This window comes from Tauraco erythrolophus, chromosome 7, assembly GCF_009769465.1.
Source record: "Tauraco erythrolophus isolate bTauEry1 chromosome 7, bTauEry1.pri, whole genome shotgun sequence".
Taxonomy (NCBI): Eukaryota; Metazoa; Chordata; class Aves; order Musophagiformes; family Musophagidae; genus Tauraco; species Tauraco erythrolophus.
Window position 1 is genome coordinate 34,855,313 of NC_141471.1, and position 135,639 is coordinate 34,990,951.

General features: G+C 39.6%; 1 protein-coding gene across 1 annotated transcript; it reads right to left on the reverse strand.

Moving 5' to 3' along the window:
* Positions 1-50,938: 50,938 nt before the first annotated feature.
* MACC1 (MET transcriptional regulator MACC1) lies at positions 50,939-90,340 on the reverse strand. The gene is made up of 7 exons (XM_086614913.1): positions 90,194-90,340; positions 67,135-67,251; positions 66,776-66,883; positions 63,377-63,491; positions 59,048-61,086; positions 56,780-56,968; positions 50,939-51,151 (listed from the first exon to the last, which is right to left on the reverse strand). The coding sequence occupies exons 1-7, from the start codon at positions 90,338-90,340 to the stop codon at positions 50,939-50,941; spliced, it is 2,928 nt and encodes a 975-aa protein (XP_086471039.1).
* Between the last annotated feature and the right edge of the window lie 45,299 nt (positions 90,341-135,639).

Sequence of the window (135,639 nt, forward strand, 5' to 3'; positions counted from 1 at the left end):
AGATGGACAGAAAGGACCTTTGTGAATGTGACCAGTATTTGTAAAATTGGAAGAAATCAGGTTATTCTAAATTATGGGTCCAGGGTCAAGAAAACGCAGAGGACCTATATAAACATTTTCCAAAAGGTTCAAGCTCAGATGCAATGTAAAATTGACAGCCACGTTTCCTGTAAAATAATTGTCAAATCTATGAAATAAGAAGCTTAAATTTGAGCTGGGATTTCTCTTGCTGAAATCCAAGGATGCTTGTCCACCTTGCTGTTAAATACCAATGTAAATCTGTGAGTTCTGTGGTCTGAAGGAGCTCTAAGCTAGTATGTGAGGCTGGACCTTTCTCTTCCTTAATTTTCTTCTTGCTTTCAGAGTCCAAGTCAAGATTTCTGCTGTTTCAGGGCTACTTCCTCTATTTGTTCTGAATTAAAGAACTTATTACCCTCTTCTCCCAAAACTTTCTAGGTGGGCACAGGCTCTGAGGAGCTGTGGAACCTCCTTTTGGTCAATTAGACAAACAGATCTGATAGTTTTAGCAGCATTTCTAAGTCAGAAATTTGATAAAGGTATATGCTGGTCCATGGAAATTTTTAAGGGTTTATCATGGTCTGTTGAACCAAAAGGTCACAATTTGCTGATTTGGAGAATAGAGGTTGTCATGATTTAGCCCAGTCAGCACCTAAGCCACCAAGAGGTCACTCACTTCTCCCCCTCAGTGAGGTGGAGAGGTGAAAAATGTAACAAAAGTCCTGGGTGTTGAGACAAGAACAGGGAGGGACTGCTCCTGTCTCAGGAACTCAGCTTGGGGACAAAACAGATTTAATTAGTTAAGGGCTCATTCAGGGAGGATAACAAGAAACAAAGTCAGATCTTAAAAACCCCTTCCCCCAACCCCTCCCTTCTTCCTGGCTCTACCTCAACCCCCAGCAGCGCAGGGGTCGGGGAATGGGGGGGGTCGCAGGTCAGTTTGTCACCCGTTGGTTTTGACGCTCCTTTCTTAAAGGAGGACTCCTTATGCCTTTTTCCCTTGCCCAGTGGATTCTCTCCTCACAGCACAGTCCACAGACTTCTCCAATGTGAGTCCTTCCCGCAGGATGCAATCCTTACCCATCAGATCCCTCGAGCACGGGCTCCTTCTTCACAGAGTCACGGCTTAGGGAGTTGCCACCCGCTACGGTGTGGGGTTCTCCATGGGCTTCAGATGCCTCTGCCTCGTTGTCAGCCTCCGGCAGCTCACGGAGACCATTCTCTACGACCCGCTTCAGGCACAGTGATCTCTGCTCCAGCATGGGGTTCTCCACAGGCTACGGGTGGATGTCTGCTCCACTATTAATCTCCACGGGCAGCAGAGGGGCCGTTGCTGTCTCAACCACGGGCTGCAGGGGAATCTTGGCTCCAGCACCTCCTCCCACTCCATCTCCACTGACCTTGGGGTCTGCATGGTCGTTTCTCTCAGGTCTCAGTCCTCTCTCTGCTGCAGCCATGCCAGGCCTGATGAACCTTGGCAGTCCAGGTGGGATGAACTTTGGAGCTCTTCAAGCCACGCTACTGCGGCTGTCTCCAGTTGGGTAGTGGCAGCCCCCGCCTGCCCTCTGTCTTCAGTGGAGGTCCAGTCCTGGTTCGGGCTCCTTTGTCCCCACCTTAACAGGGCATTCACAGAGGCACTGATTGGCTCAACCTTGGCCTGAGGGGACGGTGGGTCCGACCTGGCCAGAGGTTGGTCCGACCAGTTTTGGAGCCGGGGAAGCTTTTCACAGCTACTTACAAGGGCCATTTCTGCAGCTCTTCCTGTGCTACCAAAACCTCATCACGTAAACTCAGCACAGAGGGGAATTTAATCCTGTCAGGGCTCAGCACAAAACTTCAGTATGACTGTTTTACGGTCTCCTTTATATGCAGGTGCATAAACAAACTTGTCTAACTCCTTTATAGAATTGGTGTAGGAAAAGTAGGGAGGTAATAGTAGAAACCAATACTTGAAGTCTTCAGGTGATAAAGGAGGTGAATTTATATATATTTGATAGCTAAATACACCTAAGTGACATACTGCTTGGTGGAAAGTCAGTTCTGAAACAGTTGTTTCTTCCCAGCATTATTTAACAAGCTATTAGATTGACCTTCAGGAAAAGTTATGATTGCAGTGCTGAACGAGACTTCTTACCAGGAGTTTCAGCCTTTAATATTGGGCTCAGGACTGTGTTTCTTTCCCAGAAATACTAGAGATGGCTACTTGTTACGTTTTCTTTCTCTTCTTGGACTTTCTCTCGACATTACTGGCGGAGTACGTGCAGCAGTTTCAAAATTCAGAAAAAGAAGAGTTTGTTCCTTAAATAAAAGATTCAGCCCCTTTCTATGGAGTCAAAAATGTGGAGCAGTTTCGCCAATACTTTGACGTTTTATCCTTCTTCCTCACACCCCCCTCTCCTCTTACTGGGGTGAATGTTGGTAAATAGCAACAGTAATTAAAGTTTCAATCAGATTCTCAATTTGGTTCCTGCATTAATCAGACATTTTTCTCGCCTAAAAAGGAAGGATCTTCTGTCTTCTCTGGAAACTGGGTAGAGTGACAGTCTTTGTGGTTCTAATTGTTATTACTATCTTATCCTACTGTTACCTTATTATTATTGCTATCTTAAGTATTCTTTTTCACTGATTATTTTATTTTAGTGGCTGCCTACAAAGGAAAATTTACAAATAAACAATGCTGAATGGATCAGAGTCTTCAGAAAATGTCATAACTGATAGTATACTTCTTATTTGTGTGAATTTGTGTGTGAATTTGTGTGAATTTTTATTAGAATTAAATTGCATATTGAATATTTTTATTAGAATTAAATTGCAGACTCCTCCTCTCTCCCATTCCCTTTAACATGCCAAAATAATTATGGGTGAACAAAAGACAAAACATTTTTTAATCTTCCCTTGTAAGCTAATTGTTCGCTATGGTAAAAAGAGATGATTTGCATATTTCCATAATGAATTACAAATGAATACAGACTGAGTGTGAAGAGAGAGCAAATCACAGCAGTGCACAGGGCTCCACATGCACATTAGGGTGGCTGGTGGACTTGCTAGGCTGTCAGAAAGAGATGCAAATATCAGTATACCAATGGGACATGTTCCTGCCTGCAGCCCCTTGTGACCTCCAGCTCGGTTTCTGTGAGTGATTATATTTACATTTTAAGATGCATTTATTAAAGCATAAAAATGTAAACGCTCACAGATTGGCTGTACCCAATTCGTTGTAGGGGCACAAGAATTCCTTTGCTTGGCTTTGTGTGTTTAATCTGAATAATTAATGAGCCTGACAATTTAATTCTGCATAATCTTATTCCCATGAGCAACTTCACAACTCCTCATTTATCAAATTCTGCAGGACAAGCAGAAATGGTACAAAAATAGGCATGAAACAAACCCTGGGGCCTACTGGATGCTGCCTGCACCTGAACTTTTCAAAAAAAAAAAAAAGACGTAAGTATGAAAATTAGTCTCCTCCACCTTTAAGTTAAAGATTTTGTGCTCCACATGTGAAAGACTAGGTAGTAGATTGGACCCTTCATGTAGTTCAGATTACTGGTGAGGGAAGAATAACAGGAGTTAGGGGAAGTAAATGGATGATGTGGCCAGTATCAACCCCTAGGAAAAGCACATCTCTTTGAAGACACCATTACCTTTCCTTCTCAGAGTTGAGAGAGACTAAACATTGCCCAGACACAAAGTCTGGAAATTCTCTCTTACCATCATCCTGATGCAGTTTTCTAGAGTAACCTGAAATAATTAAAATTACTCTTCAACATCTTTGTCGGTGACGTGGACAGTGGCATGGAGTGCACCCTCAGCAAGTTCGCCGATGACACCAAGCTGTGTGGTGCCGTCGACACGCTGGAAGGGAGGGATGCCATCCAGAGGGACCTCGACAGGCTGGAGAGGTGGGCCCGTGTCAACCTCATGAAGTTCAACCAGGCCAAATGCAAGGTCCTACATCTGGGTCGTGGCAATCCCAGGCACAAATACAGACTGGGTGGTGAATGGATCGAGAGCAGCCCTGAGGAGAAGGACTTGGGAGTACTGGTGGATGAGAAGCTCAATATGAGCCGGCAATGTGCTCTTGCGGCCCAGAAGGCCAAACACATCCTAGGCTGCATCAAGAGGAGCGTGGCCAGCAGGTCGAGGGAGGTGATTCTTCCCCTCTACTCTGCCCTCGTGAGACCTCACTTGGAGTATTGCGTCCAGTTCTGGAGCCCCCAACATAAGAAGGACATGGACCAGTTGGAGAGGGTCCAGAGGAGGGCCACGAAGATGATAAGAGGGCTGAAGCACCTTTCCTATGAGGACAGGCTGAAAGAGTTGGGGCTGTTCAGCCTGGAGAAGAGGAGGCTCCGGGGTGACCTTATAGCGGTCTTCCAGTACCTCAAGGGGGTCTACAAGAAAGATGGGGAGAGGCTGTTCAGGAGGACCAGTTGTGATAGGACGAGGGGTAATGGTTTTAAAATAGAGGGAGGTAGATTCAGATTGGATATTAGGAAAAAATTTTTTACCATGAGAGTTGTAGAACACTGGAACAGATTGCCCAGAGAGGTGGTGGATGCTCCATCCCTGGAGACGTTCAAGGCCAGGTTGGATGAGGCCCTGAGCAACCTGATCTAGTTGGAGATATCCCTGTACCTTGCAGGGGGGTTGGACTAGATGACCTTTGAAGGTCCCTTCCAGCCCTAACCATTCTATGATTCTACTGTTAGATTTTTAGAAAAGTGACTCAAACACTTTGAATGTTAATTGTTAGTGGAAGACAGTGGGACATGTAGCCTAATGGGGATTGATTCATGACCATTTATTGTATCAGAGTTTAAAAGAAAGTAGCTTTATGTTGTACCTGACTGTCTATAAAAGCAAGTGCTGCACCACGCTTGGTAGAAGAGCTGTTTATACCACATGGCACAAGCCCTGATGCTATGCACTCCTTGCAAGGCACAATATTAAGACTCAACCCCCAAATTTATAAACGATATACAACTAATTCTAGTTCATACCAAAATTATGTATAGTATTGAGTTATCTTCTGAAGGACCATGTATTAGGCATGCAGAGTTTACCAAAGATACCTGGTCTGCTGTTTCTTCCATCTTTATCACAAGAAGGAAAGTCCACATATTCCTACTCGGATCTGTTTTCTCTGCCTGTTGTAGCAGTGACTCTCTTGAGCAAAGTGACAGACTCTGTTCTCTTTATGGTGTATCAGATTTGAGGATTATGTCACCTATTTCTGGGAGCATTGTTTGTTTGGAGTGACAACCCTGTGGGACCCTGGGGTAACCTATTGTGACTCACTCCTGTTGCCAAAAGTTATGGGGTTTTTGTCTTTTTTTTTTTGGTTGGTTTGATTTCCAAAAGAAACATAACACCAATTTTGTGCTTCTAGGACATCAAATCATACCAAATGATCCTTGTCTTGCCTTTTCTGTCTTTTTATTCTCTTTTATCCTTACTAACCAGTAGCACAAGTATTTGAACTGCCCAGAGGTTCTTATTGCAGATTTCTTTTAAACAGAAATGATAAGCTCTATTTTGTGATAAAATCATGCTAAATACAGACCAGACTCTGACTAAATTCTTTCTATTTAAGATTTCTATTCTTCTGTCATTTTCATTCCCTACCAGAACATTACCCACACATTATAGAGGGTGTGCTTATTCAAACTTATAAGCATATGTTGCACTGAGATTTTTAAGCACCAGATTATCCACTCTGTGGATGATAATGCACACCTGGACTTCACCCAGGGATGAACTAAACAGCTTCTTTTCTGAAGAAGCCTAGCCAAGAGTTTAGTGCTCCTTGAGGTCTCACCCCTCAGTACGCTATGGCAGCAACAGACCTCACAGGTTTGTATGGACACCAGTGATTGCATGCTTCTTCCCTGTTTAATGTAAGACATCCTCTCCATAGACCCATATATCACTGCACAAATTGTTACAGACTTGGAGGGACAGTGCTCAAAGCAATATATTCCTGCACCAGGCCTGTAACTGTGGCTTTGCTGCAGGAAGATTTACTGTTGGAACTTGAGGAGATGGTTAAAAAGGCAGGTACAGGCTGGTTTCTAGGAACCAGCATATCATGCTGGATCAAATGTCAAAAGTATGAATCCGAAAACTAGGATGAAAGCTTTTGTTCAGAGGCAAGTCCGTATAGCTTCCAGAATCTGAGACATCTTTGAGATGATAATCACCAAGTGTCTGGCTGTCCTTTTCCACCATCCTCAAAATAAACACAGAAGACTTGTTCCATCAGTGGCTGTCATTAATGTCAGAGCACTAAGCGCATCTGCTTCCCCTTGGGTTTGAATGCCTGGGCTCAGCATGTGTGTAGGTAATGGTGCTGGTGTCCACGCTTGAACTCTTTGAGAATACTCTGCCAAGAAACTGTAGTGGGAGCTTTTTCTCCCTGCTTTCACCCCTCACCCAGCGTTGCTCAGGAACTGCTTTTAAGCTATGCTGCAGCCTTATCTGTGGCTGTTCTCTTATCCACCTTGATCTGACCCTGATTCACTGACTTGTCTTTCTGGCTTGATCTCAGACCTGCTTCATCACTGTGGACTTGCTGGATGATGACTGGCCTCTTGGATGACCCTGTTTGTCACCTCAGATCTGCTCTTCTTGCTCAGGCACTGTGGGGCTGTTCCTCTATCTCTGCTCCTTCCAGTCATGGAGTAGCTCCTTGATGATTAGGCAGGCAGACTCTCCATGTGTACCCAAAGGGGATAGCTGGGTTCTGAACATTTGGACATCATTTATTGGCCTTTGTTGCTCATCATAGTCTATATTAATCATCTCCAGTGACTGACAGTGACCTGTAGGATCAGAATTGCCCATCCATATAACAGGATTTGCTGTAGCATGTAGCATATGGGGATGTACATCCCTTACACAGTAGTAAAATGTCTGTGGAGCAGACTGTCTGAAAGCTACATGGATGCTAGAAATGAATGGCATGAGAGAATGGATAGTCTTGAAGATGACATCATCTGCCTTCTCCATGACAAATCCAACAGCAGATTTGTAACTCCAAACTGGTTCCACAACATTAGGGGAGCCAGGCTTCATGAAGGCACTGCTGCTGCTCTGGAGAGTGAAATACCACAATAGCACAGATACCAGGGCATCTAATGCAGCCTTTTTTATCCTGAAGTTCATGCTTCCTGCTAAACATCACAGCTGCAGTGAGCAGTATCCAGACTGGAAGAGCCTCATTCTTGCTGCAGGTTTAAGACCTAGTGAGACGACCACGATGGAAAACTCTGCTCTTTGAGATTTTTCTGGTCATTTCTAATAGGGCGTGGATGACCCTGAGGTCCTCTTCTGTGGTCCACACTTTGCCAACCCAGACAGTAGCAAGAGGCAGCACTGCTGTGCAGCAACAGGGAAGAAGCTAAGCAGAAATGACCCCTTTCAAGAATCTTCTTGATGGGGTCATGACATGTGCAGGGAGCACACACATGAAGTCAGGATGCTACAGGGCAAGTATTGTTGAGGTACATAAGGTGACAAGGTAGCTGTGTTGTCATATACTGCTACCAATGCGCAGCATGGCCATGACCTCCCTGATTCAAATGATCCCAAGACTTTAAAAATACAGAGGAATACCTGTCCACATTATTTGGCCTGTAAGAGTGGAGGAAATCACTTTGAGACAACTATCAAAGAACATATCAAGACTTAATCATCCATAATCTCCTGACCAAACCCTTTTCTCTTTTTTCTCAACTCAGAATTTGAAATGTCTGGGCTTGGTTTTTGTTCAGATCACTTGCAAAGTCTTCTCTTGTTTCGTTTTCTCACTATGCAGTCTAATTAAGAGAACATCAAGACATATTTTTTATCTACCAAAACACTTCAGATGTCATACTGCAGTTTCATCATTAATCTGTCAAGTCTGAATTAAGTAAAAACAGTTTAATGGTAGTTCTCGTGCTTTAGAATCAGGTATTTGCATTCTGAACACAGCACCTTATTTTCTTCCACGTCCCTGTGGTAGGTGCCCTTACAGGTCATATGAAACTATCTGAACTTTCTCCAGTTTTCTCTGTCACTGCCCAAGTCCTAAAAATGTGTAGCTTATAACAGTTCTGTCTTTCTGCTTTGTCACATATTTTTGTTTGGCTTATTTTCAGTCCTGGTGTATGGTCACTTAGGACTTACAAGAGATGCTTTATTGTGTCTCATTCCAAAGTCATGCACAAGAACAAGTTGTTGTTACTTCCTCAAAACTCACCATCCTCCGAATTTTCTGGAACAATTAAAGTTCTGCCTGTCATGAGATGAACTAGGACAAAAAAGAAGAAATACCTGTCACAGACTTCTTTAAAATCTACTCTCTGGGAATATAACCAATTTACCTTTCTGGAGGAGGTGGTTGGCTTCATCAGAAAAAAAAAAAAAAATTATCAGCATTAAGTTTAGTTCCTGCGGTGTTATGGCTCTTATCACAAGTCTATTCATCCCATAACATAGCTCCCTTTCCCAAACCATTTTTGTCCTTCCTGGACTGGGTAGATGTAATGAAACACTCTCTGCAGTAAGTCAGCAGAACCCATTACTCCTTCCCTAGCAGGACCTGTATATTCTAAAAGGGAACATTTCTAGGAAATTGTTACAGCCTGTTACGTTTTGGAAGAACTACTGTGTAATGTCTGTTTTGTGATGCCTGGAAGTCAGAGGACAATGGCTTAGAGAATGGGGACTGGGAAATTATGTTGTGGAAATAGTTGGCACTAACAAAGGCACAATCAGTGAAGTGGGTAACTGATGGCATATTGAAAGGTCTATAGTTGATCATGAATCAAGAGCTGATGATAGACCTCAGTTCATCACATTTTGTTTAAATTCTGTGATTACACTGAAACTGTTGAGCAGTACTAGCATTTAGCTAGATCAGAAAATATTATTTTGTGTTTTCCTTGCAAGTATGCTAAATTAAATTCAAAACATTAAAACATTTTTTAAAAAAGATTAGCAGAGACTTTAGAGAATCCTCATAATGGTTTTAATTAGTTAACTATGAGGGCACATTTAATCAAAGCGCTATCTCACGTAGACAAGAAATGCAGCCAGGAGGAAAACACAATGTGTTCAGTTTCCATGGAAATTCACTCAAAGGAAAGGGAAGATAAGCACTTATTCCATATATAAGGTGGTAAAATATTCTTAAAAACATCATAAAGTCACCTAGTCTGCTATAAAAAAATCAATAAAACGCAATAGCAATTTTCAAATTCTGTACCTATAAAGATAAGCAGTGTAAATTTATAGAGGCAAAGCAAGCAAGGGAAGAGTTCAAAACCATACCTGTTACTAAGTTTGCTTAGTAACAGGCACAGTCTGCTGAGTGAGCCATAGCAGTCTTTGCCAGAGTAAATTCTATTTTTAGAACGATCACTGCATTCTGCAGACTCATTTATGATTCCACCGGTTAAACCAAAAGCCAAAAACCACTGGCCTGACAAAAGCAAAAAACAGATGATGATTTTTATGGCTACATCTACAAATGTAGATGATGATTTTATGACTTTTTTTAGTTAATCTTCATTTTATACTGGTGATACTTGGTTTTGTTAAAAAAAAATGCAGAAGATGCCAATTCAAGAGTGGAAACAAGTGGTCTTTAGTAAAGGACACAACTGCTGCTTGCAAAAAAATATTAAAGATTTTTTATTATTGTCTTGTAATCGGTGATATATTTGTTGCTTGTATACTTAACATCAGTATTCATTTATTGATTTGTTTTGACTGAGTGGGTATTCATGCCTTTGTATTATTTATGATGCTATTTTTGTTTCCTGGCTGAAGTCTGATATACCATAAGGGAGTTAGGATAAAGTCTTTTACAAACAATGTCTGCATCAGCTTGGTTATTGATCAACAGCATTTCAGGAATGTAAATATCTGTTTAGCAAATTAAACAACGTTAATGCAAATGCTACATTCTCTCTTCCTTCTGAAGTCACTGCTGTTGCCTTCTGGCTATATATTAGGTTGTACGTTTAATAGAAGTCTGCCAGTATTTTTTTTGTGGCATTGTCACATTTTAAAGGTAAATTCATCTTACTTACCTTGTTGAATGAGGGCCTTATCATGAAACTTGTGAGAAGTGGTCCTTCATAGCTTGCGAAGCAAACACATAATTCCTGGTGATCTTAAATCCATGGTACAAGCAACATTAGTATAGGCCTTCCCTCATCCCTTCTGTGCGTTATTTAAGTAAAACAATCATTTATGCCCTATTTTCATTTCAACCTACTGCTTGGCAGCAAGGGTCACATGTGATAACCATCATAATTTCAGCCAAAAACGTTAACACTTACTACTTTGCCAGCTAGAGGCTTATCTGCCTCTCACTTTCCGTGGTATAAATTTCGAGTCACTTATATGGAGCCATAGTAAATAATTAGGTCCATAATCTTCTTGCAGAGATTTTGCCATTTAAGTTAGCTACACTGCAAGTATACGAGGTGCTAAGATTTATGTAGTAATTATATTTTGCTCTTAGGGTCTGATCCAGCTTCCTCTGAAGTTAATGTACATTTTATCACGCTGATAGCAGTTGGCTTAGGCCTTTGGGGTGAACTTATTAAAAATAATAGTAATAATTAAAAATTAAACATTATCTCACTTTTGGATTAAAGTAGTATCATATTAAGGAGATAATTAGACGTGCTGAAATCTTATGGGTTTGGCAGTCAAATGTGAGAATCATTTTAGAATAAGAATTCTGTTTAAAAGAAGCACAAGATAATTGTTAGTCAAATTAAAATAGCGTTAGGTCAAAAGGCCAAGTTGAAAGTTTAGCTAACTTAAATTTTTGTTACCTTTTGGAAGGCACTGGGTTTTATGCTGAAACAGAGCCGTGTCTACCTGAAAAATACTTCTATACACACTTTTATATTCACACTTGGTGACTTGACCTTTTCTTTCAGTCATACAGCACTGCCATCATATTAAGTAGATATAAACAATGAATATAACATGTTAGATGCATATTGCATAGTAGATTTGGGGAAAGCATGACAGAAAAACATTGTATTTCATATCTTCCTCAATGCTGAGTTAAACTGCTGGGTGATTGCACGGCATTTGGCAAGCAAGAAGTAAAATCCCTACAATGTTGAGGATGCCTTAGTTATGATGTTCCCATTTTAGACCATCCAGAATGTGTGTGGCATATTTATTCCTGAAATGTTTCCTCTGAAGAACTAAACTCCTGTTTTAATTACCTGATGCAAGCCCCTCCAGCCCAAAACAAAACCAAATGAACTTTTCAGATGCAGATAACGAGAACAAATCAATAACACTGTTGTAAAATAGTACTAGCTTCAGGAGACAGCTGCAAGAGTAAATAGGTCTATTTGTTTTGAAATCCTTCCTGAACATCATGACTCATCTTCCGGATCTATTTTGGACTCTGTCGTATGTGTGTGTGGCTGAGGTCACACAAGCCAGTAATCCAAGCAGCTGAAGCAGTACGAGTTGTCAAAAGGAATAGTTTATTACGTGGATTTGCTGTATAGAAATGTTTTTTCATGCTCTGCTCGTTCATAAAAGGATGTGAGCAATAATCTGCCTCAGATGCAATGACTTAAATCTTCTTATTCAGAATCAGAGAGATCTTCAAACTCCTTCTCTAGATAATGTCAAATCTAACCCTTAACTTCCAGAGAAATCAGGTAAAAAGAGTTAAGGCAGCTTTTTATTTTAGCTGGAAAGCAGGTTTAGGAGGGATAAGAGAAACAATATATGTTTAGAATAGAAGTATATTTTTAGGTTTAGATAGTACCTTTTGCTCTAGTAATGTCCCCAGAAGACTAAAAAGGTCACTAGCTGATTTCTACCCATTCATCCTCTAATTAGGGAAATTCAGTATGTATGCACTTGATAATCAGCATAATCACAAGTGCTTTTTTTAGCTTGGGTGTCAACTCTGAGGGCTGCAAAGAGCGTGAAACACTAATGCTCGCTTGCTGGGACGTCTGCACGGAGGTCTCAAGCTGGGGGGTCATTCAGGGCACATGATGACTCATCTCTGGCTGGCGTAGAGTGGTGCTCAGTTGGGTGAGCAAATCTCTCTGGCAGGAGCATTACTCGCTTCGAGGGAAGCAGATGTGTTCGGAAAGGAGAGAGAGGAGACGCCCATGATATATTCACAAAGAAAACAGTGTGTTTTCTCTATTTTTTAAGCTCTTCATTTAGCCCTTTTGAGAGCTGAGAATAGTGGTGTACTGTAATACAAGCATCTAGAAGAAATGATGATAGCTCCTAGTCACACAGTGAGAAGAATAAGAATCCACTAATTTCAATAGAGTACTGTCAGTGTGCCCTGATCACCTCAGAGCAATTCTTGCTTTTAGGTTTGACAGTTTTGGAATTCCAGGAACAGTATTGTGTTAAAAACAAATGTGAAGAAATTAAAACCTGTGATCTGCACTATTCAATAAAAATTCTGGGGCAGTTTATGTCTGACTCAGACCCTGACTTTCAAAGAAAACATGGTTGGCAGTTTGGTTTGGGGTTTGCTGCTGTTGCTGTTGATTGCCTATTGCATTTATGAGACTTTATTTTTTTCCCCCAAAACTCTAAGCCCTTCACGGTATGGAGAATTACTAAGCTTTCTAACCAAACTAGGACAAGGATGAGTGTTTCTTGAAACCCTGAGATTTCAGGATCAATATAGCGGACTTTGTTAGACTCTGACCAAAAACTCATCTCTAGGTTTAATTCTTTTCATCAGTGTGGGAATAATGTATGATAGGAAGCCAGTCACTTTATGGCCATGGTAGGCAGGCCAAGTACTCCATCTGCTCTCTCACATATTAGGCATTCTCACTGCTCCTTCCAGGTCTTGCTGTAATGGACGTCCTGATCCTATCACAGCAAAGTTTTGGAAAAACAGAAATTATTGGCAATCAACAGTAAAATAACTAGTATAAACTTCAGAGTCTTGATCACAAGGGCATCTGGACACCTTGGAGCCAGTAGCTGTTGTAGACAAAAAGGTATTTATCAAAGAGTAGCATCAAGTCCCTTATGTTTCTCATTCTCTTACTGCACATGACCAGTATGTTTTATGGATGATAGCTTTAAAATCTTCCAAGATCTTTTCAGAATAACTGCTAAAGCAAGTGAAGAAACAGTGGTTACATTTTTCTAATCAACTGTCTCGAGAAGAGGTCCTTCCAGTTCATGAAGGAAAACTGACATTCACAAAAGATTTATGCTCCACATAAGTTCCCATCTCTGCCACATGAAAGTGAATATATTGTTGCTATGTCTTCTAGATTCTGAATGTTTATTTGTCTCATATACTACTGTTACAAGACACTCTAGTATCTAGAATACTTCTGGCAAGAAACTTACAAAGAAGTCTGAACATACACCAAAACCTGGTAAATATTAATTAGAAGAACATGCGTTGTTATCAAACTAGAGGCACTAAACCATACCCACCTTCATTTACCTGGAGCAAAGCGACCTTAGCAATGTACCCAGCAGCCTTCTAACAAGTGAAATGGGCAAAGTATCCAAATGGTTTTTAATTTATCTTAATTTTGTGGGAGTAGTACTAGGGTTATATGCTAAAAGAAAAAGGGCATTTCTCTAACACTAAGCCAGCTGGGTAACTACTTTCACCCATAGAAACTCATTGGCTAGTTTCTAGCAGAGATCGAGCTCGCACACATAGACTCCAGGAGGAAGGGGCAACTTGCCTTGTAGTTGCTGTGGTTTTCCAAGATGTAGTCTTCACAGCAAAATCACTGACTGATATTGGAACACCTGCTTTAAAATCAATAAAAACTAAAAAATCAGGGAGAATATACTTTTCCAAGGTACAAAAATATAAAAGTTACTGTGCCTAAACTGCATGTTTATCTAGCCTGAGATGTACAGACCAATCTGAAGAATTATCTTTGCTGTCTGTGCCACAGATATAAAAAGCTCTAATAAGGTAAGCCAGTAGGAACTTTTGCTTTGGCATTTAGTGAGTTTTTGAATCCAGACCATAGTGCTTGCCTACCTCATGGCAAAGCTCCGGCATTTTTAATTAATGCAAATCAGACAAGTTGAAACAGAAGACAAGGTGCAACAGAAGCATAAACTGTTGTTATTTGTTATTGCACTCAATTACAGAAATTTGGGAGCTGCGGTACAAAAGAATCTGCTGGATGTTGTAAGAACACTAAAAAGTTGATATTTTTGCAGAAGTATTGGCTGTCAGTTAATAAGTTCATTTTTTTCTCAAGAGAAAATAGATTTTCCTTCTGTAAAGATTTCTTTGTTTGTTTCCTCATGGTGTGCAGTACTATAAATTTCATGGAAGGGATTTGGTTGGAATTTACAAATGACTGTAGCCTTTTATTGTGTTTTATGCACTTGTAAAACTAGAATGGCTACTGTAACTGAAATAATATAGCAGTCATTTTCTACACAATTTGATTTAGAGAAATCTAATGTCTGATGAGTACGTATTATATGACTGAGCATTAATATTTTTTCCTGCTCTTTTCTGGCTTAGTACTGCCTTTCTAACACGAAGTTCATTGACATTCTCCCAGCCATGTTCAAAGTCATTCATGACATGATCATTACCGCCTACCTTCAATTCACTTTTTGGGAATTTTCAGTCTCAAACAGTTACAGTGTTTGGAGAGCCCTTCAGCAATTTAAAGCTTGTAAAAATCAAAATAATTGCTTCTTCAGCACTATCTAAAACTTCTGGGGACTAGTGAGACACCCTGTCCCTCCCACCATCACACCACATGAGGCACTGCTGATAACCTCCAAGGGCACAGCTGTAGCTTTGCTCCATACCACTACCCAAGACTGATGGCAAGTGAAGTTTCTAAGTTTACAACAGGCCTTTAAGGGTTCCTGTATGCCACTCTTGTCCTTTTGATGTGTGACTTTTATCCCAATACACTTAAAGTTATTTCTTGAAATGGATTTGTGCTAAAAATAAGGACCATTGAACCCAAATGCGCCTGAACTTCATAGGTTTGATTTGCAGGGAACATGCCTTTCTGCGCTGCCGACTTGTGATTTTAAGCTGAGGTCTCCTGACATTTGCTGTTTAAGTTAATGACCTGTCTCTTGAAGATTGGTGATTGTAAGACTGTCTGCTTTCATTTAGGTGAAGTCTCTAGGCCTGTAACTGCACGGGAAAGTTTGAAAACTTACTCTGAGTTCGCTTTATGTTTTCACAAAGAAAGAGAGAAGCTTTCCAATTAAAAAATAATTTAGACTTTTTCTTTTCCCTTTTCCCCTTTATTTTCTTTCTTTTCCCCTTTCTCTTCTTTCTTTTCCCCTTTCTCTTCTTTCTTTTCCCCTTTCTCTTCTTTCTTTCCCCCTTTCTCTTCTTTTCTGGATTGCTTTTTGTCTTGTGGAGTTTAGGGGTCTCTCTTGAGTTTACAGTTTTCTTATTATCATTTTGGATTGCAACAATTTTTCTAAACTCTAATCTTTTGCACAATGCAAAACAACACGTTGCCTCTATTGTCATTTTTGTCACTGTTGTCAAAGTTATTAACTCTTGGAAATTGTTTTGAAGATCTCTTGGATTATTACTTCTTATTAGGTCAGGCTGTAAATGATCAGAGTTAGCATAACGTGTTGATTAGCCAGTAACTCAGAGATGCCTATGTGAAAATCAACTACTTGAGATTTTTTGGAAATGGAATGAAGTGAAAATACATTGAGTTTGTCAGATGAACTCTTTGCTCTTGACCAAAGATATCCTATCTATAATAAAGGAAGTAGTTTTAAGTAAAAGAAACTAGAGTACAGATGTCTGACAGAAAAAAAAAAAAAAAAAAAAAACAAACCAGAAAAGTGTTAGAAGGAAAGGAAAACTGAGAAAATCAGTTTCAGAGGGCTGATTAGCACTGAGAAGCCAGAACTCTTGGCACTGGCACCCTACCCCAATGCAAAGAGAGGCTGCCATGTTGTATAAAAATAATTTTCTGCTCCAAGGAAAACTTGTTTTTTTAGCTGGAGATATTTTACTACTTCACAGAAATAAAGCAGTGGGATGTGCAGGATGCTGCAGTATATATACACCCTCAGCTATACTAACTTTTGACAGATTTTCTGTAATAATTTTCTACACTTTCCCTCTTCCTAATCACTGAACTTTAAATGCCACAAGTAGCTGGCAGCTTCCTCCTGGGTGGGGAAAGGGGCAGAAAGGGCCCTGGCCAGCTTTAAAGAGGTCAATGAGGGGAGAGTCCAAGTTTGGAGGGAAAATCCTTTATCACAGTTATAAACCAGCATGAAGTTAGTGTTGGAGAATGCCAGTGCATTTGACTCTGCAGGCTAAGGCTTAGAGCACTTACCTGGTAGAGAAAAGATCTTGTTTAAGACGCATGCATGTATGATGCCATCACTGAATTTAAAAAAAATAAAAAAATTATTTTTAAATCATCAAAACAGATACAAGTAGGTTTTCCCCTGTCATATGAGTTCCTTACTCCCCAGGCTGTAAGGCTGGGATATTTCTTCTCTGGTGTCCTTCTAGCCTTCTAACCCCTGCATGTTCAGAACAGCTCAGATTTTCTTGGGTCAGAACCTTATGTTTGAGTTGATAATACTCCTGTTTAAAACCAAAGCTGAGGCTTTAGCTCCTTCACTGTCTTGTCCCAGCTCCAGTCAGCATGTCATGGCAATTCTTACCTTGTACTGGCAAAGAGTCCATGCTGCTAAAGGGTAGCGAAGGGACTATTCTGTTTCAACCACTGTCACTCTAAGCTTTCCCTGAATTCCTGTGCCTTCCTGCAGGCACAGGGAACAGCAGGGTTTCTCAGCCTCACCAGTAGCTGGCTGCCACTTCACAATACCAAGAGGGTGTTCAAACAGTATATTCAGCAAATACAAACAGCCTCATTTGAGTATTCAATATTGTCAATGCAGTAAAGACAAGGAGACTTAATGCTTCATGGCTCACTCTTTCGTCTTGCCAGACCTTTATTTTTTATTTTTTTTAACAGTCATTAAGGAAGGATATGATGCAATACAATGTAATCTAAGCATTTCTTCCTCAAAGTTTCAGCTTTCACCGACTGCCCAATCACCACTTTTTTCAACTCGGTCAGTCGCCTGTTTGTCAAAGGAGCAGAAGTACATGCAAAGTGATTTCGTAGCACAACTGTAAGAGCATTTGTCGTGTACTAGCAAATCACTTAGAAACGGGTTTTCAACGTGCCTCCTGTCTTGGAGTGCAGAGTGTCTAGCATTTGGATAAGATGTGTCACTAAGCTTTCTAAGTCAGACCTATGTTCTTATTCCAAAAATCAAAATATATTGGAGGTTTTTCACCTCTCAATTTCATACTTACTCTCACCTTTTTATTTTGTAACCTTTTTTCTCATGTTTCCTGCATGTTTTCCCCCTTCTCTTATTTACCTTCCTCTTTTTCCACCTCCTTTTCCTGTGCAGTTCAAGCTCCGAATTATCTAATAAGTCTTGTACTCAAAGTGTAGTCAAGCTGGGATTGAAGAAAAATGTTTGCTCACTGCACAGAAATAGAAAATGGCCAGGAAACATGCACACCACCTGTGAGCAGAAAATAATTTAAATGGTAATAGATGTAACTCTGGAGATAGGACACTCCAGAGTGTCCTTGCAGGAGGTGCTGAAAGACTGCGTCTAAGGAAATCTCAGACTGCACAGCTAAGAAGAAGATACTGAAGCATTAACTTTCAGGAAACATTGACCTTGGGAAAGGAAATATTTTGTGAATGAAAAAAAATTTGAAGGATTATATTGGTGGAAATTTAAGAACAGTCAGTGCAGTATTGTGGAGAAATATGAAGTAAATTGTGCTCATCATGCCAGAACAACAGGTTGACAAGAAATTCAAGGGAAAATTATGGGGGAGAAAAAGACGAAGCTGGTGCTACAAAAGGAACTGAGATACAAAGGGGCAAGGAGGATAGGAATATCAGCATTCCTCATTATTGATGAACAGTGAGCAATAGGCTGATTGAAGACAACTGTTTTTCAGGTGCCTAAAAGTCATTCTTACAGCTAGAAATTGACTGGTGTGTACGAACCTATGTCTACCTTTAAAATATGCTGCTAATCCTGTGACACATATACAATGAAGTCTTGTTTCACCATTTGAATAACAAAGAGGGAGGCTTTAGTAAACAGAGAAAGTGTCCCCATTTCTGTGTCTCAACTGATCCTTGTGCTCAACTGTGTCTCAACTGATCCCCGTACTATAACCAAAAAGAGATACTTTTTAGTGTATTATAAATATATATAGCTTATTTACTCCTTTATTTTCAAAAGAAATCTTAATGTGTGCTGCGTTAATAGATTGGAGGGTTATAGGATAATGAAGTGTTTTCCCAACAGAAGTCATAAATACTAAATTCTGCAGCAAGCAGCCACTAGTCTTAATATTTGCAAAAAACATTGGTACCAAAAGGTGTTACTTTCTTTCACAAAGGTAGATGTGTGTTATTTAAAGACCTGATGCTGAATCTGTGTAAAACTTCAATGTGAGATAATTTTTAAAACTCCTGGAGGCACAGAGGAGCAAAGGTGACTAAAATACAAAATGTTCACAAGGACTGGGAAAGAGAACAGCCTGCAGAAGACCCTGCAGCAATGCCAGCATTGCCTTTGTAACCCGGCAGAGGCATTGCCTCTGGGGAGATCATTATGCAGGGGCTGGGATCCAAAAGCTTTGCATCACTTTATAAAGAAGCAGCAAAACAAAGCTAAGACATGGACCAGTCTCTAGGACCTCACAATGGCACTGCCTGCCATTGCCTTACAAATAGGTAATCCCTACTTTCCCAACCCCCTAAGAGATTAATTATACGATTCTTTTGAATAATAAAACGTAACTGAAATTTCAGTCTCAGCTAATACTTAATCTTGTATTTCAAATTGAGTCCTCAGGAAGGCCAGCTTACAGCAGAGGCAGTGGCACAGGAGGGGTAGGGGAAGTTTATAGCCTGTAGTTCGCAGTGCTATACTTTAGTATGCATTAGGTAGATATTTTGCACATAAATGCTTCAAAAGTCTTAAGGTTACAGTGATTGTGGTATTACTGGTTTTGAGCACATATTTTGAATCCCCTTGGTTTTTGATAACCTAACTGTGTCGTGGGTTAGGCCGATCCAGCAACTAAACCCCACGCAGCTCTCCCACCCCAGTAAAATGGAGAGGAGAAAAATGTAGTAAAAGAGCTGAGGATGGAGACAGGAACAGAAGAGCACCTACCAACCACGGTCCCGGGCAAAAGAGGCTGTTTTCTTAAAGCAAAACTATTTATTAACAGCTACCTAGAAAGAGAAAAGCAAACAAAAACAGTTACTTGAGAGGATAACAAGAAAACAAGGCCAGGTCTTAAAAACAACACCACTCCCCCCCTTTGCCTCTTCTTCCCGGCTCTACCTCCTCCCCCAGCGGCTCTACCTCCTCCCCCAGCGGCACAGGGGGGCAGGGAATGGGGGAGTGCAGGTCAGTTCATTCCAAGTTGTTACTGCCGCTTCTCTTAAAGGAAAAGGAGTCCTTACACCATTGTCCCTTGATCCAGTGGATCCCCTACTCTCGGTGAAAGTGTGAATCCTGCCCGCTAGGAGACAAATCCTTACCCCATCGGATTTGCCCCAAGTGCGGGCTTTACCAGTCCTGGACTTTTAAGGAGCTGTAGCCACTCGCTCTGGCGTGGGTCATCATACAGACTTTAAATGCGCTCCGGCGTGGGTCGTCATATCGACCTTAAATGCGCCTCCGTACAGACTTAGATGCGTAAATGCGCCTCGACCTGTGCCCATGATTCACAATAGTCTCAGGCTCAGGCATCTCCTTTAACGAAGCACTTCACCATCGGCGGGGGGTCATCCCACGGACTCTAGATGCCTACCGTACTCAGGCTCTGGCATCTCTTCTCGACGTGGGTCCTCCACGGGCTGCGAGTGGGTCTCTGCTTGCTCCACCGAGGACTGGTTACAAGGGGCCGCTCGCAAGGGGGACTCAGCCGCGGCACACGTTGTTCTGTCCCATCTTCACTGACCTCTTATCTGTGTGGCCGTTTCTTAGATTTCAGTCCTTTCTGGGTGAACTCGGCCCGGTTCACTCTCCCCGAGTTCCCCAAGCGGTTCCGCCGCCACCATCCTCGACGGAGCGGGCGCCGGCCCGGCCGGGAACCGGGAGCCGGCCTGGCTGGGAACCGGGAGCGGGCGCCGTGCCCCTCTCCCGTCTCCTTGCTCCTGGGCACCGGCACACCTTTCCGGTTCCTTTGTCCGATGTAAATAGGGCAATTCGCAGAGGCGCCGATTGGCTCAAGCCCCGAGGGGGACGGGAGTCCGGTCTGATGGGCAGCTTCTGCCACCCGAACCTCCCCCCCCACTTCAAACCATAACACTATGCTGCTGCAGAAAAAATAACTCTGGAGAACAGTTTGGTGTAGGGAGTCCCAGGCCAGCAATAGTTTCTGGGTTGCTCCCTGCCTCCCACTGAGGCAGTGGCTGGTTCTCCCCAGTGCCCGCAATCCGCTGCTGCCCCGGGCACCCCTGGATGGGCTACACCAGCACCGCAACCCCCAGCCCAGAGCTCCCCTTGGGAAGGGACATTTCCACACAAATTGTCATGCCAGTACAGGTTTTTAATTAGTAGCGTTTCTTTGTAACTGATGCTGTCTGCCACTCTGAATAGTCTATAAAAGCTCTCCTTAAAGCAGAGGCCATTGTGCAGGAATGAGGGGCCAGTGTCAAGTCCTGTGGTATTTATACAGGAACCTTGTTATGGATTTCCAGTAGCCCAGGATGATATCAGCAAGTGATGCGTTCACTTATTTTTGACCTCTCAAAAACAATACAAGAACTCCTTTTTCTGCAGGACTTCCAGGGTCATCGTTCTACCTCCAGACTTTTTTTCTCCATGGATTAGTGCTGGAGAACACCGGTTGTTCATTTAACAGTGAGACAGTGCCTGGGGAATGGGGCAGGAGCTTCTGCATCCCTCAACTCATGGAGATTTTCCCTTAGTCTCCCATGCTAAGGTATTAATCCAGCATGCAGTCTGTCTGACTCTCTTTGAACTAATGTTTGCAAGCAACAAGTGTAGGAACAGCTCTGGTGCGATTAAGCAAGTTTCGAGCAGGAAAGTTGCAATTCAAATACACAGCTTGTTTTCCAGAACTTACCTCCTTCTTGTAGTGAAATCCCTTTGCACAATGGCCAGGCTTGCCCTCAGCTGCTAGAAGAAAAATGTGAGCAATTGCATGCTTGTGTTTTCAATTTCTTTTAAAAAAGAGGGTTTGTGTTTACCTTGGCGGAAGAGGGCTAGTAGTGTGGGCTGGGAGGCCGGTGTGATGTCAACGCAAGGGTTCCCTGCTCCAGCTCCATGGGTGCCTGGGCCCCAGCTCATGCCCAGGCACCTGGGTGCCTCTTGGTAATCCTTCAGGGCCAGGGAATGGGATTGAATTTATTTCTGTAACTCTGCATTTCAAAACTACAGCTACTGAAGTTAATCATCATAAATTTCATAAAGCTTTACAGAAGTTTTCCAGGTGAAGTAATGATGTATGTGGAGGTGTTGCATTAAAAAGCAAAGAATTGACTCCTTAGACCTCCTTGATTGATAATGCCTAATCAAAATACTGTTTGGAGAGTGAGATAATTAAAGAAAGTCAGATCACACAGAATACAGTGACAGTATGTGAAACGTTAACATCAGGTAGTGAGAGTGTTTCAGAAACAGCTCAGCCCCAACTGACAGTTTTATAGTCTTCTAGAAAATATACCTTTACTTTGCTCAGCAGTGCTTCAGAGCCTTCATATATCAATTGGACCAGAAGGAAACTGTGAACATTATTGTTTTGTCTAAACAAAAAAGTCTATTCCAATAAATTTTGTGACCAAAATTAATGGGACTAAAATAACATGTCAAAATCAATGCATGCTTAATATCAATATGATGTTCATTAGTTTTCCTTTGGATCTATACACTGGAAAACATTTATAGGAAGCGAGAGTCCCTGTGAAGTTCCATGGTTTTGGAGCCTACAGATAAATTCAGTAATATTAAAAATACATGTGATTAATGACCAGTACTTGAAATAATGCTTCGGAAGTATCGGCAAAGGTCAAATTCTTGTATGCCTCTATTCCATCTTGTTTCCTGTGGGAAATGTTGGCATGTATTCTTAAAGTCCCGGTGTGGTATATATGGATCCACCTATGTCATTCCACATATCTTCCAAATTTTTCATTGACCAAACCATTTTTCTGGAGGTAAATGTGGTTTATGAGGAAACTATGCCTATTACAACCAACAGATATTAAGTTCAACAGAGTGCAAGGCACTTTCTTTTGCGTTACAGCTAAAATCTCATAACCACCTCTATCCAAAAGAAATACGATCTTTTAACAGCTTTGAGGCGAAACTCATAATAATAACTTTTTTATATAGCATTTTTCATTTCAGGATTGCACAAAGCACTTTGATTCATGGAATTGCTTTTAAGACAAGAGAAATCATTATGATTTTGGTCTCCTGCAAAGCACAGACCTGTGGTTCTTCTACAGTGCCTTGTATCTTATGGTCACTGAGGTAATCTTGGGAGACCCCCATCATGCAGATTATATCAGGCTTATTCTGCAAATAGGAAGGTTATGATATTGAGTTAACTGGTGGACTCTCAGAACACACTGCAAGAAATACAATGCTCAAAATAAATTGAGATTAATCTAGGAATTAATTGTTTTACCAGCTGCAAAATGCCTAACTATTTTCAGACATGCATTTGATGGGGGAAAAACAAGCTTCTGAGCACAGTCCCTTCTTTAAGTTTCAAGGGCTTGTATGAACAGAAATAATTGTCTTTAATTGAAACTGTAAGAGCAGTGATAGAAACTTGCTATTAATAATTTTGGAGTTTCATTAAAGTATTTGGAGTTATTATATAGCATTGAGGAGAAGAAAATTTTGTTTCTCTTTCTCACATGCCATTAACAAGCTGGTGGTGATGAAAACAAGTCATAGGGAGCGCTTTAGGGAGATTTTACTACATTTCATTGCCATGATAAAATAATGAAATAGTAATAAAAGAGAGACAAATCAAAAAGCAGCAAAAGAAAATGGAGATTCAACGTTGTTATGTTCCATGCTAATAAAGGGCAACATGCTTTTGTGTTCATGATGTACTAATGAGCAGAGTTGTGTGGATAAATATGGAGTATTTCAGACAGAATGACAGGTACAAAGGGGCTGTCCTTTTAAAACAATTTCTAATGGAAATTAGAAGATTCTAAGGTTTATTTTCATCTACAACAGTGACTTTGAGATGCAGTGTAAGGTACGCTGTTCAATGTTAGGATCAATGAAATACATTTAGCAGATGCAGTTTATGGCTAAACTAAACTCAGTTACTGTATTGTTCACTAGCTATAAGAAAAATCATATTAACATCAACTCAAGTTATATTTGAGTTTTTAGACTTGGTTTTAGAAGCTATCGCTAATAGCTATATAAAATGTATAATAACCTTAACTTCATCAAATTCTTATTGTAAGTCTTCATTTACATGTTTTCCTACAGTCTTTCTAAAAGAGTTGCATAGATGGTTTTTTTGGTGAGATTTTTTCATCTACTTTTCTTTGGTGATGTTTTGTCGGGGAAGTTTCCCGGCTGCTACATGAGAAGCACCTGTGCCTCATCAAGACAGGTGCTGAGTCACGTTGGTTGGCCGGAGACCACGTGACCTATGGGAAGTTTAAAGGTGGGGCAAAGTTCCTGCATAGTCCCCGCCACTTTGTTGACCTCTGTGAACAGTGAGGACACGTCTAGTTCATTGTCCACACTGTTTCCCTCAGACAGTTCGTTGCCCCCTTCGTATCCTTCGCTTGCGGATACATAATCTGTAAATTCCTCTTCCTCCTCTTCCTCCTCTTCTGCTGACCCCTTTTGAATTATATTATCTAGGGCCTCCCATGTACGCAGAAGGTCGGTCCGGCCTCTTTGATTAACCACGGCTTCATAGAGCAACTTATCCCCCAGCTTTTTCCAAAGTTCTAGGTTAAAGGTGCAGGTAAGGCTGAATAGATCTTCGTGCCCCGCTGCCCAGTTAAGTAAACTATATAGGTCTTCATTACCTATGTTGAGCCCCGCAGCCATCCCTGCAGATTTGAGAAAGGTGAAGGTCTGATTCTCCTTGACAAAATTCTGGCCCATTTTAGCTCCCAGCAGCTCACCTTGTTTCAGGCGTCTAGGTTGAAACAGATCAATTCACAGCTCTCCTGCTGCTCTCGAGCTTCACTGGGTTTTATCTCCACCGCAGCTCACCCTGCGGTCCAGGCAGTTCGCGTTTCGACGAATCACGTCGGGGTCACCAGATGTCGCGGACTGCCTGTGTCTTCTTCCGATGGGTCGCAACCAACCGACTGTTGCGACCACAAGGTATTCTACAATCAGAAGGCTCTTCTAAACTCACTGCTACCTTAATCCAACAGAGAGCTCCAATTCACGCTCTCCCGAGGGCTCCTACCTCTCCAAACTCCAGGAGGGAAATGCCCCACTCCCTCTTGGGAGTGCCCCACCTTTAAACTTCCCATAGGTCACGTGGTCTCCGGCCAACCAACGTGACTCAGCACCTGTCTTGATGAGGCACAGGTGCTTCTCATGTAGCAGCCGGGAAACTTCCCCGACAATGTTTATTTTTGCTGTTGCTGCTTTATCAAATCAGTGGATTCAAAATACCTGAATCTAGAGAAAAGATTAGGGTTTGTAAGGAACATCATCCCCTACAGAAAAGTTTCCACTGTTTTGGGAGTACTGTGATTTTATTAATTTGGAGCGTTTTTTCTTTAAATTAATACCAAAGCAATCCACTTAATTATGCAAGATAATAATTTCTTTCTCTAGGAGCGCGATATAGCCTTATATCTATTTAGGCTTCTGAGAAGGCTCTTCCTGTGTTTGATATGCTTTGAGTCAGGTTCTGTGTATTGACAGAAAGATCACATCCTGTTAAAGAATGTCTTTCATTGTAGCATTAAGTAGATGCAAAGAGTGTTCATACAGGGTCATCTTGTTGTTTATCTGGTTTCTGACCATTCCTGAAGAGACAGACTTTTCCAGCTTTCCTGAAAAAGCCCAGGAAGTGAAACAAGGAAATAAAATTACCTGTTTCTTCATCTTGCACACTTACAGCCAGTTGAGATCAGTCTGCTATCTTTTATTGTGGCGATATATACTTCTGCATGCTTCACCACAGAAATTTGTTATGATTTTTTTCACCTGAGTGGTAGAAATAATTAATAACTGTCTTTTCATATTACTGACTTTTCTTTAAAGATAATTCTATGCCATTGTTTAAGCTAAAGTATCACATCATTGATTTTTAAGCACAAAGAGGTTCCTGATTTCCCAGGGATTCAATGATGTTAGGATGCCTGGGAAAACTGTCATTTATTCTGATTTGTTTTTCAGAGTTTAGGTGTTCAAATTGTGCTTTGTTAGCACTGTATTGATTTTAGCTCCTAAGTGACCTATGATTATGGGCTTATGTTCTAGCATTTGAATGTAGATGGGAAAGGGGGAATGACTTTCTCTGTATCAATTTCCTTTTTTCCTCTAGTGGCTAGAAAGCCATGACAGTTTGAGATAAGCTGTGTCAGTGTGATTTCAGGGGCAAAATGTTGGCTTCAAAGCATTCAGCTTATTTCAGAGCATGAGATGCAACACAGCAACATAACTTCAAACTACTGAAGTCTTTCATCTAGAGTCTGCATTCATCACTAGTACTCTGAGAAACCAAACTACATGTTAAAAACAACGAAGGGTTTAATTTCAGCACTGCAGAAACACTACACTGGAAGGAATTTTCTCCAGGTAACATGATAGATTGTACATCCAGCATCTGAAAGGATGAAAATAATTCGAAGAATGCTTTTGTGGTTTACTGTGGATGTCAAATGACAAATCTAACAAAGCAGAATACGGACAGAAAACAACCTCTATATGCAATTGAAGAGCTATCATTAATGTGTTGCAGAATTCACTACAATAATATATTGCTTTATGCAGTGTCTTTGGTAATCTAACTAGAAAGAAAATCTACCATAGCAGCAAACTTGAAGAACGCAGATGAATTTGGCATTTTGCACAAAAAAAACAGGAGCATTGTTCTTATTATGCAGCATGCCAGAGGCCATCAATCAGTCTGCGGCATACCGCAAATACTGCAGTGAGGGTGTTCATTAAAAACTCTTGTCCTAGCTCTTCAGTATCACACAACAGTGAGCAGGTACATCACTGACATCTGAATCTTGCACTGCTGTTTTTCCTGTTCTAATCTTTGCTTTTACTCCTGCTACTGGTAAAATGCTATTTCTGCCTTACAGAATTACACGACAGTGCTACAAAACGACAGTGCTGATCAGCAACAGGATGAAACCAAAACCTTCCTAAAGTTTCTCTCCCACTTTTGAAATAACAGATTTTGAGATCTAACCCAGAGCACCAAAAGCTTTGGTTGTAAGAAAACTCAGGTTACACATGGGTCATGAAAGGCATGGAACAGTCAACATGACTCAGATTTCTCGGTCTGAATTATGACACCTCTAGCTTTGAACCCAAGGTTTCTTGCTTCTCACTTAAATGTCCAAACTACAAGACAAATAGTATCTTTCTGTGATAGCTCAGTTGTTTTGACCACAAAGTTTTCTGCAACTTGAGAAACCTTTCCTAAGGAAAGTTGGCACTGGGGTTGGTACTCGAAGTCTGCAATATTAAGTAACATAATAACTGCATCTTGTTCTTCTGTTTCATTGTCTCTTTATAGGAAGACTTGAACGCCATAGAGTTGGATTTTGACAGATTTTTTTTCTATATGTACTTATTTTAGGGGGAGTGGGGACATTTTTTAGGTGCAAATTTTATTTTATTTTATTTTATTTTATTTTATTTTATTTTATTTTATTTTATTTTGGTTTTGGTTTTGGTTTTATTACACTTAGGTATTCTGAAAAAGGTAGACTAACCCATAAATCTGTGTCTCTTGCACAGATGGACTCTTCCACTGTCATACAGTTGTCAGTCATGTTGGAGAAACAAGCTGTTTACTGTGGTCCTCAGACCTCAGCTTTCATCTGTCTTCCAGAGCTCACTGGTAGTCTGTTCAGGCCAGTATGGAGAATGAGTATAATGCATCTGCAGGAACTTGTGTTCCTGGGAAATGCAATGCAACTTTCTGTACTCATTTCGTGTCTATGTGAGACTGCCAAAAACTGATTTATACATGTATAATTGAGACTAGCTTACCATCTTCCAGTGACCAGAAGCCAACTGATTGAGCAGAAATGGTAGAAAACTACATATATAAGAACTCTTACATGACAGCAATGTGTCAGTAAATAATGCAATAGTTTTTTAAAGTTCTTTGTGCTTGTCTGCCCATGCCAGTTCTAGTCACAACCCACACCGTAACTGTACCATGAAATGCTAGCAATGTTAAAGGAGTTTTGCTGCATGAAGATTATCTGATCTATAACAATATGAAGTAAGATGTGTAATAAAATGATCAAAGAAGGTAATAAAGATGAAAATTAAGCAGAGATTAGGAAACTTGCTTAAAATATGCAAACGTCACTTAATTATCAGCTGCTTTACTGAGGAACCTGTCTTCCTTGTATCTTACCGTTGCTGTTCTTTGTGTTACTGTAGCATTTAGGAAATCCAGTTATGAATCCATCAAGGCAATCAAATAGTGTACTAGATATTTCATATTTGTAGGAGAAAGACATTCCTGTCCCAGAGGAGCTGGCAATATATGTCAGGTATCTAAGACTCAGATGTTTGGATATAGACTAGTCCAAGGGAACAGTTAGATGTAACCTCTCGCTTTTCAAAAATATCAGCCAATGTCCTAGCAAAAAGAGCATATTATGACACTTGATTGCTTTTTCTTAACATCTAACATGAAAAAAACAGAAAAAAAAAGCATCTTTTCTTTTGAAATTATGTTATAGAAACCATCTTTCCCCTCCCCTGTCTAAACTACTGCTTTTCTTTTGAGTTAGCTGGGAAAGTGCTTTGGATTGCAGCCTTTTCCAAACCACTCTAATTGTGTGCTCATGTAGTGAATACAGATGGGATAATTTTGGAAAACAAAAACTTAGTTCTTGGATTAGAGGCAAATGGATGTTCACTCCAGAGTGTCTTTGCTTGTTTTAAAATCTGCAAGGCCAGTCAATACATTTTACAGATTCATATGTGAAGAAAACGTAGGACCATGGAAAAACAAGATTGGAAGAGATCTGAGAAGGTCATCTACCCTGTTTCTCTGTGCCAGGGTGGAACCAGCCATGTTTGTGGCATTTTAAAAGTGGAAGTTGCACAGCCCCCTCAGCAGTGGGTTCACACTTACTGGTAGGTTGCTCCTGATAACAAAAGTGCACATTTTCTCCTACAAATCAAGTTCACCCAGGTGTTCTGACTGCTCCTGCCATGGTAATATATTCCAACACACTATATTACAATAAAACTGAGCAATTATCAGTAGGAGATGCATCGACTTTTTAATTATGTTCCCTTTTAACACAGTTTAGTATTTTGCTGGTAAGAACACTGATGCAAGTAGAAAGTGAGGAGACTGACAGTAGCCTTTAAATTAACATATTTTTTTAAATTGAGGTGCAACTGAAAAATAGATCAGGGAAAACCAAAATTTAGTACTTAATACTTTCTGCTGCTACTGTGATGCTTAGGATAATTGCAGTACTCTAATTGCACTCTTTTTAAGTAATCAAGCAGCAGTAAAGTTTTCCAAAATAATTGGTATTGGCTATAGTCATATCTTCCCTAAAAACTGTAGCTTCGATATCTACTTATCCAATTCAAATCATATCAAATCAAACTAGACAGAATCTTTTTTTCATATTTTTGACAACCACTCTACAAAATTTAGTGTAGAGTGAAGGCTGAAAAGCTTAATAGAACATATTGGTTTGACAACTAGTGATTTTTGTCAGGCAAAATGGCTTTTATACAGTGCCCAAATATTTTATTTGTGAATCTTTTTCTGAACCTAATAAAAATGCATCTGAAAGAATTTATTTACATGTTCGTTTTGGTGTTACAAGTTAATTTTATATTAAAGAAAATATTTAGAGACATGACAAGGTAATGTTCATATACAGTGCTGTATGGATACTTCACCATTGTAATGAATACTAGAGATGTGATGGTAAAGGGTCGATTTAGCAAAGCATCTTAAGGATGAGCATAAAATCTTTGATTTCAGTGGAAGTCAAGCTGAATTGCACTCTGAATCTTCCTGACACACTTGTAATTTGGTTAATGCCCATTTTGCAGTAAGGAAAATAAAACCAGCCATTTAGCCCAACCCACAGTTTTTCAAGATCAAACGTAAATAGTTTATCTCCTACATCTTTCTATCCATTACTATGCTACTTCTCTAGAAAAAAAGAAAAAGCTGCCAAAGGGGAAAAAAATTCACTACATCCTAGCTGTCAAACAGTAGGTATTCAGTCTGTATGTCTGGTAACTGTTGAAATAACAAAACAGACAGTGCTGTTCTCTTTCCAGTACTATAACAGCAGAATAGGGAAACAAAGATTATTGAGGCTTAAGCTGACAGGGAATCGGGAGAGACAACTTCAGTGCACTCCTCTGCTCCAGGCTTCCTATTTGGCCTCAGGTAAATCAATTTTTCAGCTGTAAAATAAGGATAAATCTAACTCCCCATACCTTGAAGTGTTGTGAAAAGATGTATTATGTATCAAATGCTCAAGAACGAGGATACTAGTGGTCTAAAAGTTTTCAAAAAGATGGTCAGTATGATGCCCTTTAGGAACTTAATGCTGGGTGATAATTTAACCTATCTGAAAACATTCTTAAAACTCTTTGTGGTTAGATGTTTAAGGGAAGAAATGTGTTAAAACTTGAAAGAATAGTAGCTAAATGTGTGTTGCAGCTTAAGCCATTGAAGAACAGTAAATTACTTCATGTCACCAATATAATGTTATCAGAGTGGCCCAAACCACTGATTCTGATCAAGCTTTTTTTCAGAGTAAAGACTTATATTGCCCAATTTTAAAAAAACATTTTCAGAAACATGCTCCTTTAAACCTGTGTCAAATTGGTAATTCAAAAACAGCTAGTTCAAGTCATTAGTCCATCTTGAATATCGCAGTCTTCAGTTTAGAATGGATCGCTGTATTTTGATGAATCCATTGAATTCAAAGAGCTCTTTGTAAACTCTCCTTCAGAAGTGTAGACGTGATAGTTAATGTAAGCAATTTCTACAGCATAAGTGATGGGGATAGGTTTCAGCTTAGCCACAAATTCTGGTACAGTTAAAGATCTGAAAAACGAGTACAGAACAGAAGGGCTGGCTCAGTGTTAACCTTGTGCAGTTCAATCAATACTGTAATACAGACCTTCAAGCTGAGATGACATCACCCTTCCTGAGCACCCCTGCTTACTGCAAGCTGCAATGCACTGTGCAAATGCTTCCTTTACCATTACAGGAAAAGATTTAGAAATAGAAATGAGGTACAGTGGTTACCTTGGGGCTGGCTTTTGCAAAGGGAGGATGTTACAGACATTAGAGAAAAATCTTATCCTTTCCTTCTAAACACATTGAGGGAGAGAGTTATCTTGTATTAGCTATGCAAGCTGTATTCTGACACTGCACTGGTAAAAATTTCACTTTAGCAATCTCCTGGCAAGTTGAAAAGCTCAAAAGTAGGACCAGACCTGCATACTTGATGTGGAATGCAATAGACTGCCTTCTGGGTCTGGAATCCCAGAATTTTTCCAGCAAAGTTGTACAAATCGTTTCATGGTTGGTTTATTGTGGTTCGGTGACTGATCAAATAGAACCAGCAGGTAGACTCAAAATACTTTTTTCTACCTAAAACTAATACCTTTCAAAAAAAAACCCCATCAAACAACCTGCTTTTCACTCATTTTCCACTATTGAAAGTCATGTTTCTCTAATGAATGTCTGAATTATCCAATTTGATTTAAAAAAAGTTTTACATTTCTGTTCAGAAAATGTCAAAAAATATTTGCTACTTCAGTAGGTTTTTTTCTTACTCATTATTGCTGTTTTTCCTAAATTTTTCCTAATTTTGTCTTGAAATTTTGAATAATTGGGAGAAGGGAAGAACTCTTTTTCCTTGTAAAAGAGTTTTTATTAAATAAATAATCCCTCTTAAAGCTATGCCTAGCTCTATTCAATAGTCTATTTAAAATGCATGTGTGTGCTCAGTCCAGTCTTTAACATTATAATCAGCTTAGCATCACTGTCAAAAATCACAGTCAAAACTGATTCCATTATTGGTAGTCTGGCTTGGTAGTCAAAGACTGAATGGACTGTGGGGCTAATTAGACATCTGGAATGGTCTCATTTCTCATCTGTAAAGCTCAGTTTATCAGAAGAAGATGGAAGAGGATGAGGAATGATAAAGAAGAGCTTTTTCTTTTGTCACATAAGCTTACTGTGTTATTTTCCATTTGTTTCATTAAAAGATAGAAATGTATTGCATGGCAACCTGATGATTTTAATTGCCATAATGAAACTATAACAAGATGATTTTACAGATTTGAATCACAAGTCTGAGAACAATGGAACTCATTATACTGATTTCCAATTTGCGCAGTCAGAATTATTCTTCTAAAGGTAACTAAAAGCTTAATATAATGTAATAAAATATTTTAAAATAGTATTAAGGAAATAGTATTGATCTAATAAAACAGTATAAATAAAAATTAAGAAGCCATATTTTAAATCACTGTAACCATAGAAGAAAAAAATAATTGTCTTCAGTAGATCCTGCATATTTTTTATAATTTAATTGCCTCTACTGAGAATTCCAACCATGGAAATAGGGATTTAAGATTCTAAAATTAAGTTTCTATTTTTGCCCAGATGTATCAGATTCTCTTCTGTCTTATAAAAGAAAATTTGCCTGTTATTGTAAGGATTAGTTTATTAAAACTCTTCATCTCTCTGCGTACACACTCATTTCTGCTGCTTGAACTGACTTGAACTGATACACTCCAGTAATTCAATGCTGAATTCAAATATACCTTTCTACAGAGCTGTCAAAGTGGCTGGTTTTGTTAGATAAAACTCTCTCATTTGCAATTATATCCTGATTTATCAGACAGCATTCTTGTCTTACAACTTTTTTTTTCGTTTCTTGTGGTGGCTAATAGTCTCTACTTGAGAAATTATTTTCAAAGACTTCTAGGCAAGTGACACTGATATTACTTCACCAATTCTAAAAATGTGTCTGGAAGTTCACCAAAATTATTTAACAGTTATTTGGATTCTTCATTACCTTTTCTCAGCATACAGTAGAAACACAAGATATTTAAGAGGGCATCAGAAGTGTCAAGTGTTGTCTATACTAACACTTGACTATCACAAAAGTTTCATAATTGTAAGACTAAACCTCAGAAAAAGATGAGATTATCTGGAAAAAAAAGTTTGTAAAATAGATTTTAAATGCTTTATATTTAATCTGTCTTCTGAGCTTTTAGATATGTGCTTCAGATATATTTTGTACCCTTTCCTTTGCAACCATTGGACTAGGAAGTCCTAAAAGAAAATGTAAACTGATATTTCTTAATCATAAAATTTTAGGAACTGGAGTCTTAAAGATTAAGATTGTGAGAATTAATAACTGTGCCTTAGACTCTCCTCAGTTATTGTGGAAAGCAACTGTTACTGCCATGATCTGACTATAACCCTCTAGACTGGAGACTTGAGAGGTAACTGATTTAGATGGCTATGATACTTATTAATGAAGTAACACACCACCAAGAAACTAGTAATCCTTAATTATCTAAAAAACACACCTATATTACTAGGACTATTATGTCCCAATTTTATTGCTACAGAGAACCCTTGCAAGTCACACACAAACATTATTCTTTTCCCTTCTTCATTTAGTATTACAGTGTAAGTCTGTTCCTACTTATTCTGTCCAGTCATGACATGTCTTTTGCACATGCACTTGATGGGGGAGCCCAGTGGATTGTCTGGGAGGTTCTCCCCAGCATCCCATGGGACTTGGGTGTGCAGGTCATCTTCACCACTACCAGGAGTCATCTGCTCTCCCACCATCAGAAGATACCACACCTCTCTATTCTCCACTTAAGTCTTCAACTTATTCTTTTTTTATTATCTATTTCCACCACCCTACCTACCATCCTGCTCCTATGTTTTCCTCGTTGGTCCCAGTTCTGCTACATGCACATCTAAATACAGTGTTTCCAATATTTTTACTTAGCCAATGTCAGCCCATTCAGGTATTACTGATGCAATTACCCGGGTACAAGTGGCCTTGCATCCCAAAACTACCTCTCAATTACTCTGTTCATGCTGGTAAAACTTAATTGACCTGTTCTGCTCTCTAGACATTGTAATCCTACTTTAGCCTTGACTCCTATATATAACTCTAATGAAGTACACGCAGTTTCTTATCTTAGGCACTTACAGTTTGTATACTAGAGCAACTGAATAATATGGTTTTGTGCTCACACAGTATCTTTGCCACTGAATAGTTTTCATAGTTCTCCTGGTTCCCAGCTGCTGTCTTAGCTGTTTATGGGAGCTACTGTTCCAGCGGGATCTCTGGCTCGCTGTAATTTTGTTACATTATTTAACACACTGTGCAATGAGTCTCATTAGTCATCTGTTTGTTTTTCTTCAGCACAAAAAGCAAGTTTGAAAGTGAGGGTACTCAGATGGTAGCACTGTCAGAAACTTAGTCAGTGCTGTTCTCCAGCAGATGACATGAAGACGGCCTTACCTGTGCGCAATGGCTTGTTTGAATCTCTATCCTTTGCCAACCATTAGCCAAAAAAGAATGACACTGCTCAAAGTCAGTGTGGGACCAAAAAAAACCAAAACACCAGCTTCATGTTTGCACCATAAAGTTGTGAAAATAAAGATTAATGCCTGTGGTTGCTTGCTGGCACATGGCCACTGTAATTCCTGCCATGCATGCACGTGGTGTCAGGCAAATCACATACAGTACAGGGGAGTCACCTCCGTCCCTCTCCTCCTGCCTCTTCTTGGGACGTAACTCTCAATGCTCCCAGTGCCTCTTTTCAGAGACGGCATCTAAGCTGACGGAGGAGGCACCAAAATTCGTCACACTGGTTAGTGTGTTCAAGAGCCTGTGTTAGTCTGAGCTTAGGCGTAAAACAAAGCGAGACCTCCTGGCTTCATGTTTCCATAGTAGCCTAGGGACAAGGATGCTCCGAAGCCACGGCTTCCTTCTTGAGAACTATTGAAAAATCTTTAGGTTTTCTTAAAGAAAGAAAGAAAAGAAAAAAATCCTATGAAATTTGCTCCTCACTTATTAAGAATCAACGTAGATTCTTTGAAATCGGAAGGGTTTATCCATAGTTTATAGCAGCACTACAACTACCTTAAATTCTGGCTTTTTCTAAGCACTTAGGCCAACTGTGTCTTACACACTGGGAATGTCTCTTTTTCATATGTTTTTTTTTATAGGAAGTACTTCTCCATGCCTTAAGAAGCAGGCTGTGATGCAGGAACATATAAAATGTTTTTCTGGTGGTGGTCACAATGAGTCTGACCCAAACTATAAGCACTTTTTCAATAGGTGGTTTTAGATTATTTATTCAGTAACACTCAACTTAAATATGCACACATACACATACGTACATACATGAAATATGAGACATTGATTTGTCCTCTAAAAATCACATTCGTCATCCAGACTTCTCAATCATAAAAAAATGCTGCAAGCTGTATTGAAATAGATACATAGAGAGTTTTCAAAGTAGTTTTCTTTGAATTAATGTCATTTAAAATAATAGATTTTTCTTTTCAAAAGCAAAAGATTCTGGAGCAATTTCAATCACCTAGAACTGTATGTAAGAAGTAAAGTGTTAAATATGTCTAATTTATTGCAGAAGCTGTATTTATTACTTTTTAATTTATTTCCTCTGAAATGAGAAGAACAGCAAAAACTGGACAGTTCGCAGCAGGACTTGGCTTTTTGTCTTTGATGGTGACAGAAGTTTATGCTTTCATTTCAACATGAATAGATAAAAGATATTCGTCACTGTTCTTTTTGAGAGGCCCTGTAAAACATCTGTGGCTCAGGGCACTTATGTGGATATGACTGTAGTTTGAATGTACTTTATACCGCAGAAAAACAAGGCTCCTTACACTTGGGGAGTCAACCATACAGTAATAGGCTATGCTTTGCTTTCAGATGCAGCAAAATATCATGGCTAGTTCCAAACTTGTGTTATTACTTAACATACTAATACTGACTCTTCGGTTCAGTGAGCCTGACAAAGTGCCATACAACTACGAATCATGTGTAGCTTGTAACCTGTATTTGCAGCTCAGCAGCCAGATAAAAACTCAATTACAACACAATGCAAAAATTCTAAAAGAATAAGCAAGTTACCCAATGAACTATCATCAAAAAATACGACATTCAAGTCCATCAGTTCTGAAATACGTTTCAGTCACCACTGCTGCTCTTACTTCATCTCTCCAGAAACTACCAGCCATATTTTAAAACCATCGTACACATATTTAGGCACTTTTAGCTATTCTTCTAAGACTAAGTTTGGTTCAAGTTTTGTGATATTTCTCAGCTCCGCTACAGGATTTTTCAAATAAGAAAGTGCATAAAGAGGCTTACTTTTCAACTTATGCTTAATGACTACCAGTTAGATTTAAAAGCTATCTGACTAAAATGGTGAGAATGAATAAAGGACCAATTAACCCTTTATTTTAGAGGTACACTGTAGCCACAATGATTCTTAGCTAGTATTATTGTATTGACACCTTTCACATTATTTCATCTGATGTGACAGATTTCATTTGCTAGAGTAATGAAAAACAGCCAGCTGTATATTATTGTTGATAGGGATGTTTGTAGTTATCTTGTTAAAGTGGACTAACAGGGAAAATATGACAGTCATAGTTCCATCATCCCTTAATTACCTCGAATTTCAGTTTCTTTATCTTCTTCTCCATGAGTAATGTATAAAAGTTCATCTTAAGTAGTGTGGTGGTCATTACTAGAGCTCTATGTATTTCTTATAAATAATGTACGTTCAACCCGTTCACCAAATTTTTTCAAATCCTGTTTGTACCAAAATATCATTTACACTTAATCATGTAAATAAAAAGCTATTTGTCACCTTGGTTTGTGCAATGAGTGCATCAATACAAATGAAGCACTGTAACCAAGCTGCACAAGTAATATAATGAAAATACTTGTTAAAATTACAAAAAAAAAGTTGTAGACGTTATAAAAATCATAAATGAAAGTAAATGGATCTTTATGTGAACAAATACATGGTCAAACAGTAACATGGCAAGGTTATGAGTATGTGACCAAAGCAGTATAAAATAAAAAGCTGAAGAGAGTTAACATCAGTATTCTAAACATCTGTGGCTATTTTGAAGTGTTAGATAGTTAGAATCATAGAATCATAGAATGGTTAGGGCTGGAAGGGACCTTCAAAGGCCATCTAGTCCAACCCCCCTGCAAGGAACAGGGATATCTCCAACTAGATCAGGTTGCTCAGGGCCTCATCCAACCTGGCCTTGAACGTCTCCAGGGATGGAGCATCCACCACCTCTCTGGGCAACCTGTTCCAGTGTTCTACAACTCTCATGGTAAAAAATTTTTTCCTAATATCCAACCTGAATCTACCTCCCTCTATTTTAAAACCATTACCCCTTGTCCTATCACAACTGGCCCTCCTGAACAGCCTCTCCCCATCTTTCTTGTAGGCCCCCTTGAGGTACTGGAAGACCGCTATAAGGTCACCCCAGAGCCTCCTCTTCTCCAGGCTGAACAGCCCCAACTCTTTCAGCCTGTCCTCATAGGAAAGGTGCTCCAGCCCTCTTATCATCTTCGTGGCCCTCCTCTGGACCCTCAATTTCCTAGTTCTTCAATTTCCTCCTTTAAGCAAGTTCATTATAGTTTAGTCAGGATGACTTTCTTCTTTGAATGAAAGAAAAAGAAAAGTAAACTTGCCCATAAGAAAACATATGGCCTATGCTTCTTTTTCAAAAAGTCAACATCATCCTGAACTGACTAATTGTTACTGGAAGTCTGAATTTTTGTTACTGAATCTGGATCTCTTGCCATAATTCTGGCTCCTCATTGTAGAAGTCTGTGATAATTTTTTATTTAATTTTGCATTTCTCATCTTGTGTTTTGAAGGTGGGTGGGAAGATGTTCATACTGCAGGAGAGGTTTCCTGCCGTGCTTTGCCTGTAGTGCAAAGCAGAATTCTTATTAGAAACAGAGGAGCGATGGAGACGCATTTGCATGGCAAACCTAAAGGGCTGAGGTTGGGCTGAGCTGCTACTGAGAATTTAACAGGAGGTAGCTGGAAGGTTTAACGACCACAGGGGATGCAGGTATAGTTTTAGGTATCTTAAAACTTGTACAGTAGTCTCTGAGCAAAAAAATGCTAACATCGTGAACATGTAGCATTTTATGCCTGTGTTGCTCCATTAACGCTAGTAAATGGTAAGTCAGCACTCTGAGAGGTGGAATCTAGCTCAGTCATTCAACTGAGGTTACTTGTGGTTTTCATTAAAAGAAGGAAAAAGGTACTTGTCCAAGAGAGTCAAATTCATCACAGATATGAACAGTGAAAACTCTGATGAGGCCATTTGGCTTAGTTACAACATAAAATAACGTAGCCTCCAGTGCTTAGAAAATTTCTAATCTGCGTCTAAACAACTTTACATCTCTATTTAGAATAAAGAATACACAAACAATATGTTCTCTCTTGCTTTCCATTTTAATTAGGCTGGAAAGTCTTACTGGGGCCATACGGCATGTGCACAATCAGGCATCCCTCAGTTGACTTGAGAATGAACAGCTGTTGCTGTTATGGTCTCTTATGGTATAAAACTAAACTACCATTAAAAGTCCATAAAGGGATAGATGATACCCCTTCCTAAACCAGGATGTTAAAATTATGCCAAACCTGACACCTCTGAAAATTGTTCTATTATTTCTCAACATTTTTTGTCTCTGCAAAGGCACCTGTTGGAAGAGAGAGAGAAGCATTTCTTCATTTTATTCAGTGCCTGGCAAATGCCATCATGAAGATGAATTAAACATCTGAAGATAGTGAGCATCCAAGGCATAATCCAGCTGTGTGCAAAAGGTTTGGTCTGAGGCCCTGATGTCAAGACCACAACAACTGGTGCCAATATTTTCTGTTCACACTGTGCACTGGACTTGGTTTTGTCCTTCATGCGAATGATACTCTATACACTTCAGACATTGAGTAAACACGAATATTTTTTCATTACTATTTTTAACATATTTTCAGCTAATTTTACAATATAAGAAGAGTGAAAAAGATCCCAGCACTTTGAGTTTATGATTAGTGAATTTTTTGGAAAGAAAAGAGCTCACAGTCAAACAAATACAGTGTTACTGAAAAAATAATTAGTGTGCTTTGCCCTCAGGTGCATTGCTTTTAAATCTTACCCAGTTTACCCTGCTCTTGGCATTCTGCTGCTGACATCAAAAGGACATTTTGCAGTTAGTTACCTAGGCTGTGTCATAGATGTATGGGTCCCAGAAGAAGCTAACCATATAAAAGCAGTTTAGCAAAACCAGTAAGCCATTTATAACGTGTCTCCAAATACCTGATGGCTTTTCCAATAAAATTCCAACAGCAATCTCCACAGCTTCCAGAGCACTGCAGAGCCTGCTTCTGGTTTGAATGGCAAAAGGAGTGGCTAGCTTTTTTTTGGTCATTGATGTAAAATTGAAGCACTCTTGCAACAAGACTAAAAATGATTGTAAAAGTGTTGGTTTTTTTTTTTTTATGTTCTACCTATTGTATATATTTATTACTACTTTAAAGACTTTGGATCCAAGCCTCATTTAGTGCACGTTGGAATGAGTGATGCTGGACTGGTATACACAGATGCTGTGTGTCTGACCTTTGATTACTAGTCATGTGAGTTTGATAAGCAAACTTTTATATCCGTTTTATAGGCAGAAACTTTAAGAAGTGGAAAATTTTGAAGGTAGCCTCTGATATTGAACAAATTGGCCACAGATTTGTGGTGCTGTCCTAGGAGGGCAGTAGCTCTTTCCTTAACCTTCTCAGTTCAGTGTGCTCATGTTGTGTCCTGAGATGTTGAGGCAGCTGCTGCTTCAAACCCAGCAACCGTGGCAGGGTGATCAGCTACAGGCAGCCAAGCCAAGGTTTTCCAGTTGAGTGCTTATGACTACATGCCACAATACCTGTACTAGCATGTGTTGTGCCACCTTTAAAAGAAAGAGATTGTTAATCACATTAAGCCCTTTTTATTTTCCTCTTTTCCCTTTTGATGTCATTTTCTTGGAGAAAATGACATCATGCTTCTTTTAATTCAGTGTGGCCAGACATCTCCTGGTCAACAAGTGCATTCAAGATGGGATTTCACAAGGCAGCCGAGTTGTGCTCTGACAATGAAGGGAGCCAGTTCAACTCACTGAATCAGTAGAAAACTAATTTAGGAAAACAAGGGATTGGTTTTCTTTCAGGTTAGTATATTTCAGGTATTTGTCAGAGAATTGCAAAGGAGAGAGAAGGGCCATATACCTGTGAGCACATGGATTTATGCTGAAAACAGTGTTGATAACATGGGGTTGTTTTAGTTATTGCCCAGTAGTGCTTACACAGAGAGTGAAGGCCTTTTCTGCTCTTCACCCCACCCCACCAGTGAGTAGACTGGGCGTGCACAAGAAGTCGGGAGGGGACACAACTGGGACAGCTGACCCAAACTGACCAAAGGGATATTCCATACCATATGATGTCATGCTCAGCAATAAAAGCTGGGGGAAGAAGGAGGAAGGGGAGAATGTTTGGAGTGATGGCATTTGTCTTCCCAAGTAACCGTTACACGTGACAGAGCCCTGCTTTCCTGGAGATGGCTGCACACCTGCCTGCCAATGGGGAGCAGTGAGTGAATTCCTTGTCTTCCTTTGCTTGCATGCACAGCTTTTGCTGTACTTGCTAAACTGTCTTTATCTCAACCCACGACTTTTCTCACTTTTACGCTTCCTATTCTCTCTACCATTCCAGTGCGGGGGGAGTGAGCGAGTGGCTGGGTGGGGTTTAGCTGCTGGCGGGGGTTAAAACATGACATAATGGTATTAAAGTAACAGTCATTATCAAAGAGACTATGACAGTCCTAAATTAGTGGATGTCTGTGACCTTTCTGCATAGATTAAAAGCGTCTCTGTACCCTTTACAGTTGAATTCTGTAGTTGCTTCAAGGAGATCTTGACAACTGCTTTTTGCTCTGACTTTATGCAATGCCTAGCATAACAGAGTACAGATGCTGCCTGTTTCTAGATCAGTTACTACAAATAGCACAGTAATAAATCCCTTTAAATATATTGGTCTAAATTATCTCCTGACCTTCAGCTGCATCCTATCAGCATCAGACTAAAAATCTCCACAGTACAGCTCTTTCACAGTTTACGTCGATATCCAAGATGTGTAAAAAGGTGGAAGGAGGTGCAGTTGTAATGGAGGAGTAATGAAAGACAAAGGCAAGGTTATAGTATTACGCGTTGCCTTTAAATTAATCTTAATGAGCCTTGATGTTAATGTGACAGAGAGGCAGGAAACAGTAAACTAGTGTTAAAACAAACAAACAAACAAAAAAAACCAACCAAAACACACACAAAACCAAAAAGCCCTAGCAGTTGGAATACAGAAAAAAGAAAGAATTTTGAAGACAGATTTTGGATGCCATGACTTCAATGTCTGTACTTATTTTGTAGGTCCTTAAACCTTTTAAACTTTCATATGATCCTCTCCATTAATTACAAATAGGAACACAGGCAAGATTATGTAAGCTAGACTTTGACTACTGTGTTGTGCTCAGATATGATTGATTTTCTTGAGGGGAGTATTAGCCACAGAAGAATATTTTCCAGAATTGTATATGAACCAAACAAGGCTAGAAAAAAGAATTCATATTTTTTTATTATTGCATTCATGCATGGAAACTGTGAGACATCTTCCACTAAATGAAACTCAGAAAAAAGAAATAACTCCAGAATGATGAAGAATCACTTTGGTTTTTATTAGTCTGTGACTTGAGACAATGGCTGACATCAGTGTTTATTTCCTTAAAGTCAAGTTGTTTTGCAAAATTTTGGTGGGCTATCACTAATAACATCATACAGGAACTCTATAACTAACCTCAACATTTATTTCCCAGGCTGTTTCTCTGTACTGTGCTGGCTTCCTCTTAGCATTTGTGTAAGCACTTTTGTGCTCATTATAATCTAGTCATGTGCTGCCAGTATCTCAATAAGTACCTCCCACAAAAGTGTTCCCGCGTACTGTATATCAAACGCTGTGTCCTTCTGGTGCACAGAAAAGGAGGAGAAACAGGAGCAGAGGAAATCTGGAAATTTAAGTCCCTCTTTTAAAAAAGAGGGGGGAAAATGATGATTTGTGGTACAGGCCAGTTAGTATAGGTAAGTATAGGGAAACTGTGTGGCTTTTGGGTGTATATTTTGTCAACATTTGCAAGACTACACTCCTGAAAGTGCAACATTTGGTGATATAAATCCAGCAGAATACAGGCAAATGTGGCTTTATAAGAAAGATATTTTAATAGGTACAGTGAAAACTATTATTACTGCGCATAATGAAGGGTCAGAGTATCCTTAGCTCATACACATCTTTTAATGAGTCCCTTCTGCCTTAATGAGAAAAGGAGAGAGCTGGCAGCACTATCCTAAGCTAATGGGTATCCCTGAGGACAAAAATAATTGGTCTTGAGGGAAAAAAATATATGCAAAGCCAGTACCTTATTTGGAGGCTCGTAGGTGGGCCCAGGTTCAAGATTTCTCATTTAGATTAGAAACCCTGGGATGCTCTTCTCCTATACTCAGTGATATCAGTTTTGAAAGAACTAGTCTGTTAGAGAGAGCTCATCGGAAATTATATAATTACAAGAAAGCTGTTCACTTTGGGAATGATCCAATTACCTAGTGAAATATGAAATAATATTGCAATTCATGAAAAGTCAAAATTCTCATTGCTGCCCGTTCTGGAGATGCACCTGACATTACTCAGGAAAGACTCTTGGATTATTTAAATGTTGTCTTCTCTCAAGACAAATCAGCTGATTGGTTGTTACACAGTCTTGGGTCTTGCTGGCAGTTGGGTATTATGCAGAGAGATGGGGGGACGCCTCTATCAATGCTTTTGTCTGCGAAAGATATTTCCCAGCTTTTATTTTTATTGGCCATGTGTACGTTGCCAAGGCTGAAATAAAAGAATTACAGCAGTCAGGGTTTCTAAAAAAAAAAAACAACATTCCGTCTCAGAGGTCCACCAGTAAGTGAATAAAAACATTTTTATATAGCTAATCTTATAGCTCATCACACTTTATGGCCTACAGTTGCAATCCAGGCTAGCTCCTCTCTCCTAAAGGTTCATCCCACATCTGCATGTAGTGTGAGGGCATGACCCACCCCTCACATGAGCACACCACCGGTCAGGTAGAGTGTGCTTTCTTCGTGTGCAGTAAGATGCAAAAAGCCACAGTTTGGTTAGGTGATGGATACGTGTCTGGTTACATGACAGAAAAAATGCTCATTGTATTCACCCCACAAACGCTTCCTGTGGAGAACCTGTGAATCTTGCAGCAGCCAAAACACCAGTATTTCTTAACATACTGCTTAGTGATAAGCAAGATAACTATAAAGACAGCAATGCCCAGTGGTTAAGGCCTGAACTAGAGTATGAAAAAGTCCTGGAGATATCCTTTGGGTGACCTTGAAAAAAAGGTTTTCTACTTTCACTTTTCTTCTTGTGCTTTTTCTCACTTTCCACGATTGGAGATTACCGCACAATAGACCTTCAGTGTCAAACAAGCCATTGATGTAGTACAAATAGATAGCAATAATAATCATACAAGAAATAATAGCCTCTCTTTTTTTCCCCCTCTCCTCTTTTACCTTCCTCTCCTCTCCAGACATACTTCAGGGTAGACAAAAATATACTGTGAAGAAGGCTTGAAATATGTTGATTGGCTGTTAATATCTTGTAGTGGTTTTAATTGCTGTATCTTCCATGTCCTGTATTTTGTTATATTTTCCTTCTCTGCTGAAGTAACGTGACTCGAATTTCAGTAGGAGTGCAATAGTCCCACATAAGCTCCATCAACATTGTTCCTAGACTCTAACACGCCAAGTTTCTGTGCCAGCAGTGCTTACTTTTATGCAATCCAATCTCCAAAGTATAATTGTACTTGTAAAATGTCTTTCAGAAGGACAAAAGGCATGTGAGGTTAAAGGCACTGTTAAAAACAGGAGACTGACCTTAACTACTGTACTGCCACTAAATTTCTTGGCTTAATTCATTAAAAAGTGTATAAAATAGCAAGAAACCAGAAACCTGTGAGAAGGTGTCTTTGGACTAGGGTCAAAAATCATCCTTGTCTTTGATTTCTGTCTATTTACAGACAGGACTATCATGTTTCTGTGTTTTCTTTTGATTTTTGTCTGAATATGTTCTTCTGCCCTCAAAGTTATACATGGGCATATTTTTTGGCTGGGACAGCTCTGTGCAACTGAGGTGCCGATATGAACCCTTCTAACCAGCACCTGCGGTGGGAAATGTGCACAAGCAGCTCCCACGAGTCCGCACATTTTGCTCCCATTCTGCCCATCTCAGCTGCACCATCGCTTTTGCTTTATGGAGCAATATAAGCCTTTTACAGGCAATAAAGAATGAGGAAAGAACAAGGTCCATTTAGTTTTTTCTACAGTAGTTTGATATGTTTGATACCCTGACATGCAGTGGATATGGACTGCCACTGAAGTCATCTTGCTGGCTGTAGGTCTCCAGGTAAAGAGACTTGTCTGTATGTATGAAAATGCAGCTTCTGACCTGAAACCTTTAACGATGCTAGCAGGCATATGGAGCCAATTCAGGTTTCCATTTCTCCAAGATAATCCGCTGGCACTAATGACTAAGGTCTGTAATTTATTCAGCAAAACGTCCCAACTCCTTCTTACTTTGTGACGTCTTCTTGCTGGGGCTTCAGGGCTTTGGGATTTTATTTTTTTTTTTTTTTTATGATTTGATAATCCGATTTAACCCTCCTGCAAATGGGACTTCAGGGAGAGCTTTTCAGTTACACACAATTAGTTTTATAAGCAGCATTATTAAACCATCTATTAGCTGGGTTTTTTTTTCACTCATTTATTAATAACAATAGAGGCTTTTGTATGAAGAATAGAAGGTGGCATTATATGAAATGGTTTCAGACTCTAATAATAACATTTCTTGCTTGTGAGTAGAATTAAGAAATGAGCTTTCTCGTGTGAGATTTTGTTTAAAATCCACCACTCCTTTTCCCCCTCATCCTTGCCTCCTTTCGTGTTTTTCCCTCTGATGCATGAAGCAGGGCTATGCTGGATCCTGAGAGAGGAGAAAGGCCATGGGGCAGGGCCAGCCCTGAGGATTCTGGCTAGGTTGCTGTCTCGGTGCCTAAAGCTTAGGGTGGTGCTCCCCTGTCAGCAACCCCATTGCCAGAGTCAGCAGGTCAGAGGATCACGGCTCAGTCCAACCAGCTGCTCTTGGCATTCAAGGCCATGGACAAGGAGAGGGGCCATGGTTGTTGCTGAATAATGTGGAGCTATGTCCGCGGCCGAGGGCAGAAGGGAGAGGGGGTGCCAGAACGGAGCCTACTGGGCTGTGCGAGGTCTGTGCCAGCCTCATGTTTATAAAAGCACTGAGAAGTCAGGGTGAGAGCCGGCGCCTGCCCGCTCCAGCCCCACCAGCTCCAGGGGAGAGTGTGAGAAACAGAGAGCAGGATAATATTTCTCCTTGCTGCATTTTCAGTACCTGACTCTATGTTATACTAAGCTGGTGGCTGTACACAAACTACCACATCTACAAGGCACTTTTTTCCATAAATTTGACTAATTGCCTTTTGCACCCATTTATGCTTTTGTCTTCGACTGTATCCCGTAACAACGCGTTCCCCAATTCCTCACTGTGTGAAAAGGTACTTTCACTTATTTTTAAATCCATCGCCTGATAACTTCATTGTTATGAGACATACTGAGCAGTCATTGCTTATTCACTTCCTCCCTGTCACTCCTGATTCCCTTTGTTCTCAGGGTATTGTATTTGACAAGGCTGTATTTTAGATCTTGTTCTGAATTTACCACAAACGTAATGTTTAAAGCTCTGAAGTTGTGGAGTGGAGCTGAATGTACTTCTTCTTTGTCTGCTCTCTTGGGACTATTGTGCTGCCGTCCCTATTCCTGGCAGGCCAATTCATTTACATTTTAAAACTTGGGGTTTAGAATGGATATGTAAATGGACCTTCTAGTCAGTATAGTAATTCCTGCTACTTAGTTTTAAATTAAAATCCTGATCGTAAATTTAGGATTGAAGATATAGGCTGTATTCCTGGCCAATTTGTACTGAAAGGATCGTAATTAACAATTTCATTTGAGAAAATGGAAATAAATCTTCAATTAAAATCAGCATTATTATTTCTTTCTACTGAAGGTTCAGAAGCTTGTGTTAGTTTTGACTGACCTTTTCAAACAAAGATTTGCCTTTTCAAACTTACTTTTGTGATTCTGCAACAAAAAAAAAAGAGAAAATTCAAGGGCATATTCTTGTGAGGAGGCCTAGATTCTTCAGCAAGCTCCACAGACTGCCCTCTTCTCAATAGTGAGTTCTTTCTATTTCAGGAAGAAGTACAAGCAAATTACTTTTGCTTATGAACACATTAACAGAATCACGATCTTTCACCTCGTGGCCATCATCCTCTTCTATTCTTTGTCTTACAAAAGCAAAATAAAATACATTCAAGATTTCACTGGACATTATCATTTTCCTTTGTTTATTTTGTTTAAAAATATATACTGTAAGTTAAAAAAAATAGATTATATACATACATGTTGGCAACAAATACAAAATGGCACTTTCTGTACCAAGAATAATCACAGGTTATTTGATGAACTTTATCCCATACTGACTGTAGACATTTATTGACAGTACAACTATCATGAACAACGGTTATGAGTCATGCTGGACTAACATTTTCTTTACATATTTACAGTTGTTCTAGGACTTCTCCAGAGAATTTAATAGACCAGTTGGTGTTTCACACTAATATGCAGAATACTATTTGCTACGTGCTTTTCCTAAGGGAGGAAAAAAATTCAACCCCCTTGCTCTCCATCATATTGTCTTTTCATGGGCAATTTTCATGGCTACAACACAAACAAAACAGCAAAGCCTTATATTCCTATTTGGTTCAGCTGTCCATAGCTGAACAAGCTATTAGCTGATGAAAAAGCAGGATCACTGGGTTTAGCTGGGAATGTGGTATTACCATCTGCAGTTCTGAAAAATATCCTTTATTATCTAGTAGATTATTGTTGGCTTGATCACTTACTGAGTCCAGAAGTACTTTAGGAGTAAGTCTTTAAAGTCAACACAACTTGACAAAATAGAGTTGCTCCTTTGGAGCTGCTTAGTGTGTGCTTTTCATACAGCTTAGGTTTACAGGAAGAGTTTGCGAAAATCAGTCATTTTCACCCAAAAATAACTTGAGACACTTGCACACCTCTCCCTATTTTCTGACCTCAGTAGAAAGCAAGATGGCTGATGCCTCCTCACATTTTCTTCCCTGGACTATTCCCCAAAGAACACCACTCAACCTGCACCTTGCTCTCGGCATCCAACCTGCTGCCTGGAGACTTACTTGGGGAGGAGTCATAGATTCATAGATCTATGATTCATAGATTCATAGATTTCTAGGTTGGAAAAAACCTTAGAGATCATCGAGTCCAACCATCCCTAATCCCCATTAAACCATATCCTCTAGTAGATCATCCACCCTATTCTTAAACACATCCAGGGATATCCTTTATTTATATTTTGAAAGAAATATCTTTTTACTTCCCTAAACCTCTGCTTTCAAAAAAAAAACCCGAAAAAAAACCCAAGTGAAACCTAAGGAACTGAATCCTTCCCCAAATCCAACTGGAGGACTGGAACTTACGTGGAGGAATAACTTGCCTTTTCTCCCCTATCTTGACCGTTATTAATTAAGAAATATGTCACCGCACTGTGCCATTAAATGGCATGGAGCTGAGATGCCTCTGCACTGTAACAACAGGAATGACTTCCAACCTCATTGAAAAAACAGCATTTCTGACAGCTAGATTTTCCTTGCCGCTGCCCACTGTGGAAGCTGTCTGCCCCATTCAGATGCAGCCAGACCTGAAGGAACCATTATTCCAGCTTTCATGGGCAGGTGAAATCATAAAGCAATCAGTGCATTCGTAAGTTTTTCATTTGCTTGTTTGCTTAAGAAACATACCTATTCAGGGGTTAGAAGTATGGTGAAAGAGTTTTTTCTTCTGCCTACACATACAAAGGGAAATAGAACTGGCTGACACAACTCTTCTTCCCAGGCTACACAAAGAAATTGGGCAACCTGGAAACAGAGGGTCGTTTAAGGCAAGGACCAGGGGCTGGTGTTTTTCCTTGTCTCCTACCGAGAAGTTGTTAATCTCATCATGCTTCGCTTTGCAGAAACCCAAGAAGGTATGTGTGCAGGCTCATGAGAAAGCTGTTCTCTCTTGACAGGGTGGGAGGAAAGGAGAAAAGGTCAAAAACAGAGCGTGTGCCATGTGCTCCTAGCTGTGTGTTGCCTCTGATTGCAGCTGCTTCCACTCTGAGCTGGCATTTTGTGGTTTTGAATACTGGAGCACTAAATAAAATATGGGGTTTTAATACCTTTCTTTTTAATAGATCCAATGTGGGCTGCTAAAGTAAACACAATATTGCACGAGTGCACATTTCATTCATATGAGCAGAAGCTTAAAGCGAAAAACAGGGAGAGCAATTAGCGACCAAAGCCCACAGTCAAAGACCCTGGAGTATAGCACAACTACAGACAGATATAAATTCCCTTTTAAAGAAATACACTTGGAGGACCAGTTGCATAATTCTGCAAGCTAAGGAGAACACTGACTCACTAAGTCAATATTTGCTAAATCTACTGGACCAAATCCAACTCTCATTCAAGGCAGAAACAACTTTGCTCTTGTTTCACAGCAATGGAAGGGCCTGGCCACAAGAAAGATGGGCAGCAGCCTCTGCTCCCTGAGCCCTTCTCTTCCCAAGTTTCTGATCACTGGTCACCTCCTCAGGATGGATTGTCCTTCAGCCTTGAAGGCTTTGGGCAGCTTGTGCTTTTGATTAGTAGTAATGAGAATAGGAAAATACAGGACTGAACTAAGATTTTACTTTCTTTTTCAATAAGGCATGCAGTAAACACGCTAAAGTAAAAATACACTACATTTACTAAAATTAGTAAATTAGTAAATTAATTTAGTAATTAGTAAAATTAGTAAGAAATTAAGATGTGTAGAAAACAGATGGAAGCAGAGACCTCTCTTCAGAAGCAGGAGTAAGCTAAGTTGCTTAGCTATTGCAGCCATGTTAACAGAAGAGAAAAAAAGAAAGAAAGGGGGAAAAAAAAAAAAAAGGCAAAAAGGAAAGAAGTGGCTTAACAGGGCTTTAAGTTAAGGGAGCATAGCCTGCCAGGATGAATGAAAATCAGCTGCTGAGAGAACACGGTGAAGCTGAAAGATTTGCTCTGTTATCTGCTCTGGTATTTCAGCTCTTAGGGAGCAAAAAAGTATTTCCCTGCAGTTTTAAGCAGGTAGATGGTGTGTGACCCGTTGCACCACTGCAAAATCCTGTTCAGGTTTCAGAGTTTCTGCTATGAGCAGGGGCTAAGGTGAAAGCAGCAGGAGCCTGGGAAAATTAAAAAAAATTTCCCTGGGAGTATACCAGCATTATTTTAAAGAATTTATTTTAGTATAATGTCTATTTTTAATATTTATTATTTTAATATTTGAATTCATCATTTTGTCTTCAAAGAAGCCTATTTTAAAAGGAACCAGCATGCACCTTTTCCAGCGGCGCAAAAGAGAAAGACAACAGATACTTCCTCCCCTTTTGGGGCCAAGCAGGAAGGAACAGCTGGTCTCTGCACAGACATTCAGATAACAAGAGAATGTTATTTTGTATTTTCTCTGCAGCTCTTTTTGAAACTGCGCAGGGCAAGATATAAAATAGGTACTAGCACCTGAAACAACAGGGAGCTCTGATATTCTGACTTCTTCTCCTTGACCAGCAAAAACAATTACTGTTCTGTGGACTGAATTCCTCATTTTATTTTAAGTCAGGAGCAAATCCAGGGAAGCCAGAGAACTTGCCCGCATGCTCTGATGCTAGAGGGTTTTTTGGTGAGTGAGCTTTCCTATTACTGGAGCAAGTGCTCTTTCCTTAGCCTCCTTCCTGAGCTGCGTGTGCTTTGGGAAAGCTTAATGAAAGTAGAAAAGCAAGCAGGTTAGAGGAAAGGGGAGGGGAAGAAAAACATTTAAATGTACTGTTTTGTTTTAGAATCACAAAACCTCCCTTATTAATAGAGATCAACTAAGACAACAGTGGAAGCACAGGTTCTGGACTGAAATCCTACTAATTTGTGCCACTCCCAAAAGAATTCGGCTTTGTCTTGCCAACTGCATGTGATGGCAGAATGCCAGCTTTCTCTTCAACTGGTTGTCGTGAGTATTCGCTGATGTTTCTGAATGCATGCTGATCAAAGGTGCTCAGAATAGCTTTAATCTTTTATATCTACCACTTCGCTAAAAATATATTTAACACCTTATATTAAAAAAAATAAATAAATTTGATTAGCCTGTAGCTATTATTCAGCCTGTATTTTCTGTGTTTATAATAAGCTACTCGGTAATTGAAAGATTTTTCTTGATAACATCTAAGCGGGGTTCTTTTTAGAACGTATGACTAATGATAATTAATTGCTCCATAAATAAATAAATCTAAAAAACACCTCACTGTTAACTTTTTTTGAGAGAATAGCAGCCGTCATCCATATTCTTCATACAGTAAGGTAGAAGAAAATGATCAACAGAAGTGGCTATGAACTGCCTACATCCCTTGTATGTACAAAGCCACTCTTCCCTATTTACCTCTTTTATAACAGAATAGGAATAAGCAAATGATTAGAGAGGTGGACAATGTACATCAAGAAAGCTTCCTGAATTTTCCTGAATTTCTGGTTCCTTTTCTCCTGAATTTAAAAAAAAAAAAAAAAAAAAAAAAGAAAGACAAATCAAGTTGAGTTACAACAATGAACCAATCAGAACCAAAGACCTTTGACCATTAAATTGTATGTCTCTCTTCCAGTCTCCAAAAAAGACACTAGAAGCTGTTTTGGAAGGACTGGGCACCACGCACCTATTTTTCCATGTGCAAATAACTGTTGAATTCCTGTTTTGTGAGAAGGGGAGGTGAATTTCGTCCTAGTTGAATATAAAAGAATCCTAAAGTTTTTTTCTAGGTTACCCTGCACCCATTGACCTGTAGTCAAGGATTTTGGCACCAATTAAAATAATGTATTAAATATTTAGATTTTAATACTTCACTGAAAATAATGTAAACCTAAGCCCCACAGGCTGAACTCATCCATGCATAGTTCTGTTTTTAAAATTGATCTGCACCTAAAAGTGAGTGCAAGCATAAATAGATCCTTTTGGAAACTACCTTATAGAATTCAAGTAATTTTTGTTGACCTCATTAGTTTAATCCCTCACTCTTTTCTTATTTACTCAGTAGCAATTTGTAAGGTCTGGTAATCTGTAGGTGAGAACCATGGGACTGGACCCAACATCATCTCAGTCAAAACAAACTGCATTCTGTCCTGTTCTGCGAGCATCACTGAAACACAGTTAGCTGTACAGTTTCCCAAGAGATTTTTCCAAAAATATGTCCTGGTGGTCTATTCCTCCTCCATTTTGGAGAAAGCACTTGCCCTTAAGACCTCCATGCAGTTCACAAGAATCAACGTTCCAGTTAACTCTCGCCAATGTTTTGTTACGGGGTTTTTCATTTTATCCAAGGCTGATTGCAGGTCTTGTAAGACATCCCTGTAACTGTCTCCATAATGGGCAGCCCACGTGTAGAGAAAGTCATACGCAGGTTTCCACATCATCTGAAAATAAAGGGGAAAAAAAAATAAAAAGGTTTAGTTGCAGAAATTAAATTATTGAGCAAAAAATAGCTAAATCTTTCCAATGGTAGAAAAGTAACAGAAAAGAAGAAAGAAAGTAAGTGTTTGATCCCTAGCCATGCTGAAATGTTTTATTGTAAAAGGCATGTTGATATAAAAACTCCAGTAACACTGTGTACTTCATTTCTACAAAACTCTCAGATTCTTAGAGGGATAAATAATGAAAAGATAAATTCTTCATTGAGATGATTATCACCAAGTAGAAATATATCTCTATATGAAAGTATAATTCAAAGAACAGGAGTGGAAGGAAAAGACTTCTCCTTGGTCATTTTTGCAATGCATACACAGTTTCCCTATTTGGAGTTTGGCTGAGCTTTATATGATTAATGCCTCCCTTTGTCTCATTAATCAACATCCCACTGTTCTTCTACTTAGCCTGGAACTTTTAAGCAGCTTCTTATCTTTACAAAAATCTTTTCTGGTAACAGCAGCAGGAAGACGATCTATCTATAAAATGTCTTTTTTTAAAAAAAAAAGAAAGAATACACCTCAAACCACTCCAAAAACAGGAGAGTCAAAAGCTTTTGTGATTAATTTTTTTAAAAATTAAAAAAGGATATGTAATTTTAAAAGTGTTCTGCAAGAAACAAAAGAAATGAAAAGACAGGTTAACAGTGCTCCTTATTTCAAACTATAATATGTTTATTTTATGCCAAACAAATATGGAGCAGATCCCTAGCAGGTGTAATTTGTCATTGCTCTAGTGACATTAATTAAGCTATGACAGCATGATTCAGATACCAAGCTGGACTTACATCTTTCAAAGTGCTGATGTCCAGAGTAAGTGTACTCAGTTTACAAACACAAAGAGTGTTTTCCCAGCTGTCGCTTTTCCAAATTAAACTTGGGTTTTCCATTTTGTAGTCTCCCACTCTTCATTGGCAATAAAGGTTTCACAAACAGCAATTGAGTAAGCAATTGCTCAAGCCATAAAGAAACCTATCACTTTCCTAGGATGTTCTGGCATTTGCTGTTTTAACAGAAACACACTTATGCACAGTAATAAAAGCATATGGATTGATGTGTGCACGTATTTTTAGATAGATAGATAGATGGATAGATAGATAGATACACACACAGAAGAGATCAGGAAGTCCAGATTTTTTTAACATCTTTTTGTCTTCTAATGGAAAAGCAGATTTTTTGGTTCTGAAGGATAAAACAGGAGGAAATTGGTTATTTCCTCAATATAATCCTATTAATTTACAAATAATACACAACATAAAGCTCTGCTTCCTTGAGTTAAGCTTCATTTACTTGATCCCTTGAAGGACTGAGTAGCAGGAGAATTTCTTTGCTTATAGTTCTGAGCTTTTCTCCACATTTGGGCTAAGAACTCTCAACTTACCCCAAGACTGATTCTGTTGTAGTTTCTGTAAACATCTGCCTCAACTTCTGCTGCCTTTCTCCTCCATCTCCAAATGGAAGAACCCATCAAATTCATATCCCCAGTAGTGTGTCTCACAGTCTAGTTAGTCTGGCTTCTGCCTTCACTTTAAGCCATAAAAAAGTGCCTATGCTTTCAGTGAAGTTTCTCATTTGAGGTCTACAGGAGGGAAAGGTATCATCATTTACCCAAAATGAATAGTGCCTACTTTTCAATTTAAGCAAGTCTGTCTTAAACCATAACAATAAGGTTAGGAAAGAAAAGTAATTTGGTGGTAGGTTGGAAGGAGAGTGATGAATTCTTTCATTAGACAGGCTATAATGAAAAATGGGTTTTTAATGTACTACTATAAATACTAGATACTACAGCATATTTTAATAAACTAAAGCAGCTCACCACTGTTGTATTTATGCTGAGACCAGAAAGTTTCTGTGTTCCTATTTCTAGCGTGGTAACCAAGGTAGCCCACAAGAGAAGCTGAGACTTGCTGATATCTGCCAGTGGCTATGTCTTTTCTCTGTGTCCTGCTTCCTTTTCTTATATTCCTGTTAGACCAGGATATTTGAAGAATTGGAGTACAGCTCTCTGTCTTCACCAGAATGTGAAAAGACAGTGAGTATGGAAAGATGCTATGCTTCGATTTATGCTGAAGGTCGGTCTGACACTGCAATCAGAGAATTGGCTGACATATGCCTAAAATACAAACTCTGCTTCCCTCTACTCTGTCACAACTGATTTTTTTTCCCTGAGACAAAAGAAAAGAAAAAAAAAATGGGGTGAGGGTCAAAACCTTTGAGTCATCAGTGATGCATGATTCAACAATAATCTACATGTTAACCACACTGAACTAACACTGCAAACTAGGCTTCTAAGGCAGGCCCTTCTCCACATACTCTAATGCCATGGCTGAACAGAATTGCATTTGACATTATATTTGAATTATATCAATGCAGATTTTCAGAAAAAAAAATATTAAATCAGTGCAGCAGGCTGGGCAAGTCTCATCTCAGCTGCTTGCATGAGTTTTCCCTCTGCTTCCACTGCCTCTGCTGAGTAGGAAATAATGATACCTAAATCCTCCATAAAGTGATTTGGAATTTACTGATGAAAAGCACTTCAAAATCTAGACACCAATCGTATGTACCTCAAGTTGCCTCTGTGATCATTTGGGAGAAGATTTCTCCCACTAAGAAAAATATTAAGTTTAAAAGTAGAAATATTTTTCAGCCGATTAATCTCTTGATGTTAGAACAGTTCTTCATGGGTAATGAATTGGTTAATGTTTTCAGATATTTTTTAATAATTAGTCAAAACTTACTACTCCCCATTTTTGTTTGGCTTCCTATTTTCAAACCAAAAACTATTATCAATAAGAAAGCTTTCCCATTAGAAAACTCCAGGCTAAGGTAAGATGGTTTTAATCAGGGTTCTGTTATACCCACTAAGTAAATGTGAGGATCAGCAATCATTCTGAAATTGGCCAGACTAATGCTAACCTTGTAACATCGCTGGGAGCATCTCCGCACGTGTATAAATTTACACTGCGTTAGCTACATTCATTTTGCATCCCTGCTGAACAACATACACAAAACCTTATGAACAGAGTATGGCTTTCTCTATGTAGAGGTTCAAATTCAGCAGAGTAGTGAGAAGTTCAGAGGTCAGAAGAAAGCACTGAAATTCAGTAGAAAGTATTGAAATTCAAGGTTAGATTCACAGAACAGTGAGGATGCTCAGTGTTCACTTGAGATATCAGTGAGAGAAATGAGGTGTGCTTTGAACTCACACCTGTCTGGACAGGTACTGTTACAATGCTCACACAAAACCAAAAAATTCCCTATGGGCCCACCCTAAGCCTTGAGAAACAACATAAAAATAAAGTAGAATTTTTATGTTTGATTGTTTGTTGAATGTTCTCTTAAAAAATAGAACATACTCTGTTATTGGCTTTTTTATCATTAATTTAACTGTACTGTCTTCTGGCAGCAGACACTGTCACTGAAAGGCAGAGAATCTTGTAGGTGGTTTATCATAAAAATAATGTAAAAAACTCCTGAAAATAAAAGAATAGGATGTATGAAGCAGAAGATGGACTTTATGGAAATAGGCATCCACTTAAAACAAAGTATATATATTGGTTTTAATATTTAATTATACTTATATAAATAAATAGGTATGGTGCTGGAAAACGTTTTAAGATTGGTTTAGTTCTGCTGTATATTAGCAAAAGAGAAAACATTTCCAAATACCACGGAGACCAGTAGAGTCACACATTGTTCAAGTCTATAATTCCTTCTGTAGAAAGCTGGGATTGTGTAAGACAAACACAGAAAGCCAAGTAAGTAAAACAAAAGTCAAGGAAGTTTGATAAGTCACTACATAACAGTTAAAAAAAAAAAAAAGAAATGAAATGACAAGCATTCACATTCTGTTTGATTTTAGTATTTTAGTATAAGCTAGAGTAAAACCAGTGCCAATAACAGGGCGAATTTTTTCACTAAAAGAGAGCAGTAAACTAGGGATTGGTAGAGCTGAGAGTTTTATGAGAAAATAAAATAAGGAGGAAGATGAATCCAGGCAAAAGTAATGTGCTCAGAACAACTTAAAAAACCCCACACAAAATAGCTCAAAGAGAAAAGCAAGATAGAGGAGGAGGCACTGTTTGTAAATAGCAATGATAGAGGTAATTTTGCAGAAAAGTACAGAACCTTATAAGTAAATGTGTGAAATTTTTGTCAAATATTGATTGGAGAGGGAAGGTGGAGCATTCAAAGGGAATAAGAGGTGGTGGTTCATGATTAGGGAGGAAATCTCTGGACAGCTATCACCAGGCAGATAGATAAAACTGAGATTAAAGACTCACTGGATTCACATTGTGGAAAAGAGGATATTTTTGGCAGGGAACAGGAAGAATCAGCTACAGGTAAAGAAAATGCAAGAAAAAAATTATCTTGAGTAGTTCTGAAGCTGTGAATGGGAAATAACGATTCCTTTCGTACCAAGAGGTGAGAGAGAAGGAATTCAGGTTGGATCATGGGCAGTACCTGCAGTAATTAGGGGATGACAGTACAGGCAGAGGGAGAGTAGAGCCTGAGTGTAAGTGCTCAAGACAGAAAGGTCAGCTTGAACATTATTCAGCAACACTTACAAGAGTTTTCAGGATAAAATGCAGCCTGGGACCTAGAAGTCATTGGCACACAAATATATGGGAAACAGTGGATCTACTGCATGCTTCGGTGTTAAAATAAAAGCAGGAAAATACAGGAAGCAATTGGCTGCCCAGGTAAAGGTGTGCCAGGAGCACAGGCTGGCCCTTGGCTCAGAGGCGTGGACACAGGCCCACCCTAAGTCTTGTGATATAGCTGACATTGCATGGATGCCATGGGTACCTCTAGGCACCTCAAATGGCCCTAGAGATATAATTCGGTACATAAATCACTCCTTAGATGTGTACACACTAAAATACACGAGGGGGCAACTTGACTTTTATTTAGAAGTCTTATTTCTGCATAAGCAGAGTGCTTTACAAGGGAGGATAAATAGCACGACAAACTACGAAATTAAAACATGGATTTGCCATGTTCATACAATAGGACAGAGGTGGAATTGGTGTCAGAGCTTCCAACCTTTTGTCATGCCACATAAATGATGATAAATCTGGCACATATGCAGAAGAGGAAAGTGTTAGTGGCGGAGGTAAGCTTCCTTTCAGTGGAAAGAGCAAAAGCTGTACTGAGGGTGATTTGAAGTGGCTCCTGCAAGGTCTGAATGGTCGATCTTCCTCCCTGAGTCTAAAACGACAGCAGTTAGGAAAGAGATGGGCAGACGAATGAGTAAGGTTAACAAGTGGACAGGACAATAAGAAGGAACTGAAAGTGGCCCTTGAGGTGGGGGTAAAGAGCTGAAGCTCAAGACAGACACCAGGACCTCCACACCAAGTTGATTCGACACAGTAACACTGAACAACTGTCCTCAAAGGAGTATCTAGATAATTGCAAACTAAAGTTGGTGAGAATTCCTCACATCAAAGGGCTTACAAATTAAATAAGGAGACTGAACAGCAAAAGGAAAGAAAAGCACAAAGCAAGGAAGAAGAAAGGTCTCTGGCTGTGTTTGTGCAGAGGAGCAAGGATGCACATGCCGTTACGCCAGAACTTTACCTCCAGAGCTACCGTGCCATTTTTCCCTTGGTGGGGTACTTCATAAGCCTCAATTTGCTGCTTCGTGAGCCTGGCTAGCTTCTCCGCAAGCTCCCGCCAGTATTTTCCAAGCTTGACAGCTGAAGTCAAAATGATGGTGTCCTGAGTAAGACGTGCCACTAATCCTTGGCAATCTATTTTCAAAAGTGCCTGCAATAGTCATTTTCATTAGTGTTACTTCACAAGTAATTACAAACAGAACATTATCATTTGTTTTTGTAGCACTATTCCACATTTCTAAGCAGACAGAAAGGCTTTTTGTCTATTTTGTGTTCTTACAAATGTGTAACTTTTTTCCCTACAGAAAGGTGTTGCCAACATTTCAGAGGAAAACTGCCCACAAGCTTAAGAAAAAAATTAAGCTGGCATTCAGCTGCTTCAGCATTCCAGTGTCACATCGATCCTGCCAAGCTTACGGATCCTAAAGGAAAAATATGCTTCTCCAACAAAAATATTTGGGACATCAAATTTAGCTTCTTAAAAGTATGACATGAAACTTAAAAATGGAGTTAGGGCACTGTTATACTAAGGTGTGGTCCATCGTCTACTGCTTTTCTAGAAAACCATTGACAATGTTGGCCAACACCTTTTAATTTCTTGCTCCCACAGAACTGATAATTTGCTGAGCATTAAGCAGAAATGCAAGCAGAAAACTCTTCCCTCCTCCATGCTAAATGAGCTTTTAATAACAAACAAATTAACATGGTTCCAGGAGTGAAACCCTGAAATGCAGATGTGTTGCATTCCCCTTTCTTTATTTGTTTGGATAAGAACTAATGAGAAAAATAGGTGGTGTTTTTTTCTCCTCCTCAAATTAACAGCAAAATGTTCCACTGATAATGTTGACTTTTCCAGTGAAAGATCAAGAACAAAATCTGGAAGTTTTCCTTTGTTTTTAGATACTGATTTTTCATAAAATATCTAGCATTTCTGCAGAAATCGGATATTTGTGTGATTTAATTCTAAAATGTTTTTCCATAAAAATCCTCGTTGCAAACAGTAAAACTTTTGGTAGGCACAGTAGTGAGAAGCAGACAATAGTGTACAGTACCAAATCCCCCTATACTTTGACAAAGTGGAGACAAAGTTGTTAAGTTTGTCTTTGCTCTGGTAATCAAGAACCCTATAAAGCATAAAAATAGGAGATGAATTAAAATAACCAGTAAATTCTACTAAAAAGTGACACAGCTCATATCTAGCTTTAAGCCTAGCTTTTCAAAGACAGGAACTTGCATTGGCACTTCAAAGCTCAAAATCACATACATCTCAACAAAATGGGACATCTTGTTAACCTAATTATGCTTCACCTTTTGCCTGTTCTGTAATGAACTTTATTTCATTATATTCAATTAAAAGTTTGGATCATTCTCACCTTTAACGTCCCCCTCCCCTTTTTGTACAGAGACACAGCACACTAAACTGTACTTCATACTTGCTCAGTTTTATTCCAGGGAGTTTAATGAGTCTTAAGAGCTGTAAATGGCCACTGCTACCAAAATCTTCTGAATCCTGCTGAAATTGCTGCCACAACTTCAAAGGGGATAGACTAGTTATGAGAATTAAACTGTGTTAAGATTTGCAATTCAGGATAGTCAAAAGACTTTAGATAAAAAGCTACAATGTGAATTTTTAAATACTCATTTTTATAATACTTTATTTTTATATGAGAAATATAATTCTCTTCTGTCCCTAAATAGGCTTCATTGACTATGAAGTTGTCACATGTGGACAGAAAATCTTGTCTTCAACATGTAGGTTAGGATTTCCTTGCTTTAGAAATATGAAGTAAACTTAGACTTGCCTTTTAGGGTACATGAGATATATAAATAATGGAGTTTCCACACAATACGGTTGCTAAATATTTCACAATGGGAATGTGCATTGGTTGGGGAAGCAATTTAGCAGGATGACTTTTACAACAAAAGACAAAACTATTTCAATCATGGCCGTTTAAAAAACAAAAAAGTAAACTCAGTCAATCTACTAAATGAGCAAGGCTCCTGGAACGTTTACAAAACATTGTTTAGAATTAATTCATCAAAGTACTACTCCTCATGAGAGGCCAGATGTATTTTCCATCTATGGGTCTCTACAGATTTTAGTAACACGTTCAGGTTTGTAAAGATTCCCGGAAGGGTGCAGGACCATGTTTTCTTGTTCACGTATTAGTATTGAGCAGTTTCTTGGCAATGCATTCCCAATAACCAAGTGAGTTCATGCAATACTTACCACAATGAGCTCATAAAGGAATAGTCTTTTTTTTTTGTTTGCATGGCAGTCTTCCTTCATCCTCTTCACAACATGTGCAACTCTCTCTGATTCTTTGTCAGCATGTGTCTCATTAAAGTTATCCAAAGACATATGTGAATATCCTAGCACCTCAGCCAAAGCTCTCCAATCATAAACACTCTCTGATACTGTAGACAGAACTATTGAGTAGATGTAAGTCAGTTTTTTGAATGGCAATGCAATTTGTTCAACAAGATTCCTGGTTGTTAGCACACTATCAGCAGTGTCCATAGCTTGTTCTTTGGAAATCACTTTTACATTTTTGCAATGTACAAGACCAATCTTTCTTCTGAGAACTCCTACATACCACTCTTTTATTTTGGTTTGTCCAATGGCTTTTACTTTATCTTCACCAAGAAGTGCTATTGTGTCCCCTTTAAAATATTCGAGCAAATAGTCAATCTTATTTTGACGTAACACAGTTTTCAAAGCCACTCCGTAAGTGTTAACACTCAAAGTTTTATCTTGAAACTTCGGATATTTAACTGTTGGTATTAAAAGTAAAGGTGCAGACTTGATTTCTTTGCGGTTTTGTAAGCGCCTTGGCCTATTGACAATACCACTTAATTTTGGAGCTGGATCAGGAGTCGTAACATGGAACTGCGTTACTTGGCTACTTTTTAAGACTTTAATCTGAACGAGGAAAACAAAGAAATGCATTTCCCTGCATCCAAGCATGGAAAACAGGAATTGTTGACGGACCATTTCACCGGTTTTCAGCTCTTCCTCTTTAATGTTTTTGCTTCGGTCTTCCATCTTCACTTCGAAATCTGGATCACAGGATACCAAAGAAATGTTTAGATCTTGCGGCTTTTCAAGTAGAAATGTATGTTTTCCCCACAACTGAAACACAACAGGAGGCATGCTTTTCCCCCCCTTTTTTATATCACAAATTGTGAGTTTTCCTGGAATGTAGTTATGACCAAAAACTGTAAAAACTGCTGTGAAAGATGGATGAATATATTTGGGACCATAAATTCCAACTGAGACCATTCTATGAACATAGTCCCAGACATTAGTTGCTGGAGGCTGGATTTTGTTTGCTTGTACGGCAATCACTGCATACATCACATGACTTAGGTCTGTTAGCTTCACTTGTATGGTGTCTTGATAAGTGTAGCAATTTTCTAGCTTCTTAAAAGGCCCTTCTTTATTAAGACTATAAAAACACACAATATCACTCATAACTTGGCTGAGTGGATCATTCTTCACTTTAGCTGCAACTTTCACCTCTAGGAAAATGGCTTCCCTTGTGTTGAGGTTGCTCAGCGTAAGTTCTATCAAAGGACTTACAGTGCTAGACAGATCATTGTTAAACGATGATGGAGGGTTAAGGATAGCCTTCAAACCAACTTCTTGGAATTCCCCAGGTAATACATGACCCACAGGGACATGAATGTTGATATCTGAGTCGGGTAGCTGTACCGAACCCCCTTCATGATTCAATTTACAAACTACATGAATATCTGTAGCTTGCGTTTGTGCCCATCCAGGACTCTGGCTCATGGCTTCTAAATCTAGGCAAGATCGGGTGAGCTGTCGGTGACTCAACCAAGCCACCTTGTAGGCTTCGCGATCATTCTGAAGCCACGTCATGTCTGAAGCTATAGTTTTTTGAGGTATTGTCTTGCGAGGATTAAATCTTCGGTTATCAACAATGTCCAAGAAGTCAGAGACACTCTTGGATCGTCCAGATCTTCTTGCTGAAGTCTTTCTTAGAAGACAATCAATATTTAGCTCATCACCTGAGGAATCCAAAGAATCCCCGTTGCTAGAAACTTTAGAGAACAAGTAGGTTTTTTCTTTTAAGATTGAAAGATATCTATTATTTTCATTTCTATTTGAAGCAGCTATGTCATGTATGAAAGGGTTGGAGGCTGACAGTTCATTCCAGAAAGGGTTAGTCTTGGAAACAGCATGGGCCTGTTTAAATACATCAGACCAGTCAATATCCAAATCCAGTTTACTTTCATTGACATCTGTTTAACAGAAAAAACAGAAGCATTTCCTAAAGCACAGAGACTTGAGAAATTCCATTTATTTCCAAATGATAGTCTATTAAGCTAACAGGTAACTAAATTTATCCTCCTAAGATTATATAGAGCAAGTTGTTAAGGAACATACTTATATATTTCTCCTTCAGGTTTTTAAAGAGTAACAATATTGATTTCTAAGTAGCAGTAAGGATCTGTGTTAATTGTTAACAAATTAGTGCTGAAGGATGTAAAGCATATTCTACAAGGTGCCGATCATTATCAACTCCTATGACTATTAATTGGCATGGAGTATGCTGAGGTCCCATAAGATTTAAGCACTTCCATTCCAGTAATCTTTGACCTCTTACAAAATGTCATAGATTTTTGTCCTTTGTGTCTACCTTTCCACAAAGATTAAACAACTAGTTTTTCCTTTTTCAAACACTGTGAACAGTACAGATAAATGTATTATGCAGGACTCCTCTACATGCTGGTCCACATGCATTTAATTGATAACAGCACTCTTACAATTTATTTCAGTGTGTGTAGAATTTGTTATACCAGCTTTCCATTAAAAAAATTCATTGGTACAATGTATGTGAAATTACAATGTGTAATTTCAATTTGAAATTTGGAAATAAATGTTTTTGCGGCTACTAATTTTTCTGAGATTGCACTTAAGTAGACAAATAGGGGTGTCTACATGATATTTAAATAGACAAATGGGGTGTCTACATGATATTTAAATATGCATTCTAACAAATATACTCTTTATTAACAGTAATGTCTGTGTTTTCTGAAGACAAGATGCCCTTATATTTTATATTAATAACTGTTCATTGAAGCTGGTTTGTAAGTTGACTAAGACTCACACTTCCTGCCACGAATAGAGTGTCTGCAACTTTTTGTGCTAAGGGTTTCTATCACTTCAGTTTGCCATTATTTTCTATAGGCAGAGGTTATACTATCCCTTCTTTGTACATCCTTGTAAAGGATTTTAATTTTAGAGGGAAAATTCAGCATTTCTTTTCTTTCAGCATATCTATATCTTTCATTATTACACTTTCCATAGTACCTTCCATCTCCAAGGTTATTAATTATTGCTCAATTGAAAGAATGACTGTGCTTTCAGCCCCCAAAAGAAAAAAAAAGATTAAATGTTAGTACTTTTCTTTTTGATTCATTTGTCCTGAATTGGGACAAAAAGCCAGAACAGAGAAGTTCTTCCACAGTTCCAAAAACATCCCAATTTGGAAGAATCAAAGTGGAATTTACCTGCTTCCCAGCTGCCCATCTGGAAGGCTTTAGCTCATGCCCCTCCAGCACCCAGCCTTGGCCAGGGTCACCAGACGGGGCTGGACTTCTCAAGTACTAGCTGAAAAGTCATTTTGTTTCTGCTTGCAGGCCAAAAGCTTTCCCTGCACTGTGGTGCTATTAAAGTCAGATTATTATTATCTATTATAAAATAAATTAATTAATCGCAAAAGAAATTAGGCTTTTTGTCTGTTTGTTTGTTTCCTCCTCCTAAAGGACATATTTCTACAGGAAAAGTCTGAGCAGAAAACTCTGGTAAAGCCTGAGTCATAAGGCTGGACTCTTTCTCACACCAAGGTAACAGCACAGATTACTGGAATACAGGAAGTTAGTGAGGAAATAATTCCTGCTCCCCAATTTACACAGCAAGTGCTAAGTTGCAAAAAGCTAAAAAGCTTAGCAAAAAGCTAAGACAATGCCTGCCCTGTGGAGGTGAATGTTTTTTAACTTTTGGGTTAAAATAGCAATGAGATTAAAGCAACTTTGATTTTAATTCAAGTTAACAGTTGAAGTCCAACCCAGGGTTTTCTACTGGCTAGAACTCAAATTTTAAAGTGGACTAACTCCAACATTAGCTTGCCTTCATGGTTCTTAAGACCCTAAATTAACGTGGTTTGGCTAGTAACTCCCTCTTCTCATCCTCGTCTCAACCCCCAGTAAACATACCCTAAATAGCATTCATTCATGTAGGGTTAATGTTTCCAGCTCTTCTTCCCAACCTGCCTGACCCACATTTGCTACGGGGACATAGGACTTCTGTTATATGCCAGCAATTTTCCCCTAGGGGACCTTGTGACAACCTCTTGTGTTTTGACCTCAGAGACATCTACAATGGTCTCAGTAGTGCAAGACACAAGCAATAAAATTAAAAAAAAAAAGTATACAGAGTAGCTATAGGTCTTGACACTATTGAGAGTTTTGCAGAAATACAAATCTTAGGTAGAGAGCCTTAGTATAGAAAATAGCAGAAGAGACATACTGTAGCTGGCTGAAGGTGTCCGGTCATCCACGTCAATCAAAGTCCCCTCTGACCTGCTCCGTGGCATCTCTCCGCTCGTTAGGGACGCTGTTCCACTACTGGAAGTGTTTTCCTCCTAGGAATTGGTTAAACATATAAAACATCAGCAAGTGCACAATTTGAAAAAGGGGAAACTGTTGAAGAATATTGAGCTTTGCTCTTGCGATGTGACACAAACAAAGAAAAAAATAGTGAAGTTATGGTTTATAAGTAAATGTATGGAGTCTGCCCAAGAGCATCACAATCCTGAGTGAGGCTTACTATCTAATTTGCAGCAAAAACACCAGATGCTACAGCTGCAGTACAATACAGTGCCCCAGTCCATAGTGAAGTCAAATAACTCACATAATCGACCATCTCGCAATTCAAACTGAGCCAACTGTACAAAAATTTCTGTTCAGATGGTCTTGAATAAAAATGGTTTTAAAAAACAATAAACATCCTAATTCCTGTTTTCAGATAAGTTTGACTAGAAATATTGAAGGGGAAGAGCTAAATCTGTTCCTCACTTTGACAATTGATACAAAATATTTCCAACATTTCCTACTTTATTATTCTCCCTATGCTCTTCTCTGGGTGGACATCAAGTTAGATTTTCCTTTCAATCTGTACAAGAATGGCTTAGAGTACCCTTCCTTAGGGCCCATGCCAGCACAGCAACAGCTCAAGAGAGAACATTCATGTCTCTCCTCTTCCTTGTTCTGGCTACAAGAAGTTCTGTTTGGTTTTGATGCAGTTTGCACGTGGTCTGGGCCACAAGAGAGCTGTAAACCACATGCTGCTGTTGAAAGAGAGACAGTCAACAGCAAACCTATTGCAAGGGCAGGACAGGAAGGACATCCCTCTGAGGCAGGCAACCTTTCAAGGTACCATTGTCTAATACTATTTCAGCTGCCTAGAAAGAGGAGTCCCAGGTCTTCAACAGAGCTTTTGTGTATCCTACATGCTGAAGTTACTGTGTCCCAGAAAAAGAAGCTGGAGGAAATAAAATATTCTAGATCTTTTTGTGCAGGAGAGCTCATTAAAAAGGGGAAAGGAAAGGGGAGGAAAGAGAAGGAGAGGGAAGGGAAGGAGGAGAGGGAAGGAGGAGAGGGAAGGAGGAGAGGGAAGGAGGAAGAGGGAAGAGGGAAGGAGGAAGAGGGAAGAGGGAAGAGGGAAGAGGGAAGAGGGAAGAGGGAAGAGGGAAGAGGGAAGAGGGAAGAGGGAAGAGGGAAGAGGGAAGAGGGAAGAGGGAAGAGGGAAGAGGGAAGAGGGAAGAGGGAAGAGGGAAGAGGGAAGAGGGAAGAGGGAAGAGGGAAGAGGGAAGAGGGAAGAGGGAAGAGGGAAGAGGGAAGAGGGAAGAGGGAAGAGGGAAAGGAAAGGAAAGGAAAGGAAAGGAAAGGAAAGGAAAGGAAAGGAAAGGAAAGGAAAGGAAAGGAAAGGAAAGGAAAGGAAAGGAAAGGAAAGGAAAGGAAAGGAAAGGAAAGGAAAGGAAAGGAAAGGAAAGGAAAGGAAAGGAAAGGAAAGGAAAGGAAAGGAAAGGAAAGGAAAGGAAAGGAAAGGAAAGTTCAGAAGATCAGAAGGTTTTTTGGGTTCAGCCACAGGATACAAGTCAGTTTTGTCAGGAGTCTGAAATATTGCAGCCTGCTACTTCTGCTGCGACAATGGCAGCCTAAGCAGATCTCATTTTATGATGTTTAAAATCGAAGAAAAAGATGCATTGGGCCTCGTTTTACTGTAGCTGTAAGAAAAAGGAATTTTCAGTTACAGCTCTAGAAGGTGATTTATGGGAAAAAGTGTACCTTACATCGAAGTATTACTGAATAGAAACTGGAAGTCAGCTGTCTGTTTCCATTGCACAATGCAATGTTTTGAGACATATCTTTTTTCCACTGCAAATGTAAATTGATACTTTTTATTCTTCCCACAAGAGCTACCTTCAGCTAATGGCAATCTGTTCGGCTGCTGATTTGCACTCAGACAGGACACAGGGCTGGGGTCAGGCTCAGCCTGACTGTCACCCAGCCATGCTGCTGTCAAAGGGCTGTCTGGACTTTCATGTTCCTCTGTTACCAGAAATCTCAGATGTTGGCCTTAGAAGTCCTGATTTCAGATGGCAGTTTAAAACTAGCCTTTAAGACCAATACTTTGTGGCTTCTGCTATTAATGTCTCACCAGAATCAAAATAGAAACTAAAATATGTCCTTAATCTCAACACTGTAGTTCCACTGTACATCCCTCACCTGCATAAAAATGTCACTGTACCTCCTATCTCTAATAAGAGACAGTATTCTTGATAATGTATACTGATTCCCTCCAAGGAAACAAGTTTTGTTTTCCTGCTGCATCTGAAAACGTTGGAAGCCTGAACACAATGTATAAACATGCAAAACTTTTGTCTCAGGCTTCTACTTCAGAGATTGAGGAGATTTAATCACCAGTGTAAGATATCCATAGACTACAATTCCAGTAAGTGTACAAAAAGAAAGTGTACTTTTTAGAATACCAGTGTATTTGTTGCCAGCACTAATCTCTGATGACTTTTTGATCAATTGACATATTCATCTAAGAATGGTTATTTAAATGGTTTTTAAAAGCCCAATAATTTCTGTAGCTGTATGAAGTGGGAGGCAGTAAGTAAGGATGGGGAAAGAGCAGAAGAGTGCAAAAAAGATGCACAGATGCTAAAATAGGACACCCATGGGGAAGGGAGAGGGAGAGAGAAAGAAAAACAATCTCTTGACACAGTGGGAGTGTATTGACAGAGACATGACAACAAGATTGCATATAAACGTTTTATAAATGCTAAGAATTTCTGAAAATAGAATAAGCCATTTCCTAAAAGTTCCCTCTGGGAACTCCTTAAAACCTTCAGCACTAGCTTGGCACAATGGCAGAAAAGGCAGATACTCAAAAGGAAAACCACTTTCCAAAATAAGTCACGCCCCGCAGCTCCCCTCCAAAAGCATTCCTTGGTATGAGAGTACGATGAGGGAGCCCTGGTGATTTAGGCACATCTTTGGGCCAGCCAAGAAGAGAATGAGAGAAGGGGGGAGGTACAAACACTCCTGGGCAAAAGATGACCACGTCTGGTCAGCATGTCAAGGGATGTGGGAAGCGCTGGGGACAAGCTGTACACACATCATCGGGTATCGGGCAACATGCCTCCTGAACAGAGTTACATGCTCTGACACCAGGGTTGGGTCCTGTCTTTCCAGTGTTCCGGCCTCAGTCCTGGGAATGCATAAACCCCCAGTGCCTTTGTATGAGACTAGGACAGTAAGAAAACCCAATGCTCCCCCTTTTCCAAGGGCACATTCAGTGATAAAATAGCATCCTAAACAAAATTCTGATGGGCAACCCTATTAATTAGGAACTTACCTGGACAAATCCAGAAAAACAATCATCCACATGAGAAGAGAGATCAATGCATGTGTGATATAAAGTCATGCTGACAGTGGTGAAGGAGAAAGGTATGAAACACATTTGCTGTAAGAAGAGGGAATTACATATGGGAAGAAACAGAAGCTAAGCTTTTCATTTGCTGTAGCTACTGAGCAAGAAAGATGTAAACTGACAAGTGCTTAATGTTGCAAAGAATTATTTGACTGATGATACACCAGCTCACAGTGTGAAGTGAGCAGGGAATGAAGAAGGAAAGAGATTGGAAAGAGATCAGCTATGGAGGTGACCAGTGAGTGAACTGAGTCACTGCTGAGAGAAGTGGCATTTTTCTGTACGAGGGCAAGAAACAGTTTGCCAGGTGCACTCTGCTGCTCAAGCCTGGAGTGCATTGCTTGACCCATAAGAACAGGGGACTGAGGACCCAGAGTGCTGCTGGCAGGCACGTCGCAGCACTGTTACAGAAGAAAAACACGTTAGAGAAAGAAGAAAGTCTCAGGTAGAAAGTTCAGTTTCACAGAAGTCAGGAGACAGATTTGCTGCAAATGATATTTTTGCTGCATGTGATGCCTCCAGAAACCTCCTCCATGTCTTTTAAAATCCCAGTGCTTTTTTTTTTTCTTTCCAGTCTCTCTACCAAAGAAAACATGTCCTGCTGTGCTTAAAATAGTGGTAAGGAAGAAAATAAAAAAATCCTGAAAGCAAACACTTCCTCGCTGCCTTTGCCCTCAAAAATGAGAAAGAACACGTTCTTTAGTGTTTTTAAAATATCAACATCTCAGAGCAAAATACTAGCAATTTGCCTTTCATTCAACCTTAACCCTTCTTCAAAAGCAGGTTGTGTTAAGAGCAGAGCTCTCCTGTGGCAGTGTCTCCCCATGGACTCCTACATAATGCTACTCAGCCATACCATTATTCACAGTGATTCATGGCCTTTATATCCAGAGGACAAAGCTTATCCATTTGCAGAGATAGGACAGGCAACAGAAGCAGATGATGGAGACGTGCCTCATTCCTCAGGCTCACTTTTATCTGTCATGGCGAAAAATGACTTACTAGTTATAAAGGTTGGGTTGTTAGACTGACTTTAGAAGTTTATTTCTGAAAAAGGAGCAAGATGCATTCACCAGAATTTTAAATACAGTGTTCCTGATCTGACCAAACACTGAGTACAATGAATCATTTAAATTCTATTAAACAGAGAGAATAAAAGGGATTATAAAGAGAAAGCAATGGAACAGCTTTACAGAGCTTGGGATTTGGTGAAAGGTAGCTGAACCAGAGCTTACCTATCTTTGATTACAGGGCTGAACTGTGGTACTGTAGCTAACGGTAGTGCAGGACAGCAAACAAATCCTTCAGCTGAGGCAACAAAGCCTTTGACTTATCCTCTTAGCCTGGTGCATGTGAGGCAGTCAAGGAAATCATAGAATCATAGAATGGTTAGAGATGGAAGGGACCTCAAAGATCATCTAGTTCCAACCCCCCTGCCATGGGCAGGGAAATCCTCCACTACACCAGGTTGCCCAAAGCCTCATCCAACCTGGCCTTGAACACTTCCAGGGATGGGGCAGCCACAACTTCTCTGGGCAACCTGTTCCAGTGCCTCACCACCCTCTGAGAGAAAAATTTCTTCCTTATATCTAATCTAAATCTCCCTTCTTTCAGTTTAAAGCCATTGCCTCGTCCTATCACTACACGCCCTTGTCAAAAGCCCCTCTCCAGCTTTCCTGTAGGCCCCCTTTAAGTACTGGAAGGCTGCGATAAGATCACCCTGGAGCCTCCTCTTCTCCAGGCTGAACACCCCCAACTCTCTCAGCCTGTCTTCATAGCGGAGGTGCTCCAGCCCTTGGATCATCTTCGTGGCCCTCCTCTGGACTTGTTCCAGTAGCTCCACGTCCTTCTTGTGTTGGGGACTCCAGAGCTGAGCACAGTATTCCAGGTGGGGTCTCACAAGAGCAGAGTAGAGGGGCAGAATCACCTCCCTCGACCTGCTGGCCACGCTCCTTTTGATGCAGCCCAAGATACGGTTGGCTTTCTGGGCTGCCAGTGCACATTGCCAGCTCATGTTGAGCTTCTCAGCTCAACATGGTGCTGTGGTATCTCATTTTGAACAGAAACAGAAATGGCTTTTAATGTTCAGCCTCGAGAGATCTCCACCCTTACCTTACTAATACCTGGCAGCGACTTTAATGCTTGTCACAGCAGCCTGTTACTTGGCACTTTGCCTATAATGATAGAAAATCATTTTCAATTGATGCATCTACTAGTTCGCTCTGTTGTTAAGTAGTTGCTAAGTTTGGTACCTACTTCTTCAACTTTCTGAAAATTTGTCACCCTGCGGGAACTGCAGGGTTATTCACGCTCCTTCCTGGACCCGGGGTTTAAGCTTGCTGTGGACCCCACACACGTCTACACTGCTGCTTGTAACGGACGTGATCGCTGCTCGTAATGCTTCATCTGAGCTAGCGTTAGAGGGTAGGGTTAGTAGTCTCAGCGCAACAAAAACAGGACTTGAAGTGGGTCATCCTCTCAGTAGATTTCCACAATTCACAAGCAGGTTTTTACAGCCTCTGCTCAGCTCTGCACGACCCAGAACTGACTGCTTTACAGCCCCGTTGGGGAACACTATGCAAGCAAAAATGACTATACCATAGACCTCTGCAAGGCAAGTATCTTTCCTTCCATTCCACACATCTATGCATCTAAAATTGCTTTTTGTAAGCGTAAAGGCTAGAGTATTTATTTTCAATTATAAACTTTACATTTGGGAATATTGCTTTCCAGAAACCTCACGAGCTTGTAGTTAACTTTTGATGTTGTCTTTTGGGTTTCAGCTACCACTCTGAAATACTCCATGGTTTTGCTTCGGCCTCAGGAAAAAAAGAAACATGTTGCCTTCTACTTACGTTACTAAGTAACTTTTTTAAGCACAGGTAATGGGAAGTAAAGACTTCACTAACAAATGAATTAAAGGATCCAACTTTTTACTATTAAATTGTAGTATTTCTTCTTTTTGCTGAACAGAGAAAACTTTGCAACTTTATTAGCTTAATTCTTCTATGAACTCATTTCCTTACTACCTCTCAAAAACCTCTAAAACCAATAATAGTTAAAAATTACACTGGATTCTTACTTTTTGTATGTAACCATGCATACTTTGGAAGCACAGCTAGTTTCTTCACTTTTGGAAGTCCTATGAAAACACTTCTGGTTCCTTCACAGAGATTACAATACTAGAAGTTACTACTGACTGTGATGCCAATAGTTATTCCTTCAAAACAGACATTGAAAACGCTCTGTAAGAAACATCTTTTATTTAGAAGTTTTATTAAAAGTAAAAGTTTCTATTTCTAGGTGCTGCAAGTCTTTCAATGCCACTGTAATACATGCAGCATTGCAGAGTAAGGCAAAGCCTGTAGGTAGCATGCTCTGCACATAAACTCGAGCCCTGCTGCCCATCCTTAGGTACTTTTAATATTTTCTAGAATAAAACAAAAACGTCAACTGTCAACATTTTTGAACAACCTAGAGGAGTGGGAGCTAATGGGAATCTCAAAATCTCTGCTAGCTATTTACATCCTTGTGAACTATAGCTATGGTCTTGGGGTTTATAAGTACAGGATACCTCCAAAGTACTCAATATCTTATTTTGTTACCCTGATTTCTTCTTCTCTTTCTACTAAATTAGACTTTTTTTTACATCCAGGCTGCATGCAGGAATTATGCTGAGTCTTTAACTGAGCAGCTTATCTGTCACTGGTGAGTGGAGATACAACTTTAGACACCTGCACACTAGCTTGGCTTAGAGAACACTCCCAAACCTGCATACTATTTATTATGCTCTTCCCCAGCAAAGGCTCATGTCTCTGCTTATTAGTGCCAAAAGTCAGCTTTGCAGAGAGGCAGATATAAGCTGTGGTCTTTGAGGGCAGGAAGCAGTGGTGGGGGACAAAGTAGCAGTAGCATTAACAGTAGTGAATGATTTACAATCTCAGAGCTAACTTCAAGGGTAGTAAAGGAAATGTCATTTTTTTAAAAACAGAGAAGCCTTTGTATGCCTCAGAGTCACACGGGCAGGACCAAAAAAAATAAAAAAAAAAAAAAAAAAAAGAGGCTTTCTCCATCCCAAAGACTTGATTTTGGCATCATCTGACTGTTTAACACTCTTCCAGTTATATACAGAAAAAAGCACCTCTGCTATCCACCAAGAGAACAAGTAAAGGATACAGTTTCCAGACAATCAAACCCAGGTCAAGTAGTGTAGTAGTTCTTCATTAGAAACTGACCATCAGGCACTTACTTGTGAGTTGCATGTTTCATAGAAATAATTACTTTTAAATTTAAGGGCTGAGCACAGGCAGAGGAAAAATCCCTCTTGACTTTCAACATTTAAATGTCTCATCTGGTCCAGCGATGTGATAACAGGAATCCTACAAGAGCTGTGCTCTCATCATAGCATGCGGGCAAAGCAGAAGGAACCAAGGAACCCACCTACAGAGAAGGGCCAGTATTTTACTTGCTCAAGACTCTTAGAGTTCGTAGAATTATAATTGTAATTAACATTAACAACAGATTTTGAGCTGGATATGTTGAAAACACATAGGATGGGGTTGTTGGGTTTTTTTGCTATTCCATGCTAAAATGATATAACAAAGCGATGTGGCTGACGCTACGCCGGGACTCAGTATTAAACGTCCAACTGTAGAGCTAAATTGCCTGTCAGTATGCCGCCTGGATACTGACACTTTATTTTGGACAGATGTAGATTGAAGATGTAAGGGCAAAACATGCAATGTGAACCTTGAGGTAAATGGAACCTGATACCCAGGCATGTACAAAGTGCATGGTGTTGTGTTTTCAGCAAACTGAGGGGAGCACCTGGAGAAAGATACTGAGGGACACCGCAGTGTGCTGTACTTTGATGAGATAGGGGACTAGAAAAGTCTCTTTCCATAAGCATGGCAGACTTTTGCTCCAAGGGAAAGGAAAAACATGTCAGAAAGCCTGCACTGTCAGGTCAACATTTTTATATGGAACCACTTTGGTTTGGTGCTGGTTAACTCCAGGAGGACGAAAAAAACATGAAACCAGAAAACACACACATTCCCCAAAAAATAAGTTAACATGGCAATACACATGGAGAATTTGTTTTGCAACGTTTAAACTATGTCAGGCAAGCTTTCAAAATGTATAAACTAGTCAAAGAGAAATCCCAGTTCTGTAGAGCATGAAAGGGGGACAGGAGAGGGAGACAGGACAGGACTGAAGTCAGTCACTTGTTCCATCTCTTCAGGGGAATGTAAAGGGAGATCGATACTGAGAGGGCAGAAACGATGGAAGATGGGTGACGTGTGACCAGCTCCACATGGAAAAAAATTGATAAAACAGGCAGCCACCTGTGTTGGGAAAATAATTCCATGAAATGTGGTAGAAGAAAGTAAATTCATTTGGCAAAGACTCCTCCAGTTGTCATTAGAATTTAGATAGTTAATAACTGTAAGCAAAATCATTCTTCAGTGCATCCACAAATTACATTTTGCTCTACTCGACTGGTTAGATAACAGACACAGGGAATATGTAACAGCACAAATAGGATGTTTGATTGATTGCGATAATATTTACAAGGAAAGACTGATACACAAAAATTCTTCTGTATTTTTGTACTTTCTGTGTACCAGTACACAAAATTATTTTGTGTATTGATCTGTTTTGACTGAAGAACTTGTTTAATAGTTCTTGGCACTTTAGTTATATAGTGAAGACAGCATCAGAGAAGGAATCTTAATCACAGGGACACTTTCTAAAGGTATACTGTAGAAAGTGCACTTTTTCTTTGTTGGTTTTTGTGGCAATTATAGTCCCCAAAGTTTGGTTGGAACTCTTCTCCAGCAGCAAGACATCATCGCATTTAAAACATTTGTGCTGTGTTGTTAATAACAGGCTGAGCTGTCCATTAAGTTACACCTGCCAATATTTTAAAGTTATTTTTGACACTGTAATTTTGAAGGTAAGAAGGAAAGGAATTCATTAAAATGTATTTTGTTCTCTAAAAGCCAAACCCAGTACCTCTCATTATAGTGCAGACTCTCCCTTTACATAGAGCAATTACATATGTTCTTCACAAGCAAAAACCCCTGTTATTTCTATAAAATGGGATTCATGTTTAAATGGATAGTTTCTCTACTAATGAAGCACATTTGAACCTCTGAATTGTACTCTTAACTACTTACTAAATAGTATTGTTAACAGAATACCTTTACTGAAGTAATATGACTGCCCAATGGACTCTAAAATGGTAATGATCCAGCAACAAAAATGAATTCAGAAGAAGATAAGCTGCCATGCAAAATCAGATTCTATTTAATAATCTGTCTCTGACCACAGAAGACTACATATTTCAGAGGAAGAAGTAAGAAGTTCTACATATGAAAATGAGGAAGAGCTGCTTCCAGCATTGCCGGTAGTTTTATAACTGAAATAGGACTGATGCTATTTTTTAGAAAAGATAAAATACATCAGTCTACAGTATCACCGTGGATCTTCTTCTAAAGGAACAGTCAAGTTCAGGAAGATTTGAGGGAACAAATTCCCAACAAACTGCATGCCCTTCTGTGTCTATATTTAGTTCTTAAATCTAGCTGCCTTACTGGCTGATTCATTGAACCGTCTATTCCTGCCTGTTGAAAAGAGAGTATCTATACTTTTATTCCTTACTGTTTGGTACAACAAGAAGAATAACACATCCAATTTCATCCATTTTTATGCAAGCAGAGACAAAGTCAATCTTCAAAGATTTTTCTCTTCTTTTCTTTTTCAGAGTGAAAGTAAGAATTCTGTGAGAGAGTTGTTTCAGTGTCCTCTTTTCCAGTCCCTATATTTTTTATCTACCTTCATTCTCTCCATCGCATCACACTGTCCAACTGTCTTCCCAGCAGCAGTTCTCCTTCTGGTGATGCATACAATTAGCATGGATGCCATAACTGAGTGAAAAGCTAGTTTTCCCATCCAGGAAGCCATGCTATTATATTGCGATGGATAGTATTACCCATTGGAAGCATTTTAAGGATGTGTATTCCCTTGTCCTGCTTCCCTGGAGGCTCAGAGGCAGAAACCATTCCTGAAGTTCTCACCAGGCAGTTGGCTGACCTGCAAAATCGATTAATAAACTGCTCATACAACTAATTAGAGAGGTCCTCCATGTTATCCCCGGCATTCCTATGTTTACTTTAATCTCACATTGTCTTTATTCACCTTCAAAAGCAACAGCTCAGCTTCAGCTTGCTCTTCCTAACAGCCCTACCGCTCAGGCTGCTACAGGCACCCTGCTGGTTCCAGCTCTTCCTTCTGAGCCAACATCACTAACTTTCGAAGGCAAAATTTGATGAAGCAGCTGAGAGAGATGCAATTGCTCAGGAGTAGCATGAGCAAGCACTGTACACAGATGGGTGCCTACTCATCCAAGAAATCTTCCCCACTCAGCTCTGTAACATCTTTCTATGCCATTTGCTATGAAGAAAGCACTTAATGTTATTTCTTCTTTGCATTAATATGGCAGTGGTGAGAAATGAAAGAAGGCCTGTTGCTTCCTTCTTTCTTATTTACTTCCCCAACACCACACAGGTGCACTGGATATGACACCGTGTTAGAGATGTGGAAGGAATCAACATAGGACAGAAAATGAGGGGGGTTAGTGGCTCAAGCTCTATAATAAGAAAGGCTATCCACCCAAGTCATATGTCAAAGGGGAAAAAACTCCAAGCCAACTTGTACATTATCATAAATTTCATCGTCTTATACACAGAAAATAGTTTAGTTGTAGAAATATTTTCATCTGCCCCAACGAATCTTGCTGATACACTCAAATAAAAATAATGGCTGGAGTGATGCACTTACAAATTGCTCAGAAAGTTGGACTAAAACCAAACTTATCAAATTCCCAAACAGTGCCTCTCAGATAACCCTGCAGAAAATCTTCAAGAAAACGATTCAGAAATGCAATGGATTATATCCTATCAGTTCAAAATATGTGACCAGTTTTTTATTTCATTTCTTCTGCCTCAGCAAGCTTTACTATTTTTCACAACTGAAGTTACTGCCTTTCTAGCAGAAGTGGAGGGCTGCAGATCAATAACTCTTCGATATAATCACAGCATTTCAATATGTTATCTCCAGCTTCCCCCTTTTCTGTCCTTGCCTCTTCTCCCCCCATCCCCCTGCCCCCCCCCCCCCCAAAAAAAAAAGCCCCACAACTCCAGTCAGTCCTGCACTCCCTCCTTCAAAAATTTTTACATGCAGTGAATTCATTTTCACTGATATAGCAGCCTGCAAGACCTGGCCACTGTTCAGCCTTGTGAAGATCCTGGTGTCAGGATCTTCGTTTTGCCTCCCCCTTCACAGACACTGAGCATACTCATCTTCCAATTTCGTATAGACTGAGCAAGCTCAATATTTTGTACTATTAAGTCTGAAAAAAAGCTGTGATTCATTGACCTCACTGACTTCCTGTACAGCAAAACCCTGGGCATCATTTATCATCCAAAATCACTTCTGCAGCCATATGATGCTCCTTTCACTAACAGGTTGAAAGGAACAGGCAATTTGAGGGATAGCCACAAATATCAGGGCTCAAAGGCCCTACAGGTTCCAGCATGGCCATTTTCATTTGAGATAATGCCTCTATGAAGCTGGAGTTCCTCTAGCTGGCCAATTTCAGATCTGTAATAGTAGAGTAGTAATCTTTGCATCAGACAGAAAGAAACCAGATACAAGGTTACAAATGAAATACGCTGAAATCTAGACCTCATTTAAAACAGCTTTTTAGTACTTTGACTTTCCTAGTTAGGAACCTAAAGGCACCTGCCATGTGTTAGTTCAGAGAATTCAGCTTATTCAGCAACACCTTCCAAATGCCCATCCTAAAGAAACAATTTTTTTTTTTTATTTAATCTTCGTAAGTTTACTGTCCTTGCTCCATTTGTACCAAAACGTGGGAGGAAGCATTCACAGCTTTTCCAAAAGGTCACTGACTTTGATCATCAAAGCATTTCCCTACCCATCTCACCTCCTTGGCAGCAAATCTTGAGTTTTGCACCTTTAACTAGCTCACACCTCTCAAGATAATTCATTATTTTACGGGTTTTCTATAGAGACCAACACACACAACACATTGACAATGCAGTTGAAAGACTGTTTAGATCAGGGAGCTCACTCATTACACATGTATCCTTGCCATCGCTGTCAGGGCTTCCTTGACTAAAGTATACAACTGCCATAATAATTTCAACATTTAGCTTATAAATGTCAAATCAAAGACACATATTGATGTGTGATGGCAAGTTACTATGCTTAAGACGTTTTTCCTTGGCTATAGTGAGATAGAAGACTCCTGTTACAACTCTGCTACAGGCACATGTAATCTTGGCTGTGCAATTTACTGGAGGAGAATTTCAGTCTCCTTTTTATGACAATTATTCTTCTGTGTTTCAGATCATTGGTGAAGACAAGTAGATATTTGCAGAACATAGGATTCTCTAACAAAGAGCTGTCTAGTACAAAAAGGGAAAGAGAAGTATGAGGTATGAAAATCAAAACTCAAATTAAATATGTTCTGCTTCCAAAGCTTCATCTAAATTTAAATTTGCCAAGTATTCTTGGAGGTGCATGGTCCAAATGTCATCCAGCATGAAGTTAGTTTAGGTCAGCTCCTGACAGATCACAGTCCAGGGTTATATTTGTATAGGTGACTTTATCTGTAATAAACAGAAATGTGTACAAAGTTGCTCAAAAATTGAATCACCATGATCTATAAAACTTCTATAATGTAATGTTTTTCTGTTAGCTATAGTATAGCTATGTCACATCCACCAGAAGTGAGAAGTATCAGTCAGCGGATCATCAGTAAGAATGTGTAAAGATATTTGTCTAATTTGATGCAAGTTTTAATCTTCAGAACTTCAGGAGATTCTTCTCAACCTCATACCAAGCAAAAATGACCATATGCCCAGATAGTCTTGGCAAACATTGTTTAACAGTTTGTTATGAAGTAAAAATTAGTTCAGATTACTTTATTTTACAGTGCAAATTCCTCTTACATTGCTGATTTTAGCAAGATTTTACAATGGTTAGTCAATGTCTGTCATCATCATTCAGTATGCTGAATCACTAGCATCCACACAAGTAATTTTGTTTTAAAGTTCTTCAGAGATTAGCATTAAAAAAACCTAAGGCTTAACCCATAATCCATATGTGAACTTTTTGCCTGGAGGGAGAGTGAGCTTTCACTCCATTTTCTCCATATTAGGAGCGAAGTGATTTGCCACCTAAGAAACATGTAGCTTTTTCAGCCTCCCAGATCTACCTGTCCCAAGAGGAACAGGGCTCAAAACACACAGGTTTTGACACCGGAGGCATGGAAACTCAGAACCTGGCAGCTCCTACAGTGGCCAGACTGTTTCAGAATCACTAAATTTATTCAGAGGTTTCAAAGCCAAAAGAAACAAAGCAATCATCTTTACTCTTCCTATGCAGAATCAAGGCCACAGACTTTTACCTAGCTGTTATTATGCCAAGTTGAATACTTTTTGTTGAAATGAAACTGTTTAAAAAAAAATCCAATTTTGAGCCCCAGAGCTGATGGTTTTATTCTGTTGGGACTCAAACCAGCATTTTCTTTTACTTTTTCATTTATAACCTGGTAGGACTAGCTGGAATAACATCTCTCTGCTAAGCTTTATACAAATACATAGCAAGCTCAGCCCAGTCACAAGGAACTAATTGTTTAATGCGCAAGACAAGGAAGGGCAGGGATGGGGGAAAAATGGAGATAGACAAGTTTACAGATGGAAAGACTAAACCACAAAGAGACTGATAGCCACATTCCAGCATCTTCCACTTCTACTGTAAGAACTGCGTAAACATGTCCTAACCTCTTAAAAATCCAAATATAAACAACTTGTCCCAGACCACTCAAGAAATCAGTGACAGGGCAAAAGATGTGCAAGTGCCATGGGAAGAAAACTGCTACCAAGACCAGGGCGTTGAAAGTAACTGCATAAATATCACAAGAGCTCTTCTCTGTCCCAAAGTGTTCACACCCTGAAAAGGTAATTAACTGGAGAGCAAGACAGGTATTCATAATACCTCCTGACAGCCTTTGGCATTGCTAGGTTTGCCCTCCCTTTCCAGCTATGAGCAGAAATCACAGATCAAAATCAGATACAAGTAAACTTTAGCTACGTGTAACAGGTAGCAGAAAATTACTTACATATGCACACACCTCACACTCTGTTTTCTCTCTCTCATGTTTATCTGATAAAATAACCTACCAGTAGCCAAACTTAGAAGTCTGAGATCATTTATTACTTAAAAAAAAAAAAAAAAAAAAAAAGTAAAAAATCACAGTGATGGTGAATGGAACTTCCATTAAGTTCAAACTTTAGGCAAATTGTCCTATTTCTGCTAGCATATACTACATGAGATGAGGAAAAGTCGGGGGAAATTCTTACTTGTCTGACGAGCATGGCAGCAGTGCATACAGTACATCCTGCATGTGTTTTGTGACTGGAGTACAATTGTTACCAGTAAAAAAATACACCAGGGAATTCTGAGGTGTGAAGGGCTCTCTTACATGTTTTCCATATTAGTAGCACTTTTCCACTCAGCTGTATTAGTATCCAGCCGACAGTGCAAGCCAGACAAGTAGCTGCAGGTGGGATCCAGCTGGCAGAGCGTAAGTACCTGTGCTCTGGCAGACAAAAAGGTAACTCTGAGAGCCATTAAATGCACCTCTTGCTCTCCACTGATAAAGAAATTAAGCTGTTTATGTTAGGATGATGCATGCATTAAGCACTTACAGCTAGAACCACACACATACGTCAGAGTTCAAACGCTTCTGAGCGCTCCAAAAAAAGGGAGTTATCTCACTGGGGAAGCCATGCCAGCCTCCCATACTCTCCTCAAAACTGTATGGAGTTTAGCTTGGAGGCTTTTAAGCTTGATTCAATTACTGTAACCCATGTCCTGTGTAGGATTAGACAACTTTGCTCCTTGTCAGTTTGTCTTATAGATGGAAAGCAAAGGGACAGGTTTGAGTTTAGCTTTCCTCTTCTCACCCCTTAAGACAGATACTACGAATGCTTCAATCAGAAGCTGCTTCTGCTAAAAACTGTTAGATGTTTACTTAGAAAACTAATGAGATTTTACAAATGTATTCGTGATGTTATTCATTTCACTTGATGGTTGTATCCAACTTATCAGAAGCAAATTAACAGTCTCAGTCCAGAGCTGAAGAATTGGTATCCACACTAAAGAACAGACTAAATTTCAAGTAGGAAGAAGGAAGAAAGAAAAGAAATAAAAAAAATCACTGAGTAGAAGAACAAACTGGCATTGCTCATGTTCGTAGCACTGTAATTTCACACGGAGCAACAGGTGACAATTTGTGCTGCAGGAATTAGGGCAGTACTATTAATAAATTCAGAATTCTTGTCTCTGTGCTGCGTCACACCCCTCCCACCTCTACAGAGATCCTCTTAAATTAAGGCTAGTGGATCAGAGGGAGTGAACTCATAAAAAGGTTATCATCACATCATAGGCTTTTCTTCAGGACTCAGAGTTGGTACTGCATGAGATCATGTATGAATAAAAACAAACCACCTAAAAGTCTTGCCAGCTGCCCCTCCCCTCCCCCCAGTTGTTTCAAAGTCATTTCCTTTTAATTACACAGCTTAGTACATGGAGAAATTCAGCTTATTCTCCATGTAAGTACATATCCGAAGTTCAGTTGCAATTAGATCACAGGACAAAATTTAGACTGTAGCACTTGCCACTGATGGGTCACAAGCTTCAATTCTACTCGTGAAACTTTTGATTTTTTTACAGACGTAGGCTCAGATGGGAACTCAAACAACTCCTCGTCAAGTTGTTGCACGAATGTTTTGCCATACAGCACATTGCAGCCAGGGGGAAAGGAGCTGCTTGCTTTGGCATGATTGCAAGATGACGGGCACAATGCACAAACGAGGCTGTTGGCAGTTTGTACTAGTAAGTAAAGAGGCAAGCTGAATTAATACCATTATATCTAAGTAGAGGTCAGTGCAGATTGAAGTATGAGCCAATACATTTTGGAATTGATTTAAATACCTGTGAACTCCCATTTAACACAGGGAAGTATTATATGCCTCCATGGATAGAGAGACAGAGATTAAAGAATTAATTCAAACCAAGACTGGCATAGAACCAGGATCGAATCTCCCAAGTTTTTAAGGTATTAGACAATATCATCTGGCATTGTGCTTGAGGCTAAGCCTGCTCTTGGGGATGCCATGTGACTGGGTGGCTGGCTGTCTGGCTGCTCTAGAAAGCAGCAGTCCTAAGTCTCCTCTGCATCAACACTGGTGCTTATCTGGTCTCCCAGGGAGCTGGTCCAGCCACCATGAGTCAGTGTTCACCTGTGCTGGCCTGTGGGAAGTAATAGCAAGGTATGACAAATGGGACTATCCCGTTCAGCAGCAGGTAGCCATTACAGCAGCTTAAATGTAGTGCAAGAACTTACCCAAAGTAAAATGGTAGCTCTCCATCTCACAGGTATGTTGTAAAGAGGAACCCAAAGATTATTAAGTACTCCGAGTCTCCAGTGAAGGCACACTTCTAATAATAATTCAAAAAGATCCTTCTCCCATTAAGAAGGCTGAATAAAATGGTAAAGTGATTCAATCATTTATATTTTGGACTCAAACAATCATCATCCAGAGTCTTTTGTAAATACATATCCCAAGCAGAAGACCTAGAAGACTCTTTTCTGGGCTGTCAGAATACCGACTGGGTTTTCAGAGTATTTCAGCCTGCAGAGTCACCCACACAGCAAGCGGGAGGCAGCATCTGCGGGTATATAATGCAGCTTGCAGCTAAATAATCAGCCAATTTCTTTCTGAGCAGGCTGGTTTATGAGGTGAAGTTCAGCTACATCAGGGAAGGATTTCTAGTACTACAGAAATTAAGCAGCGTATGCATCCTACAAAATTCCTTGGAAAGGATGTCTGGATGCATTCAAACTGAAAAGCTTTTCCTCTCCACCATGAGGACACCAAACTGGATTCCAAAACATCACTTGCTGTAAGCTATAAAACTTTGTTTCAGTTTTCTGAAGTTTTCAGTGGTTCAAAGCCCTGATTCAGCTTCACCACTGCTCCTTAGTAGGGAAGTGCTCCAGTGCCTCTGCTTATTGAAGTATACAATAGGTGCTTTGAGTAAATTCTGGAGGGGGGGAAGGGGAAGGGGAAGGGGAAGGGGAAGGGGAAGGGGAAGGGGAAGGGGAAGGGGAAGGGGAAGGGAAGGGGAAGGGGGAAGGGGAAGGGGAAGGGGAAGGGGAAGGGGAAGGGGAAGGGGAAGGGGAAGGGGAAGGGGAAGGGGAAGGGGAAGGGGAAGGGGAAGGGGAAGGGAAGGGGAAGGGGAAGGGGAAGGGGAAGGGGAAGGGGAAGGGGAAGGGGAAGGGGAAGGGCATAGGACTGTTCGTTCACAAACTAAAATTACTGGAGTTATTAACACTAGAGCACTATGAAGAACTACTGGAAAGCCTAATAAATCAGAAAATATAAGATTGAGTTTCCTGTAGATAAGAACATGAATAGCTGCTTTTGGAGGAACAATTTAAAATTCCTCATATATGTTGATTTCTAAACTAGTTGTAGTTTCTTAGGAAATGTTTAAGCATGATCCTCAGTAGTTTAACAAGGATCCTTGCTCAGTGTGCAGAAATGTAAAAAAAGGTACTGGTCTGTATTAAAAAGCAGATGAAAATATGGTAAAACATTACAGAACCAATACATATATATGCTTTCCATGATTATATGACCTCATCTTTATTCTGGAATTTAGTTTCTGAAAAAAAATCTGTCTACTTCTGAAAACACAGAGTTGAAGGAGATGAACCAAAAAGAATTCAAGACAGAGGGTAAGAGATGAGAGGAAAAGGCTTCCATATAAGAAGAAGTTAAAAAGATAGAAAGTCAAATTAGACTAAACTTTTTGTGGCAGGAGTAGAATATGGGAACGTCAGGAAAGGAACACTATTGAAATAGCTCCTTTTCTCCTCTCCAATCACGTTCCATTTCCCATTGTGGGATCTGTGAGATAAACTAGGATCCTATCAAGTATTTTGTTGGAGAAGAGTTGGGAGACTCTATAGTTCCAGACAGCTTTGCTTATTCTTTCAGAAATTTTTTTGCAAGTATGCACCATAGTTTGTGGTGCAGAAGTTTGATGTATGATTCTATGTACTGCGGCTGCCACTACCATGGAGCTCAGCTCTTCAGACAGGAGGACATCCTTTACAGACGATCAGACTAGGCTGGCTACCTGGCTGTTCTGTCCAAAAAGCCAGTCTTTTGGCTTTTACGGTAAAATGATTTGTATTTCTGCACTGTACGTGCTTTTGGTGTTTCTTCCACCTATTTTGTATTCGTATTTCAAGGGTGGACTTCCCTGCAGGAACTTATGCCAAAGTTTATAGTAGCATAAACGTGTAGTTTCTCAAGGAGCTTATCTATTGAGGAAAAATAGAGAGGAAAGGCATCCAACTTCAGAGGTAGTGAATTTCAAATGTTTTTCTTCCCTTGGATACCCTTCATAGAAATCTCTCAGACGCAGTCCACCAAATACAAATACTCCCGGGCCATAGGCTGAAAATCTCTACGATAAAGGGTTAAAAGGAAGTTGAATAACAAAGAAGTGTGCAATAGAACCCAATTAGCCATTCTCATAAGAAGGGGAGAAAGAGAGGGAAGAGAGACAGCCCAACATTTTAAACCAGGCGTTTAAATGCTCAATCACCCTTCTATTGCAACGTATAATTAGCCTGTTGAACGCATTACCACAGGATATTGTTGTGCTATATAGTTTAGTGAATATGACTGTAGTTATTACTTGTTTATAATGTAACCAAGATAAAAACTATTCTATGGCTTCTAGCATGACAATAACTCGCTTGTACTTGTGTTGTAAATCACGTTGTACATCTCCCACCTGACACAGACACTGTGCAACTGGTTTCAGTGCGTAAGTTCAGCGTTGGAGCCTTTCATATTAACCACTGTCAAATACATGGTTTTGGGCTAGGGAAAGTGTTGCCAGTGCGGCAATTTCTGCGCCTCCCAAGACCTACCCAGTACGAATGATCCCCTCCCTCCTTACCTTCCTCTATCACTTACTCAGGAGGATGCCTATTGCCATTTCATAGTAAAGCCAGCCAAACATTGTTCCCAAGCTGTTAAGATTTTGGGCTATCTCCTTAAAAAAAGAAATATATATTAAATAAGAGGTGTTATTAGCTGAGTGGTAGTAATAGGTGGGAAGAGAACAAGAACTGTTTCTTTCTCGTCTTTCATTTAAATGTTCCTATTTTAAACAAACCAGCCAGCTCTGCTTGTCATTTTTTAGCCACAAAGGGAGTCAGTTCAAGGTCTGTCAGCATGATAGGTCTTGCCTCCACAGAGATCTTGCCTCCATTTAGCCTGGAGATATTATCTTTCAAGGACTCTTTTAATAGAGAATGAATATTTTAAAGCTCAGAAGTATATGTACTTTTTATACTCTATTTTTTCAATTTCTAATAGCTGCCTCATTAGCAGGAAGGATTGTTATGTGGTGTTCAGCATCCTATTGCACACTCCTGATCCTCAACTCACAAAGCCAGAGACCAGTCCAATTGCTGCATGCATGAAGAGGAGTATTTCAATTCACATAATACTTCAGTAAAACCAAATCAACCAACCAACAACAAAAAACCCAAACCCCACACATGCATGTGCTCACACATACACACAACTACAGTGGCTTATTTTATAAAAGAAAAATACAGAGAAGACCTGCTTAATATTGGTTGATTTGAAATTGTAAGACGTTCATCATTATTTATGCTCTCAGGAAAAGCAATCACCAACACTTAGCAAGCGCTGTGCATTTCTCCACACGTCCCAAGCCACCCTAGGGTACAATCTCTTGCAATTCAAAATGTGCAGGGGTTCTGCACCTTCTCCAGACGCCCCTGGCACTCTGGCTCAAAAGAGAGTATTGGATTGCAGCGTTAGTATTAGGTAAAAACCTACTCTGATACTTCCACCCTTTCAAAGTGTTTCAAACAAAACCAGCAAAAGATACTCGAAAGAAAAAGAGCAAACTCACCATTCTGGAAACTAAGAGTTTTCTCCTAGATCCAAACAATGTTGTTGCTCAAGACATCAGCACGGTTGAAGGAGCACTTATTCTTGCTCTGACTTTGAAAAATTCCAGCGTGCTCGGGGTTTGGGTAGGTGCTGGGAGCACAACTGGTGCACCTCTCTCTTAGGGGTGCTGAGCAAGGGCTGCTGGAATGTGCAGTCTAGCAGGTACCTGGCACGCCTTGTTCAAACAGACAGGAAGGAGCAATGGAACTACATTACCCATAATTGCCTTCAGCTGGTTTATGATTACACCTGAAACCGGGAGAGGTGGTGCGGGAGTTTCGCCTTAGGGAGGAGAGATAGGCATGCGCAGGAAAGAAGAAGGAAGCGTGTGCTCCTTGTGTGCCGCTGGAAGAGGGTTGGGGTTTTCTACATTCACACGCCGTGTTGCAGACCTATTGAATTGCTGGGAGAGGGGACAAAGAATGGCTTTCTGATAAAGGTCAAGGTTATAAATAATTAGATTTACAGGCAATGAATACAGTGACCAAAATCACATGAACCTGTATGACCGGTTTGGGCATCTCTGTGCATGTGAGAGAATCAGACAACTGGGTATGAGGAAGCAAGTGAAGGAGGGGTGGCAACGGCCTGAGAAGACATGTACAGAGGAGAGAAAGTGGAGACATTGTGAGGGCGGGGAGGAGAGAGTTCCTTTTTGGCCCACAAGCTTAAGGAAATCGCAAATTTTCCCAGATGTTATACTGCAGGTGTTTTTCTTAGTGATTTCAGGATTTTGCAGGATAAAGTTGATAAAGATTAGAGGGACAAAGATTATAGCCACACAGAGATAAAATAAATGGTCTTTGTGCCAGGAGTGTCATGGGGAGTTGGAGAAGAGATGATTTGACTGTCTTGTTGTTGTTTGCTACCTGTGTTTTTGTAGCACTTAAGACTCACAGCTGAAACTCCCCTTTGATGAAAAGAGGCTTCACAGACTTTCTAAGCCTGCCTTCAAAAAGCTGAAGTATAAATCAAACAGGACAAAAAAAAAAAAATGGAGAAAGGCAGAACCCAGGTTATTTATGGAGGAGATAGCATCAATATTGGTGGGCAATTTCCACCAAATAGCTACCTGCCAAAATGAATGGTTTTGTTTGATCAGGGCTGGTAGCAAAGTGGGGTGAAACTCAGTAAATAGTTTCATCTGGAAAAAAATTAAGTTGAAATGATGCCAACACCGTTTCAACAAAATGGTCAATCCATTGCAGCACCATTCGGTTCCTTCAGAGAACTGAGCACTTTCCCTCCTTCTCCATGATCCAGAAAACAGCTTTTCCCATCTGAACATACAGGATTTTGGGGTGGGAATCTTTTCTGTTTTGTGTAATAAAGTATGGCGTTGACTGTGACAAAGACGAAAGAAAGAGATGCCTCATCTCCAAATGCTTTTGAGCTAAGACCCTGGTTCACCTGCCTTTCTCAGAGGGGAACCAGGGTCTTAGCTCAAAAGCTAGCAGGGCTCATTGGCAGGGCTTTAAACTAGATTTGAAGGGGGAGGGGCGGAATATCAAGAATGATAAAGATATGCTGGAAGTACCTGTAGAACAGAAGGAGGGAATTTCAGCCACTCCAGCCAAGAAGTCAGATTTATACCGCTGTCAGCATGGCACCAGTGCCAGCACCGAGGGTCCAGAAGCTGAGGAAGGATCGCAGGTATGTTCGAATGATCTTACACTGCCGTCCAAGAGAACCCCTGTTGCTCCAGCCAGCGAGTCGGCTTTGTCGGAGGCCCAGCTGAAGTGTATGTACACCAAAACACGCAGCATGGGAAATAAACAGGATGAGCTGGAGATGCGTGCACATGAGCAGGGCTATGACCTTATTGGCATCACGGAGACGTGGTGGGACGACTCCTATGACTGGAGTGTCAACATGGAGGGGTATAAGCTTTTTAGAAAGGACAGGAAGGGGAGACGAGGAGGGGGTGTCGCTCTCTACGTCAGCAACCGGCTGGAGTGCGTGGAGCTTCACCTGGGGTTGGAGGAGGAGCTGACAGAGAGCTTATGGGTCAAGATTAGAGGACGGGGACGGATAGGCGATGTTACAGTAGGGGTCTGTTACAGGCCACCTGGCCAGGAGGACAGAGCAGATGAGGCGCTTTATAGCCAGATAGAAGCAGCCTCGCAGTCACAAGCCCTGGTCCTCATGGGGGACTTCAACCACCCTGACATCTGTTGGAGAGACAATACGGCAGGGCACAGGCAGTCCAGGAGGTTCCTGGAATGCGTGGATGACAACTTCCTCCTGCAGGTGATAGAGGAGCCGACAAGGAGGGGTGCCATGCTCGACCTTGTGCTCACCAACAGAGAGGGACTGGTGGGCGATGTGACATTTAAGGATAGCCTTGGCTGCAGTGACCACGACACGGTGGAGTTCAAGATCCATGGGGCAGCAAAGAAACCATTCAGCAAGCTCTGTGCCCTAGACTTCAGGAAGGCGGACTTCGGCCTCTTCAAGGACCTGATGGGCAAAGTGCCATGGGAGGCGGCCCTGGAGGGATGAGGGGCCCAGGAAAGTTGGTCCACATTCAAGGAGCACCTCCTCCAAGCTCAGCAGAGGTGCATCCTGATGAAGAACAAGTCGGGCAAAAAGACCAGGAAGCCCGCGTGGATGAGCAAGGAGCTCCTGGACCAACTGAAAATGAAGAGGTTAGCCTATAGAGGGTGGAAGCGAAGACAGATAGCCTGGGAGGAATACAGAGAAGCTGTACGAGTGACCAGGGATCAAGTGAGGAAGGCTAAAGCCCTGAAAGAATTAAATTTGGCAAGGGATATAAAAAGCAATAAGAAAAGCTTCTATAGGTATGTAGGGGACAAAAGGAAGTCCAAGGAGAACGTAGGCCCCCTCCGGAAGAATACTGGTGCTCTGGTTACCCGGGACATAGAGAAGGCTGAGGTACTCAATGACTTTTTCGCCTCAGTTTTCACTGATAAAGCCTCTTGTCTTACTGCCCAAGCTGTGGAAAGAACTAGCAGGGACTGTGAGGATGAACCACCACCCACTGTACTTGAAGAGTAGGTTCGGGAACATCTGAGGAACTTGAAGGTGCACAAGTCCATGGGACCTGATGAGATCCATCCGCGGGTCCTGAAGGAACTGGCGGATGAAGTTGCCAAGCCACTGGCTATTGTATTTGAGAAGTCGTGGCGGTCTGGCGAGGTCCCCGATGACTGGAAGAGAGGGAACATAACCCCCATTTTTAAAAAGGGGAACAAGGAGGACCTAGGCAACTACAGGCCGGTCAGCCTCACCTCTGTGCCTGGCAAGGTCATGGAGCAGATTCTCCTGGGAACCATGCTAAGGCACATGGAGAGCAAGGAGGTGGTGGGTGACAGCCAACATGGCTTCACCAAAGGCAGATCGTGCCTGACCAACTTGGTGGCCTTTTATGATGGGGTGACAGCATCGGTGGACAAGGGTCGACCAATGGATATCATCTACCTGGACTTGTGCAAAGCTTTTGACACTGTCCCACACGACATTCTTCTCTCTAAACTAGAGAGGCATGGGTTTGATGGATGGACCACTCGGTGGATAAGGAATTGGCTCAATGGCCACACTCAGAGAGTAGTGGTCAACGGCTCAATGTCCAAGTGGAGACCGGTCACAAGTGGCGTCCCTCAGGGGTCCGTGTTGGGCCCGGCCCTCTTCAACATCTTTGTCGGTGACGTGGACAGTGGCATGGAGTGCACCCTCAGCAAGTTCGCCGATGACACCAAGCTGTGTGGTGCTGTGGACACGCTGGAAGGGAGGGATGCCATCCAGAGGGACCTCGACAGGCTGGAGAGGTGGGCCCATACCAACCTCATGAAGTTTAACCAGGCCAAATGCAAGGTCCTACATCTGGGTCGTGGCAATCCCAGGCACAAATACAGACTGGGCGGAGAATGGATCGAGAGCAGCCCTGAGGAGAAGGACTTGGGAGTACTGGTGGACGAGAAGCTCAATATGAGCCGGCAATGTGCTCTTGCGGCCCAGAAGGCCAACCGCGTCCTGGGCAGCATCAAGAGGAGCGTGGCCAGCAGGTCGAGAGAGATTCTTCCCCTCTACTCTGCCCTCGTGAGACCTCACCTGGAGTACTGCGTCCAGTTCTGGAGTCCCCAACATAAGAAGGACATGGACCAGTTGGAGAGGGTCCAGAGGAGGGCCACGAAGATGATAAGAGGGCTGGAGCACCTTTCCTATGAGGACAGGCTGAAAGAGTTGGGGCTGTTCAGCCTGGAGAAGAGGAGGCTCCGGGGTGACCTTATAGCGGTCTTCCAGTACCTCAAGGGGGCCTACAGGAAAGATGGGGAGAGGCTATTCAGGAGGGCCAGTTGTGATAGGACAAGGGGTAATGGTTTTAAAATAGAGGGAGGTAGATTCAGATTGGATATTAGGAAAAAATTTTTTACCATGAGAGTTGTAGAACACTGGAACAGGTTGCCCAGAGAGGTGGTGGATGCTCCATCCCTGGAGACGTTCAAGGCCAGGTTGGACGAGGCCCTGAGCAACCTGATCTAGTTGGAGATATCCCTGTTCCTTGCAGGGGGGTTGGACTAGATGACCTTTGAAGGTCCCTTCCAGCCCTAACCATTCTATGATTCTATGATTCTATGCTTTAACCAACTAGATATATGTTGTTGAAAGAGCTCTGTCCTGCTGTCAGAAGCAGGAGGGTAGAGTAACACAGCACTTTGTACTAAAACTGCCTGTTATACAGAAAAATTAAGTAATTTCTACTCCCACTGCCTCTTGAAAGGTGTAGTTTAGAAATTCGGCATCTGGAAATAGAAAATGTAGGACAGACAAAGCCCTATCAGACTCCAGGAGAAGGAGGGAAACATTTCCAGAGACACTTAGTGGCTTACTCAGAGCTATTAAGAAAGCAAATATTTTTGTTATATATTTAATTTTCTTGTTTTTTTGAGGTATGTACCATCTGTCATGTGTCTCTAGTACTAATGACAACGACATCCCAAACCAGTGGAAACTCACTGTTATACTAATATAATTTAATAATAAGTTAAGATCTTGGTATCTTAAGCTCCAAATTTCAACCCCTTTCCTGTCATCTCAGACTACTTCTTAAAATTTCCATTTAGATAAGATACTTTTCCCCAGACTTCATTTCCCTGAATGAACCATTAGCTTATAACAGAAATGTCCGTTCCCAGTAGAAGCATTTTCAGAGCCAGAGGCTTTTGACAATCTGTTCTTTTAATTCAAATAATAATTTAAAAAATATTAGTGGTATTTTCCATTAAACAGGAAGACAAGTTTAGGCTGATTATTTTCAACATCCTTTTTCACAGAGATGAATAAAAGTTCACTTTAGTTTTTCAGCTAGAAAATCACTATAGAGGATATTTGTGTCTGTAGCTTTGAAAGATCCTTCAGGTGGGATCCTGCTGACCCACAGAAAGTATCTGCATGATTTTAGTTCACTTCTGGGCCTCAGAAAAGGTCTATCTGGGTTTTCTGCACAAGGGTGACCAATTATTAGTTCCTACATTTTTATTAAACCGTGCCACTTCTGTCTTGTTGCATAACGGAGTTTACCTTGAAGGCATCTCAGGTAGGTGTTTGAAAGGCAGCACTGCACACCCTGCTGCCTCTCCAAGCACAGATCTGACCAGTCAGCCTCCGTTTCCAGACTCCACTGAAACCCATACTCTGCAGCAACTTTTTTTCCTTGAACATCATTTGATGTTCAAAGTTTTCTGCAGTTTGACTTATTTTCAAGGCAAAGTCTTCCAGAAAGTAGATTTAGACTGTTAGGTGTTAGGAATGCTAAGTATTATGCAGACAGTTGATTAGCAATTTCATGTGTTAATTAACTGCACTGTTTGTGTGCAGGGGAAACCCACACGCTGTACACATAGACAAAAGCAACAGCAGATGCTCGCAATACGTTTGTCTTTTTTTTTTTTTGCTAAGCTCAATACTCTCCTCATATATTTCTGTCATTAAAATCAATGGAATTTGAGGAGAAATATTTTGGGACAGAAGCAGGACCTATGAAGTTAATTTTGAGATGGCAAGTTTGAAAGTTGGTAACGCATGTATGGAGGAAGCCCTGGATGAAAGCTGAAAACTGTGAATGCAACGACTAGTGTAGTGAGAGCAGGAGAGCTGGTCTGCAGCAACTAGGGCTGCCAGCTCCAGGGCACAAGCAACATCATGGGATACTTACTTCACTTTGGAAGTGGGTGAATGCCGCCAAGCCACATCCTTTGGCTTTTGCACCCTTACTGCTAGTGGTGGCAAGACCATGGAAAGCTTGGGAGCCAGTCACATTCTGGCTTGATGTATCATAACACACTTGAGAAGCAGCAGTCATGCTTGCACTTTTCATTTGATTATAGTATGGGATTTCCACTTCACTGATTTTTTCCTTTTTGTTTGTTTGTTGAAATAACTACATATTTTGACTGCTAAGCCTAGCAATGACTGCAGGGTCAAACTGCAGTTTTCTGTAACCATATTTTATTTATCTGCAACAAATTGAGTAGCTGAGGCAGAAAGTAACATATCTTCTTGGACCTGATCTCAGTTTTGCTGCAGTTCTCATCAGAAGAATGATAAACATGAAGGCTTCAGTGTACATTACGTATTTTTCTCATCACATTTGTTTTGGTTGTTCCTAAAGCTCATCAGAAAACAAACATGAACCCCCTGCCCATCAAACTGTTAGAAGAGGGACACCATAAACCCTAGGCTACGTGACAGTCACCCGTACAATGATTGCCAATGAAAATTAGCTGTGGCCACTACACCATGATTTATGCATGCACATGTGAGAGGAAACAAAGGTACTATGTCAGGCCACTCTGGATGTAAAGAAGCCACTCAGGTATGATCAAATACATATATTTTTTCTCCCCTCTCTCCCCACCAGTGAAAAAAAAACTTCCATGACAGAGAATATTCTGGCCAAAAATGTTTATACATGGAATAGCAGCCTGAGTATACCTCTCAATTAAATAACATTTAATAACCAAGAGAGGTGTGGGGGTGAAAATTTGGTTTCTGCCAGGTCTTTGCTAGAACATATTTAATAGTATAGTTATGCTGGCAAAAGCAGTTTTGGCTGTTTTTACTGATTCCAGAAACCTGAGTACAGTCTATACCAGCAAAAACACTTCTTCTGCCAGTTCTGTGTCCACATTGGGGCTGTTGCCAGTACCAAACGTTGCCAAAAATCACATTCTCAAGGGACGTTACTTATACTAACAAAAGTTTCTAATACAAAGCAGGCTTTACGAGTACTAATGAATACTCCATCCAGGCAGGCAAAACCACCTTTCCTGATAAATAGCGAACCAAAGCAATCAGAAAGCTTTTACCTGGTTTCTGAAGGGCAGGATACAGTTCTGTGCAATGTCAAACATCAGAAAAACAACTCTCAAAGCATGTTGTATCCTCAGTGGTCTCTCTCTTAGACTTCAGTCAAGGTGAAGACTTGATTTAAAAAAAAATTTGTGACATCGCATTTTAATGAACACATAGAACTTGTGGCAACAGTACCACAGTATGGCAAACTACAGCCAAAGTCTGCAGCAAAAATATGTACTGAAACTGCTGCAGGCAATGGAACAAACTGAAACAACACTGCAGCATGGAAGTTAGTAAGGTGTTATATTGAGCAGCAGAAGGTATACCTGTATTTACTGTATCTACTTGCACTCCGGAAAAAAAAAATTGAATCAGTTCTCTGTGGTGAGCTGGATCAAGAACAGAAATTTGTTTTTAAAGAGAAAAAGGGGGTGGAGGAATACCACCCAGAAAGTCTTAGTGAAAACACAGTTGTTCTGATTTGCATATATCAACAACTCAAGGAAGATCATTGGTTTCCTCTAGTATTTATCTTGGTGAAGGAATACGTATACCATGTCCTTATGCTGATTGAACATTAAATTATTTTTAAAAGAGAGGTGGTATTTTTCTAATGAAGAGAAAACTTTAAAGAGGATTTTCTAATCGAAACATTAATATGAATAGGTAGCTGGCAAATTGGACTGAAGAATATCAGGGCAGGAACTTTCCTGAATGGTGAGCATATGGTTGCCCAAAGGGACTTGGAGGAAGGACTCCGAAAGTGGTAGAGAAAGATCTCTTTCTCTCCTGAAACAGCAAGTGGGTTGGAACTTGTGCCCAAGGGAAGGACTCACAGATGTCTTTTGTACCATGAAAACATTTGTGTTTCCTCTCTGTAACTAAAGCTGTTTAGCTTGGTTAGTTGCTACTTTATACAAAGCGTGTTCATTAAACTAACAATTTCTTTTTGTGTTTACACCGTTTTCATTCTGTTGCTAGCAAACATCTCTCTCCCACAGCCAAATCTGCTGCAAGGAAGGTTCACTTACTCCATTCCCACAGAGAAAAGGCACCAGGTGACTTCGAAAGAAGGAAAACAGATTTGGCTTTAGCATGCAAGCCTACCACCTCCATCAATGAGGCACAGGGGAGCACCTATGTGGTCCAAGCAGTGTTTTGTTGAGACCTGTCCTAGAAAGGTTCTTGCAGTGATGCCTCCAGATCTGAGGCAGAAGCAGTAGTATATGACAGGGCCACAACACGCTTACTTCTGTAGCATTAGTCTGGGCAAAAGAATAACATCTTTCAGGTCAGGAAAACTCTGGTTTTGTCCTATTTCCTCTTTAAATCCCATGGACTCACCAAGATGGATCACTTCACTTACATTGCGTGGCACCAAAGGAATCCTTCCATGCGACAGTAAAAAATATCTGCAGGTGGGAGCGACAAGGCAAAACAACGGGTCTGTGCTAAAAAGTTAATGCCTTACAGAGTATTGAGCAATAAGACAAGAAAAATTCTGTTCCATTTCAGAAGACTTTCTTATATTGTGTTTCTAGAAATGATTCGCACATTATACTCAGCTGCACTTGGGTAGAAAATAAATGATTACTACAGGTGAAGTGAGTAAGATCTTCTAATTGTTGTTTTTAGTCTGGTTTCCTGAGGAAACAAGGTCTATACAATCATGCTGTGCCTGTCTAAGACTCCTCAACACTAGATTGTGAATCCATTAGCCAGTTCAGCTCAATGCAGGGACGGAAATCTCAGATTTGGTAGAATGCTGCAAGTTTCATGAAAAGACTCATCCAAGTAAAAGAGAAAGCTGAGAATCTCTGTGGAGGAAAGATTACTATATCATTAGACCTCAGAGAATCACACAGGAAACAACTGATGAAAGAGGGACTGCTATCAAAGCACAAAATCCAGACAAGATTTCCTTTTTTAACTGTTAAAAATCCAGTTCAAAACAGAAATTCATGAGAAATTCAGCTCCAGAAGCTCCTCTTGCTCATAAGAATACGTTTTTATTTTTCTTTTGGTTGGTCAATGCCCATGCAGGAAAAAAACAAGCCACTTATGTGCATTTATACAACATAGACATAAAGAATCAGAATCTGATTTCATTGTAGATCCCAAGCAGCCCTGCTGAATTAAGTAGTAGGTGGCTAACTTTGACCATATAGGTTGTCAACATGGACCAGTTTTTCAGCAATGAGTAAGTTAAGAACTTGAAAATCTGGCCATGGGTGCCTCACTGGGAGTCAGGACATACCAAGTGCTTTTGAAAGTCACGCCTTTGTTTAGGTTCCCAGGTGCAAAGCAGGTGCTTCTAAAAATCAGATTTGAGCTGCCAGGGTGAAAACTGAAAAATGTAAAAACTTAAAAACTGATTGCCTCCGTGTTAGATAGAGGTTAAACTTTGGCATAAATAATAGGAGTTTCACGTTCTTTATGCCATTTAAAGCTGAAAGTAAGTATTGACTAGCTGTGGTTTCTTCCTTTTACCTCAGATGATTGATAAAAATGCAATTTTGGAAAGGCTCAGACACATTCAAATTTTTCTTATACCTTCCTACCAATTTGAATAATTATTTGGTAAATATCTATCCATTAAAGCGTAATTATAACTTTTTACCTACAAACCTATGATTCATCCCATTAACACGGATTGTGTCTCCACTAATATAGGAGCTAATAAGCTCTGAAAACCTAGGGCCACAAATTCAATGTTCTCTTCATTGTAAAATGAGGGTTGGTTGGTTTTTCCTCCAGTTGAGAACATTTCCCCGGTTTAGTAGAAACCATTTCTCCTATTTTAAGTTTAATAATGCTTTAGTCTGTATTTAATGATAAACCCAAATGTAACTGATTTGCTGAACCATGGTCTAAAAGTAGCTAAACAGAAAGTCAGCAGCGAAGCTGTGAATGGAGCTAAAGGCTGACTTCTGGTCCCTTCCCAGTCAGCCGACATCCTTAATCACAACATGATGTTGCTCCCTGTGACATTTCCTTGAAATGTGGTATGTTACGTTAAGCCAGATGACTGCATATTTCTGCAATAACTGAATCAATAGTCTAGGTCTGCTACATTTTTGACCTATCATATCCGGTACTTCATGTCTAATACCTTAAGTATGCATTAGTCATATTACACATATTACTGGTATATCAGATAAAGAAATGTAAAGATTTCCTTTCAAATGTTGCGTACAACTAGAAATAGGAGTCAGGGCTTGGATAATGGCTGTAGCATGAAAAACTATTATCTATAAAACTACCATAGAAGAGGCCTGGATTGATCAGGTTTTATTCATCGATTCCTTACACATCATTTCTATAGATTAAAAATATACAGGTTTGGTTGCATTTTTCATCTATTTTCCTTAGATAATCAGGTCAAATTTATTTTTATAGCAATTCTAATCAATTAAGCTCTACTATGCCTTTGTCATAGATTTGAGATACAGAACTGTGGTTCTGAGCTCTGACTTTCTGTGTATTCATTACCTGGAAAAGGCACTTAGTTTCTCACCATACAACTATCAAGAGAAAAATCTTATAACAATGCAAAGAAAAAAACCCACACCACTGATAAAGAAACTGTTTAGCTATGTAATCACTCAGGTGTTCAATTAGGTTTCTGAATCAGCAAAACATCAGTTAGACTTGTTGTTGTTGATGCAATTTAAATGCATATTTAACTGTGTATTTTGGTGTTTTGCACTTTAAGAACAGTATTATCATACTTACATTGCATATGTATATGTTTTTTTCTGAGCCGGAATCTAAGCTCTAGAGTACGTATCTCTCAGTTCCACAAGCAACTCATCCTAACCAAACACTGTCACCATCCTGATAATACTATCTATCTCACCTTTTAACAACTGAAATGTAATTTTCTAAAAGCTCTACAAACACCCAACCTGATCTGCAAAACACTATTTCTGGAACTGAAATCTTTTTCCTATAAGAAACTTTGGGTGCCCTACAAGCACATCATACTTCCTCTTAATGCAGACTGACCCCACTCCCCTCAGAAAAGGCCTGGCATTATTATCCTTGCAAGGGAAACACAGCACCTGGCTTTAATTCCCAAATGACCTCACATGGCTAATCTGAATCATGCATAACAGCCCTGAGACCTTCCTAGACAGTCTTTAACGTTGCTTACTGAAAGGGACAACCATTTCTGGTGGCTTTAGGAGCAATTGGGCTGGAACCCAAGAGTGTTTCAGCCAAAAAGCCACTCCCAGTCCTGGCCAGCTCCAGGAATAGCTGCTGTCACCTCTGGGCCTATGGTACTTAAAAGAGATCCTCTTATTCAGTAATACTGCCAATTGCCTCTCATTACCATAATGACTGTAATTAATGCCTACGCAGTCAGAGCCGTGTGTGCTTGTAGAGCAGCCCTCCACCCACTGCAGGCACCCCCAGCCATTCCCCACAGTTCCAGGGCAGCAGCAGCTCAGCACTCCCTGCATGTACCAACACTTTCTGCATTGAGGTTGCTAATATGGGAATAAGAGTAAAGCAAGAAGACAATAGTCTGATTTTATCTTCTGGTAATATCATGTTTCTTTTTGCTTTAAGTTTTCTCTTTTAAGGTTTTCAGAGGTGCCAACTAAAAATGATTTGCCAGCTTAGAGAAAACCAGCAAGGTGTAATAAATAGTATGATTTAAGTACAGTGTATGCTGAGAACGCAGTTATAAAAAAGAAATAATGTCAGATCTTCAGCTGCTATTAATCAGAACAACTCTGCTGAAGCGAAGGGAGTAATTCTGGTTTACATCTTCTGAGGATCTGATTCCTGCGTTTACCCACCAAAGCTGTTAAACGTGGAACATTGCTTCAGCACACTAGGTCTCTGTTAACTGAAAGCTGTGGAAATAGGAGCATATTTGGATTCGAGGCTTTTATGGGACTTGTTCCAGAAGGCAGGTTCCTGTACTGCACTGAATATTTTCAGTGCTGACTGGCTCAAGGGAGTGCTCACTTAGAAATCTTGTAAGGTTCGTTCCTGTTGTCTTCATTTTGAATGTAATGATTTATCTTCGTTGACACCTACAGGAACAGGATAAGATCAAACAACAAACTGCTTTAAACTTCCTTAAATGACATGGGTGGTTTCAGGAAACATTTTCCAGCAAAATAATACAACCAACGCTTAACCTGGCATCTTCCAGTGTCGTGCATGTTTCTCTCTGGCTTTTAAAACACAGTGAGGAAGCTGTGATTATTCAGAGGTGATGAAGTTGCAGTTCTGCACCAAAGCTGATTGTGGTGTTAACAGCTGCGACTTCGCTGACTTGGGAAAACTTTGAGTTTAGACCAGCAGTGACGCTTCCCTGTGGGTGGAAGTTCAAGTAGGAACTGCAAAAAAAAAGAGCTGTAAAGCCATCTCGAAATGCAACAAAAACACTCAGCTGCATTTCAGTAAACACACACACAAAAGTTAATTGGTCTGTGAAGTAAGATGGTTTCGAAGAACAGTTTGGATTGCAGAGGATTCATGAAGATTTCCTTTGCATGTCTTGCTGAAGGCAGAGTTCAAAACCATATGTAAATTGGACAGTGATACTGGCACGTTTCAGTAAAACTTCTAGACTATAGTAATACTAACGCAAAAACACAGAAGTGCTCATCAATACTTGCCCATATAAAACCCTACATTTTTGCTTTCAGATTATTAGCTACTCTTTTCACTGGCTTAGTTTGCTGGCATTTTTTTTTCTATATAAAGAAATAGTTTTTGGAGTAGGGGCTCATTATCTCACTTTATTAATAGCGGACAAATTTAGCCACAGTAAAATACTATTAATTAAAACATTAGTCTTTTAAATACAAGGGAAAAGAACAACTTACAAATCTGAAAAAAGTTCAGAGAGTGATCTTCCTGATGAGCATCCTGAAATGAATTCTTCAGGAACATCTGCAAGCTGTAAGTCATTATTTTTTTCCCCTCATAAACATTTAAAATCATATACAAGTTCAGTCATGATTGTTAAATTGTGGATCAAAGCTACAGTTCGTTATAATGAAGCAAGTACTTAAATACGCCCACAAACAGTATTAATTATCAGTGCGACCAGGCTCATCATTGCTGCCTTTACTGCTTTTGAAAACAAACCATATTGGTGTTTGATTGAGCAAATATATATTTTTGATCTGAATTTAACAATTTTGTTGTGAGCTGACACTGCCTCACAACACATATGACCTGCCCTGCCAAGCGTCACACACTGGGAGGCTGAGGCTCATGCTTGTGACTCCAGCCTCCTGCTCCTCTGTAGCTCGGGACACATCTCACGCACTGGCCCTGCAATGCCTTTGCTCTGGTTCTTTTACCACTGCTTATTTGCTGACCAGCTGCACCTGGAGTGTTTGGTTACAGAGTAGAAGCATGTGCTGGTTTGCCCCATGTGGAAGGACTTCTTCCAGAACTCATTTCTCTGGTTAAAACGGTGCTATTTCCATGCCAGCCCCTTCGACTCAGGTCTCAGTCTTACATACTCCTTTCTCATCCAGAATCTTCTTCATTACTTGAAGCAGATGAATTGTGAAAGGAAATGTACTAATATAAAGTTGGAAAATTGTCAATCATAGTTACAATCAGAACCATTCATCCAAAGCATGTCTGCATGTATGTTTCCATTAAGGTTGATATCATTATGAATTTCCAGATCTTATATAATTGGGGTCTCTTCTGTTCAGAATTTGATTGAGTGCTGGGCATCGGGAAATGTATTTATGAGACAATGAAAAAGTCATAAAACACTTGATGAATTTGAGTATCTAGTTTTATTTGTCAGCCACACTTCCTTTGGAACTTTCCTCTTCCTTGGAATCTCACGCACCTCCAAGAATTTCTAACTTCACATCCTTTTGGTGGATTTGTCCTAGAATATAACCCTTGGCAAATCATTCCTGCTAAAATGTCTGTGGCAGTTCAGAAATTACACCCTTCACAGATTTTTAATCTTGCTTCTCTGCCAAGGATTCTGTAGGTAGAGATCTTCTAGCATAACGTATCAGGTGAGTGCTCCTCATTGCATACATAATCTGAAACTATACCATGAAAACCCTCCTACTGCAGCCCCATTCTGTCGTTTGAACTACAAGGTGATAATCTTTGCTTGATATCTTATCTCTAGATTTCAGCTACGTGAGTGGACAGAAACAAGGTTTGCCTTCTTTTGCTGCAACTTGCGTTGGAAAGAATGTCTACCTTCTTTGGAATTTTTCCATGTAACCGATATAAAAGAGTGATTTTTAAAACTCACAATACTTTGTAATCAGTTAAAAAAGTTCTTTCTTTAAATTCTTTCTTTGCATTTCTCTCAGTTTTCCTATTGCAACATGTTCTAGTCAGTTCAGAAATTAAAACCAGTGCTACTCCACGTTTGCTATCCTTTTGGTGAAATTCCTTGTGATGTCATCATGACCTTTCTTTATTTGCCTGAATAACATCTCATGTGTGTCATTTAAATTAAATTTGATAGTTTGGTAAACAACTACAGGGATATCACATACAATAGTAGTATTTTTATGGTCTGAAGCCGTGTCAAATTCCAAGCATGGGCATCATAATAAGCAAATGGAGCCCTTGCCAACTCCATTTTGCTACGTATGGTACTAAGCTATCCATTGTATTGACATCCTTGCAGAAATTTCCATGGCAGCTGTTGAGTCTCAGGACTGAATAAAATATTGTAACTTTACCATTACAACTACTTCTCCACATTGAATAATCTTGTGGACTCTACATGAACCTTCTGCCCTTATCCATGTGTGCTTGAATAAAGTCAGTTACAGTTTTGGGGGGAAGTTTGCTGTTTCGTCAACCTAATTGGATACTGTTTACAAGAAACCATTGCAAAAATATCCCTCGCAGACTTAAGATCCATGATTTCTGTTATCTCATTTTGAGTAACTGGAATTGCACATTTGTTTTGACCCTTTTCCAGTTGTTGTAAAGTACCAGGATCACATCTGCTTGCAAAAAGCAGTTGAATTACATTGCACTCAGCTTCTGAGAGACAGGCATGTCTTCAGCTTATTCAGTACAATGATCTTGTGGTGCAAACCTTTGTCTTGCAAGATGATGAATGCAAATTAGAACTTTGTTATCATTTGCCTTTTTCCTTCTTTATCCTACGAGCACTGAAAACTTACCAAGTCACAGACATTCTTTGTGGTTTCTTGAAGAGTAAGAACTCTGATGCCTCAAACTTCTTTTCTGCTTAGGAGATCCAGGCTAAGCAAATGCTTTTTATGAGTAGTTAATCAGAAGTTATTCACAATTAAAAGCTGCACAATCACAGAAATGGAGTGCACTGTCACAGACTTTAAAACAGGAACCCTGAAAATCTTCAAATTACAGTGAGCAGAGGAAGGCTTTCATTGCCAGAGCTGCACAGAAAGAAAGGCTTCAGTGGCCTCTGATGAATGTTTCAAATGTTTTCCTGGCATCAAGCACCGTTTGTTCTTGTTTCAGGTGCTGATAAGTATAGGCCATTACTACACCAAGGAAAAAGGTTCACTTTTTGTTAGAAACAGAGTTCATTTTTTTAATTAAAGATTTAAAAATACATTTCATTTTGAATATATTTCATTTTATCTTTAGAAAAACATTACACTTTCTCTTTATTTTGTTAAATCACTACTTATTACATTCCTTAAAACATATAGGACTCCTGACAAATAAAACTATTTAGTTCATTTTGAGTTTATTTGTTAACTATCCTTTATAAAGTAATCTGAAATAGAACAGAATGATGAAGAGAAAGTTAGAAAGTTAAGTTCCTATTTGTTCACAGAAGAAATATCCTTTTGTGGTTCTGAGATAACTAGTTGTAACTAGTTTGTTAAAATATAATTGGGGGGGGGGAAGGGGAAACAAGAAAAAAAAAAAGGTTAAAAACATTTCCTGCAAACATGCTCTTTTTTCTCAAAAAGTCTGGGAACTTCATAAAAACTGCTTTTATTTTAAAATATTTTAAATAGCAAAAAGTGATTAAGCAGAGGTTTTGATTAAAGACTTTTGATCTCTTCTTTTTAAGAATCTTCCTGAAGTCACCCATAGATTTTGCAAAAGACTGATGAAGACTTTTTAATCATAGTCTAATCTCACCACAATATCCACCTCTAACTCAGTGCCTCATAAAGTTGCCAAATGACATAGGCCAAACTTTCACTAAGTGTCACCCTTGCTATAATTGCTACTTGCCCTCACTTTTTATTGTTTAGTTGGTTTTTTGTTTTTTTTAAAGTAAGAAACCAGGAAAAGAGTTATATCTGATAAAAGAAACAACCTTACTATTTATTTATTTTTGAAGATGTCGTGCCAAATTCTTCAGGTCCATTTTCATGAGAAAGAACAACATTACCAGAAGTGAAATATGTCTTTGTGGCTCTAAACATCAGCAAAATACTGATGAATCAGAGAGACAGAAATACGCTGCCAAATCATAATTCAACAGAATATTTTTTTATTTCTTTAACTGAGTACTTTGTTAGAGAAAAAAACACTATTTTACCAAATCAGAAGGCTAAGAAAAAGATTTCCAGTAAACAAACAGAAATTAATTGTCCTTTCTTCATTCCATCATCAGGAACACAGTGGTTCTAAAATGTAAAAAGCCAGGAGCCATATCTCAAGGTTTTTTGATCTAAATAGAAAATCTGGTTACTTCCATGAAGTATGAAAAGTATATTTCTCTCCCTGTCCCTTTCCTTCTTCTGATTTATTTTTAAACTATCCTTTATTCAGTCAATGTTCACTGTGAAGACCATCAGTATCCCGCTTACAAAAGACCAGAAAACTTTACATTGCTCTGTAAGTTCAGGAGTTAATAGAGGTTTAGGTTTTGATTTTGAGTATTTGAATATTACTGTCACGATTCTTAATAAAATAAGTGGTCATCTGAGCATGCATAATGATTTTGTGTACCTTAACAACTTTCTTAACATTATGATCTTTTTGTTACTTTTGCTGTAAGTACCTTATCCCAGCAAATCCTTCGTCATTGAATTCACAGTGGTACTGATAATTTTTATTATTAATTCCATCTCTGAGGCATAAAAGTATTTAGTTATATATTTAACTTGAAATGTTTGTATTTAATTGAAGTGTGCCTTTACATGCATTTCTAATGTCAGATATTGAAACAAAGAAGTGTTTAAAATTCAACTTATACAGTAACACGTACTATTTTAAAAAGTGGTCTCTATTCTGTAACAGATGTCTTGTGGAATGTTGAGCAAAAACTGTGATGAAGTGATTTTTATCCACATCAACTTACTTTCAGATGATTTGAATGAGATATTACTGAATGTGATCTGTATATAAACATTTGAAATCAGAGTTAACAGACATCTTGAAAACAAAAAAAACTCTCACATCTTTTACAAACGTTTCCACTGACGAAACACCCATGAGTCATATTTTAAAAGCTTTGCAATAAAAAACCTCCTGTAACAGGGCTCTATTCCACACGCACACACAAAAACAGTTGGAAACTCACATTAGTTTGATAGTGGAATAATTCTATTCCAGAACATGTTCTTTTGCCAGCATTTTTTTTTTCCTGTGGAAATAGAAGATCTTTCCCCATGAAATACAAAGCTGGAAACACAGTGTACTCAATCACCAGAAAAGCATGTACATTTTCATAGAGCCTCTTTGTAACAGGATAATACAATTTTTGCATATTTTGCTTTTATTTATATTTCAGTCAATGAACTTACATTTTAAATTTAGAATTTATTCTTATCATTAGATGTAGAATTAAATGCTATTGATGAGAAAAACAGAAGTGAAAAAGAAGTTTATAGAACATTTTCTAAAAACTTAGAATTTTCAAAACCTAATGAAGCTTTGGTTTAGTTACATAAGAACTTACATTCTGGATCCCTAATTAATATACTAAAAATAGTGGAGTCAATCTATCGCTGGCTTACATATTCCAACTAGACACAAAGTTAAGCAAGTAGATGTAAATGAAGCGTGTTTGTGCCTTGCAGCATTCATTCCAGGAACAGAGCTTTTTAAGAAAGCAGGAGAGAAATGCTGCACACAACAATTCCTTGCAGGTGATGACCCTCAGAGTACTCAACCGAGCTGGCACTCGACCACCTTTGATAAACCGTACAATTTGCTAAGCAGATCTTTACTACTGAGGTACTATCAGAAATAGCGTCAACAGACAAGAGCCTAGAAAGTGAGGAAAGTATTATACCAAAATATTTGCCTGGCATTCCTGGACAGGAAGCCTACTGAGAGCTAGGAGAGAGGCCTGGGGCAAATCCCCCAGCACAAGCAAAGTTTTACAGTTCAAGCGCAATCTTTTTCAGAAAAATTATGTGGAGTGTTTTATCTGGGAGGGCAAAACAGATGAGCACAACAGTCCCTTCTACCTTTATGATCGATGAAAAATGAAGGATCCCACAAACTCCAAAAGAGTGTCTGAGACAAAGATATGGACAAGCCTGTGAAGAAGAGAATTTGTAGAGCCAAGACTGGCCTGTAGCAAAAAAAAAGAGCAGACCAGGGTTTGTTTGTACAGAGAACATTGTGCTAACACAGCAGAAGGGTTTGGGAGAAAGGGCTGAAGTAAATAAACTGGAATTTTAACAGGATGAAAGATGTAGAAAGGCTTGGTAGGGCCATGGGATAACTTCAACTGAGTGAGATTCATCAAGAAAATGCTTCTTATGGAGCCTTCTCTGGAAAATGCACTTTTCATGCAACAATTAACAGTAAGGCAGTTTTTAAAATTATGTTTTTCCTTTTTAAAAAGACCTGAGGACCCACTTTAAATCTCATTGGGCTGAAGAGAACAATATGCAGCTCTTACAAATATTCGAAGGCTGATTTTTTTGCATCAGTATCCTGTTAAACATGATTTATCACTAGCTCCCCCATAATATCAGTCTTTACCAAATGGTGAACACGGAAGACATGCAAGAAGCTTTCTGCACAAGTTGTGACATCGCCATGAGCAAAGTGATGTGCTCCAGGGGCTTACGGCAGCGCTGGCTGGCTGAAGTAACCTCTCCAGCTTCAGGAGCCGAGGATGACAAGAGCAGAGTCTCTGTTGCCATGGCACCCCCTTCCCATTAAATGGAAATGATCTGCGGGTTTTGCAAATGACCTTGCCCAATTACCCAACTGAAACGTTGCTAAACATCTTTAAGTTAACAAAGTTTATGCATCCTTTAGCTTCTTTTTCAGTTGTCATCTTTGATGTTCAGACTGCACATGTTGTCTTAAGGGAGAAAGAAAAACTTTCTTCTTGTTCCAGAGCAGCTTTTCTCTGCTTTCTTTTTGTAATACTGACTGAAGATAAAACTCAAGGGTTCATACTTGATTGTTGCCAGATACACTGCAAAAAGATGCTAGTGTTCCAGAAAGCCTACAAAAATTTGGGGGATACCTGTTTCAGGTCTGCATCTGCTCTTTTCTTTAATAATAATTATACTCCAGAAGAAACCCACAGAAAAGAGGGGGAGAATGAGGACACTTTTGGGGTTGCCTGAAATGTCCCTTACTGAAGGAGCTGTAACAGAATCCTAAAGGAATTTGAGACCTGTTAATCCCATGGGTCATCAGGATCTGGAAAGAAATTGCCTCCTGGATCAGAAATAAAAATACTTTGAAATCAAATAACTAGAGATTTACTGTGCACAAAAAGAATCTCAGCTGCAATATTTCCTAACTTCTGAGTCCTTGATTTTGCAACATACGATTTCAGTGGAGCACGGAATACAAAATAACGCAGAGCTGCTTTACCTTGGAGAGGAGCTTTTGCTGCTCGAACTCCCTGGCATGCCAAGGAGGAGCAGCCATTCCCAGCTGCCTGTCTACTCAGCCTGCAACACGGGGCAAGGAGAAAACTGCATTATAATCATGAGAATATATATGAGTAATAGTTTACAGACATGCCTACCTAATGTGTGTCTGTCAACACAATGTATAATTCACAGGCTGCCCCTTCAAAGCACAGCCTAGATGGAAAATCAAAGCAAAAGAAGCCGCGGTCCTTTGTACATTGCAGAGCACATTGTACAACCATACTACTCCTTTAGCTCAGCAGGTTCAAAAGTGATGATAACCTCTCACAGGATTTAAAGGACCACGTTTTATAACAAAACCAGTTATACGCTTAGAAAGATAATCTTGTATATTGGGAATTTTATTAGGTTAGAGCAGAAGAGAAAGGCAATGTGCTATTCACCTGGTGAGTTGTGTTTGCCATATAGATAATGTGCAGAATATCAAAGACTCTATTGTGTAATTATTAGTCCTAGAAATATTAACAACCAAGAGACTACAGGCTTTCTGCACATTAAGTTTTGTACTTTGGCCCATCAGCAGTATATCAGCATCTCATACAAGAAATGGACTGATAGACTCCTTTTTATTTTTTTCCATTTTGGGTTATGGAATGTCTTGATTTCTCTCACAGGTAGAGAAAAACAAAGGTAGCAAATAATGGTGACATTCTAGTCCTGAGAAGGAAACTTTGTCAAATAAAAGGCTGGTGATACTTCTGCATATTTCTCATTTAGCCAATCTCCTAGTAAGAATGCACAGGATTTACAGGCTTAATTTTTGTTTTGATGATCTATACTCCCTGGAATACTATAACCTTCTGAATAGTTCATAAGATTATTGTAAAAACTCTTCTAGTGTAGTTTTATGTCTAAGTTTTTGCACTCGCAAAACCTTGAATTCAGCATTTGTGTTTGTTGTTTCCTGTGTTTGATTTGAATTTAAGAAAGAAAAAACGCAAAGTCTGGGTTTTTTTTGCTGGCAGCAGAATCAAACCCACACATACAAGAAACACTAGGTCTAAGACCTGAGGAAGCTTTGGGATGGGAATGCTTTGAAAAAAATGATCTTTAACCAAGTGACTTGTCAAATTCTCAGAGAGAGGTTAGGAAAAATCTGGGTAGAGAACCTAGTTTATTCAGAGAAAAAGGTGCAATTCACGTGAGTGACAACCTACAATAAAGAATGCTTGGAAAAGGGATTGGACCCAGTAGCATGCATTTATTTGGCAGAATAAAAATTACTTGTACATTTCTGAGGACCAGCACAAGGAGTAAAACATTGAAGCAGACTTGTAGGGGAATAGTCCTGCAAAATACTATGTACTTCTAATTCTAAAAAAAAAAAAAAAAAGTGAGAACTGAATGCAAGTTTGAACCTTTACACAACTAACACCTTTTTTGAAAAGGATACAGTTCTTTTTTCTTTTTTTTCCCTAAGGAGAAATCAGTAATCTCTTCTAGCAGCATATTACCTAGCCTATTATACAATGTGTGGAGGGCACAGACCTGGAATCTGAGAACTTACTTTGCTCCAGATTTCCCATACGACCTTGAACAAGTCAGATTTTTTTTTTTTAAAGAAACTAAAACCTTTTGAAAGGCAGACCTCAGTCTCTCTTCTCTATCTTCCCTACCATTTTTTGGTGTGTAAAGCAGAGATAATAGGACTTTTCTATCTTACAAATTATAAGAAAAAATAAGTGAAAGAATTTAATGCAGTCAGATACTGAAAGTTTTTTTTATAAGACTCTTAATGAAGCATTACACATGTAGTCTGCATATTTGTTCTTGGTGGGAAAAAATGATAAAATTATACAAACTATAATTACAGACTTGTCAGTCTCTGTCTTTGAAAGCAAGACGCTGCCCATAAATTGAGTTAAGATGCTAACTTGGAATTTAATATATGATAACCACTGAAAAATTAGGCTACTTTTACTTGTCATGACAAACCTGTTTAATCAGATCATTTTGAAAGATCTAAAATGCAATATAGGTCATTGTAAATGGAAGATTGAGAATACATATGCGAACATGAAAGAGTTCATATACCTCCCTCTTATCATGGTCTCAACAGAACAAAGTATTTTCTGTCAGACAGGCTATGGAAAACAGACGTTTTGGGTGTGTGCAACTGGGAGTGATTTTCTCCTGGAATTAATATATATATGGAAAAGTAAGAACTATGCGCAGACTTTCACATACTTAGATGTGAATATACAAATGTACACATAGGTATGTGTATCCAATTTATACAGATTGAGGAAAGCTTAAAAAAACACAAACAAACAAACAAAAAAAGCTCTAAAAGGTTAAAAAATGACAGGCAAATTAAGAAGATATAATTTCACAATTCTAGGAAAACAAGCTATGGCTTGTTATTTTGAGGGCTTGAGCTTGACAGTAATGACTCTTTAATAGGAAAAACATCAGTAGTCTTCTGGTTTTTGTCATATTATGTAGGACAGAATAATTCTGGAATCCGCAGTTTGTGGCAGCATTTTCTCATTTTTATTTAGCATAAATTTAGAATTCATTTAGAGTTTAAATGTTAAAGAATAGGGCCATATACACAGGCACTAATATATGACATATGTATGTATATAATAGTTAGCAAGCGGAAAGTGTGCTGCAATTGATCCCTCACTTCATATCTGTGAGCCATACCACAGATTGTTTATTCATTTTTCTTGGTGACTGTGATAAAGGACACACATGTTCTTGCCCCAAAAGCCCATCTCTGAATAGTAAAATAGTAACTACTGGCCATCAGAAATAAGGATTTCTGATTCTAGTAACACAAAACTCGTACTCTTACATATACACACACCATTTCAGAACTTCACCAGCATCATATAAGAAAATAAAATCCTGTTGTACCTTTCAAATTGTCAATCCTTTAGCTCAAGACAGTGGCTTTAAGTCTCTAATATGGCAATCTCTGACTTGTCTTTATCAAATAAAGGGTTTCTGTGTTTCATAAGTCTGATTTTCCATGCATGAAATAAACTGTAAAATATTATGGCAGGCACCAATTTATTGAACAGACACGGGTGAGGAAGAACAATCTAGAACAATGAACAGAATAAAAACATTAGTAGAATGACTTATCATGATATGAACATTCAGCTGCATGATTAGTCATTAGAGTTTAAAATACGTACTCAGGAATGAAGAATCATATTCTTTTATTTTGAACGATATCTTCAGTTAGAAAAACAAAATGGCAGCTCTATTTAGGTTATAAGGAATATTCACTCTAGTCTGTCAGAGAGAATTTTCTCTAATGTGTTCTGATGTGGAAGACAAATATCTAAAAGGCTAGCTTAAATTTAAAACTCCTGTATGATTTGTACAATGGTGATCTCATTTGCAAATGACTGGAAGGGTACATAGTAGAAGGAAGTAGGGCGGTGAGATTAAGCAAGGAAAGAGCAGAAGCCTCTGACAACACATGCATGGGAGCTGAAGACAAGCTTATTGTGCTAGGTTTTGCTGTGAAGAAATGAAAGTTTGTACTGAAGCACTACTTGTTTCTTCAAACATGCCTTGACAAAGAGATTATATATTATTGTATTAATTGTACACTGCATGCTACTGTCATCAGTCTGTCTCCTCAAACCTAGAACTTCACTTTCTCACATGGCAGAAAACTTTTAGTCACCTTAGTCACACATCATATTCTTCCATCACAACAATTTCTTTAGAAACCTGGGAATAGTGAAGCTATTGGAGATGTAGAGAGAATAGAATTTGTAGTGAGAGGAAGAATGTAGAAGACATTTGAGGTGTTTCCCAATGGGAAAAATGAGAGGTGGAAGAATGAAAGTCACCAAAATACAGAGAAACTCTGGGGCTAAGCAGAAGCAACCTCACAGTCAACTTTTCTACATACTTGACATTTCGTTTCATGTTTGATGCTTTTTTCTGTCTCATATTTTCCATTAATTATAATTCTAATTTGTGTCACACTGTGCCTTTTTAATCGGTTGACTCAATGGAGAGATCCGTTTATCTCTGGTTTCAACCTTTCTAACCTTTCAACCTCTCTAACCTTTCAACCTCTCTAACCAGAAGAAATGTTAATTATGCAAAACATGAAATATTGAAAAGGGCACAAAATCTGTCGAAGAGTGAGATGTAAATTATACATCTTGGGACAGATGTGTATACATGTCAATCTATCTGTGTTCACTAAAATATCAAGCTTATCATAGCGTTCTTCAGGCATGCACTTTACAGACTTCTACATCACCCTTCAGCTAAGTTCTCCAGCTCTTTTCTGATCATTGCTACTTCCAGTCTCCTTTGCATCAGTCTGACTTTTCAGCCTTTTTCTAGACTATGCAGTAGGCCATGCAATAGGGAAGAAACCACGGCATAAATCTGCTAGAGAGGGATATGAAAGGTTCCTCTGCAAGTTGGGCAACAGAAAAGGCAGGAAAGATGTCCTGATGCTGTGCTGTGTGGGAAAAGAGGGATGGAGATGAAGGGACAGGTCTACTACTCAGGATGTGAGGCTTGACAGGTCTGCCCTGTTCTGTGTCTGCCATGGGTGCTCCCTTCTTAGCTCCTGGTTCAGTTTTAAGTCAGATGGGGAGTGCCACCTACTGGGTGACCTTCTGAAAGTAAGTCATTAGCTTATGGTTTAAGATAATTGTAACAGGAATTTATACAGAGCAAAAACACAGCAAAGGCCTAAAATTAATGAATTGGCTAATCAGACTAGAAGGACAAATTGCACTTAAAGTAGCTCCCCTACAGTCTCATGACCAGCTCTGTAGAGCTGATCATAACTTGCCCTCTTTGTGTGTAATGAAGCTTTTAAACAGACAGCATGCAGAACCTACCTGCCTAAAAAATCTCTCACAGAGTTTAGGGTTTGATTCTAAGGTGTGATACCATTGTCTTTATACAGAAAGGAAAAGAAAGAACTGTCCATCAGCTCTTGGCAAGGTCTTAAATCTACACATATCAAAGTCAATAATAAAATATCTTGAGTCTTCCAGGAAATCCTGAAGCAATTTTCTATGGCTCACTCAGTATAACTGTGAATGGGTGAGATGGATCAAAATTTTCCAAACAGTGTGTTTTATATGTGCACACATATCACTCTGCTAATCCTGACTCCAAGATTCCTAAAATGGGGAGACTCATAGCACAAGCCAAGAAAGGCAGACTCTTAGTCTTGACTGGGCACATCAGAGAAGATTAATTTTATAAATTGCTTTAGGTTTTCTTAGTTATTTAATCTCTTAGATATGCCTCAGAAAGCTGGCCTAAGGAAGTTTAAGGGATAATTTTATGTATAGAAAATGTTGCAAACTGCATATAGAAACTGCATTTCTATTACTTTCCCTGTTACGGGAAGATGTTCTAAACTAAGGTGGAGGTATAAAAATGTGGTCCTCTATAAGCAGATTTGAGCAGCTGTGACACATCAGGTACAGCACATAGTCTGCCTAAATGAAGAACGACTATGATTTCCAAACAAAAATGTTATGCTTGGTTAGTTGATGAAGTTCACATTACACATGATATCTCAATCTTTATCTGCAGTTATTTGGGGAAAAAAAAAATCAAAACCAAATGCCAAAAATGCATAATATTGAAAAGAAAGAGGAAGAATTGAAGACAAAGCTGAACTAAAAGAGTGATAATATGCAAGAGGCTCCGCGCTTAATGATGGATCTCAACGGGCTCCCCAGGGAAACACAGCAAGGTCTGTAGAGAATGTTTTGGCTTCAGAACTAGAAAGGAGGTTGCCCAGAGAAAGTCAGTCAGGGTCCAGCACCTCCCTGTTGCCAAAATACACATTGGAAAGGTGGAACTGATCGCTTAATTAAATGCAACAGTGCCATCACTTCCAACCTGACTACCTTCTGATAAAAGAAAATGGTCTAAAACATGGCAAAGTGATCCTGTGAGAGCTGGCTGGAGTAAATCAATCGACTTCTGTGTGAAAAAGCTAGCGAAGGACACAATCTGACTGCAGCAATTTAAGCTTTTAAGATAATGGCCAATGAACAAACAACAGAAAGGCTTCAGTTCAGTGGCCATCTATGGCTGAATAAAAGGAGGAGAATGTCCTGCTGAGGGGATTTCGAAGGGACTACCTACAAGAAGATGGAGTGGAATTGAGAAGGTGGAGCCAGGCTGTTCATACCAATGTGTGAGGGGAAGATGAGAGACAATGAGTGTAAAATGAAACAAGAAAAGTTCAGACTAGAAAGAAGGAAAAACTTTCACCACGAGGACAGACAGGGAGTTGAAACTGCTTGCCTGGTTATGAGGAGGGTATGTTGTCTCTATGCCTCGTTTTCAAGACCACAATAAAGCCCAGAGCAGCTTGGTCTGCCCTCATAACTGCTGTGAAGGAAGTTGGACTAGATGCTTCCTGAGGTTTCTTTCCAGCAGAATTTTCTGGGAGTCTATGATTATATTATACTGTGAAAGTAAATAACATGAGAAGAAAATGGTTTAAAAATTGACTAGCAAAAGAAGAATTATATGTTATCATGAGAAAAACAAAAAGAGCCCAGTAAAATTCAGTTATATAAAGATCATACGAGCATTCAAATACCTCAGCTGATACATAAGGATCACATAAGAATTGAAATGCCTCATCTGATGGGTAATGACTGTGAATAACAATGTTGGTTTAAGTGTTAGTGGTCAGGATGAATACAATGAGAAGTTGGAAAATCCCTGCAACAGGAATACGCTAAATAAACTGCAATGTTGAGTGAACTAGACAATGATTAATAAGCAAGTCACAAAGGACATGTCAGATTGGTGGCCAGCAAGGAGGGCAGAAGAATGACTATGACATAGAATGAAAACAGGAATTCTCAGGAGAGTTCTGCATAAAAGGGCAGATATGCAGAGCAATTATAATCACAGTCTAGGGAATCTCTCTCACAGAAAAGCTGAGTGGAATGAAAAATTGAATTATAGCCAAAAAAAACCCACAATTTATTAAAGTTTAAAGAAATCACAGGAAAGAACAGAAAGAACTGAAAGAAACTGTGGTCAACTTGAAGGTAATGAATGAGATCTGCTGATTCCAAAACCAGGATAATAAGACTACTTAATTTCATAGACCTGCATAACACTTGAATAAAGAAAATAGAATGCAAAAATAGTCTCATTAAAAATAATAGTCACTGATATAAATCAAGCCAGAATTTCATCACTGAGTTTTGTTCTGAAAAGCTGATAATCTTGAGATGCGCTCTAAGAGAACTATCTTTTATGAGTAGTCCTGCCTTTGGTGTTGTACTGGTAAATCCTGTAAATGTGCAGCTCTAGGATGAATATAACAGGTGATGATGCAAAGGCAAAAGACAAAAAGAAAACACAGATATGAAATTGCTCCATTTTACCCGCTATAATATCTTTGTACAGTCATGCTAGTACTAATACATTTTCTTGCATTTAATACCCAGCTGATCAATTGTAATAATAATTTCTAGCTTGTCCATCTCCACTTAGCTTTCCCATCTTTTGTCTTAGATATTGTTTCATATATTTGGACTTTTTTATTTATTTATTTTGTCTTCCCATCATTCATCTCTGGTCATTTTAAGGCAACATTTTTTGAAACCGGTCAGGAAGCATAGTTCTGCTTCCACGAAAAAAAAAAAGAACAAAATATTACTTTTTGAGAATCACAAATGAAGATGAAATTCTGAAAGTTGATTAATTTTTTTAAGTAGGAGTCTGGAAGCTATAATTTTTTAAAAGCAAAACACAAAGGGCTGAGTCTATGTTTCTGAAGCCAGCTGTGTTGCCTGGGCTCCTTAGTGAGCAGGTGTTTGTGTGGTGAGTTCCCAGGAGCTCTGAGCTTCCCAGTTCTTTCACACGCTGCATTGCATTGGCCTGGAAGGACTGAGTGCTTGGGACTCAGGAACCAGAAAGTTTCTGAAGAATCAGTTGATGAAAACTCTGGGATCCTGGTGCCCAGATCAGCTGCCAAGGTATAAAACCCACTTTGTAAAAAAAGCCAAACAAGTGTCTACAGAGATCAACATCCCCAGAATATTTCCATTCTCATCAGATTAGTTTCCTCAAACAGAAAAACGTCACATTAGAAAATGTCCAGCTGTCATTCTCACCTTATTTGTATTTCTGCACGATGGGTCTGTATATGCAAAATAACAGCATTTCATCATGGCTCCAGCTTCCAGCTTCACTGATTATACATTGATCTCTTCCCAATGCCAAATTTGTATTCAGCTTTCTAGGCAGTTGGAAGCCTATTTTGTTGTAGCATACATGAATCCTTCAATTTCTGCAATAGTCCTTGATCTAGACGCTTTGGGTTTTGTGCTAAAATAAGGAAATAGGAGCTTTTATCTGTCAAAACATTGCGAAGCAGGCATTCGGTAGTCACGTTGACAGCTTGCTCTTCCCAAGAAATTCTCTGGCCAGGAGATCATTAGCTAGTGTTATATATCACAGCAAAGGGTGTCATGCCCAGTGGTGCTCGATGACAGCTTTGCGTTAGACAAAATGAAAGACAAAAAAAACACCACCTACCACCCCTACACCAAAAAAGAAGTGCAGTTTAAGAACTAGAAAAGACCTGTCCAGTTTTCTTGTGTAGTTACCATATGTTTGTTCCTCAGCAGTACAGTAATGAGTCTTCTCTTGGAATAGAGAACTTATGGCCTCGTATTAAAGAACTGTGTTTTTCCCCATGGTTTAGCAAAAAACGAAAGATTTTTCTTGATGTCAAAGTTTCAAGATGGTACTGAACCTGGTTGGTAAAGAAATTGTAACATATCACATCTAAAAGAGACAAGAAGGAAAGATTATGATTGAGGTAGATAGGGAACTGAAAAGCTGAATACAAAAATGGGGAAGAGATGTGAAAGTTCTGAGGAAACCGGCTGGTTATTTATGAGTGGTAATCTGCTGTCAAAAATATGCATAACGTGAAAAGAGTCTACTTTATTGCTCCCGATTCTCATTTTTTACACTCCAATCTGACATTTGCATATGGGACAACTAATTATGAAATACCTCTTGATACATTTATTGTCTTCTGTTTGAGTAGCAGTGATATGCCTGGAACAATATTCTCAGTGGCTTCAGTCTCACATGCCTTTTATGACATAAGAAGTTATACTGCTTGATTTGAGTCAAATCTGTTCTGATACTGGACCTCTGCCTTTGAAATAATATATCATTATATAACTTCACATATTTTACAGTGGGTTTTTTTCACTAATGCTCCCATGCTCCCTACAACTCCCAAGTGCAGTTATAGGAAAACAATGTCTTCTAATTATTCCGATTATTTAGCAATATATTTTAAATTCTGATTTTTTAAAAATGCAATTCAATGATCTTGTATTGTTTTCATCACTGGAACAAAAGCTCAGTCTTAAAGAAAAGTGATACCACTTAATTTCTTCAGTTTTCACTATACCCTCTAGTCCTTGGGGCTCTGGAGATAGAGAATAAAAATACTTACATTTGTTTCATGACTGTGTCGCTAACATAAAAATGTGCCATAGTCAGCTCAGGGCTTCAGTACTTACATCTAGAAAATAGAGAGCATATGTACTTGCCTTTATAAAATCTTTGAACATCTAAAGTAATCACATTTCAACAAGCTTAAGAGCAGAAGGTTGCCCTTGGGATTTATTTCATGGTAAAATCATGCTTCGGTTACATTTTCCTTTTTTATATTTGCCTACATCTTGCTTTTCTCAGTTTTATTTACTTCCATTATTCCAAGTTGAACCAAAATTCGCTTGTAGCTCACTTTTAATTTTAAATAAATTTTAAACTGCCAAACCCCAAAATTACATATATCTGGATTTTCCCAGTAGAAATCTGAACGCCTGCACAAATCGAAGTTTCCCTTGAAGTATAGTACGGATTCCCCCAAATCAATACTTGATGTCATATTTTGACAGAAGAATCTAGACAAGCATTAATATCACTAGATGTCACTAAAACGTCATTTCCTTTTCAAAGATTCTACTTAATTGTTTTTCACTTGGTAAGACATTTATATTTCATTAGTTTAGATTTCACCTCCAGATATGACTTCCTCTTCCACGATTGCTTTGCTTATCACCGACGTTGTGTGCAAACCATCGAGCTGTAGGCTTCAGTGCGGGGGAGCTTTTTTGGTCATTGCGTACAACTGAGGGAGGGCAGAGGCAGGTAAAGCTTTCTTGTGGGTTTGTTTTTATAAAGTATTCTGGTTTCACATACTCCAAGTAACATAAGAGTCTCCGTTTGTGGTAGTTTAATGTGCTTTTTTTAAACTAAAATACTAAAAACTCTCTTCCCATTGAGAAGGTGTAAAGAGACTATTCATACCTGACTTTCCGGGAAACTTGCTTTAGGTTTCATATGTACCACGCTACGTATTTTGCTGAAACTTTTTAGAGGCAGCAGAAAATGAATACGCAAGAGCAGAAAGGCAGCCATCCCTATGTTTCTTCTCATGGCCTAGTTTTCAACAAAAGCCAAACTGGCCCCTGATGTCTGCTTTGAAGGGGTCTGCCAGCTTACAGTCGTCTCTACACGTCTGCCTAAGAGGGACAGAGGGCTATGCATTCCAAAAAGCCTCTACACTGAGACTACCCAGGGAAGGTAAGGAACTATCCTGACCTTGCCAAAACAGCCCAAGAATTCCAGCTGTGCCACTGTGCAAACACCTGGCAGGCTTTTTATGCATCCTGGAAGCACTCAGCATCAGCCCTGTAGATCTCACCTCTGACTAGGGACCAGTACCACCAGTGACATCAGAATAACCGAACGGGGAGCTCACTCTGTGCAACACAAGAGAGGTTCCAGCATCACCTCTTACCTCCCCATTCCTGGCTCTTAGGCTTCCAGTCATCTTATTCTATGTTGTCAATACTGAAATATCTCACTTCAGTGCCATGCTCTACCACCACCAAAAAATTTGACATGATCCAGAATACCTGGTGGTGCCACAGCATATTTTGAAATAAGCATCTGGTTTAAATGTCTCTCTTGCTAACACTGAAAGTGCATTTGTTCTGAATATAGTAGCTCAGCTTGCCTGAGTGTAATCATTTTGACTGGAGTGTTGGAATGGAAGGACACAGGCTCTTTAGGAAGGACAGGCAGGGTAGATGAGGAGGAGATGTTGCCCTCTATGTCAATGACCAGCTGAAGTGCATGGAGCTCCGCCTGGGAGTGGATGAGGAGCCAACCAAGAGTTTACGGGTCAGGATTAAAGGGAGGGCAGGGACAGGTGACATTATAGTGGGGGTCTGCTACAGGACACCTGACCAGGAAAACCCAGCAGATGAGGCCCTCTATAGACAGGAGCAGCCTCACATTGACGAGCCCTGGTCCTCATGGGGGATTTCAACCATCCCAATATCTGTTGGAGGGACAACACAGCAGGGCATAAGCAATGCAGGAGGTTCCTGGAACACATTGATGATAAATTCCTTCTCCAAGTGATAGAGCAACCAACAAGGAGAGGTGTAATGCTGGACCTCGTTCTCACTAACAAGCATTGGCTGGTGGGGAATGTGAAGCTCAAGGGCAGCCTTGGCTGTAGTGACCATGAAATGGTGGAGTTCAAGATCCTTAGGGCGGAGAGGAAAGTGCATAGCAAGCTCACTGCCCTGGACTTTAGGAGAGCAAACTTTGGCCTCTTCAGGGATCTGCTTGGTAGAGTACCATGGGATATAGCCCCCATTTTTTAAAAGGGGAAAAAGGAAGACCCAGGGAACTACAGGCCAGTCAGTCACGCCTCTGTGCCCAGCAAGATCATGGAGCAGATCCTCCTGGTGACTATGCTAAGGCACCTGGAAAATAAGGAGGTGATTGGTGACAGCCAACATGGCTTCAGTAAAGGCAAATTGTGCCTGACAAATTTGGTGGCCTTCTGCAATGGATTTACAGTGTTGATAGATAGGGGAAAAGCAACTGACATCGCCTACCTGGATTTGTCCAAAGCATTTGACACTGTCCCGCACAACATCCTTGTCTCTAAACTGGAGAGACATGGATGTTGTACAGATGGACCACTCAGTGGATAAGGAACTGGCTGGATGGTCACACTCAAAAGAGCTCCAGTCAACGGCTCATTGTCCAAGTGGAGGCCAGTGACGAGTGGCGTTCCTCAGGGGTCAGTATTGAGGCCCACACTGTTTAATGTCTTTGTTGGCGACATGGACAGTGCGATTGAGTGCGCTCTCGGCAAGCTTGCTGACAACACCAAGATATGAGGTGCGGTCGACACATGGGAGGGAAGGGATGCCATCCTGAGGGACCTGGACAGGCTGGGGAGGTGGGCCCATGAAAACCTCATGAAGTTCAACAAGGCCAAGTGCAAGGTCCTGCATGTGGGTCAGGGCAATCCCAAGCACAAGTACAGGCTGAGTGGAGAATGGATTGAGAGCAGCCCTGAGGAAAAGGACTTGAGGGTGTTGGTTGAGGAGAAGCTCAACATGAGCCGGCAGTGTGTGCTTGTGGCCCAGAAAGCTGACCATATGTTGGGCTGCATCAAAAGAAGCATGGCCAGAAGGTCAAGTGAGGTGATTTTGCCCCTCTACTCTGCTCTCATGAGATTCCACCTGGAGTATTGCGTTCAGCTCTGGAGTCCCCAACACAAGAAAGATACAGAACTGTCGGAGCGAGTCCAGAGGAGGGCCACAAAAATGATCCAAGGGCTGGAGCACCTCTCCTATGAAGACAGGCTGAGAGAGTTGGGGCTGTTCAGCCTGGAGAAGAGAAGGCTCCGGGATGATGTTATTGCAGCCTTCCAGTACTTAAAGGGGGTCTACAGGAAAGCTGGAGAGGGACTTTCTACAAGGGCGTGTAGTGACAGGACAAGGGGCAATGGCTTTAAACAGAAAGAAGGGAGATTTAGATTAGATATAAGGAAGAAACTCTTCACTGAGGGTGGTGAGGCACAGGAACAGGTTGCTCAGAGAAGCTGTGGATGCCCCATCCTTGGAAGTGTTCAAGGCCAGGATAGATGAGGCTTTGAGCAACCTAATCTAGTGGAAGGTGTCCCTGCCCGTGACAGGGGGGTTTGAACCGGGTGATCTTTGAGGTCCCTTCCAATCCAAATCATTTTATGATTCTATGATTTTAATGCATTGCTTCTGCCTGAAGAACCTTGCAACCATCCACTAATCAAGTATCTATGTAGCATGGAGCATGCACTCTGTGCTTGATGAGATTTTAATACAGCTGTGACTCTTACTAGATTTCCAAAAGGTTAGATTTGACATATTTCTTTTGATCTCTGTTTTTCCTGTCTGTCTGCGGCATATATACATCTTTTAAAATAAAAGCAAAACTTTCAAACTAATTATCTTTTACACAACATTAACATTTTCCCTTCCTGTTTAAGCTCTTAGTTATACCCTGGTTACAGAAACTTAGTTACCCTTTAAATTTCACTGAAACTTCAGTCAATTCCTCCTCTCTTTCCAAGGACCAAACCATTTCTGTCACACGCAGAAATTAGCCTGTTTCAGGCAGCACTGGGAACATTTGCAGTTCTTGGAAATTCAGCTTTCCCTATTACTAACCTTCACAAGCATACATTTATTTCTTTTAAACATGACCTTACTAGTGAGAGAGTTACTAAGAGTGAACCACTAATAGCCCAGTTAGTGTTTAGGGATGGTATAGGCTCAAATAATATTTCTGAACTTCTAAAGGCATTAATTTAACAATCTACTTCCAGAACTAAATGAGGAGGTGACGGTTCATCTTAATCAAACATTAGTGACCATTTTTGGAAAAAAAAAAAAAAAGTCAGTGTTTTTCAAAAATGTATTTTTAGAAATGAAAATGCAAAAAGATCCAGAAAACTCACATTCAACTATTGTTTTCAAGGAAAAAGAGCTCATTAAGAAAGAGGTATTTGTGCATATACAGAAGCACTCTGGAGGAAGGAATTTGATGCCTACTTTCCATTTCATCTAGCAGTTATTTGGAAGGGCTTCCAAATATTTTATTTCTCTAATGAGCTTAATTCTGAGCATAGATACACATCTATATTAGGTAATATATATGATATAGAGGACTTATAATAAAACACAGTCAAGTTCACTCAAAAACCTGGCTGGTGGTCACAGCTGTAGAAAAATATTTAAAAATCTGTGCCTTATTGTCTCTAAAATATCCCTGAAGAGAAGTCCACTGGCTTTAATAGCTTCCAGATGTAATGTTAAGAATGGGGTATCCATGAAGGATGTCTATCTAATTTATAGCTTGAATATTTTCTTCTTCATGTTGTGGCACTATACAGTGATGCAATGCTATAAAAGGCCACATATATTGAATTCCACAAGATACTTGCAGAAAATGAGAGACCTATGAAAATAATGCTTATGAGACGAACATACAGGAGAGGTTTTAAGGTATCCTTTTTGACATGATATGCTAGGATTCTTACTATTTTCAGAGAGATCTAGAAGAGGTAATACAATGAGATATTTAGTCTGAAATAGAAGCTATGAGTTTAGACAGTATATGTAGGTAAAATAGTGAACTTCAATAAATGTAGTGCTGACCTTGGTATGAGTTTTCCCACCAGTGAATTACTGGTTAGAGGTCCTTTGGTGAATCAATTACTGTTTAGAGGTCCTCTTATCCAAAAGCTTATTGAAGATTTTTTGCTTATGCCAATTGGCAGATACATGGGTTTCAGAGCAGAAGCACTCATCCTCTCTCTCTCGGAAGTTCCACAGGGGCTCAGCATATTTTATAGCAATGAAGAAAAAGGAATACCTTTGTACATGTTTTTCATGAATACTGAACTCACAGCGAGTGAGATCTCTTTACATCAGCAAAGTCCTCACCACAACTTTTTCTGCAAAGTTTTATCCATTTTATTGCTGATTTTCTCTTTTCTTTTAATAGCACCCAGGCAATAACAAAGAAGTTTTTGTATGGTACTTTATTTAAAAAAAAAAAAAAAAGTAAAAGAAATATTAGAAGAATTACTAATCTTGCAACAGCTATTCCTAAAACAGCAATATATCATTTAGGATTAGGGATATTTTATTGTACTCTTGATGGAGAAAATAAGGCATATCAGGACGGTGTTTATACTGTTTAAGCAGTGTACTTACGCCTCAAATTATATTCCTTTAGGGAATCTATCTGAATCTATCTGTCTTGCTCTGGTCCATCTCCATAGCAACATGTTTGTTCCTATGGAGAATCTGGGTGAATAATTTCAAATTGAGCCTGAAATTTTTAAAACAAGGTTTCTGTTCTCTATAAAATAATTATGAACAAAAGCAATTTTTAAAAACCTAAAAAAATAAACAGAATTGTGCCCTTGTTTCTTTTACCCTACTCTAGACATGGTTAGCTCTGACCGATCCTTTGATCTTTCTTTCCCATGATGTTCAGACTGGGAGCAGGTTTATCCACATGACTTCAGCAGCTGTTACAAAATCTGGTGGGGAATTTTTCATTCCAATTTGAATGGCTCACTTACTGTATTCACTAATTATGCTGTTATATACACACATTCCAAGCTTTTACTCAGAAACTTGGATCTTCACTTAAAAAAAAAAAAAAAAACACAATAAAAATCTCATGAGGAGAGGGAGGAAGAGAACAGGGCAAGATGACTTTAAAACTACTTTCAAAATAATATAGGTCATTTTAGATGCGGTCTTTAAATTATAGCCAGTATCACTTCCTGCTCATATTTGTAGCTATTCTCTTTTTCATTTCAGGGAAAGATTATATGGCTGAGAACTATTTATTGCTACATGATAACAGTGTTAAAAAATAGTTTCAAAAAAGATTACTACTCTGTAGCCTTAATGCTAATGAAACAATTCTTTCTCATTTCTTCAAATTTTTGCACCCAGAGAAATCTAAAAAAAAAAAAAAAAGTAAACATATTTCCATCAGAATCTACTGAAAAAATAAAATAATTTTTTTAAAAAATCAGAGAAAAAAAAAAGATAAAATTACCACTAATATAGAGTATGGATTTTTACCATGAGTTTTCATAGACCACGAGGTCTTTTAAGTCCAGTAGTAAAATGATCCAGCTAGTTTTTCACTCAAATAATTTCAGGAATTCTCATGGAATTGCCAAATTTGTCTGACCAAAGTCAGTTTTCCTGCATTGCACAATACAGCAAGACTGAAAATCCTATGTATGAGCTGGCATAAAAAAAAAAGACGTTTGTTTTGTTTAATTGCTCAGGTGGTGTCAGCCTATTGAATCCAGCTCAGATTATGCAATTCATCTAATTTACCAGAATAACTGCTGTGAAGTTTGAACAATTCTGCAATATTTTAAGACAAACTCAGCATCTGCATCATCTGGAGGTAATGAAGCTTTCATTCTCTATGCCAGAAATTTAAGTCTTATATCTGATACTCAAAAAGTTTTCACAGATGGTCCATTCCAACCTGTTCTTTTCCTGCTTCCCCTGGGTTTGTATTTTTTTAGGCATTTCCCATCTGCCTGCTTTAAGATCTTTAAATAGGTGGAATATTCTGGTGAAAGGAATGAATACTTCTATTCTGCCTCCAAATTCTTTCCCAGTGATGCCACATGCACATTAGTGCTGGCACGCCCATGCTTTGAAAAGAAGTATAAAGTTAAGAAGCAAAATATGGACCTGTTTCATATAACAGTGAGTCACTGCTGCATTTCAATCATAGACTACACACAATAAAAGAGAAATGAAGTGCCAATGATTTAATTGGCAGTAATAGACAAAGGTTGTATAGAGACAGCATTATCTCTTTTAAACTAATAAAACATGTTCATTTACAGGTTATGTGCCCTGCCATCAGCCAATGAAGACAGCTTTAAAAATCTGTGTGGCGTAAGTAAGCAGGACATACAATTATGGAAGTGGTTTCTGAATATCACTTAGAACAATTTACTTGAATTATACTAAAATAATTGAGAAATAGCTCCAAAATTGTGTTACACAGTTCCAAGGTACTTGGAATTCCAGACCATTTTTGAAAATCTGGGTTCAGTGTATAGCAGACTATATTCACTTGCAGAGTCCACTCATATTTGTAACTCAGCACTTCTGCTTGAAAAATTTATGAACACCTGCAGAAAGAAAGAGGAGCACGCTCATCAGAATTAAAGATACTGAAGACAATTCAAATTATTTCTCAGGTTCATGCAGTTTTAGTGTTTTCTGTTCTAAAATTCAAGCTGATAAATATATCCTGCAGTGTAACATCTGCGTACCATTTCACAGTGAAAATCATGGGCATTCATCAACTCTGCAGAGTATAAATTAAAAAAACAAGACAGTGAAGTACTGGAAGATGTTTTTTATGTCATATGAGGAAATAGGAAAACTAACAAGCAAGTCAAAAATAAAACACTGAAATGTGAGAAGAAAAAACATCAGACTCATTTCAATTAATTAAAGTGATCAGCAAGTCTCACACACAGTTTTTTAAAAGCTGGTGGATAGATACTTCAATAAAACATCGTAAAAGGCCTTTTCCTGACAAGGGAGTATTTAGAGACTCACTATTTAATAGTAAAGAGTCATGGATAAATAAGTTCTCCTCTTCAAATCCAAGAACTGTTTTTAAATGTGTGGACACATCATAGGAAGCCCCTGGGAATACTGTGTGTGTTTTGGATCACATAACAGCTAAATGACTTTTAACTGTGGTTATATTGGAATCTATGTCGTACTAGAGGTTGTATGAGGATACATAGGATAAAAGTTAAACAGCTAGTGAACTGAACAAAATGAACTATATTAGTACTCATCAGTCTTTGAAACTGTGCATAGCCTTATTTCAGTCTAAATAAATACTACACTGTCCTCATGAAGGACACAGTAGCATGTGATTTTAGAATTCATTTTTTTCACAAACGTATTTTCTATATATCTATTTTAAAGAAAGCCAGGCCAGAGAAATATGCTTTGTACTTGGGAAAAAATATGGAAATATCTAAGGTGTTTCAAAACCTGTAGAAGGCAATTCCCCTGTTCTTTTGCATACATAAGTTTTACTTTAAATAAGTACGAAGAGTTTTACAGAGCTGGAATATATACCATACACCATTACCATATACCATATGTCATACCATTTGTGTAAGAGACAGATTGACATACCCACTCACCAAAATAGTAAACCAGAAGAGCACTTGCCCAGAATTTGAAGCATGTTAATCCAGGGGGAGCGCCTTAACTAATACATTAGCTTTTGCATCTTGGGTTGGAGAACTTTTCCCCAGGACAATGTATCCAAGCCTATGTATTGCCAGAAAATATTCTGGTTTCAAAAGAGGAAAAAAAAATATAGTTAAGAACTTCTTGCTGGCTCTACGGATAATGGATTCAGAGCATGTTATTGACTGTTAGGATAAGACCTAGCTAATTCGTTATAATAGCTTTCTGTGGAGCATCCATAAGGAGTTGAAAACAACTCAGACACTACAGGATGAATTAGCCAAATGTAAATTTGCATCAACTAGCCAAAAAAGATAAATCCTTCAGATTCCTTCTCTTTAATGCTCCTTCATCTTTTCTTGGTTAGCTTTAGCGCAGGTTTCTTCCATGAAATGTTCTTATCCAACATCCAAAATCATCTTATTGGCAGCGTGGTCTTAAGTGATGAACATTACTTACAGCATTTACATTTCGCGCGAAACATAGATACACTCATTCACATAAAATCCTTTACATACACCCTTACAAACACACACATAGATTTTACAGACAAACATGTAAAAAGACACAACAAAATGTGTTAACAAAATAACAAAGCTACCTAAATACAAATTATGCCCCTGCCAATGTTCCCTAAAATCCAGTCATAGCATTGAGTAAACCATGGATCACACCTTTCTCCGTAACAGTTCTTCCTAAGTGGTTCTTCCTGAAAAAGCTTACCTAGTAATGTAGACGTAATTTCTGCTTTTTCTATTCATCCTCTCCTCTGTGGCTGTGGTCCTCTGCTGTATTTCTTTATAGAGACTAGAAACACTTCTGCTTTAGTGTTTCTCTCCATTTAATGCTGTTGTATAGCAGACTATAGGTGTTGCCTAATTTGAAAGCCTTGGCCACTTAAAATGTGGCTGTCAGCAGCAGTTGCTAAGAAACTACAACTTAACTGCTTTCAAATACAGTTTTACTAAAGTGCAATTACCCACACCTGCTATTATTATTTATATGAGCTAATGTGTAATTCCTTCTTCACCATACCGGACACGTCCTCTCTTACCTCCCATAGCACTAAGCCCCTTCTTTCCTGCAACTTGGGAGATCATTTCTCGTCTCATCTAAACAAACATTTTAAAGCACGCCCATATCCCAAATATTCCAAGGGCAGGGAAATGTGTCACAAAACATCTTAGTGTAGCTCAGAAAGAGACAGAGCATACATGACCAGCTGGTCACTGTCACTTAGAAAACCATTATTATGAGGCAGAGCCTCCAAAGAAATTTTACCCCAAGAGAGATTGCACAGCTGAATAGGAGGTAGATGGGCATTTTTTAATTGAAGAAAATGTTTATGCAGTAATAAATTACTTAACTAAATAGTAAGTAGTTAGTAACTCTGCTTCTAGTAAGTCAGCCTCCAAGGTGTTTTATATGAACAAACAAAATGCCATTAATAAGGAATATATACAGAAGAGGAGCAGGTGTCTTTTGGGCAGAAAACTTTTGTCTTTACCTTTTTTTATCATGTAAACATCTTTTGGTGCCTCTTGAATAACAAGAGCATCTTTTATAGTATCTTGGCTGTATTCCACATCAGCTCAGAGCATTCTGTTTATAAAATTCAACCATGTGAATTAGATGCCTTATTCTTTGCTTCCTGGAGATGAATGCAGACATCTTGTAGCCAGTCAAGCAGGGACTTGAATGAGAGGAAGTTTTGGGCAGATAATGAGAGTGAACGACTAAAAAGCAAAGAATTTGTAAAGCTTGATGCCCATTTTATGCAACAGGAGGTGAACTAGTGTGCAGCAGCACAGGGGAGTAAGGGGATAACAGCCTTAATAAGAAAAGCATTGCACCTCTCCACAGGTTAGAAAGGTCAGGCTTGCTTACCTCTGTCCTTCCACTCTGCTTCCACTCAGAGCTAACTAGGCACAAACCAGTGAAGGCTCTGCAGGGAAGCAGGTGTATTAGCCCCAGCCCAGGTGTGTATTAGAACAGCTGTAAGTCTTCTAGTGAGACCCTTGCTTGTACCTAAAGATCCAGAAATATTGGAAATGGGGCTTACATATGTGCCTAGTCATGCACATGGGTTCACATGAAATAGAGAATGTGAAAAAAAAAAAGAGAAGGAAAAGGGGAGAAAACCCAAATCTTCTTACCTAATAAATAGCCACATACCCAGACAGATCTTACACATTACAAGTTGTTTGAAAGAAAGTTATGTTTTCTAATGTAAATCTTGATGTAAACCAATCTTGTTAGTTATTGAATCACTAGTCAGCTAAGTTAAACTACTTGATTTTTAACATCTGGTTTGTAATCAGGGTACAATTACTTGTCTCGCTGCTGAATTTGGTTATTTGTTCTGCCTGTATATAGGTTTCTGGCACTGCCTATCTGGGATGATGAGATGATGTATATTGCATTAGACTGCAGAGGTAAACAACGTGATTTGTAGCTGCATGTGATCATCAATTACACAAAGAAAAACTTCAGGAACAGTACAATAAACAGATGAGGTTATTTGTAAATCTCTCATTTTCTGGTTTTAACTCCCAAAATACGTAATACAAATGTGGCCATGTTTCCTTGCATGAAAATGACTGTAAGTTAGAAAACAGTAAGTTCTGTATCAAAAGATATCATTGTGCAGTTATTTGTAAAAAAAAAAGATGCATTTTCTTCCCTAAGAGAAAGTCTCTGGAGTCTACAGTTTCTTTCAAATAGTTTTATCTTCATTAACAAACATTTTGACATCTCTAGGTGATTTAATATCATATTATAAGAATATATTTCAGCAGAATTTCAACATGTTTACTGCAGAACTGCAGCAAAATAACCTCAGGATTTTGACAAGTCCATTTCATGAATAAAAAAAAAAAAAACAAAACAAAACCCAACCCCCCCAAAAAAACAAAAACATTTTCACAAAGCTCTGCTATAGAGGGCCATGGGAATAACAATTCCTGAAGATATCATTTGAATGACCACCTTTGGAGACGTAGCCTCTCATGGCACTCCCCAAATTGCCCAAGAGGCTTTCAGAGACATTACTGTGCCGGGGTGGCAAGGGGCTGGGCAGCCCCTACTGCCCTGCTGTTATGGGCCCTGGGGTAGAGGAGGAGCATGTCAGGGAACTGCCAAGTGTTTCCAACCTCCTCCCAGGTCCAGACACACGTTATCATTCACGCTTTGAATGCAACACAAAAGCACTATGTTGAATGCCATTTTTCTAACGAATTTATCAGCAGGAGCAAGACGTTAGGATTTAGGGTGTGTTTTTAGGAGTACTTTGAAGGAGACAAAGGATGGTGGAAGGGCAACAGACCACAGAGAGAGCTCCCAGGTACATTCCTGTATATCCAGACATATCCAGCTTTTTAATAATCATTTCACCTGTGTGAAATTTCTTCTGCTTTACTTTCAGGTAGATTAGAAATACATTCTTCATCACATCCTCTTTGCCACCCAAAGTAAAGACCATAAACCACACAACTAATAAAGCTGAGGATTCAAACTGTAGCCCTTGGCTGCCACCTAAAGGTTTCATATATTTCTTTAGAGGGATACCATCAGACTGAATTCCTGTGTTTAAAATGGAAAAATGTTTGCCTACTATTGTTACAGGCAGCCTCTACAGTAACTAGGGCGTAAAGAGATTAAAGGGGGTGTGGGGGGAGTGGGGGAGGAAATTTGCTCTGGAAGGAAAAACACCACAAATCAAAGCAAGAAAAAAAGCCTATTGGTCCAACAGCGCTCCAGAAAGAATGATTTCTTCTCTCTGCCTACACTTTAGATTTGAAAGCCAATCTGAAAATTAGGGGAAAAAATAGTATACATTACTTGGTTTTGGTAAAAGAAGAAAGCCAGAACAAAGAAACAATATAAAAGAAAGCATAAACTACCATGCAATAGACAGCTCAAGAGCAAAAGAGCATGGTGTGCCCAGCCACGATTTGGGTAATGCAACAAGGGCATCAGGCAGGTTGTGTAGGTCTTATGCTCTCCACAGAGAAGAGATTGCTCTCCCTAGGCATTCTTTAGAAATTCAAGCTGTTTGAAAACAGCAGGAGCTCAGATGGAAAAAAAAAAACCCTGGCCACTGACTCCTATTTGCACCAACAGGCAGAATTCTGCCTCAACTTTCTATCTAGCTACATCTATAATTGTCATCAATCAATTCAAAATCATTGTTTCTTCTTCTCAGTGTCTGTCCTAGGTGGGCAATACTGATTTCTTTCACAGATATTTTGAATCTATTATAACATTTTCAATTTCAATGAACTATCAATTTTTTCATAATGAAATCATATGTTGGGAAACCTTTCCATAATGTATCTATATATCTAGAATTCATGACATTATACAGTTAATGTTATGTTTTGCTCCTTACATAATACAGAATATATTGTATAGAATATACTATAGAATATAGAGTGATGATCTGAATAAGAGGAAGGCCCTGAAGTGATGTGGCCACAGAGTATAAATGTAAAACTTAAGAACCATCCTATACTTTGAAATAAATTTGTACTTGATATTTTAGTGTTGAAGTAATATTAATGCATATTCCTTTTATCATTTCTGTAATATGTTCATCCCATATGTCTTGCATCCTGAAGCACAAACAGCAAACAAAAGAACAAATTAAGTAGGAGATATTTCAAGAGAAAAAAAAACAATTATATTATCATAAGGTCAAAGAATTTCTGGACAACAAAAAAACGTATTTCTGCTGGTTTTGATTTTGAAGTTTAATCCTGGTTTACACATTCAACTCCATTTTGACTGCCCACAGGAGCTGATCTGTTTTATTTTTGGTTTACCCTCTCCTCCTACAGGAATGACACCTCTCATGTTCTTATAGGGAAGTGGACTGACCAACTGACAATGATGCACTGAAAAACAAACCAAGAGTCTACAGAGAACTAGTGGTTTCCACCCACACATGGGAAGAAGCTTAGTGACAGCATCATTTTGGCCCCCATTGTGAAAATGAAAACCCACAAGTAATCAGTAAATTCATAACTATGCATTTTCAAGCCACGATCATAGTGTATATGTAGTATTCCCTGGCAGACAGTCAATGGCTAAGAGCAAAAGACCTAATCACACTCTTCTGTCCTTGTGAGTGGTCCATGAGTCAATGTCTTCTGTGGCATACACAGTTATATTTGAGTTTATTACCTTGATCACATCTCTTGAGATCATAACCTTCCACGGAAGTTATTATTATGATGGTTTGTGCATAGGTAAGGTGAATGTCACTGATATTTGTACTGCTTATGGTGCCGCCTGTTCTCTCTTTTACTGTAGTTTTGCACCTGTATTTTTCTGTTGAGCATGGGGAAATTCTACTTTAATTCGATGTAATGTAATCCTCACTTGTTTCAGAGTCAGCCATGACACATCTCCTGCAAATTAATATTTTGAGTTTCATTTTCCTCCAAGGCCAAGTCATACAGTTTTGTTAATTACCCGCAGAAGTGTGGACACTTAGAAGACTGACAGAATTTAAATCAACAAAGAATTATAATGATCACCTTTTCTGACCTCCAATGTTATATAGGCTATGCAACTTCACCTAGCAATTTCTCCATTAACCTTATGCTTCTGTTTCATCTATAGTCTGTCTCTTATACAACTGTTGGGTCTTGAATTAAAGATCACCTGTGATGGAAAATGGTACCAAAGAAGACGACTAATCAGAAACATTTTTCTTCAAACACGGCTAAGCTTAATAAATTATTTTGCAACCTCTATTTCCCTTTACCTTCCAGTGCTCATTAGTGTGTCATGTCACAAAAGGATTATTTGCTGGTAAAGAATCACATTAACTAAATTCTAAAGGCAAAAATTACTAGTTTCGCTGTAACTGAATTATATAAAATATTTTCCATTTGAGATAAAAATATGAGGTCTGGCAAATCCTAAGGTAGCTATGTCCTCTTATCAAGTATATGCTAACAGCATGACCTTAATTTTGGTCCTCAGTTCATACTGACTCTTTAAATATTATTAAGCAATTCAATTACCCCTAGACTGCCTCAACTCAGGCTAGAAGTGTCTGTCCCAAACAAAGTGGTGTCTTTTCCTTAGCAATACATGAATCCCAGTCTCTCTCATGCCTTATCCTGACTTCTGTAACAGTCGGTACCAGATGCTTCAGCAAAGGCAGAAGTCATCTTTAAAGGACCACATGACTGTATGGCTGCAGGGGAAATTTCTCTGCAGCCCCAGAGAGTGGTTGTTTCTTGATCTGAAGCATGAAAGTTCACCTTCATCATGAACTTTTATCCTGGCTAGTGTAAAGGCATACAAAATTCATATAAATATCTCATCTGTTTTTAAATCCTACAAAGTTCTTATCTGGAGCCAATGAATTTCGCAAGTCAATTATACATTATTTTTAAAAAAATCTTAGCTTTATTATAGCATAAAGGAAAAACAGTAAAACCAACAACTACAGCTCTACTGGATCCCGGAATTAGACAAGAGAAGATTTATTGACATGAATAAAAAAAGTCCAGAAGTAGGGATATCTTTCAGAAGTAGGGATGAACTTGTGTGATTTGCTGGCCAAACATACACACTCCGATGCCAAAACGATAACAATCTAAGGAGACGCATGATGTGAAAGGTGAGGAGACATATATATAGACACATATTTGAAACAATTACAAAAATCTGTGAGTAATGGGGTTTTCTATTATTTCTAAATGTCTCCATCTGCCTCCATTCTTTCTCGATTTCACCATTAAACTTTTCTTATTTTAGTTGTCACATTAGCAGTGAGTCTTGAGCAGCAATTTGGTGAGAGAGGGGAGGGCATATGCAGATAAATACCCCACAGAGAGCATCCTGGCTGTAACGTGCGCACCACGTTTCAAGACTGAGGACAAGAGCAGATGAAATCCTATCAGAGAGGCTCAAAACCCTTGATAACTCTAGAAAAACACACCCTCCCTGCCCGTGTTCCCCACCCCTCCCACTTCCCCCCTCTGCCACACACACACAGAGTTTGCCTGTGGGATTTTTCCACTCATCGGCCACTACTGAGTGCACCGGACTGAGCAGCTTAGTGATAAATGATTTGTACTCATCAATCACCCAGTTACAGACTTCCATGTTGTAACTGTAGAATACTTTTGAGCCTGATCTACAGAGGTTATACTGTGCTAAAAATGAACTTTATTTTCTGTTAAACAATACTAGTGCTGTTTCTAAACCACAACTTAACTTTCCCTTTCAACCTCTGACACTTAATTTCCTCAATAGTTTCTCAGGAGGAACTTTAATCTTTCAGAAGTCCCAAGAAATATTTCCTACTATTTCTCCACTATATTCTACTTTTTTCTTTCTATTAGTTCCTTGTAAAACATTACATAGGAAACCTCAGGGAAATATGAGTGAGCTAATGGTGACAGGGGCTTACCTGGGAATTTTCTCTGAAAACTTTCCAAAATGTTGTCATGCCTATTGTATTATTATGGAATATTTCATCTCCCCTTTTGGTAACCCAATACCTTAAATCCCGGGGACAGAGAAGAGGTGAAATCATCGTGGAAAGAGGATGAGGCAGAAACTGCAGCGCTGCTTGAGATAGCTGCAGTGGCAGCCATTGTGGCCTTGGGACTCCACTAGGGAAGTGAGAGAAGCAGAAAGGAGGAAGATGGGGAAAGCAAGAGGCCTGTAATGTATCTGAGGATCCATTCAAAGTGACCGGGGAAAAAAAACACGAGAAGAAAAAATAAAAAAAAATAATTTAATGTAGGTGAGGAGGGAGGAAGAATGAGAGTAATAGCCCTCAATGCAAAAAAAAACCCTAAATTTTGAGGAAGAAAATAAAAAAAAAACTCAAGGTGTAACACAGTCACCAGATTGGCACCTAAGCTGGCCCTCAGCAGTAAGTGGAGATTACATACATTTTTCAAGTACCCGACAGAAAGGTAAGACGGGCAACAAGAACAGAAGGAAGTGGGTGGAGGTAAAAGAAAGCAAAACATGTGGAGTGCCAGTGTAATGTGGATAGTTTCAGCTTGCGATAATACAAAAAAAAATCTGATAAAAATGCATGACTGTTGCTGAACTTCACGGTAGCTGTTGCTCCTCTGTAGAAATGAAAATGCTATTTGTTTATGTCGCAAACTGTCCTTTGAAAAGTGTATTTTCAGAGGAGTTCAGCAGCCTTAGCATCAGTGCGCATCTATCAAGAGGAAACCTGGCCTTCACCCATCCTCCGTGGAGCTGGAAAACCATCCAGTTAGCATTAAATTGCAATGACTGTTTTGGGGTGGGCTGCAGTCCTTTGTGAATATAAAAGTAAGTAAAACAACATGCTCTTCATTCTCTGTTAGTCAACAAAGAAAAACAGGAAAATGGCACAAAGATGGGGTCTGGTCTTCAGGCAAATGTCCCACTGAAATAAGGTTAATGAAGTAACTTAGATGGCTTACTGCCCTTCTATCCTATTCCTTCCAGAAATCAAGCCACAGTGCCTGTAAATTCATGATGCAATATCTGGAATATATTCATGATGGAATTTAGAAGAACCCTAGGTAAATTTTATGCTTTAAAGACAGGTCACAGAGGAGCTCTTCTGTCTGAAGTCAGAGAAGCCGTCACAACAAACCACATGTTTATTTGCCAAAAGGAAGAAAACACTTCTATCTGAAACACCAGTTCCGTCACATAAAAAAATTATAGTGGAAGTACCGAAAAATCGCAGTGTAACAGTGTTCTTTAAAACCTTGCATGTGAAAACAATTAAAATGTTCTTCTTTCAGAATACATCTGTTCAATTGAATCCACTGCCGGAGTTTTTTCAGTAAATACTTCCAGAAAAAGATTATTAGAGCATTTCAAGAAACAACCCTAAGTTTTGACCACTTGTTACAATCCGTGTTTTTATGCTTTTGAGCATCTTAGCTGGACTATATTGATAATTTCTTCTGCTTGCTTGTTTCTAGCAAAATCATCCTTCTCTTTCTTAAACAAAGGACAAGGACACCTTCACTGAGGCTCCCTTGGATGCTAATTTACAAATCAGTTGTCTGTACTACAGATGCCCTAGGAAATGAGTGTCTATATAGAGCTTAAAGCATTGATTTTGACCTAGTGAACCCTAAACAGACTGATACGTTCTCACCTGAGAAGCAACTGCTGTCTCTGTCTCAAACGGTGTAAGATGAGATCAGAACTGCCCACTGACCATTTCAGTTGAGAATCCATCTGAACCACAATTATTTTTTCTTGCAATGATGTGAAATATATCAGGTTTATTGTCCTGTAACACACACTTTTTTGGTGGGCTTCTAGTAAGCACTGAAGCACACAAGATTCAGATCTGGTATTTCTAGAGGACTACACACTCCATTTGTGACCTACAAATTTTGGAATTTGATTGCTTATGTAAGAAAGGAAGAGAAGTGTACCGGTGGGGTTTTGCAAGTAATTCTATACAGAAAAGCAGAAGGGAGGGAATATTGCTGGCACTTAGACCAGAAAAAGCTTCATTTTATATTCAAACCTATACAAATAAATGGTGAATAATAACAACAGTTAGATACAGCATATACAAACGCCAGTAGGCTGGAATGTATGGAAAATAGAAGGTGTTGTTCCACTTGGCTCTGCATAATATTGACCAAACCGTTAGTGTCGAGAGGGTAAATGCAAAAAAATGTGGCTTTGAGTGGTGCCAGATGGTTTCATGCAGGCCTGCTGAAGCCACTGAAGTTGCAAACGCAAGCAAGACTGCCAGCTCCACATGAAATGCCCCTATGAAATGAATGTAAGCGGTCATGAAAAACCCTAAATAGAGTATTGGTCATTTTGGATTATTGTTTTTCCCTAAAATGCACCATTTTCTTTTGTTCAATGAGCATCAGGAAGTTCAGTAGCGTGGACTGATAACTAAGGCAGGTATTAATGAAAAAAATAATGAAAAATACTATTTTGGGGAGTAAATATTCTATTTAGAAAGTTGACATTACCAGTTTTCACAGTGAGAACTGAGCCTAGAAATGAGAAACTGTGCACAGTTTTAATATCTTATATGTAAATGCATCAAAACTTTGTCAAAACTACAAAATTACATTTTTAAAAAAATTTTGCGTATTGCACCAGGCAGTTGGAATTTTATATAGAATTTCCCTGGATATGAAAAACAGCATAGATGGATTGTTCATAGTCCACACTGCTGGTGGAAAGACCTATGGCTCCTTGGCAATCTGTTTCTTGGGAACAGCTATTGAATTTGAATTGTTCCATCATTTTAAATTGATGGGTTATGAAAGATTTGCAAAATACACTGACTTTTTTTTATACAAAACAGATGCAGTTTAGATTCAAATGTTGTGTAAAAAAAAAGAACTCAAGCTATAGCAAATGCAATTTTATCTGACAGACAAGCATGTGATCCTTTTATTATATAGCAAAGAAATACAATTTGCATGCCAGTGGGATCAAGTGAAGCCACCAAATCCAAAACAATTACTCTACTCCAGGAAGATTTTAAATTATTAAAATACAGAAGTTGGAGAAAAGTGCAATTAATTTAAGTATACCAAAATGCTTTCTATGGGGACTTTAAGCATGTCTAAGATGCCCTGATAATGTGAGACATCACGTGACAGGCTAATGAGCACTTAATGCATTATTCATTTTAAAAAAAGTTTTGATATTAGAAGTTGTAAAACACCGTCACTCTTCCCTTTGCAATCTCGGTTTGGACTGTCCCCCATGAAATGGCACATCAAAGATGGTTGGAAATATTCAACCAAAAAAGGAACATGGTTTTTGTAAGAAATACTTTGGGTTTTTTGACCAACTCTAGTTAACATTCAGTGCAGAGACAACATTTTCAAAACTGTTTCCTGAAAAGAGAGGCTATTCACCAACACTGTGATAGACAATTCTATTTTGTTTTCTGTAAAGCAAATGTAAATGCTGGAAAGAAACCACAGTTATAACACTTCAAGAAATTTGGTATACATGTAATATAAGAACAGGGAATTACACACTTGCCACCATAAAAATTCATAGAATAACTTAGGTTAGAAAAAGCCCGCCAAGGCCCAACCAGCCCTCTGCTCAAAACAGGTCCAATTAGATCAGACTGTTTGAGAACTTGTTCAGCGGAGTTTCAAACATCTCCAAGGACGAAGATTCCACAACCACGTTATTTCAGGCATACATGGCCCTGCGGATAGGACAATGGACTAAGACTTAAATACGATTCCAGTGGTCTTAAACTCCTTGTTATGACTCTTACGTGACCTTAGATGATTTAGTTTCTCCATTTGCAACATCAGAATTATTATTCAAATCTCCTGCATAATGTTCTTTGAGATGTGGCTTATATTATTGCATATAAACATTGTCTAAATAACACTATATTCAAAGATGCTATCGCTGCAAAGTAAATAGTTTTAAATCTTTGAATTCCAGCATGGAAGGAATAAAGCTAATTTGCATGGTGAACAGCCTATGCTTAGCAATTCACAAGATAATTCATGCTGTTGAGGACAGGGCCATTTTCTTTATGATGCTTATGATAATATAAGTTCTGATCTGATAAAGAGATTAATACAGACTATATCCATATGGAGTATTAGCTGCATGCTTCCTCCCATCAGCACCACTTAGACTATGCAGGTGAAAATCCCAAAGCAGAGAGATCTCAGTTTCAGTGACTTTTACTTCTGCTGGAATTTTGTTTAAAGATATTTCCTTGAATTTCTTTATGTCTCATCCTGGGTCCTTTTTTCTAGATACATTTCAATCACCATGAATTTGTAACATCACGACCCAGGAGTTAGACAATACAGTCTCAACCAGGAGTAAACTGAGTTAGTGCACCTGTCACAAGGGCATCTCGTTTCAAAGAACAGCATCCAGCTGAGCTCTCATGGGACGTGTAGCTCACCACTTACATAGTTTGAAACCGCGACCTCTGAAATCACGGAGCTTTTAGGTCAAGAATGCTACAATATTTGAAGTCATGTAGATGCTACTCTTTTATGCAGCTACACTGCATATGGTGTTCTCTCATATCACGTCCCCATTTGGGCCCTAACCGCTTGAGGAATGAGACTAAAATGTCTGCAATGGGGGATTTTTCTGAGATGAAGCAGGAAGAAGATACAGTGTTTAAAAACTCCCAAAAGTGGGAGTATAGGACTGCTCCGTTGCCATCTCTTCCTCAGCAACCTTGAACAAACTCAGTGTGCATTCAGTTTCTGACCTTTGCCGTGCAGATGATAAGCCGTCCTTATCTCAGCGCTGCGAGGCTCAGCGCAGGGCCTGGGAAGGCTTCGGCAGCCTTTCCTTCGCGCGGCCTGTGAAACAGCACAGTTACACACTGGCTGCACCCGCACGATTTATTCACCTTGTACCCTGCGCAGGCAGACTCGGACGCCGCGATGAGGTACAATTTAGGGATCCTGCGTGCACTGACATCTCTTCGGCGTATCAGAAATGAAGCGATGGCACGGTGACGGCTGTCGCTGGCTCAGTGCTCAGCCCCGAGCCCGGGCGCCCGCACGCCCACCCTGCGGTGGGGCCGGTCACCCGCTGCGACAGGACGAGGTGCCCAGGTTCGCTCCACCTGCCGGGAAAACGCCACCCGCCGCCTCCTCCGGGAGCGGAGCCCTCGAGGGGAAAGCGATAAAATCAACGCCGGGAGAGCCGGGAAGCGGAGCCGGGCTGGGCGGTGCGGGCGGGCAGGAGAACGCACCTAAGCCCGGCGGGGCTTTCCTGGCCCGCACTGCGAGGTACTTTCCGCCCGGCCTAGGGCACGGTTAACCTTTTTTCGTCCGAAGGGGTGGAAACTCCGAGCAGAAATGACTCGGGGCGGGCGATAGGAGAGATAAAAGGCGATGAGGTAGTTTTAGGTAACATGAAGTAATCGGCGGCGGCGGGGCGGGGCGGGGTGAGCGGGTGCGGTGTGGGAGAGCAGTTTGCCGGCCCGCACAGGGGCGGAGCGCTACCGGCGGCGGGGCGCAGGGACGCCCCGGGGGGGAACGGAGGCGCTTCTGAGGCCGGGGGCAGTGACCGGGGGGGGGAGCGCACGGCTTCACGGAGAGACAGGGCCGCGCCGGGCCGAGGCAGCGGGCGAGGGGCGGCGGGGGCGGGCGGCGCCGCGCCGCTGCCGCGGCCTTCGCCCGCCTCCCCGCGGCGGCCGCTGGCGCGGCCCGGGACGCGGCGGCGGTGTGAACAATGAACGCCGCGAGCCGCCGCCAAACAAAGAGGCGTGGGCGGGCGCAGTGACTTCAGCGCCGGGCCCGGCCCCGACCCCAGCCGCAGAACCTGCCCCGCTGCGG

Bases quoted from the DNA above. Each gene is read 5' to 3' on its own strand.
- MACC1 (XM_086614913.1), bottom strand. From the start codon at position 90,340: ATGACTGCTGCTTCTCAAGTGTGTTATGATACATCAAGCCAGAATGTG. The intron at 66,884-67,134 runs GTACAGAAAAAT...CTCTTCTTACAG, and splicing joins GCAAACTGTTTCTTGCCCTC to CAAATGTGTTTCATACCTTT. The intron at 51,152-56,779 runs GTAAAGTTCTGG...CTTTATTTTCAG, and splicing joins ATGGCACGGTAGCTCTGGAG to ATGATGTGGAAACCTGCGTA.